Source organism: Diadema antillarum, unplaced genomic scaffold (assembly GCF_040938485.1).
Source record: "Diadema antillarum isolate AM-2024a unplaced genomic scaffold, OU_Dant_1.0 seq00001590_RagTag, whole genome shotgun sequence".
Classification (NCBI taxonomy): Eukaryota; Metazoa; Echinodermata; class Echinoidea; order Diadematoida; family Diadematidae; genus Diadema; species Diadema antillarum.
Window position 1 is genome coordinate 452,563 of NW_027272307.1, and position 130,799 is coordinate 583,361.

The 130,799-nt window shown below is 38.3% G+C and overlaps 4 protein-coding genes across 4 annotated transcripts; 3 read left to right on the forward strand and 1 right to left on the reverse strand.

Annotated features, from left to right (window-relative positions):
- Nucleotides 1–19,987: 19,987 nt before the first annotated feature.
- On the reverse strand, nt 19,988–27,564 carry LOC139710934 (sulfotransferase 1A1-like). Its single transcript, XM_071622859.1, has 7 exons — nt 27,413–27,564; nt 26,841–27,026; nt 25,947–26,074; nt 25,225–25,474; nt 23,372–23,466; nt 21,846–22,047; nt 19,988–20,593 (listed from the first exon to the last, which is right to left on the reverse strand). Exons 1-7 carry the CDS (start codon nt 27,432–27,434, stop codon nt 20,484–20,486), a joined length of 993 nt encoding a protein of 330 aa, XP_071478960.1. The 5' UTR covers nt 27,435–27,564; the 3' UTR covers nt 19,988–20,483.
- A 2,469-nt stretch (nt 27,565–30,033) lies between these two features.
- On the forward strand, nt 30,034–65,398 carry LOC139710941 (uncharacterized). Its single transcript, XM_071622866.1, has 10 exons — nt 30,034–30,118; nt 30,431–30,769; nt 31,400–31,447; nt 32,313–32,539; nt 48,846–48,935; nt 50,053–50,185; nt 50,765–50,941; nt 51,576–51,869; nt 64,422–64,624; nt 65,246–65,398. The coding sequence occupies exons 2-10, from the start codon at nt 30,433–30,435 to the stop codon at nt 65,396–65,398; spliced, it is 1,662 nt and encodes a 553-aa protein (XP_071478967.1). The 5' UTR covers nt 30,034–30,118; nt 30,431–30,432.
- Nucleotides 65,399–68,655: 3,257 nt separating this feature from the next.
- Nucleotides 68,656–98,075, forward strand: LOC139710942 (uncharacterized). The gene is made up of 11 exons (XM_071622867.1): nt 68,656–68,803; nt 77,286–77,424; nt 84,043–84,208; nt 84,574–84,822; nt 85,921–86,038; nt 91,828–91,937; nt 93,735–93,883; nt 94,551–94,658; nt 95,450–95,580; nt 96,563–96,669; nt 97,890–98,075. Exons 1-11 carry the CDS (start codon nt 68,656–68,658, stop codon nt 98,073–98,075), a joined length of 1,611 nt encoding a protein of 536 aa, XP_071478968.1.
- Nucleotides 98,076–111,328: 13,253 nt separating this feature from the next.
- Nucleotides 111,329–126,361, forward strand: LOC139710943 (ADP-ribosyl cyclase/cyclic ADP-ribose hydrolase-like). Its single transcript, XM_071622868.1, has 8 exons — nt 111,329–111,511; nt 112,742–112,965; nt 114,228–114,360; nt 119,035–119,274; nt 120,844–120,920; nt 122,264–122,365; nt 122,763–122,855; nt 126,211–126,361. The coding sequence occupies exons 2-8, from the start codon at nt 112,784–112,786 to the stop codon at nt 126,359–126,361; spliced, it is 978 nt and encodes a 325-aa protein (XP_071478969.1). The 5' UTR covers nt 111,329–111,511; nt 112,742–112,783.
- Nucleotides 126,362–130,799: the final 4,438 nt, after the last annotated feature.

Here is a 130,799-nt window from a genome sequence, read left to right on the forward strand (position 1 = left end):
CTGTTAGAAAACAGTGTTGATGAGGCTGATAGAATCACGTGTCAGCCGACGATGGAAGCATATCTTTGATATGTTTGCAAAATCAAGAGACACTGTGTCTTATACCTTTGCTTTTAATATAAATTTGATAATCCAAAGGGAAAAAATGATACTACCTGTATATAGGCCTACTGAAGGACTACTGAACAAGACAACTGTTTCTGAAACAATGCTATTATAGACCTACTTGTAAGCAACCAGGACGCAATATATATATATAGTGTGTATCATCTCAAAACATGCATGATGTAATTAGAAATAAAAGGGTAAACACTGAGCGATTGAAACAAATTGTGTGATACATTAACAATTGTTTTCGGCGATTTGGACGTGCTGTGAAGGATTGATACCTTCACGCATCGGCTGTGTTCTGCCGCCGAATTCCCGAAGCCCCTGGACGGAATATGACGCGGACTTCCAAATTGTTACGTATTGTATCCTATGTAGGGTTGAAAGCAGCAATGAAGCCAAGCTTTTATGCAAATTGCGACTTTGCAGTTTATGCTGTCAGAGCGAAATGATATTCCTCCAGTCGGCCACACCTTAGACATCAACTGTCCGCACTTTACAATACGGCTTTACAACTGTCATGAGTGTACCATTCATCACATCTCATCACTACCAATGCTATATGTGTAATAACGTTTTGGGATGTTTAATAATCTGTAGCATTCACTTCAAGATAATCTCAATTGCGTCAGAACCCAGACCGAGAATTCAGGAATCATAGGTAAGAAGCTTGTTTTTGTTTGTTTGTGTGTTGTTGTTTTTCTTTTTGCAACTTTAGTCCATCTGGTGTTAGTGGAGTTAGTGGAGATTTCGTGACAGCATCGCTAGAAATGCTGTCACCAAAACCACACTGTGTTCCCTAACTGTTTGCTTTTGAAGAAATAAAAAAGGACAAAATGACTAACGTGCAACAAAACAAAAATGTAGATTTGTGTGTTACAACTTTCTTCCATGGAGAAGGAGGTAAAGAAAAATTATTTGAACTCCTCATTTCTCAACTTTCAAGATTCTTCTTCCAAGAGTGCCAAGTCTGCCAACGGTCCATGCAGGGCCCTGTTTTGTAAAGAGTTAAGATTGATTATATAGTTGATTTCGATTGAAAGTCTATGGCAGCCTGTGTGGAAAGGACATTATAATCGATTACATCTTTTGATAAAACGGGGCCCTGGAAGGTCTACTGTGTATATGCATGGTGTCTCTTAAAAGAAAAACTTCTCTTAAGCCTCTTTATGAAGTCATAAGATGGTGATGATTACAAACGTATGTTTGATAAATTTTGATTGGATTGGGTACTGTTAGATTAAACTATGGATATTTCTCTACTTTGACGACTATTATCGAATTGATTTTGATTGCACTGTGTTGATTTCCTGAGTGGCCCTCATTCCTAGAGGCTTGTCTTTGCCAAGTGTCTCTCTTTTCCAATAACACAATTATTTTTGAAGATTAGTTTCACATGTATATGCATATATCTATTGTTGTATACATTGTATTTTCCTTGCAATTGTATGAACAAAAATGTGCTAGTAGAAATAAAATTTCATTTGAATTGAATTGAATTGAATTGAACCTAACTTAATAGGAATTGTACTTGAATGTACATTATGTTTTATTTCCCACAACTTGGACATTGCTTTTTCAGTAGTTAGAATGTAGGGCCTATATGCAATCATTGAAGTAACAATACAAAATGAACTTTAGAATCCAAATGTCTCACAGGCTCTTAAAATAAAGTCTGTCAGAATTATAATCATTGATTGACAGAATTGCGTCATTTTCTTTTTAACTACATGTACTCTCCTGACGGTACTGATCGAGGAATGAGGGAAAAGATTACTGACTTACAAACCGACGTCAGGGGTTCGAATCTTGTCAAAAGCTTACTTTCATTGGCGAGATGTTTTACGATTATTGTTGACCCTCGTGTTAACATGAGTACCTGGCAATGCTGGGGTAACCATGGTAACATGGCTCTGAGGAAGAGCAGGGATAACTTTTAACGATTTACCTTTAGGTAAAAACGACATCATTATCATTAAATTTTGTCTTTTGCATAGCAGGTACATGTGATCCTAATGTTTGCAAAAGTAAAATAAAACCTGCTTGTCTTCACTTTGCATTATCATGGAACAATGCATATTTTGATTAATCACTCCCCTGTTTCAATTGTCAAATTCAAATGATATTGTACCCACTTAATTTGTTCAGTTGACTTTGTATTACATTAACGTATAAAAAAAGAAGTGGTGAAATGCAACCAGTCAATCAATTACTGGTGTTATAACTGGCATGTTATTGATATTATAACCTCCTTCCGTTTGTTTGCTTTCGTGTGCGGTCATGTACTTACGTATCTATGTTTATGAAAATTACAAACTAGTAGCATTATTTTGTGTAAATGCAATGTAGAATTATGGAGTGTATAGTGTAACATAAAAGAATATTTAATAGGTACAAGTAGCCTTTGATCGTCGACATGTGGAGTCAAATCTTTGATTTTTGTAGGAAGAGTAGAATTTTTAACAAGCACATTGTAAATACTCATTACTCCGTGTTTAGACGATTCATTCATTATTTAACTTGAATTTACCTGAATTTACGAAGCCATTTGTCAAAGTTACTTCAAAGGAATATGACTATGGTTCAGGACTCACTAACCCCCTAATTGATAGCGTATAACATCTTTTGAAAATAAGCCTAATGTTTGTATAATTAACTCTTATGTTCTTGCGGGAATAGAAAGACAATGATGCACCTTCTCTCCTTCACTCAGGGTCCAAGAGTACATCAATACCGCGATGCAGGTTGCGCGACTTCATATTGCTATGATGGTAGCTGTTCTGGTATTACAGAAAGGTATGTATGTAGTTCCTGCACTAAGAATAGATAGACAGTATAAGATAGATAAAGCGATAGATAGATAAAACGATAGATAGATAGATAGATAGATAGATAGATAGATAGATAGATAAATAGATAGACAGATGAATAGATAGATAAGATTGTTATGCATTTGAACATAATTGATTTATAAACGATATATGACTTGTCTAAAGCATTCGGCATTAATAGATCATACAAGTTGGTTGCGTAAGGTATCTTCAAGTATGGTTTGAGAAATAGTGAGCAATATATCTGATTCAATGGCTAAGTATCTGTCAGAATAATTATTAATGTTTGGACTATTTCTATTCCTTTTATAACATATCGTGATCAGGACTTCACCACCGTTAACATGGGGCAGTGCTCACACATTATGCATCCCCGATGTCGGAGAAACACACGTATCCGCGCACTGCGGTACAGGTGCTGATTGAGCGGGGGGGGGGGGGGGGGGATAGTCCTGCATGTTTCCGTTATCACTACGGCAAGGTCTCTGTATATAACGTATATTTTTCTATTTGTAGTTACTATTGGTATACATAAATGTAAGCATTATCATGTTTCAAAGCAAAAATAAAAATGTGCCTTCACAGTTTAAAACACATTTGATTTTCCTTGATATTAATAAGCACAATACAAGTTAGTTTATATTCTTATGCAAATTTACAGACATAAAGGATCTATCTTTGAGCAAACCATTCGGTAGACCGACGCTTAACTATGAAATGAATAACTAGATATTCATAAGAAATTGCTAACAATGGAACAATTCTCTGTTAGTCACTTGAGATCTACAATTAAGTAATTCATTTTAAACTAGTGTGCCTATAATTTTCGCCATGGCAGTGTACACTTTTATCTTAATTATTTTCTCTCCTTTTTGTTGTTGGTGTCTATCTGTAAATGTCTTGTACTGTTAGACGTAGTTGATACAATCTGTGCTTTTTGATGCTACGCCCCTTTCTGTAATGATATAAACTATTATTGTCATTGCAACCAAACTTTCAACGTTATAATTTGGTAATGAACAAAATGAGTTTCACTTTGAATTAAATTGAATTGCATAAAAAAAATCCCATAAATCCCATTCTAAAGACTCCTTTAGTCATGGTGACTTTTGCAGTTAATTTAGGAATCACTGAACGATCGTGTGTAGGCCTATATATCAGAGGTATGCCGGTGTGATGAACTGTATACGCATGAATGAAGATAGGATGGATTGCATGCGTCATTTCATTACCACGTATTGTCGTTTGTCAGGGAATTGGTTGTTACTGGTATGTTATTTGATAGCTCTGGGTCTCCTACGTCACATCAAACTAAGAAAAAAAGTGGTGCAGTCCTGGAGGATAGTGCAATTACTGAATGCGTCCCTGTATTATTCATGGCAGGGGTGCCTGGGAGACTCCCCACCTCCTAGGCCACATTTGGCCACAACACACATTGATGGTTCTGGCATACTCTCGGTACACACGCACGCACACACACACACATACATACACACGCACGCACACACATGTACATCATACATAGGGGATGTCTAGTAACTGATCAGTGGGAATCAGTGGGAATGCTGAAGGATGATTGTTCCAGTCCTTGTGGGATTCATTTAAGAGTACATTATAATGATTATAATATCTATTGTTGTGTGAAAATTATTTGCTTCAGAATGGTCTCATATTGTCTCACCGCAATCCCACTACCCTTGTAAGCATAATGGATAATGAATTGAAATCTGTTCAGTCCTGGATTTACGCGAACAAGTTATCTTTAAATGTTGATAAAACACATTATATGTTATTTAGCAATTCCCTGCAAGTTATTCCTGATGATGTTAAGATTAATGATGTTAATCTAACCCGAGTAGATAGTACCAATTTTTTAGGACTTTACATCGATAGCGACCTCTCCTGGAAAACTCATTTTAATTTTTTAAGCAAAATTGTGTCAACAAACACAGGAATCCTAAACAAACTGAAATATTTTTTTTTGCCCAACCATATTTTGCAGATTGTATATTCAACCATGATTTCCCCATATCTTAACTATGGAATTCTTGCGTGGGGTAACGCATCCAAATACTTGCTGGATTCGCTTTTTCTTCTTCAAAAGCGAGCGATCAGAACTATTAACCATGCTGGGTATTTATCTCACACAAACGCCTTATTTCTGAAAAATAAGATCTTAAAATTGATAGACTTGTTTGATTATAACTTAGGTATTTTTATGTATAAATTTTCCTCAAAAGATCTTCCTCATTTTTTTTTTTGTACAGATGTTCATAAGAAACAATTCTGTCCACCACTATCCAACTCGCCAGAGTGACGCTTATCACCTTCCACGCACTCGAACAATTTTCGCTAAAAACACAATTATGTATAAAGGTCCAAAATATTGGAATGATCTCCCAACAGAAGTTAAAAGCTGTTTGTCATTATCATCCTTTAAGCGTAAACTCAGACAGCATGTACTGAGTAGCTACAACACACAAGTGCACTAACACTCCTTTTTATTATGCTCATGGCTGTTCTCTTATGCTACTCGGTTGTTGCCATGTGAACAGACTCATGCATATATACATTTAGTTACATGCTCTCTCAAATTCATGCCCATCGGTGTTTCTCCTTCCACTTCTAGTAAGACCTTCGGTCGTGTCGCATAGCGTCATAGTTTCCCCTTCTTTCCTTCAATTTTTCATGCGGCATTACAGCTGGCTGGTATATCACATATAGGAATTGCAATTGATTCATGCTTTTTATTTTTCGAATCTTTCCCCGTGTCTATGGAAGCCGGAATGTTTAAACGCTAAAATTATGTCGTATTCACACTATCACTCCCATGTCAAAATTGCTATTAGAGCAACTGCTATAGTGTGCAGCATGTGGTTACTTGTTCTCATTTTATCACACACATAAATATATGTGAGAAGAATCTTCTGTACCCCCGATTATTAATAGTCATTCTCTTTTGTTTATCCTTACTTTTGGTCTTTAATTGTACCCGTGCTCCTCATCCTGTTCCCCACACTAGGCTTTTGTTGGGACCTACACTCAACAAGCTTTGCTTTTTAGTAGGTTCCATCGTATCTCTCTTTGCATCCTTTGCTTTGATTGAAAATGACACATCGACCTCTATGTATTATGTTTGTATTCCTATTTCTTTATGTATGTATCCAAGCTGGACATTCTGTATTATCATATTTTGTTATCTAATAATCATGTATTTTCCATCGAGAAATACGAAATAAAATTAAAAAATTGAAATTGAATTGAAAATTGAAATATTCAAGTAATGTGCAGTTTAGTGTTTCGGGGTTAGCATGCCTGTACAGTGACGGGGCCTTAAACTGCACATTACTTGAATATGAGACCATTCTCAAGCAAATAATTTTCACACAATAATAAATATATAATGTACTCTTAAATGAATCCCACAAGAAATGGAACAATCATCCCTCAGCATTCCCACTGATTTCCACTGTTCAGTCACTAGCCATCCCCTTTAATATACATGCATATGAAAACTTCACCCTGTCATAGAAACACAAATAATAGGTAAAGTTTGCTATGCACGATCGTGAGTTTAGATAGTTTTTATTGTCGCTGAGTTTTCACGCGCCAATACAGTCTTGTTTATGGAGTGAGGTTCCGTTGAAATCAATAAAAAAAAAATCAGTTGAGGTATTAATGCCGTATGTCGTGATGCCGATCATACTTATATCAATATCTCGCCACTTTTCTTGTCTTTTTTAAGATTAAGAAGTCATTCGTTTTACAAATTGAATGAACTTTGCTGTCAGATTATAATTTGTATTCTTTTTTTTTTCATTCATGCATCAAAGAATGTAAACTTCTATGGTTGCTTAGAAAATATAGAAATATAATAAAAGCAAAACCAAAATATACTTCTTAACTGATTTGTTCTGGTGGAATGATTTCAACTCGGTTGAGAATGATATGTTTTGGGGACGATAAATATTATTTATGACACGCTTTGTCTGATACATGGGGTATCTGGATGAAGTTGAAATAAGGTGAATACGCAAACTTTCTAATTTTTGAAGGTATGGCGATGTCAAATGTGGGAATTTTCAGGTTTGATGACGGTAATTTGAATGAGATAAAAAGAATTAAAAAAAACGGGTTAATGAGCTCTTGAATAAACAAGGTTCAGCAAAAACTGGTGGGAAAATTCGTTGGGTGCTGCTTATAAAACAACTCTGAATCCTATTCGAATGCTACAGAAACGAATGGCGGGAGTAATTACTTGCAAATGTGCGAGAAATCACTCTGCTCCTTTGTTTATGACCTTAAAATGTTAGATATTTTCAAAGAATACCGCTATGTAATTGGTATATTTATGCTTGACATAATAACTATATAACCACCTGCCTCATTCCTTGTCTGATTATTTCTCAGTACTAGAACATCCTTATCAAACAAGAAACAAGGTGAAATCTTATTTGTTTCAGTGAGTAACACCAATCTATGGAAACAATCAATTTCATATTCGGGACCTCCTATATGAATTAAGAAGTATCACCAGTCGCAGAGGTTTGAAATCTAATTTCAGGAAAATTCATGAAGGTCATTATTTTCTTTTTCACTTGATATTTGTTACTATTCTACTTTTTTGTTATTACTGTTATTCTTATTGTATTGTATAAGTGTTTTATCTTAAAAGATATGAAAGATGTATATTTTCATTCAATTTGCTGATATTGATACTTGTAATCAACATTATAGGGCTAACCTTGATTATTATGCTCTCTGTCAGCACCCTTTACCAAGATGTATGAAAATGTGTATCATTGTGATTTATCAAAATATATGTATCATTGAAATTTGGTAATAAATTTAATGAATAAGTTGATTGATTAATCAATCAATTCATTCATTCATTCATTCATTCATTCATTCATTCATAATCATAAAGATTCATATACCGCTGACATGAACATGTTTATTCTTTGGTGATGTAGCTTACTACGTGGAGACCGCCGCCGCTGGGAATGCCACTTGTTCCAGTGTCCCGAAAACTCTCTGTCCCAAGATTTTCTCCCAGAAGACAGGCAGTTATGTCCAATTGACACCCAAATACGTCCCACGTGACCATGCTCTCTATGACGTCAATGTTCCGGGAGCAGCGAGAGGAGAGACAAACCTGTACTGTGCCCATCCCGGTAACTTTACATTTCATTTTTTTTTTTTTTTTTTGGCATTCATATTGATTATTGATTGCTATGATACTCCTGGACACTTCGGTACAAAGTAGGGAATGACTGAATGATACCGACCCTTAGTGACTCGTTCCATGTGGCAAGCAGATTTTCATGGTAATACGTTGTTTGATACAACGGAAGTGGAAGGATTAACTGGAAAAGTCGATATGATGCTGGAATTCTTTAACTAATCCAATTTCGAATCAATGTTACAGTTTATCTCGCATGAGTCCAAGTTCTCGAGAGTTAAGCAAGTACTATTCGACTCACGTTCACGCCTTTTTTACGTGGAGGCGTTCTATGTGGTCAGCATGTGTCTGCAGTATGTTGCTGTTCACTTAAAAGGGGGCATGATAGCAGATATACACAGTGAAACTGTTGAGAATGCGCTGTAATTTTGACTTTAACTTCAAATCAAATCATCATACATTCCAAGTGAAAAGACAAAAAGTTTCCTGTGTCTCATCCGATATTCGACTCAGCCGATTCCTCATACCGTCATTTCATACAGATTTCTTCTCATTGGTTACTCGTCGGAAGCAAAGTTTGTTGCTTCCGACCACTCACCGAAGTATATCGGAGAGCGATCGATAAATCAAACTTGTGTGTTGACCATCAGGTCAGTGTCAGACGCGCCGGCCTTGATCCGATGAGGCAAGATCGTCCGGTGAGGCCTCGATAGTCGACCATAACACAAGTCGGATTTATCAGACTGCTATCCGATACACTTTGGCGGACGGCCGGCTTTCTATTGCTTCCGACGAGTGACCGACGAGAAGAGATCTCTGTGGAATGAGAGTATCACGTTAATGGGTTAAATTTATAAGAGTAACTTTGTTTTGACGTCCGCCCAATATCTTTTTTATTCCCACTTTTCTTTCCTTTGACGGCTTTACCCGATTCGATGGTGCTGAATCAGAATCTGGGTGATGCATCTTTTGTCATCTTAAGGGATTTGAGATGTTCTATATGATCATAAATGTGAACCTTCTAAAATATTTCCTGCTATTTTGTGAAATTAAAAAAAAAAGAGATATATTGGTTTAAAGCTATTTCGAGTGTGCTAAATAATCATCTGCAATCCCTCACGGATGCAAGATTTCCAATAATCAGATTTGAATTCAGCACCCTAGAAATAGGGAAAACCATCATCTTTGTTTTTTCTTTAATCACTGTTAATCTTGACTATTTCAAAATCATCAAGGATAAAGAAGCTGCATTATACTCATTCAGATTCAGCGACCTCGAATAAAGCATTCATATCTATTTCCAGCCTTTCACCCTTCATAACGGTATACATATCATACAAAATAGGAATTTCAGATTTTCTGATTCTGATTCTGATTCGACTTTGGTTGTCATCAGTAATGTTTCAAAACCATCAATGATGCAAGAGTTGAATTATCCGGAACCAGATTCAGCATCATTGAAGTAGGAAAATATAGCAAAAACATTGGCTGTATGGTCAAACAAGGTTCAGTATCGGGCACCCAGGCGTATCGGGACACTGTTTTGTTTTTTGTTTTTTGTTAATTTGTTTTTGGTTGTTTGTTGTTGTTGTTGTTGTTTTTTGCTTCCAGCTCAGTCTACTTTCAGTTCATGACCGACCCCAGCATTCTTAGAAAATGAATGAAATAGAATTATTGTTAGAATGAAGCTATGAAAATAAAAATGAATTAAACCGATAGAATGATTTAACTGATGTTCCTTCAAAGAATCGTAATTATGTGAGTTACCAGACTTACCATTAACTATACTTTTTGCACAGGAAGTGAAGTACTAGAATAAATTATTATGAAAGCGGTTTAGCAGCATAGCGATATTTGGGTATCATCAGAGTTAGCATAATTCAAAGCGGTATATTTCACAGCGGTCATGATGACAATATAGTCTTAGTCGCAGTCAGAATACTTTCTTTTTGTCTATCTTTTTTTTCTATTTTGCACTACACAAATAGACTGTGTGCCCAATCCCTGTCTGAATGGAGGGAACTGCTCGGAAACTCCGGATGGATTCACCTGCACGTGCCCGAGGTCGTTTGTCGGAAAACGATGTGTAGAGGGTATGTATGTTTTGCGTACACAATGTTGGTTATTATGCTTGTAACGGATGAACACTTCTTTTCATAACACATAAAAAAGGATAAAAGCATGAATTATATACATGTAATATGAATATGTGTATACAATATACCACTCTACCTTGACCTGCGTACCTACTGTGACCTGTTCAGCCAATCAAAGACTTTCCCACCAGGAACCCAAATCCCCTTTGATCCTTCCTGAGGGTATTTAAGCCAGGTTTTTCCCTCCAATCACTCATTCTCTTGAAAACGGCAAGAACATGCTTGCTGAAACGTCGGGAGTGGGTATGCCCTTTTCTGCGCCACATACATGACCAAGAGAGAATACGTGGTGTACTCTACCATGTCTACCACCCAATCATGACATTTTTGCCTACGGGTAAGCAATTTTTCGCTCATGTTTGGTCTTAACTTTCCTGAAATGAAATGTTGTTAAAATGAAGCTAAGAAAAACAAAATGAAAATGAAGCGTAACCAGGCAAGTCTGTGAGTGACCATACTTACAATAACCAGAGAGGTGAAACCTGTCATAACTATATCTTTCCCACATGAAGTATATTCCCTAAAATAAACTAACCTGAAGAACAATTTACCAGCAGAGCTACATCTGGGAATCTTTCGAGTGAACACTCAACATAATGACGGAACGAAGTCTTAGCCAAAGTCAGAATAATTTTGTTTTGCTATTTTGCACCACAGAACCACCATGTGTGTCCAACCCCTGTCTGAATGGAGGGAACTGCTCGGAAACTCCGGATAGCTTCAATTGCACGTGCCCGAGGACATTTGTCGGAAAAAGATGTGAAGAGGGTATGTATGCATTGCGTACACAACGTTTGTTTATAGTAGCCGTAAAATATGAACGCTTTTCTTCATAAACACATGATGAAAAGTGATCAACAGCAATATGAGCATATATATATATATATAGGGTGTATATTAATAAACAGTTTTAGTATCTGTAGTATCAAGGTAATTACCGTTGGCTACGGAAGAACTTGGCAAAAGTTTCCGCGACAACGTCCGAGCAACAGTTTGTGTGGACCATTTAAATGGCAGGGTAGATGGCCCCGACGTTGTCACGGTAACTCGGGTTTGAAGGCCCGGCTAAAACAGGGCATTTGTGTCTGCTTCTACGACTTCATGTGTTTGTTTGCACATGTACAGAGGCTTGGTACACATGGGTAGACACAGACCCACATGGTTTTATGATTTGCGAATAGGATAGCCAGCTATAGGCCTGTAATTTTGAGGTGGGTATCTCATTTCCTTGGAGCTGGTGGGGATCCGTGTCTCGCTGGTGGCAGAATGGTCGTGAAGAAGCCTCTTCTGTTAGAGAGCAGCTTGGTCTCCGGGGAGTCGCGATAGAGTCGAACATGTTCGATTGTTTGTAGACTTTTTCCACTCTCCAGATGACCTCGGACATGTCTCCGCGACGTCTCCTTAGTTGCGGCGTTGTCTCCAAGACGTCCCTGCAACCTGGCCGTGATTAATGTTCATCTACCGGTGACGATGTAAATGACGCCCCCAGGAAAATTAATTATCATCTTGTTTGGAAACGTCTTGGACGTTGCCCCGGAGTGGCCCTTTTGCGCCCCCCCCCCCCCTGTTCATTTTGTCTTTTTTTTTTGGGGGGGGGGAGGGGGGTCGTGCGAGATTAGATGCGACACCCGAGGCGACGTGATAGGTCCTTAAGAATGTTTTTTTTTAATTCGTGCAGAAGTGATTCCTTTGTTGTTTCGCATCTTATTGCTCCTTTCAGTTATACTGAGAAAAGGCATTTTAACGGTTAATCTAAGCTTATTCTTCGACGCTATTATCATACAATCATTTCATCCAATGTTGGGACGCAATCTATTTTTTTTGTTAATATATTCTTCTTTAAGTTGTAATTGAAATATCACAGCAGCAATGACTAAAATAATGACTGCAACTTTGTGAAATAAAGTGTATTTGTGGTTGTCCTCACCTGCTTCATTTCTAGATATTCCTTTTTAAGTGTATCCTGTTTATTTTTCTTGTTTAGAACTCGTCTGTCCTGGCAATGATTCGTCGTCTTCAGTCTCCTGCTATCTCTACCGTCGAGACAGCCAGAAATGGGAGGTGGCCAGGGATAAATGTCATGAATTAGGTGGATATCTGGTTGCTGTAGAAACGACAGGTGAACTGTCTAGTCTCGTGGAGGTAGTTCTCATCAGCATGCCCGGATTTTATACCACCTATTTTTGGATGGGGCTAAATGACCGATCGTCCGAAGGGGTCTACACATGGGAGACAGTTGGGGGCAACTTTTCAAGCTCCAATAGTTTGTGGAAGAGTGGAAACCCAAATCCAGAAACTGCAGATGGCTTAGATTGCACAGACCTACATCTTTTTCGAATAGTGAATAAAACGTATATACATAATATGGGTTGCGGGGGGAGACGGGAATACATCTGTGAATTCCGGCCATAATCATGATAAGCTCACATATCATGGTGTCCATAATTTGGAATTCTTCTTCAACGGTTTTCAACGATTACTCTTCTTCATCTGCTGCCCCTCCCTCACTTTCTTTTTCTCCTTCATTTTCTACATCTTTTACCTTTCCTGTTCCCAGTAAGACCTTATCCTTTGTTGTCGAAATAGAGTGCCTTTCTCATTGGGATATTGTTCCGATGAAACGATTCTAAATAAAACCAAAATAAACTATAAGCACCCATAAACCAGAGAGGGCAGATCTCCGCCAAGCTATAGCAGCTCATTTCCATCCATGTACACATAATTATGCTGAGAATCGCCCAATTTCCTAATAGCCGCATTCACACCTACAAAATAGCTGGATGACAATCGCGATCCAAATCTCGAAATTTGTATCCCGCCAATTCGCGTAAGTGTGAATCAAGACTTAATGATGTTGATAACAATAATAATAAAAATGATAATAATAATAATCAGGGTAGCCTCATCAGTGTTGCCACTGTACCTGCACAGCACAGCACAGCTTGAACTCCCAAGTTCATACACCCTATTTGCCAAAAGATTAAAAAAAAAAAAAGATCCTTCGAAAATTCTAATGGTTCCCTGTGTCATCGACTTTCCCTGTAAGTTTCATCCAGGTTTGTTCACAACTTTTGGAGTTATTTTGCAAACAGACAAACAAACCAACACCGACAAAATTATAACCTCCTTGGCGGAGGTAATACAGGGGGATATGTAACAAAAATAGTGTAGAACTAATGTCTCCAAGAACCAATGTTCTTCTATGACTATGCTTTGTCTTATAAAAATTCAAACTGCCTTCCGAAAGCCTCGCTTTAAAAGCTTACTTATTTAAAGTGATGAATTAGGCTGACAAACTTGTTATAATGTCTGCAAAGTAGGGTTTATACCTTGTATACAAGTAAATTTTTTCCTTAACTATAATATACATCCATGTCGCTTTACGCAAGTGTAGCACGGCGTCTGGTCGGGCTAATTGTCCCTCAAACATACGTGATGAAAAAATAACAATAATAAACCGACTTGATTATTTCAATCCTAAGATTTGCGGGGGGGGGGGATCTGCTCGAACTTCACTCAGAGGTCCCTGGAGAAGGACGAGGGTTTTACCTCCGTTCAAAAATTGCAATATATTGTTTTCTAACTTCCGAAACATATCATTCCCTTTGAAATTAAGAGGAAGCACATCCAGTCTCCAAATGAGGTTCATTTTCTAAAAGACCTCAGTTTTCAGATCAGTTCATTTTAGTTTCATCTGAACCACCACAGCTAACTGATACTTACCAGACTGGCATGTCCTACTTATTACCCCCCCCCCCCCCCCGATTTCTTTTAAAAGTTGTTGCTGTTGTTGTTGCTGCTGCTGCTGCTGTTGTTGCTGTTGTTGTTGTTGTTGTTGTTGTTGTTGTTGTTGTTGTTGTTGTTGTTTGTTGCTGCTGCTGCTGCTGCGATGGGATTCGGGCTGATCCATTATTTCTGTCAAGTGTGAAGCGTACGTTACGTCTTAAAGGGGCGTTCCAAACGATCAGATATAATTTTCACATCATGATGAACATACATGTAATAGATAAGCGTCACAGGCTCGACACCCACGAGTCATTCATCCCACATGAGACCAAGGCCCACGAGCTACACGGTTCACGAGATAAACATCAGGCAAATACTGAACACGAGCTCGGCACTGGGCAACAAAATAATACCAACGAGCTCGAGCGTACATTATGGACTTTCCATACTTTATGGACTTTATGCATACGTGCTATCAAGTTCGAGTTTTTGACTTGGTGTTTCTTTTTTTGTTTGTTTGTTTCTTGTTGTTCGTTGTCTAAAGCGTCGATCCCGTGGACCTGTTTTAAATATAGTATCTAACTCGTCGGCCTGCTTTGCTTGGTGTCTTACTCGTGGGGTGCATAACTAATTGGTTTATGACTCATGACCCTATTTTCAATTTATAGCTCGTAGCCCGTATGACTCGTGGGTGTCCAGCTCTTGGACATCCACGAGCCATACGGTCATTTTGACCCATGGGCTGTTTAACCAATCGGTGTATGACTCATGATCTTATATTAAATTTGTAGCACGTGGGCCGAATGACTCGTGGGTGTCTAGCTCGTGGGATGAACCTATAGTTACAAGGCTGCAGAAAACAAAATACATTTGGAGATTTAGGGACGCAACTTAGATAATCATAATAAAAAATACCACAGTGTACAGGAATGTGACCTTGACAAAGTTAAGACAAACGCGTATATTGCGGCCACTCAAAGGAGATGAAAAGAGTGGCAATTATAGACAGGTTATCCAACATTTCGTGTGCATTACCTACATGTACAATGCATAATCGTTGTTATACGTCCTAGTACTTGTACATATATGTATGTGAACGTGTGCACAATGTGTGTTTCATGAATTGAACAATGTCTGTATTAATAAAGTTATCGCGTTGTTGCCAGGAGCATGCGTACATCAAGCAGACTTTTTACTATACGGAATGAATGCAGCGGTTGCAGTCACTGATCGTTAGCCGTGAAAGGCCGGCATGGCTCCAGAGTAAAATAGCACTCTGACATACTAGTACAGTTTTTACTCTGTTGCGGTTCCCTAAGGGTCGGCGGTGGGAGACAAAATTAGTGTACGCTATGTACATGGTCATAAACATTTCATTTATTTCATTTCATGTTATTTCATTCCCGACGAAAGTATACAATATATGGCATTTGCATATAAACAAAGTAAAGTACAATGTGACTTTAGCATATTCAAATGAGATTTGAAGGCACGTTATTTTGTTTACAATGAGACAATAAACATACTTTAGATGAAGAAATGCATGGGCAAACTGTAACTGAATCATAACAAACAAAAAAAGTCGGGAACGGAGGGGACTGCCAAAATGGCTAGCTTGTAGAATGCAGTCTCCTCATGGCTTAACGTGGCTTTTCGGGGGGGGGGGGGGGGGGGGGGATTCAACAGCCACATACGGCAGATGGCCGCTAAAGCAGGTTTGCCTGTAAGTGAAATTTATTGAGTTTTGTGTGCTTTGTCTTGTGTGTATAAGTGATGATTGCAAAATATGCCCAGATTTTACCATATCTGATTAACATAATTATTGTACATTATGAATACAATCATGCATTATAGGCTTACTGTACAATATACTGTAAGTACAATTTGCTGTAGCAATAGGCGTTTGGTGTGGAGTGAATTTTACCATTAGAAGTGAATAATAACTTATTAAATGTTGTGTAATTGCCTGCTGCTTTAAAATCATTATTGAAAAATATGCAAAATGTTCACCTTTCCTGACTAATTGTGGCAAATATCATTTTCACCATTACTGACTAATTAAACTTGTAAATATCCAACATTATACAAATATTACTTGATACATGCATAGTGGTAGATATTTGGTCTTGGTGTGAACTGCATTGTTTGACGTGAATTCCATTTTATCAAATATTGTGTTACTACGCCCTGTGGAACATTAGCTTTAAATTGAAAAAAAAAAGAGTGCAGAAAAACAAGGGAAAATAGAAGATTAAGAAACGTAACTTTAATAAGATACAGAAACGTAACTTTAAATCATCATGGCCACATAAGGCATATCTTTGACTTCTTCTTTATACGAATATAATAAGACGAAATCTGGTGGTCCTTAGACTTGCTTAAGAAGAAAGATTACAGTATATCTGCCTTTTTTTTTTTACATTTCCGACTAATTTCCAAATATACTACATCATGAATGTAAAAGGAAAATTATAATACGCAACTGTTGATTTTATACAGTATGCTTTAGAGTGAATTGTGTCATTTGACTTGATTTGCATTCTTATTGATTATTTTATTGTTTGCTGTTTAAAGACAATGACTGCAGTGCCTTTCATCTATCATTTCTGACTAAGCAAAATCCTGAATTATGGACATTATGATTACCACTGAGATTAGCTTTGTGTATTGCTTGACACAAATTGTATTTACCTCAGTATTGCGTGTTGACTACCATTGAGATATAATGATGCAAAATAAGCTTGTATTCAACATGTTTGACTTATTTATACATGTACTGTACTACTACTGTATCTAATTTGCTATAACCGTAGACGTTTGGTATAGCGTTTGTTGTACCTGTATTCTCTTATTTGTCTTGAATTGCATTTTATTGAACATTGTGTGTGGCATATACATTGTATACTCTCTAAGAATAATGATGCAAAATATGCCTACAATTTAAAGTTTTTGATTATATGTTATGGCAATATCCTATTATTATGAATAAGATTATCATTGCATACTGTCTGTTCTTCAGGAACTTATTCTAGCGTTAGAATTGCATTTTTGACAACAATGCATTTTATAGAATATTGTAACATTTTCTGCCGTTGTACATTAGCTTGTCGTTGACTACATCATCAAGGTATAGCTACGGGTGCACGAGTCACGAGTTCGACACCCACGAGTCATTCATCCTGCATGTGACCAAGGCCCACGACGAGCTACACGGTTCACGAGCTAAACACTAGGCAAATACTGAACACGAGCTCGGAACTCGGACAACAAAATACATGCCTACGAGTTCGAGCGTACATTCTGGACTTTCCATACTTTATGGACTTTATATACGTACTATCAAACTCGAGTTCTTGACTTGATGTTTCTTTTTGTTTTGTTTGTTTGCTTGTTTCTTGTTGTTCTTTGTCTAAAGCGTCGTGCCTGTGGGCCTGTTTTACATGGAGTATCCACTCGGCCTGCTTTGCTTTGTTTCTTACTCGTGGGCTGCATAACTAATAGGTGTTGATTGATTAAAAGGTCTTTATTCAAAAAATCTGAGTGGGCGACTAAAAGTCGAATTACACAGATATACAAATGACTCATGACCCTATATTAAATTTGTAGCTCGTGGGCCGTATGACTCGTGGGTCTCCAGCTCGTGAACACCCACAAGTCATGCGGCCATTTTGACCCATGGGTTGTTTAACTAATTGGTGTATGACTCATAACCTTATATTAAATTTGTAGCACGTGGGCCGTATGACTCGTGGGTGTCTAGCTCGTGGGATGAACCTATAGTTACGCAGCTGCAGAAAACAAAACAACTTTGAAGATTTAGGGACGTAACTTTGATAATCATACAGTGTATTTGTAAATAAAAACAGAGTGCAAGAATGTGACTGTGGCAAAGTACAGTCAAACCTGTCTATAGCGAACGTTCAAGGGAAATGAAAAGAGCGACCGTTGAAGACAGGTTATCCCACATTTTGTGTGCATTGCCTTCATATACATTTATCATTGTTGGATACGTCTTAAATACTTGCATCTTTACATGTATCTGAACGTAATCTATGCAGAAGTGTGTTTCATGCACTGAACAATGACGATATTTCAATTTAATCGCGTTGTACTGAACTTTACCCATAAATGACCGGCACGGCTGCAAAGTAGAAAAGCATGCTTAGTTGCTGACTCGGCTGTGGTTCCCTGTGAGTCTGTGGCCGCTATAAACAGCTTAAAGTCTGCAGCCGCAAACAGAATTGGTGGACGCTATACAAAAAGTCTTTTACGTGGCTTTTCTAAGAGGGGTTTTCAATGATCGCATCGTATGGCAGGTGACCGCTATAGACAGGTGGACACTAAGGCAGGTTTGACTGTAATTTTATTGAGTATTGGGTGTTTGACTCGTGTTTAAAAGTAGTGATTGCAAATACATGCCTCTATTTTACCAGATCTATTTAGCACATATCATCATGGACACTACCGTTATACTATATACTATATACGTACAATTTATTATAACGGAAGACGTTTGGTTTAGTGTGAATGATACCATTAGAAGGGAATTACAATTTCTTTAATATTGTAATTGCATGCTGTTTTAAGATAATGATTGCAAAATATGCACAATTTCACCATTTCTAATTGGCAAATATCACTTTTCACCCTTTCTGACTACCGCTAATTGGCAAATATTCTACATTATAACTATTGTTTATACTACTTGATATAGTGGTACACATTCGGTTTTGGTAGGAACTGCATTATTTGACGTGACGAATATTGTGTAATTGTTTGCTGTGGAACATTAGCTTTTCAATAGTTGCAGTAGGTACAAGTAAAAGTGTGCACAAAACAAAATCAATTCGAAGATTAAGAAACGTAACTTTAAAGAGGATGTCCAGTCCAAAAATAAGTTAGCCTGATAAAAAAGAGTAAAATCTTACAATAAAAATTTGACTGAAATCGGATGAAAATTAAGGAAGTTATGAAATTTTGAAGTTTTGCTAATTTCTGCAAAACAGTTCTTGTGCAGTGGATATTAATATGCAAATGAGTGGGCTGACATGTCATAACCTCACAATTTTCCATTAAACGTGTACAAAAAAAAATGACAAAAATTCAGTGTTTCTGTCACTGAGGTCTGAAAGTGATCAGTTATGTATCAGGATTTGAGCCTCGGGCATAATTACATTTGAATGAAAAACTGGAAATTTCAAAACTTTATTAAACTATATGGCAAGTTTAGAGGGGATGACATGCTCGCTTTGCCATTTGCATATTCGTACTGACTTTTCTGTTTCCTCAAAAATTAGCGAAATTTCAAAATGTCATAACTTTCTTATTTTGCATCCAGTTTAGATTAAAATTGTACCACTGGACTCGTAATATTTTACTTTTTCTTATCAGACCCACTTATATTTGGACTGGATTTCCCCTTTAATAGTTTTCGTGGTAAATTACGCAATATATTCCAGGGCGTAACCTTGATAAAGTTGCCTAAAACTAAAAATTAACAGTCGCCTTCATCGTGTCAGTTGGATTGTTCGCTCCTCTGCGAAATATTTGTTAAATCGTTCTTTTTCAGACCATTTTGGTTCTCTTCCAAGTTTTGTTGGCTTGTTTCTCTTTGGTTAAGTCAAGTGTGAGTGTATGTCTTTGTGTGTGTGTGTGTGTGTGTGTGTGTGTGTGTGTGTGTGTGTGTGTATGTGTGTGGGAGGGAGGATGAAAGTCAGTTATTGATTCTAAATTGTCGTTTAACTCTAACCATTTAACGCATTTTAGCCCGATGCAACATGTGTGTTTGGTTTGACCTGGAGAAAATTATCAAAGATTATCACAAGCATAATGACAATAAATTTCGACAAGGGCGCTTCGAAATGATTTCGAATTTACAGGGTTTGTCATGAAGACAAACCGCCGTGGCACATACGTATACCATTGCGAAGTTTGGTGTCACATGTATTAATAAATAGGACATGGGATTCAGTCCTGTGTTCAGTTAAAATTCTATTTATTTGAGTAATAGTTTATTGTCCATTCCTCCCCATTACTCATTGCAATGTGAACTTCCATAGGCTTTCCTCAGTATTCGGGATAGGGATGGGGTTAATGATAACAATCATTGTGAGTTGTGTATCTCGGAAGAGGCCATTTTCATGCTGTTCCGATGAATTTGCATAACGTCTTTTACATTTTCATAGATATTAATATGTTCCATATGAGCATACCATGTCATATCAACGTACCATTCAAAATAGCCCATTTAAGATCTACACGGTGGTGTTCAATGGTTGCATCGACAGACTATGGATGCCGTTTAAAAATACATATGTTCTAAAGTTCGAAACAATTGTCGAATTATTATTATATTATATTACATTCACATTAATGTCACCCAATTCTGAGAACTTAATTAAAACGTATGTAAATATGACAATGGTATCATAAAAGAAGCTTTGACAGCCTTGATGAAAAGAGAAATATCAACGATAAAGTTTATTCAAATTGAAATTTGAGCCCTGAGTCAGCCATTTCCTTGTCGTAGAGTTCGTCATATCGGCGGTTCTGTTCATCTGTAAAATAATTCTTCCAGTCTCCGATGACGCCTGTAAAAAAAAAAGATAAACATGTATATCACAAGTAATTTACAATTATCATTTAACTTTGAATATGTCATTTACAACAGAGGACAAATTTACAAACATCGTGCAACTCGCTATCACTATAGCAGTCGCATAAGATTATCGATAAATATCAACTTTTTGTAGGGACACTGCTGCCGTTTCCCCTTCACAACACTGACGTTCCCAGTAGCAGCAACAAAAAACAAAATAAAACAAAACGAAAGACAAACACACAAACAAACAGATACTAAAACAGCAGTGCAACACGCTACTTGTTTCATCACCGTATGGTCACAAGATAGAAACGATAACACTACTACTGATATTTTTTCAAATGTTTTATTTTCCAATGTAATGATTCTCACCAAAGCAGGGTATCATTTCTACATATCTTTCAGTCTTCATGGCATGTATTTGTTAGTTATGGAATCCCACTCAGCATAACGAATAACAAAAACTGCATGTAATTTTCTTCTGGCACTAGCACTGTGCCCCAAATTGTTCCTATCTTGTTATTTATCTTTTATTCCTTTTGACTTTCAGTGATATCCTTCATTCCTTATAATCATTTCTTTAAAAGCAGGATGATTTGTAACTACAATTGTATTTCTATTTTATGAAAACATGATATTAACTAGATCACAACATTTTTAACAACTTGAACAATAACTTTAAACCAGAAAAGTGGGTTTTTTTAACAAAAAAAAATGTGAAGCTAAATACATCTGAAAAGATCTTACTCCCACAAGCTGGGATATGCGTCGACATGTGTTGTCTGATAAGGCACATCAATTAAAATGCACACTGGTATCTATATTCACGTTTTAGATGAAATGTCACACAACAGGTGCGATCGTTCACGGAGTATAAATCTGTTGCGTTACTTTATTCTACCTTTTATGCGAGGATACCAGCTTTAGTGAACTAGTTTAAATTGATTGCTAGTAGTCGGAAAGGTAAAGGTGTAATCTTATCTTCATGATGTAGGCGCACATGAAATTTCATTTTTCATTTCATTTCATTTCATTTCATTTATTTCCACATTAAAAACAACAATCAATACATTTTCAAATCATAGTATAAACATATTCATTGTGGGGGACCAATTAAAGCCTTTCAGGCTTGTTGGGAATAGGCCCCAAAGTAAATACAAGCCTTGGCGAACTGAGAAAAAGATATTTTGTCTAAAAGTTTCGGAATCGTTACGTGTGTAGCCATACTACAGACGGTGTACCTTTCCTCATGAATGACGATCCAATGTTGGTGCTACTTTCTCTCGTGGTCAGGCCAGCTGGAACGTAATACGAGTCAGGATTGGTACTCTTGCTCTTCTTCATCGCACTGAAGGTGGAGGCCTCAACGATACGGTCTATGACGTCATCAGAGAGGGACTTCCCCATGAAGCTTGCCACCTGTTCTACCGCCCCACGATGATCCTGAAATTACAATTTGTAATGTAAATCGTAGCAATACTCCTGACATATACCAGAATATAAGCCCTCTGCGTCTAATTTCCTTCAATAAGGAATTTGCTATATCAGAATGAATTATTTTTCTCACCTCATTCGATAAGGCCGTTTCTCAAGAAAGAGTGGAAAATGTTACGAACCACCTGCCTCATTGCCAGCACTTAGAAATGTTACGATGAGACATATCAACGAAATGATCAGTTGTCAATTTGGAGACCTCGCAGCACTCTTCTTCATCTTACTTTTTTTTTCTTGCTTGTTTAATATGTGATGTTAACTTACTTATTACATTATACTATAAAAGGATCCAATCAAAATGTACGTTGACCTCTGTTGATGCCTTTTGGTCTGTATTTAACCAAATTACTAAATACTTCATGAAATATTATGCATCATATATATTTTTAACATTTTTCTTATTTTTTTCTGCACCTTGTTGTGCGCTACTTCTACAAAAAATCTTCCAGATCATCTGTATTCTTATTCCACCTTTAATATCATCCTCCTGTAACACTTGAGCTGAACAATACATGCAAATTTGTCTTTTCATTCATTGCTACACACAAAAAAATGCCAGAAATATTTGCATAGAAAAAAAAACATGTGATGCTGTTGTGAGAAGTGCTGGTAGTAATAGAAATGAAAGGTAAAAAGGTAACTAAATAAAGCCATGCAAATACATGGGAACCATCAACGGTTATCCATGCTTGATTCACATATCATTGTATACTAAATGATTATAGTTGAAAGAATAAACGTCTTTTGCAATAAAATGATTAATTGTTTATATAAAGATATAGAATACATAAAATTGGAATTAAAGTATGTTAAAGGGCTGGTATGGTATTGGTGGAGATGAGAAATGGGCTTTTAACTTTTTGCGAGATATCAAGAAACCACTTATAAAATAGTACAGACGATACCATTCCAAGAGGAGTTCAAAGTTTATTTAATGAAAATCGGTTTTGGAATGGCTGAGACATCTAAAAACAAAGTGGAACAAAGCGCTCGTAATAAAAGATGGGTCCCGCCTTTTATCAGGATTACTCTGTTTTGGATATCTCAGCCATTTCAAAACCAATTTTCATCAAATAAACATTAAATTCCTCTTGGAAATTACATGTTATTTTACATTTCATAAAAGGTTTCTCATCATCTCACCAAAAAATGTTAGAAACCTGAAGTTAGGTCTCAACCAAAACTGTACGATCCCTTTAATTGAAGTGTAAAACTAACAAATTATGCTACTGGTCTGTGTTGTTTTCTTGCATTCAGAGTAATCACATCATACCTTCTTCATGTCTTCGTACTTGAGGAAGAGAACGTTGGGATGATTTCTTCTTCTCCACCAAGGCAGGACGTTTTCAAACCATGATCCGACTGGCCCTGAATAACAACATTTACCATCAAATTGTTTGCAAAGATACTAATAGAAAAGATAGATAAATTACCTTCATTATTTCTCATTTTGCTCCAAACTATTTAGATATTGCGAACTGCATACAGAATGTTCAGCCAAAGATTGAGAATTGCACTACTCAGTTATGTACAATGTTGCACAAAATATTCATACTATAAATCAACACTGTAGATTCAATTCTATTCATATCAATCTTTCAATTTCCAATTTATAATACATTTAAATATAAAGCAATTATATATACTAAAGCATAGATATAAGACAGGGAAAGCAGAGAAGGAACCAAGTGAGATTATGAAAGAAAGGTATAAAAAGAACATAAGCTCAGTATCATAGTCATGTGTCTGTACTTGGTAGGAAAATAATTGAATGTGCGTAAAAAGCATAACAGACTCTACTCATGATCTTACAGATATACTGAGATTACTCATGTTTGTATAATTATAAGGAAGGTGTACTGTTGGTGTAGTTAACTATTTTTGTTGGAAAAGACACAGGAATAATTCATATTTAGATGACACACAACAACTCTATATCGGTCTTTTAAAGCTATCATGTCTTCACTGTATCCCCCGAATATGTGGCTTGTATCCTGTGACCATAACCTAAATGATGCTGATCTGAGATTTTGTGATTGGGTTGAAAGCACGTGTTAAGTAAGGTCGATTATCAATCATGTCATGTCGACATTGGTTTCAAATAATATACTTTATTAAAAACAGCTCGTAATGTAGGTGTATATCAAAATTGACCAGGAAACGTCTTTTTCAAGTCATATAACTCAAGTTCAACGGAATGTTAGATATTAGTTGCAAATTTTTTTTTTCCAAATCCGCAGCTGAGATGCTAATCCATGCTTTGATTTTTTTCTCATTTTGATTTTTGAAATTCGCTGTCCAAAGAAAGATGTCCAAAACTTCAACAACTGCCAAATTATGCTGCCCGTTTTTGAACTTTTACTACAAATGTCTAATTCTATATCACTTACTCTCCATTTCTTAAGATTGGCTGCAAGTTAAAAAAATATTATTTCTATAAAGATTATGTTATGAGTAAGTCATCCAGTTCATTATCTCTCCCTCACATGCCCTTTTCTTGCCAATGACACATACCCGAACACAGTATTGAATATAAGAAATACTCCTTTTCATATGCTGCAAGTATAATAACTATCCCATACGTCATTCATATTTTTTATTCAAACAGCCTCCGCATTGAAGACATTTAAGAGACGTATGCGACAACACCAACTTCTAATTTGATATCAAATTACACCCATGGCACTAGCTATAGGTAGGTAGATACCATAGTATCATTTTTTTATGCTTTTTTTGTAGTGCTTTAGCTCTAGAAATCCATCGTTAATCATTTATTAACTTTATCATGTCTATGTTCCCTTTCCTTTTGTGCACGTTGTTAAGTAAAAGACTTGCTTGTAGCAAGGAATTAGACAACCCTGATTTTAAAAAAGACAGAATAAATGGCTAAATGAATGAATTAATGAATTATGAACAAATATATAGATAGATTGATAAATGATTTAATTCAGAAATTAATTGATTAATTCATAAGATAATTAATTAATTGATTAATGGATCTCATGGCTATAATTCTACACTTCCAGTTGGAATCATGTTTTGCAGTTCCGTTAGCATGCTACTGATTTCATGAGTGTATAATATTTATGTTTCTGTTGTACTAACCCCTAGACCTATACGTCTAACCTCTTCCAGCGATGAACAGCTCAAAGAATTCATCCCAAGACTCGTAGGACGGCATATACCGCAACGATTGACAGAAGTGGTAGAGAGATACCGCGGCGTCCTTTGGATTCCTTGCAACGTAGATGACTTTTACTTCGGGGTCGTCCGATCTGATATCCACGGGCAGCCAGTCGGGAAGACAGTGGGTCTTTAGAATCCGTGGGGATGGCATGTCTTTCGCATAGGCAGCCAGTGGCGGAGCTTTGCTGAGCTGAGGAAAAGTATAGTAAAAAGCTAATTGAATGAAAGTTTTTCAGTAATGAAAAACATTGGTTCACAGAGAAACAGTGGCATAAGAAATGTGAACGGGTAAATCAAATCTCAGAAAATAGTTGAGGAATTATTGGTTGATAATCATATCAGATCTACAAGCCAAGGCTCATACCTGTCAAAAAGGTTTCAGCAAATCTAAAGTGCGCAGATATATATCAATCAAAAGTGGTTCATATTCTTCGATGTTTTTCTTTTCGTTTTTTTCAATGAAAACATTTGAGATCTGCGTACTATTTTCTCAAAGTCTTCTAATAACTGTATGCATTTAATTCTCCTGTTTCTGTGATTTGTCACTTTCTGCTCAACGCGTTTGACTTTTAAGAAAATTCATGTGTATCTAGGGTCTGTTATCCAACAGATAAAAAAAAATCTAATAAAACTAATATGAAGACATTAAGAACGATACTTACATCAGTAAAATTCGATACGTCGACTATATCCAGAAAGGGAACCATGAGCATTACATGTCTCCCTTCTAATTTTGCAACGTTTCCCTCGTTAAGAACGAGCAGCATTATCAGCTGCATCCACGTGGTACCTGGTGGAAAAAGATATATAAAGTGTTATATTAGAAAAGATTTGTTACACACACACATACCACAAAAATAAGAAAACAAAGAGATAGAGATATAGTACAAATCAAACAGTTATAGTGCTTTAATATACACAATTATAGTCTAAATAAGTTAAGCAGTGGTTTATCCATGTTTGAAAGTTTGTTCGAAAATCAGGAAAACTAGAAATAGATGCGTCTCCTCGTTAGATTAATAACCAAGTATACACGTGTATTTCCACAAAATGACACAATAACGCGCTCCTCCTGAACTGAGTTGACTGGGAATCTTCTCATAATCATGTTGAATTAGATTATGATTGCTACGCTGTGTTGTTTTAATAAAGGTGCTTGTTTATTGTGACGGTCGATTACGAAAGACATTATATCTGGAATACGACTTAAATTCCAAGCAAAACAATCACAGATGGGCTTTTTAATACACGTGTAGGTGCGTGCCTACTGTCAACTCCGGATCCAGAGGCAGAGGGGGAGCACCGGGTGCGCATCCCCTCTTTATTTGTTGTTAAAACAAAAGAAATAAAAAGGAAAAATGAGATGAAACCCGGAAGTATAGCACCAGAAATATTGTTTGCACCACCTCTTTACGAAACTCCTGATCCTCCCCTGTTACTGTGTATGCATTAATAGAAGTAACAACAGAAATACAGGTCCACTGTATTTTGGTATCTGGTGAATATCAGCAGAGACGTACGTGTAGGCCTATACATCCCCTCCCCCTATGACTCACCTGACTTCGGATAAGTTATGACAAATGTGTCGTCAGGTCGAACTTCGAAATTTTCCAAAGCCGCTAAGGCGCGAGGGGTCATGTGGTTAGGTACAACCACACCTCGATATTCATAACATGTCTCCTTAACACCAGGAGGAACATCAGATGAAAAGATGGGCACACCATTCTCAGGAATTCTGTTTGCTGTGAATGATAATAGCACAGAGCAAGATGCTTTAACAGAGTGCGTACTATTCACGTATAGGACTAACAACATTCAAATGCATCCTGTACCTGTGGTGCGACACGACCTAAAAAAATTATGTGATGTATGCTGTTTGGAAAATAGTTCCTGCTTAAACCACCACCACCACAACAACAACAACAACTTCTTGCAGCAATTTATGTATTAAGATAAAGACAATTTTTTCCGTATTCTAGCACTGTCATGCGCTTGGCTGCTATAGAGAACTAGACATCTGCACAAACGATCATGTTAACTGATAGGACAACCATCAGCAGACACCTTACCTTCACCACCTGGCCGTCGTTGTTATTTCATAATCAATATCAAATGCTATTGCATCTACCTGTGTTATGAGAGCACGCCATGTTGAGGTAGTCTTGTTAGTCCACTCCAGGCCTGCCTTGCTGTAGTGCGGACTAGCAATATCCCACACGGAAATATAGTCGGTGAGGGCATGTACGGTATACCAGGGAGGTGGAAAGAGGGAGAGAGATCCCCCGAAGCTGTGGCAATACCGTACACAAACAGATTAGGCCTTACGTATATAATACACGGTATACACGCGCGACATAATGCAGGCCTACAGGAAGTGGGTCGATCAGCTGTCAGTTGACATCGAAACGACCTCGAGCATTATGCACCATGAGTTTGCGCGGTGCGCCAACCATTGATTGTAAACGGTTCCACTCATGTTTGCCAATTTCGTCGGGACTCTTGTTTTATTCCTTTTTCTTCGGGGGCACCAGCGGTTTGTCGACTCGCGATGAGTGGACTGTTGCGATCATACTTCAACGAATTTAGGCAAACATGAGGGGGGGGGGGGGGAGGGATAGAAGGGGACCTTACAGACGGTTTGGTTGTGGAAAGCGTTGTAAATTTATTTAGCACATGATCATGAGCTTACCAAAAAAGCCCTCCGAGCTAAAAAGAAGACGTTCTGCCATGTACTTGTACCTTTGAAAAATTAGAAGCGCAAGTTCAGTGATTAAAAGGTGATGTACCATTTTTTTCTTCTTCTTTTGTTACTGTTATGCTGGTTTTGCTAATGCTATTGTATTTTTTAGTCTTTTTGTTTGAATAGCACCAGTGCGCTTAGAAACAACCAGTATGAAGCGCCATATAAATGCAGTTATTATTATTATTATCATTATTATTATTATTATTATAATTATCATTATTATTATTATTATTATTATTATTATTATAATTATTATTATTATTATTATCATCATCATCATCATCATTACCAACCCCCTTTCTGCTTCGCCTGCCCCTTCAAAAACTTCAGAATCGTATCAAGGATAATCAAGGACCAATGAACCACGCTTGCCTGTGAAATGGAGTTAGACATGAAGACACTGAGAGAAGTTCGAAATACAAAATCATAGAAATTTGTTCCATTATTGTTACGTTGATTTCTCTTAGCTTTTTGGACTCAATACAGCCTGAAAATACTCACAATATAAGTCTTCAGTTATTGGTTAAGTCTCAGGTTATTTCAAGTAAATCACAACAAAAAGGGCTTTCCGTCCCCATACAGCATTCTCTTTTAATACCCCCCCCCCTTTAATCGGGAAAGATCGACTTTTCGGATATCCGGAGAATCTGTAGAAATGAAACATGTTTCATGCAACTTTTTCTATAGCACGAGTTATTCATTGACGCATAAGTTATCATATGAAAGAAGAACACATGGATGTTTGGGTTATGAACTTTTTCAAGAGCAGGTGGGTAAGAGTCTGACAAATCCACTCAAAGTCACCATTTGCGCGTGCAAATGAGAATTTGGTATACACCATACTGAACATTGTTCTAACTTAGTCATGGACGAATCATAAACATTGAGTTGTGCATCAAATTAAAGCAGAAAAGCATAAATTTTCCATTCATGTACATCTCACAAGGCAAATTTATGATTTGATCGTAAAAGTTGCAAGAAATTCGGTTTCATCTGGGACACGCTGTAGATATAATCTCCGGCAAACACGACGTGTGTGACGTTCCTATAGGTGTTACAATGAATATTTCCCACTTTTGATCCTTAATATTTAAAAAAATATATGTACATCAGATGACATTGTCATTAATATGGGAAATAGCCGATTAGTGTACAATTTAGTTGGAGGTGATTTCAACATTAGAGCACTATAAATCAGTTTCATTAAGGCTTCTGGTCTCGTGCTCCAAGGCTCCTAACTAACTTAAAACGTAACTTAAAATAAATCTTGAATTTAATGAAACTGATTTATGCTTTCATTTATCTTGAATTTAATGAAACTGATTTATACTTTCATTTTTTAATTACCTCCAACAAAACTGTACACTATTCAGCTATTGCTCTGTCAGTGTTATCTGATATAATAGTTGTGTTTTGTTTTAGTTTTTTGCTATTAAGGATCAAAAGTGGGATTTTTTTTGTAACACCTAGTATATTTTTACGATCAGCAGGAGCTGTTTTAAACATACACGCATTTGGTTGTAATTTGAGAGTGTAAATTAACATAATTTCCCCCTTCTTTCCGGTTACAGGAAATCAGACTAAATCCTAGAGTGAAGTAAGCCTAAAATACGATAATTCATTACTCCGATGTAGTATGCTTGTTTTTTTTTTTTTTCATTCTACATCTTCATTGCAGATCAGTTTACCCTTTTTTCAAATCTTTGTGAATCTGTTATCAGTTATTCATTCAGCTATAGTGACCTATGTCGATCTCAATCTATTATCACATTAATTTGTTTATACTTGTCACTGGTTCATGCAGTGCCCCAATACAGTTGAAGTAACACTTTCCTTCAAGGTAGCTAGTAATTCAAAACGATGCTCGACGCATTGAAATCACTTCAAAATTTATGATGGTAAACCTAACCACTGCTGGTGGGCGGTGGCTCAAGCTGACTGCATAAGTGTTTATCTAACCGTTACTTTCCACTAATGTGGCCAGGCATTTCATTCAGATTCTATGTGCGTCGATAGTCGGCAGAAAGATTCGTGCTGCTTCAAACCAGTGCCCAGAGTTCGTGTATTGTTATAAGTGTCCACTCTTTGAAAGTAAGAGAAATTGATAATGTCATCTATTGCATAAAATCATTGCATTGCCCATGAAAACTTGGCAACTGTCATTTCAATATCAATACTTCCATCGCAGTTAGATTCCATGTCCATACGGCGACAGTACCTGTGACGGGCTGGCTGTCGGTCGTACACTGCATCAGTAGGATCATTTTCTTCATATCATATCTGAACTGTATTCATGATATAAAAATCATAAACTTATTCAAATGATATTCTTATTCTAATACCACCATCTCGTATTTCTGTCTTTGAATGTTTTTTTCTATGACTTCTTCCTTTTGAGATCAGCGATGGAGAGAATGCGATTTCTCATCCTCACATGCGTCCTGGCGCTGCTTCGGAACCGCGGAGAGGTTTGCGCCCAGACTCGGCCGAATACCGGGTTGGGTTTCATCGGTCGTGGTTACGATCTGCTCAGCGGCAACCCGGAGGGTGGTGATGAGGGTGGTACTGACCCAGGCATCAAGGGGAACCCCATCTTTCAGCTGACTTACCCAGGAGGCGTCCGTTATCCTCGCGAGCTCAGCTTCCACACCACGGACCGACCCTACGTCACGTCAAGTCGAGGGACATTCCACGGCTATCCGAGCTACGCTGCAAAGCTTGCGTCAAACATAGAGATCATCGGTATATTATTATTGCTCCTATCTACACGCTGATTTCATTTTTTTTAATGAACCGAGTGTAGTAATGATAAAAGAACCGACAGCAAGGGAAGATGTCATTGAATTTCCTGGTATCCCATCATGAATAGATATCTCACAGTTATTATTACATGAGCTCAACTTAAATCAAAATCACTTCTCCGCAAAAAAAAAGAGGTTTAAAAAAGCATCACTACAATGAAGAATTTAATGTTTTTAGTATGAACTGGAAATACATCCGTTTGCTTTCTTCGATCGAAAAACAAATACATGTTTAAAACTACAATCTCTGAGTATGTGCCTGTGTTGGATGCAGGATTGTGTGTTTGTTTATTTTTCTTACTAATTGTTTTTTGAAACCGGAGGAACAATTTCGAATGCAATTCAAATGAAATATTTAATCTTAAGAGAGAGCTTGAACCAGTGGTCACACACTGTAAGTGTTGTCGACGTAACACACGATACAGTGATGGATAGTTGAATACAAGTCTCGGTTGAAGTTGTCTTTTGTGTGTTGAATTTAAAGGATTCATCTGTTTCATTTCCTCTTCGGACGTTGGTTACTTCATTCAAAATATGTTTGCTAATAATCATGTCTTTTTTACTTGTCTAGGTTCAAACAGCGGAGTCTTCCAAGATCTGATGTTCGTTGATAGCTATCGTAAGTGTACTGCGTTATGTGTGTAATCGCGTACATGTGCGTGCGTCAGTTTTGTTCAGGTTTTCGTTTATTTTCGTCACGCAAGAATTCAATCAAATTTAAAAACTGATCCAAGACAGAGTAGATATTATAAGAGCGCAACAGAGGAGAATGGTACAAATTTCCTTAAAATCGGACGTATCAAGTACTGTGGGATGTTAACGTTTCACCAGCTATAGTGCCCAGCTGATTACACCAGGTGGATGATTGCAACAACAAAAAAAAAACAAAAAAAAAAACCATTAACTTTGAGCCCAGCCGTGTCATTTTGAACTCAGTTTGAACAGATTGATTAGTTACCTGTTTTCAACCCTCCCTCCTAACAGGCAGTATCATCTGGTAACACAACAAATATTGATACGTATTAAACTTTCCTTATCGATATCATATCAAACGACAATAACAACAACAAAAAGGAAGAGAAATCATGAAGGTCGAAAGGGTAGCCATTGACGTAGTATTATTTCAACAGATGCTTGATACTGTCACAAATTGATTGATCAGCAACTGTTGAATAGCTTTCATGAGATGAAAAGCCTTGGGAACGCTTTTGGTTTGCGATTAGAAAAAAAATATATATATGTATGAAAAAAAGGACATTGAAAGTACACATGTACCAAACTAACATATCGCTTCAACAAGTCGTATACGTAAAATAATAAGACATATACAATAAAGCGCACTTGTGTTGAATTTAAATCAGTGATTATCTAAACCTCATCTCTTCAAAATGTATCAGTGAAGCATTCACAGAATTTTTAATTCCTTAATCCCCATCCCCCTTCTGTCTGTCTATGTCCCTCTCTCTCCACGGCTCCTTTTACAGTCTACGAAAGCTTTGCATCGCGTTTTCGAACCCGTGGATCTGTGTACTACTACACGGAGACGTCGTCCCGCGTAGGATATGCCCGCTACAAGACAGAGGTAGCTTCGGGCAATGACTACGAGTTAGAGCGGGACTTTGTACTCGCTGCTCTTCGTCTCCCGACCTCCTACGACCCGAACAACTACAGTCACAACAGATTCATGAGCTTCTTCGATACATGGGGCACGGTGAGTCGTCAATGTCGATTACTTCCAGAGTAGAAGATTGATGGAAAGAGCTTTTTCAAGCAGGTTCAGTGACGATGTGGCGTTTGTTCGTAAAAGTATTATTTACCATTTGAAGATAACACTAAAACCCCGTTTTGGTGCTTCAAAATAGATCTAAAATGTGAGACAGGGATAGAAAACCGAAGTAAAAATATCAATCAGCATAATCAATGTTAAAAAACTATATAGTTCGCAAGAAAAAAGTTTCAAAAAAAAATAACATTATTTCTAGAATAAACCGTGTACAGATATGGTTTACTGAAAAAATTATAGCTTTCTTGAGCAATTTTTATACGGTAGGATGTTTTCTGATACAACTGGCCTACACGTGCATCAAATGTGATGACTCGAAAGTTTTGTAAATCACTGCTCCCGATGGTAAATGTTACCTTTAAAAGCATGTTCGGAACTTTAACAATGGTTCTCGCCGATTTAACATAAATGATTCAGTCTGAGACGCATACCTAAATTCTTCTTTTATTACTATTATTATCATTATCATTACTTATTCGGCTTGCAGTCACAAATATCAATTACATTCTAGGGCATGCTTTCAGAGAGTTGGAGGTGATCATTATTTTCTACCTTTAACTTTCATTACTTTGTAATCATTTTTAAAGAAAAACTTACGTTTTTGATACTTAATACAAGATGTTAAGTTCAAGGGTTGACATTCAGAAAAGTTCTAGTTGACAAGAAATGATAATTGTTTATATGACGCTGCATTATAAGGAACACAAACGGAATCAATATTTGGCTGAAATTATTTTTTTTTCTCACATCTCGCTGATGTGTCCTCTTAATATTGCTGCATTCACTCAATCCTTGATATCCTATTATCCTTTTATTCTTTTTCACGGTACTACACAAATCAAATTATTGCCAAGAAAGCGGAAACGGTATATGAAGTAATCTGTAAACAACAAAGTATAAATATAATTTTCCCATAATGTTTCAAGACTTGCTTAATAGCAAAAACAAAAAACAAAAACAAAAACAGCATAAATGGGACACTCAAAAAAGCTCACTGTACAGTATGTAGCTTAATCCTATCTACTTCTGCTGCACCTGTTTCAATTCCCCGTCTCCGGAAGCCTTATTGGCGCTGAGTGATATTGGCGGGAAAATTAGAGAACAGATAATTGAAGAGATGGTAAATAAGGCATTCTTTTGCTATAAAATTGATTCCGAGTGATGAAAAAAAGACAGATGAGTGGAAAAATGAGTGATAATTAGGGGTATTTTTTTGCTGTAAAATCAATTCCGAGCAGAATCAATGAGTGATAAAAGATGATCCAGTGGAAAGGTGAGAAATAAGGGTATTTCTTAGCAGTAAAATTAATTCCGAGCGGAACTTAATTCCGAGCGAAAGTGATAAAAGACGACGAGTAGAAGGGAGAAATAGGGGTATTCTTTTGTCGTAAACTTGATTCCGAGCGGAATCAATAAAGTGATAAAAGAGGAAAAATGTGTGGAAATTTGAGAAGAAAGGGTATTCTTTTGCTGTAAATTTGATTCCGAGCGGAACTAATAAATACAGTGATAAAAGATAAGTGGAAAGGTGAGAAATGGGGGTATTCTTTTGTCGTAAATTTGATTCCGAGCGGAATCAATAAAGTGATAAAAGAAGAGAGATGAGTAGAAAGGTGAGAAATAGAGGTATTCTTTTGTTGTAAACTTGATTCCGAGCGGAATCAATAAAGTGATAAAAGAGGAAAAATGTGTGGAAATTTGAGAAGAAAGGGTATTCTTTTGCTGTAAATTTGATTCCGAGCGGAACTAATAAATACAGTGATAAAAGATAAGTGGAAAGGTGAGAAATGGGGGTATTCTTTTGTCGTAAATTTGATTCCGAGCGGAATCAATAAAGTGATAAAAGAAGAGAGATGAGTAGAAAGGTGAGAAATAGAGGTATTCTTTTGTTGTAAACTTGATTCCGAGCGGAATCAATTAAGTGATAAAAGAGGAAAAATGAGTGGAAATTTGAGAAGAAAGGGTATTTTTTTGCTGTAAAATTGATTCCGAGCGGAATTGATAAAGACAGTGATAAAAGAAGAGAGATGAGTGGAAAAGTGAGAAATAGGGGTATTCTTTTGCTGTGAAATTGATTCCCAGCGGAATCAATAAAGTGATAAAAGAGGATACTGGATGAGTGGAAAGGTAAGAGATTTAGGGGCATTCTTTTGTTGTGAACTTGATTCTGAGAGGAATCAATAAAGTGATAAAAGAAGAGAGATAAGTGGAAAGGTGAGAAATAGGGGCATTCTTTTGTAAACTTGATTCCGAGTGGAATCAATAAAGTAATAAAAGAAGAGAGATAAGTGGAAAGGTGAGAAATAGGGGTATTCTTTTGTCGTAAACTTGATTCCGAGCGGAATCAATAAAGTGATAAAAGAGGAAAAATGTGTGGAAATTTGAGAAGAAAGGGTATTCTTTTGCTGTAAATTTGATTCCGAGCGGAACTAATAAATACAGTGATAAAAGATCAGTGGAAAGGTGAGAAATGGGGGTATTCTTTTGTTGTAAATTTGATTCCGAGCGGAGTCAATAAAGTGATAAAAGAAGAGAGATGAGTGGAAAGGTGAGAAATAGGGGCATTCTTTTGTTGTAAAATTGATTCCGAGTGGAATCAATACAGTAATAAAAGAAGAGAGATGAGTGGAAAGGTGAGAAATAGGGGCATTCTTTTGTTGTAAACTTGATTGCGAAAGGAATCAATAAAGTGATAAAAGAAGAGAGATGTGTGGAAAGGTGAGAAATAGGGGTATTCTTTTGCTGTAAAATTAATTCCGAGTGGAATCAATAAAGTGATAAAAGAGGAAAAATGAGTGGATATGTGAGAAATAGGGGTGCTGTAAAATTGACTCCCAGCGGAACTGATAAAGACAGTGACAAAAGAAGAGAGATGAGTGGAAAGGTGAGAAATAGGGGCATTCTTTTGTAGTAAAATTAATTCCGAGCGGAACTAATAAAGTGATAAAAAAGTATATGGTATGAGTGGAATGGTGAGAAATGGGGTATTCTTTGGCTGTAAACTTGATTCCGAGTGGAATCAATAAAGTGATAAAAGAAGAGAGATGTGTGGAAAGGTGAGAAATAGGGGCATTCTTTTGTAGTAAAATTAATTCCGAGCGGAATTAATAAAGTGATAAAAAAGTATATGGTATGAGTGGAATGGTGAGAAATGGGGTATTCTTTGGCTGTAAACTTGATTCCGAGTGGAATCAATAAAGTAATAAATGAGGAAAAATGAGTGGATATGTGAGAAAAAGGGTATTCTTTTGCTGTAAACTTGAAACTTGAGTAAAATGAATTCCCAGCGGAATGAGTAAAGTGATAAAAGAGGAAAAAAGTTATGAGTGGAAAGGTGATAAATAGGGGCATTCTTTTAGTGCTGTAAAATTGGTTCTGAGGGGAATCAATAAAGTAATAAAAGAGGAAAAATGAGTGGATATGTGGAAAAAGGGTATTCTTTTGCTGTAAACTTGAAACTTGAGTAAAATGAATTCCCAGGGGAATGAGTAAAGTGATAAAAGAGGAAAAAAGTAATAAGTGGAAAGGTGATAAATAGGGGCATTCTTTTGCTGTAAAATTGATTCCGAGAGGAATCAATAAAGTAATAAAAGAGGAAAAATGAGTGGATATGTGGAAAAAGGGTATTCTTTTGCTGTAAACTTGAAACTTGAGTACGCAGAGCCGATGAATCCAGTGAGAGACGACGTACTGATTTCGGAACAAAATGTGATGTGTTTATATAACGTGATTGCGTACCTGGAGGAGACCCACATAGCAGTGGCGACTGCTTGTTGTTGCTTTGTTAGGTCCCAAGATATCCACGAATGTCGAAAATAAAATTCAGCACTGAAGACAATCACTTTGGTGGACTAAAGAAAACCAAAAGTGGAATAGATTGGGGCAATAACTGTCTGTAGCAAAATGGAAAAAAAAAACAGTGTGAGGAAAATGCTCATATAGAATGAATGGAAAAAAAAAATGGTAAACACTAAAGGATACATTAAAACGCAATATCAAAAATCATGAGAATTCTCAGGAAAGAAATACCAACAACCAAAATACACAAGTAAAAAAAAAATAACATCAACTGTGATTAAAATGAACAACTACAGAACAACATAATTATCATGAAACTATTAAACAATTAGTCAATAGAAACAAGAAATCATATGGTACTCATGTTATCCCAAAACAAAAAGTACTGGATTTGCCTTACGACTAATAAAAAAAAATCAGTGTAAACTAACAGACATATTGTGATCAATTGGCTAAAGTAAAACATGAGGAGGTAACAATGAAAGGTTAGTTGTACTGGGCAAGGTCAGCTTCTTAAAGTATCATGGAAATGAGACAAATGGTGAGGCTCAAATATAATATGATTATTAAATAAAACTTGTAAGTATGAGGTAAACATGTAGTATATACAATGTATATGTTATATATCAACTTGTGTGATGGCAAATGATAGACACTACATTTGGTGAGATACATTTCAAATATAAATTATGTTGATATCACTTGTTCAACAATCAACTTTCAAACTATGTTGGCCATGGTGTATCACACCGAATGAACGACACAGGCAAATCCAACAAAAGAAAGCATGCCTGTAATAACATCAAAAAAAAAATGCAATGCAATGGTGAAAAAAAATAAAATCTAGTAATCATATTGTTATCATATGCTAAAATGCACAATGCTATAAGCCTACATCACAACAATATTACCGTGACAAATATGAGAAGAAGTCATGTAATATACATTACACATAACAAAAGTACTAATCACTAGTCAATTGAAAAACAGGAGGAAATGAGCGCTTCAGCGAATAACATGGGTATGATCAATTAAGAATCATATGACCAAAATACACAATTACTGCATCAACTCAAAAGAGATGCAAAACATCGGGAGTAAAGCTAATCACAAACAATAACCAAAAATCATAAAGCACCAAAAACTGATAGATGTGAATTGCAAGGTGTGATAGGAAACAGGAATGTAAGGGTAAATAGGAAAACAGGGAAAAGAAGGGTAATAAGAGGGTGACATATTACAGAAAAGAAGTTAGTAAGAGAGACTCCAAGGGAAAAGAATACCTGGGGATACAAGGAAGTAGACGAAAAATAACATTATAAATTGGAGGGAACTGGGTTGCCAAAATAATCAGGCGGTCGTACAACTCGGCCTGATCGGGTTTGATATCTGGGGTCATGGTTTCGAGCGTGAGCATCCTGGGAGGGGGAAGGTGGGGTAGGGGTTGTAGGCAACTCCTGAGATGGTAAAGTGGTGTCTGTGAAAACCGGGACAAAGACAGATGTTGATTGATCATTTGGAGTTGGTGGCACTTGGTTTTCAGGTTGAGGTGGGGATGGTGGCGGCTCAAGGTAAGGCTTGAGACGATTGTAGTGAATGCCCTTTGGACGGGAGTTTGGGTCAGACATGCACGAAAGGTGGTATATGATGCCTTGCTCATCTCTACGCACAATGCAATATGGGCCTTTCCATTTTTCACCTAGTTTGTCTCGTGATGCAGTTGGATTTGACATTAGTACCTTATCACCTATGTTGTATGGCACAAATCGCACTGACTTGTCATAGTGGGACTTTTGTGAGTTCCGCGCTTTTGCTGTTTTGGCGTCAGCATGCTCAAATGCAGAGTGCAGGCGGGTGAGGAGAGTTTTGGCATAATCATCTGGTGTATGAGAAGGGACAACGGGGTCTGATGATGTGAAGAGGGAGAGAGGCAGCCTTGCCTCACGACCATGGACTAGAAAGAAGGGGGTGAAACCAGTAGTGGAGTGATGTGTCGTATTGTATGTGAGTTGATGTTGACTGAGGACAAGGTCCCAGTCAGTGAGGGCGGAGGAGAGTCGCTTACCAATTTCCAGTTTCAGGGTCCGGTTGTGTCGCTCCACCATGCCATCAGACTGAGGATGGTATGGGGTGGTGCGAGTCTTAGAGATGTCAAGCTTTTGACACAATGTACTCACAACCCGGGACTCAAATTGACGACCCTGATCGGAGTGGATGGATTCAGGGATGCCATGCTGGCAAATGTATTTGTCGAAGAGGCAGCTTGCCACAGCATCAGCTGTCTGATGGGGTAGGGGATAAAGGTTGACATATTTGGTGAAGTAGTCTTCGACTACAAGTATATATCGGTTTCCTCGAGGCGTGAGGGGCATTTCGGTAATATCTACACCAATTCGTTGGAAAGGTCGCGAGGAGGTGATCGGTTGCAGGGGAGCGCGAAGCGCTGGGACAGGGGCACGACGCGTTTGGCATGGGAGACAGCGTTTGCAAAAATCTGTAATATCTGCACGCATTCCCGGCCAAAAGCACGCTTGAGTGGCTCTCTTTATTACCTTGTCAGCGCCAAAATGACCAGAGAGATGGGAGCCATGGAGGATGGAGAGAACTTCGGGGATGAGAGAATGGGGGATGATAACTTGGTCCACAGTAGCACCAGAGGGAAGACGGTTTTGCCGATATAACAGACCATCACGAATGTGCAACCTGTCGCGCTCAACATAGAACTTGCGTAAAGAGAGCTCAGCATTCGAGATAGTTGACCTGAGGGGAAACGAACCAGAACGAACCCACGACACCACCTCACGCAAGATTGGGTCAGAATGTTGAGCCTGGTGTAAGCGATGACCACCAGCCAACAATGATGCACAGAGTGCAATTTCACTGTCCGGGGATGGAGATGCTTGGTTAGGATAGGAAGAAGAGGAAGATGTGTGGACGGAGTGAGGGTGAGGACAAGTGGGGGTAGATGGAGATTGGAGAGCCGAAGAAGGAGTGGGTGGGGAAATGGGAGGATGTGCAGAAGGCGAAGCAGAAGGTGGAGTAGGAATAGGAGGGTGAGAAGGGGAAGAAGGAGGAGGAGGAGGGTGAGAAGGAGGAGGAGGAGGGTGAGAAGGGGGAGAAGGAGGAGGAGGAGGAGGAGGGTGAGAAGGGGAGAAGGAGGAGGAGGAGGAGGAGGGTGAGAAGGGGGAGAAGGAGGAGGAGGAGGGGGAGGAGGGGGAGGAGGAGGAGGAGGGGGAGGAGGAGGGGGAGGAGGAGGGGGAGAAGGGGGAGGAGGAGGAGGAGGGGGAGGGTGAGAAGGGGGAGAAGGAGGAGGAGGAGGGGGAGGAGGAGGAGGAGGAGGATGAGAAGGGGGAGAAGGAGGAGGAGGAGGAGGAGGAGAAAAAGGAGTCACAGTTGCAATCGATGCAGGATCAGTTGATTGTGGTATACGCGATAGCGCATCAGCATTTGCATGCTTAGCGCCATCCCGATGTTCAACAACCCAGTCGAAAGTATCAAGCTCGAGTGCCCAGCGACCGCGGCGTGAAGAGGCAATGCCAGCATCGTGACCAACTGGTAGCCGACGAAGCCCTACTAGAGGCTTGTGATCCGTGACAATGGTGAATTGTGACGTCAGCAGGTAATGACGAAAGTGCCGCACAGACCATACAATGGCCCATAGCTCACGGTCATACGTAGACCATCGTCGCTCAGCGTGTGACAGCGTGTGACTAGCGTATGCAATGACACGTTCCTTATCATCCAGACACTGTGTGAGGACTGCACCCACCGCAAAGTTTGACGCATCAGTGTGTAGAGTGAATGGCCTGGAAAAGATGGGAAATGACATCAAAGGAGGTGAGGTGAGGGTGTCACGTAAAGAGTGGAAAGCCTGATCACATTCATCCGACCACACATATGAAATGCCTTTCTTCGTCAAGGTGTACAGAGGCTGTGCAACATGTGCGAATTTGTTCACAAACCGACGATAGTATGAACAAAGGCCAAGGAAAGCACGTAATTCCGTGACATTCCGGGGAACGGGCCACGAACGAACCTTGTCAATGTTGGCAGGGTCAGGAAGGACGCCAGCTGGAGAAATTACATGACCAAGGAATGTAACTTCCTGCTTGAAGAAGGCACATTTGTCAGGTCGCAGCTTGAGCCCGGCCGATCTGAGTCGGTCGAAGACAGCTTGCAGGCGGTTGAGTTTCTCATCAAAAGTGCGACCAAAGACGATAACGTCATCAAGATACACAAGGACTGAATCCCAGTGTAACCCTCGTAACACCAGTTGCATGAGACGCTGGAATGTGGATGGAGCATTACGCAGACCCATGGGCATGACTGTGAATTGGAATAGATCTGTACCTGTTGTGAATGCTGTCTTAGCTTTGTCTGCGGGATCCATGGCAACCTGCCAGTACCCACTGGACAAGTCCATTGTGCTGAAATAGGTGTTTCCAGCAAGGGAGTCAAGCGTGTCATCGATGCGAGGGAGTGGGTGAGAATCAGGGCAAGTGATCTTATTCAGTTTACGGTAATCAATACAGAAACGATATGACCCTGATTTCTTCTTGACCATGACCACCGGTGAGCTCCAGGGGCTGGAACTGGGCTCGATAACCCCGGCCTCAAGCAGGCGATCACATTGTTGTTTGATCTCCTGTCGAATTGTGGGTGATGCACGGTATGCCCTCTGTCGAATAGGGGAAGCATTGTTAGTTGGTATTTCATGCTGAACCAGATCAGTGTGCCCATAATCGTCGGCAGATTGACTGAAAATGTCTGCATAGTCATGAAGGAGAGCACTAACACGAGCCTGCTGAGACGAAGTCAATGATGTCGATGATAGATCAAAGGATGAATGGCTAGGAAGAGAGGAAGGGGGAGAGTCAAGAGAGACAGGAGGAGCGACCAAAGCACAGTACTGCTCTCCTGTGCGGCCCAGCATGGGATGGAAATCACCGAGAGGCATGCCTGGATAAAGTGTGACCGATGACGATGTCGGGTTTGCAACACGAACTGGAACTGTACCATCAACCACGGAGCCAAGTGTACATGCAACAATAACAGGTAATTCATTACCAGGTACGAGCACACCATCGACCTCTTGGGGAAAACAAGTCAGAGAATCCTTACATAGAGGTATCGGGAGAACTGTCTCACTCCAAGGAGGGATGACGATCTCCTCATCGACGACTGTTGAAATTACCAGAGGAACGGCACGGTGAGTTCCTAAAAGGGGGAGAGTGACTGAAGAAAGTGACAGGGAGCCATGACTTACATCTAATATCGCCTGATGAGCCGACAAGAAATCCCATCCCAAAATGATGGGGGGATGAATACCACGAGCTACCTGAAAATGAAATGAAAACTGTGATGAATGAGCAGAAAAATCTACCAAAATGGAACCAAATGTGTCAAAAACTTCTCCAGAAACAGCTTTCACTGGAACAGGGAGTGAGAGGTATGGCCGAGAGGACAGAGACGGGAGAGATGATCGGAGTTTCTCATCAATGAGTGACATTGAAGCGCCAGTATCGATCAAAGCTGGGATTTCTGTAGAGCCAATAGAAATCAGAATGCGAGATGAAGGAGTCGGAGAAGGCACAGAGGGCAAATGAAGAGGAGATTGAGATTGGGTCTCAAATGATGAGGCTGACGGACGACCCGCACCATCAGCTGACACTAGTTTTCCTGAAAAGAAACACGGCCAGGGGATGATCGGCGTGCTGAGCGAGGCATTGAATGGGCGGCCGGGCTCTGTGATCGATAACGGTAACGATCACCATCACTGCGATCAAACGACGGGCTATACTGACGACTTGGGGATCTTGAATTTAGTGATTGATGGTATGAGCGATGATATGTGTCACGATTTTGCTCCCGGTATTGAGGATAAGGACTGGAATCGCGCTCAGAGGAATACCTTCGTCTGACAGGAGTAGGAGATCGGGCATAATTTTGACGATACGAGGTGTATGTGGAGTCATACCGATCACGTGAGCGAGACTGAGCATGTGGAGAATTGGAACGCATGCGTGGTCGAGAGCGCGACACTTCGCGACGCGAGTCCTGTAAAGAGTCGCACTGAGACTGGAGCGTGTTAACTGTCACTTGCAGAGCATTAATTCTATTCAAAATGAGATCAAGGGGATCCGCATTAGCGCTAGCTGCGACAGCAACCTGAGGTGAAGCAGCAGAGAAGGGGGAATTAAGCTGGTTAGAGACTGACACCATTTCCATTCGCCGCACGATTTCCATGGCACTATCAATGTCCTTAGCCCCGTGTTCGTGACACTTCGCTTGCATATCAGGGCTCAGACCTGCTACGAATCGGCGGAAAATTTCATCTTTACGGGCATTGGCATCAAGCAGGGGAAAAGCAAGCGTCGTCAATCTATCGAGTTCTGACTTATACACCTCAAGTGGTTCGTTAGGTTGACGCGGGCGGGCGTTAATCATGCGCTGAAACGAGGTTATCTCATCGCGTTTCGAAAAGATTTTGCTCAGCTCTTTCTTTGCCTGAACATAATCATTCTTAATGTCTGCAGGAAAGGCATACCAAACAATGAAAGCAGAGTCCGTCAACCGAGAACCAAGTGTTTTGGCCAAGTCAACTGATCGGGCATTGGGGCAAGCATCGACTGCTACCTCAAAACGACGACACCACTGCATAAAATCAGATGTCCCATCCCCAGAAAAGGGCGGAGGGAATTGGACAGGGATAAAAGCTCCCACAGTGGGAGAAGAAGAGGAACCAACATCAGTATCAGGCATGATATTATGTTATGGAATCAATGAAGGAAGAAATAAGGGAAGGAGCAAAAGAAAAGAAACTGTGATGATGTCCACAGCACAACAAAGTGCAAAAAAAAAAATGAAAATGATGAGAGGTAGTGACGAAGCAATGAATAAAAGACTAAATGTGAAAGTGGCACGGCAAACTTAAAGTGCAAGCATCCTGTAGTGCTGTGAAATAAGCGGTTATTGAATGTAGACCGAAATACAAGGCATGTGAAGTGGAAAACTAATGAAGAGCCACAAACCTAGATTTAGTGAAATGCACACAGATTATATAAAATGAGGATTTGAGAAAAGTTTACTCCCAATCATATGAAGAACAAAAATGCAGAGATAGCATATCACAGTGCAAGTAAACTGAAAGATCGCTAAGAAAAAGGAAAAAAAGAAAGAAAAGAGCTAGACGAAAACAACAAATGAACTTAGAAATGGCCTAAATAATTGTAATGTATTCAACACAGCCACATAACATACATGTATATCTTCCAACACCGAAACCAGTAGTGCTAATAACGAGCCTCAATACCAAATTATCATACAAGTAGAATACAAAAGAAGGAAAGTACATAAATGTATATAAATGCGTGTCGAATCTAACTATACACACCACAAGCACAAATTATAATACACTTGAACTGATTATGTGTATGAGCGATGAGACAAGAAATATGAACTATAGAGGATCAACTTAGCAGTTCCGTCCTGGTCATCGGAGAAGGCGACACCAACGAGAAGGAACAGCAAATAGATATCGATAGATCCAAGGGTGATGATGATGTGTAGCATTCCAGTCATCGACCACAAGGAAGAGAAGCAGAAAGCAGACCACTACCGAAGGATTCCTAGCGTCGAATTTGGATTCTAAGGCGATGATCCTTCCACCGTACGTAAGCAGGCACCTTAAGTGATCAGCGGCTGGAGTTCCACTATCAGCAACAGTCAAGATACGGGGTGGCCGGTGACAGAATCATCCGATCATGTGGCACAAAAATTGATGAAGGCAACACGATGGCTGTTATAACATGAACAGCATTGCAGGTATCACAAGTTCAGAGCTCATAGGCTGATACTGTAAATATTCAACGATGAACCAGCATCAACAATAATTGAAGGTAAAACTGAAGAGGGCTCTTATGTCCATGCAGTGTTGTTTACAGGGACAAAAGTATTATACCTTTGTATGTAAATGAATAGTAAAGCCCCAAACAGCAAAGCGTCCACAAAGTGCAGTTTTTAGGAGCTGACCATTTCTAACGCGAAATGCAGTGGAATGCAGCTCAAGGTAAAGATGTAATAACAGGATTCTCCATAAACACCACAGCAGCAATGTCTATATAATGTAGAAAGATGAACTCACAAGTTCGACCTCCGAGCGGGAAGCGATGGCCCCAGTTTACCGCTGCTACCAATTGTAAGAGCGTGATTTGTGAATCCCTGGTCGGGTGATGTAGCGTGGTACAATCACAACTCTTACTGTACATCCAGACGCGAAGAAATACGAAGTACACAGTTCGATATTCAGTTCATAACGTGTGTATATTTATTGGTAGTAGATATACACAATCTGTATATCCAGCGTAGAATGACAGCGAATATATATAAGAGCACTCCCGATAAGGTTACAACATAGCCATCTATCTGATGGCCAGGGAGAATCAGAGTTGAGGACTTCTGCCCAAGACAGGGGCGTCCAGAATGATCCCTCTCAACATGTGAGGGTCAGATATATCAGGGTTAGTAAGTAAGGGGTCTTTAATGTAAGAATTACTTTGGTTACCTGTAATAAAACTAGACAAAGGACTGACGGTGTGAATTGTAAATACAGGAGTCTGGATTGACTTGGGCTTGACCTGGGAGAACAAAGGAAAGGATTAAGTATCAGTTTAATGGGGGTTTACTAGAGGAAATGGTATATTGTGCTGGTGGGCTATTACATGACCAGTTTGCTGGGAAGTTCACTGGCATTGCTAATGAAAGAATATAGTTACTTTTAAACTGTGGGAATTGTAAACAGGAGTTTACTGAGAAGTTCTATGACATTGCTAATGAAAGGATGTAGGAACTTTGCAACTGTGGGAATTGTAAACAGGATTTCGGGTGGACTGGATTTCTCAATGAACCAATGTTTAGGGTACCATCTTTCCGTCTTACATTAGGTATAGCCTTCTTTAAGGCATTTAAAAAAATACATTTCATTCCGCCATAGTGCAACACGCACTTCAACACCTGAAGCAAAAATAAAACTAAAGTACAGTCTGAAATCTAGACTAACTAGTGAAAAAGGGCATTGTGGGCCAAGAACAGCCATAGCAGTGGTGACATCCTGGTGATGATTATTACACCATGGACAATTTTACTACACTTTCTCTGTTTTCTGGTATTGCAATTGGAAATTTTAAGCCTCATTTGGACTGTGAGAACCGTTTGAAGATTTAAGCGTTCACTCTCAGCTTGCATTTTTAAATGTAAGGGAACATTTACATCATCTTGCTCTGCATGCACCGTATAAATCTAAATGATAGCTATTATCTACTTACTAAGACTACAGATTCGAATGTCCCGCCAATTAATTCAGCGCCATTATGGCTTCCGTGTACTAAAATGACAGAATCTGGTTAACAGAAAATGAATCATGAACAAGACTAAACAAAAACGATAAGAAAATGCGGGGGGTGCGTAGCTATGTCTAGTTATGTCCTATAATCTATCTGCTCACGAAGCGAACAGCGAACAGCATAGTTCTCGGGTGCTATTTGCATAAGCTAAGCGTAGTGAAATACCAGTGTTCAATAATTATGTACAAGCGTACTCCAAAGTTTATCAGAATTTAGCGACTACATGTATAATAGCAGTGACATGCCGTGTCTGTCCCACACATTGTAAACAAAGGTCAAGCATCATGCGTGAGGCTCATAGACCGTTTTGTAATTTATTCAAATTCTGTGCATACTTTGTTCGCGAAAGTTGTCTTAAATAGTGCTCAGCCACAAAGCGTGCCAGATGCTTGCCCTACCTAGCAATATCTGGGTGAATTCCCGCCATCGGATGGAGCATGAAGGTGAATGCAACGCTTTATGTTACTCGCATGTAGGATTAAAAGGATAGCAAGATTGCTATGTTACATTACAGAAATGGTGTATTTACATCAGGGCTTGTATTACACCTATTTGGTTTGGGGCTGTGTGTTAATGTGTATTTCAGACATCACTAGGGGGCTTCAGCATGCTATAACAATAGTTGATATGCACTAGCAATGCACCTGACTCATTCCATTGCTTTAAAACCGAATAGGTCTATGTATCACTTGTATATTATACAAGGTGTGCATCTCAGTGAGACTTATAACAATCATGGCGGACGGTGTACCTTAAGGTCTGAATTCTCAAAGGTGGAATAACTTTATTACACCGCTTATTCCGCCAATTTATTACACCTCTTATGCAAATTAGGCCCTCATGACGTAAAATGACGCGATTTATTCCCCGGAATAAGTTTTGGTATTCTCAAAGCTTGAATAACTATTCCGAAGAATAGTTATTCCAGCTTTGAGAATTCGGGCCTAAATGTCTGTGTGCCGCGTACTTTCAGAGCGTGGTTGCAACCATATATGCCTCGATGTAAAAGGAAAGAGCTCACTTAGATGTAACTTCTTTTCTTTCACATCACATGCATGCACCATTATTCTGGTCAATCCGATATGTACACACGCACACAATTAAGAAACGATATCCGATAAATGTACATTCATTACATTGGTTACAGCTCGTTATTCCGAAGGTTCATTATTCCGAAGGCTCTTCAGTCCGAAGATTCGTTATTCCGAAGGTTCGTTATTGCGAATTTCATTTTCGGATTAACAAATCTTCGGAATAACGAACCTTCGGAATAACGCCACAAATGTTCGGATTAACGAACCCTTTTTCATTTTCGGATTAACGAACCTCTATGTATAGAGAATTTGTATGTTTCGGATTAACGAACCTTCGGAAAAACGAACCTTCGGAATAGCGAGCCTTCGGAATAACGAACAGCACCCATTACATTCATCCCTTTACATAAACAAAACGTTTTATTATAAAACACGATCCTACATAGTGCCTATTTGTATTGTGTAGTATTGTATATAGGCCCTATTATGTATTATGTCTCGTTTTTGTGGTCAATATTCTTATAGAATGAGGCAATAAACTGCATTAACAGCAATAGAATAAAAATATTCGGAACATCGACCTATAATATTGTAATCTTGAAAGAAAAGTTGAAAATGCAGGAGATCATCACGTGGAGCTGCTCTTGGTAATGATGGTGACCAACAAATTGATTAGACAATATGATTGCCAACAACAGTAGTCTAGTGACTGTATAAAAAATATCATTTGTATGCTTGGTCGCCTTCATTAAAAAAGGACTATAATACTGTACAGGGAATATATACAGAGCAGAAGAGAATGATAGTGGTTTTAATACGAGTGGTGTTGTGAGTGCCATGTTGACCTCTCTTGACAAGGCGTGAGTGAGATTAGCCTTAGTTTGAGGAGACTAAAATGTATCGTATATCACTCGCATGCTTCTGAACCTAGCTTTCACACCTTCAGAGATCTTATTTGGAAGCACATTGTAGTGAAGCATCACTATATAGAATCGTGTTTCAAATTAAGCATTTTTGCCGTGTGAATGCAAACTGGAATCGTGGAAGTTGATTTGAAACGTGATTTCAATCGTGTCTGAAATGACTGTTATGAGGTGTTTTCCAATCACGTTTCGCCATAGTGAAGCAAAGAAACGACCATGTGAACGTTGCTGAACTCCAATCGTGTTTTGGGGCGGAGATTACGGTGATCTTACAATCACTCCCGCAGAAAGATAGCTGAAGAATGATTGATGGAAACGTGGAAAGAAGAAAAACCTCTCTTCTTCGCCCTGAAATTCAAATCCGCAGAATCCTTGAAGCTTCCTTCGGTAGTGTGAAAGGCCTCGTCACACTACAGCGAATGCCCAACGAATGCCCAACGAATGTCCAATAAATTTGAAAATTTGAAGATACTTGTTCACATCCGTTGGTAATACTGGAATAGTTCGTAACATGCTTGGCGTTCTTTGTATTCATTAGCTATTCCTTGGGATTCGCAGAGATACATTGGAGCCGATTTTTTTTTAAACATGTCCAAAATCTCCAGCGTATCTCTGCGAATCCATACGAATAGCTAATGAATTAAAAAAACGTCAAAAAATGCAAACTGTCTTCACATTTTCGAATTCGTTGGGTTTTCGCTTGGCATTGGTTGGACATTCGCTGTAGTTTGACGGGGCCCGAACGAACGATGATTCGATTCGTAATTGCAATCGTGTTTGTAATTCAGCATTTACTCTCGGTACGTGTAAAAGCACGGTGGTTGTTGTGAAGTGGCCATTCTAAACGTTGCTCAAGAGATGTGGTCAACTATCATACCAATTACTTCCTAAATTGTAGAACTCGTATATTTTTTTTTTTTGTTAAATCTTTTCTTGATACATAATAGGTTATAATGATGATGTCATGAATGGCAATGTTATGTCCAGTTGTCCGGGTCGCAAAAGTAATTCGAAAGATGTATTAACAAGGTCTTCCTAAATACAATAATGTTTCCCAATGTTCTAAATTCCTAATCAGCACGTGATAATTGGGGCTGAGTTTGGAACAAGGACTGGAACCATCAGGGAAGCGACTCCTTCGGAGTTTGTACAGTACGCCGCGTCTGAGGTAAGTTCTGGGAGTGACAGGTTAGGGAAAGGGTTACGACGACGTCTCGGACTTGACTTAAGTTTGAATTGTGGACAGGAGTAAGAATTACGAATTGTCCATTTAGACTGGTACACGCTCAGTTCAGAAGCGGTCTAAGGAGTAAAAGAACGGTGTCATCCAAGTATTCAAATAACACATTATTTTGAAATCTTAATATCGTGCATTATAGCAGGTAACACGTAATTCCATATTGATAGAAACAGAAAAGTTTTCGTGGTTGAATGACAATATTAGGTGCAATTTTTCAGTTGGAATGTTTAAATTAATGATTTCTAAATTTTGCTTCGTTATAAAATGAGGGACTCTGTGTTTATCCGTCGCGATGGTAACTGGGACTCCTGACGTCACACGGCATACCGACTCACCGACTTCCCCATTGAGCTGACCAGAGTTTTGACTCTCCTAATCAAAGTAGTGATACCAATTTCTAACCCAGAATTATACCATTCTGGTCTTACTGATGGTTTGGTAGGGTCCGATTTAGGCCGTGGAAGAAGCGAAGGATGACATCTAATACAATGTTTACCACTTTGGGTGTTTCACCTCTTCGTCTTTTGACATTCGTATAATTCTGTCCTTTTGATATATTATTTCGTTGGCGTCAATTTACATGCGATAAACTTTGATAGGCGTCATTATGGTCATTGTCTGTTCTACCACAATTATTATTACCAATAATGTTTTTTTTAATCTGTTATACTTGTGTTATTTGTCTCACATCTGACCACTCGATATCTGACTTGTTTTGTTTTTCATGTGTATGTGAATCTTGCTGCTGAAATTGTAGAAAAATTAGTTACTTTTAATCGTGTATAAATGCGTGCACTGTATAGGGGATAATACTCGAAAAAAATCATACCGCGAATATATCATGTTTTACAGTACTCTTGTCTTTTAATCGGATACCCCGTCAAGTGCCTGCGTCCTTGGGCAAGATGTTTTTACCCACCACGTTCCTCTCGACAAGGTGAACAAATGAACACACAGAGGCTGCCCTCATCATAAAGAAGACCAATTCATTATCATTACTGTCATCTCTGATTTAAGATGAAATTATTTGTTCCATACGATGTAGATGCCAACCAGTCTGTCTGCTGTGAATGACACTTTGACTGTCGATATTGAAGAGTTCAACCACAATCTCGAGCATGAGATGTCATTTGGAAGCGAGTATTCCACCTACGTAGTGGGTGCCGAGGACATAAGCGGTAAATAACCATTTCTCATTATTTCGGAAGCCATTCTGTTTTGTTTTGTTTTGTTTGTTTTTTGCTTTTTTATGGGGGTGCTCTCATTATTTGGCATTTTGTAGCTAAGTGAAATATCTATATTCTGTTGATGCTTGTGTTCCTCTCTAACGAGTCCTTATTCCGTTTCGAATATTTTCTCGTGTGAATTATCACATTTTGAAATCAGACTTATTATTAGTGGTCATTATGCTAATTGTCGTCAACATTTGGTACTATATACAGTATTATACGACTTCAACTGGTGAACAGTATCTTGATCGTTATTCTCGTTATTTTCGTTTTCTTCATCAAAATTCTAACTAATCGTGTCTTGATTCCAATAAGCCGTCGTTGCTGCTAATATTGATCAGAGATAACGTGATGACAATAGTAAAATAATGATGAAACAAAAAGGAAGAAGATGGGAGAAAAAGTCAAATAAACTTAAAATATCTTTATCCCAAGGAGAGTTAGGAGCGCAAAATATTCTAAACAATCAATCTTATACAGATGAGGTATTGCAACGTCTAACTTCTCATCCCTTGATTCTACATGCAGCCGAACCAATCAAACTGACCTTAATGCTGATGAGTGAGGTATTCAAGTATGACTACTGGTACGGTCTCAACACGTACAGCGAACGCCATTTCAACTGGTTGATACCTAGTGTCCGCACAGCAATGTTGGCTGCGCTGCAGAACTACCCCGCCTACCGACAGATCCAGCTCATTAGAGGTATAGTAATACAGCGCCCTACAGTTTTTGTATTAAGTAATGTTGTTGTTGTTGTTGTTGTTGTTGTTGTTGTTGTTGTTGTCGTCGTCGTCGTCGTCGTTGTTGTTGTTTTGTTTTAATTATGACCCGGCATAGCATGGGGTTACCATGGAGTGGGAGAACTGGCCCGGCTCGGATATATTCGAGAATCCTCTAATAAACCGTACAGAGATTTGTGACTGACTAGTTATACCTGGCAGAGCTGGTAATAATAATGGCAGGGCAGACTGGGAAAACGTACCACATATTATACTTATTTGGGGTAAATACGCCCATGATCATCGTCGTATCAATTATTTTCACTGTAATGGCCATCATTTTCAACATAGTACTAACTTAATTACTGGCAATAGTGTAATTATTTGTGTATTGTTATCATAATCACTAGTATAATATATTCTGCTACACTGTCAATAATACTATCGTTATTGAGATTGTCAGTTACTAGTACCGTTATATCATTATCATTACTTTTTTTCCTATCAATATTGGTCACCAATTCAAATCTTAAACCCCAATTCTCTGTAGAATTGCTCGTTAACAACCCATAGACGATAATTATCTTATGACTTCCTATTTTACTTTATTATTATAGAGGCGCCCATTAGCATTGACCTCAGCTGGCCCGAAGGCACCTACGGTCTTCCCAAGGCACGCGACGGGTGCCCGAACTCCGCGATTCGGTTCAGCGAGGGTCGGCGGAGACACGACACGGAAAATAGCAACAACGCGAACGAATGGAGCGACCCCCTCCATCTCGCGGGTAGCGTGTCCCATGAAAACATCGAGCAACAATTCTGCATTAAAACTGTTGCAGAGATGAGTGACGATCCATGGATATTTCAACCTGGAACTTATTGTATCTACAAACGAGGAGACTGTCCTTCAGGTAAAGTTTGCGATGAACCATGGAGATAGATCGCTATTTCCGTTTTTATTGCTTATCTCACTCTTTGTTACAAGCACAATATAATTCTTCTGCATGGATTCTATGAAGGATAGTTATCATAATTATGGTACAGAGTATCAGTATTTCAGGGGCCATGTGTGTATGTGGGGAGGGGGGGGGGACTTCGGACGACAGAGGAGGTCATAGATCAGCAAAGTCAATAGCTCCCCCCCCCCCCTTTGAAATCTCAGGATCGAACATACGTGAAGACATGGTGTTGTGCTTTTGCCCGATTGTTGTTGATTTTTCTTTGTTTTTCGATCTTTCTCCAGACCAAAAAACGTGGGGGGGGGGGGGGGTGGAAGCCCGCGGTTCCGCGGCCCCATACCCGGAAAGAAAACATCCAGACATCAGACATTTGTTTCTGTTTAATGTAGGCAATTATCCATGTGCTCATATTAGTAATAACCCCTTTAAGAAATAATTCATACAAATTTGATATCTAATCCTTCTTTCTATGTTCCGTGAGATCAAAATCAATTTATCAGGCAATCTATAGGAGGTAGAGTAGCTTTCCCACTAATAGTCATATAATGAGAAATAGAATGAAAGTTGTTTTGTCGATTATGTTGTAATAATACGAAGCAACTACCTGCACTGTTAGAACGCTGTGTAAAATTTCGTTGTTTAAAATATTGTTGTTTAAAATTCTAAACAATGTTGTTTAAATATAGAAAACTGGAGCTTGATTGCCTTAAACAGCGGTTGTTTAAAAACAATTCGGAATGATTGTCCAAACAATTAAACAACGTTGTTTAGAAATTGATGGGCAAAAGTCATGTGATAGTCATGAACCAATCAGCGGGCCTGCATGTATCCTTTTCGTCGCAATCGATCGCCGCCGGGCGGCCACCGCTCCTCACACACACACATACATCACACGTTTATGTACGTATAGCTACAGTATACAGTATATAGCGCATAGCGCGGCTATTCATCATGATGGACGGCGGTGACGATGACTGCAATGCAGCTATATCATGGAGTCACGAACATTCTCAGCAAATGGGGTCTAGCTATAGAAGAACTTTGCCAGTCATTCCAAGGTATTTATTTATTTAACTGATAGTTACATATCGCTTCATGCCCATCTGTAATTTGCATGATGTATGAAGCTAGTCACGGCTCACGCTTTGGGTTCTTGGCCGGGCTGCGCTACGCCTCGCCTTCATGCATGTAATGTAGATCTAACAAATTGTTAATGTTTAAGTTAGGTCGTCTGTACCGGTACGTACATTATGTTTTTCAACCAACTCGTGCTTGTATAAACACTTGCATAATTCAATCCTTACATACCTTTTCAAAACTTCAGATAAAATACGAATTTCTTTTACAGAAACTAATCATCTAAATCAGCGTACGGAATATTCCCATTGTTGACACAGTACAGTAGCCTATTCGTTGTACAGTATTCTAAGTTGTAACAGGCACCGTATCTCATCATGCACAATTATAGGCGCAGTGTCCGAGTTCGATGATGTAGAAATCTAACGTTCAAGTTTATAGTTTAATAGGCATAGGGTCTAACGTGACGGTTAGGGCCTAGCTAGGTAATGCTAGGGCCTAGTCAAGGGCTAGGGCCTATATTTTAGACTGCTAATAGTATACCGTGCTAACTAAGTTCAATTACACAATGACCTGTCTCGATCATTTCCTACCTCATAATTTAGAACTTATGTTATGCCATGGTCGGCTGTATGATAGCCCTACGACCACCCTCTTGTAATAAACCGACCGTGTATTAATTGGCGCACTGAACGCATAGTACGCACTTCACTGCACGCAAAGCACATAAAAATGGATTGGCTTTGACTGTTGATGAGGATGGTGTGGGAAAACGCGAAAATTCACCGTTCATTAACAAAGTTAATGGTTTTAATCAAGGGCAAAATTTTGAATGAATATTTTCACTGAATCATAATGTAATGTCTATGGAAGTTTCTAAAAAGCTTCGTACAACACGGTGTTCAATACAACTCGGTTTGCGTGCATTGTCAATGCAAAAACAGCGGTCGATCTCAATAAGGAGCGTTACCGCGGGGAGCCTCGCAAGTTCGACGGCGATATTTTTGCACTGAAACTTCGAATTGAAAAGGGAACAAAGGCATTTGATAGCCTATATAGCTCTGGATTTTCTCAATCACGTAGGTCAAGTTTTTTGCATGAATTTCAGTGTTAAATATTCTTATCAAGCAAATAAACATTAGGCGGTCGATGAGTAGTAGGTCCAACCGTACAATTACTGTAAACATAACGAACCCCCTAAAATCCAATACTAAAATGCAAGTTAAGTTCTGCTACTTTTGCTGGAGCAATTCATTCTTTACTGAGCATCATTGCCATCAATGATGCTCGATGAATTAAGGTCTACGTAAGCTTCCAGTAGAAAAAAGAAAGGCCTAGAACCCCTATAGAAAATGAAGATAAAGACAGAAAACAGATTGTGGTGTTTTTAACGCACAATATAGTCTATGCACCACACATAAACTTAATGCCTGTAGTAATAATATACCACCTTAGTAGAGTTCTATTTGTTTCGTGTAGGTAGGTGGTTTGGAACCAATTTTTGGCACTTTTGTCACTTTCGAATAAGTTTCTATGCAAAGATTAGGAGCTTTCTTCTCAGTCTGTCAAGATTTCCATGCCAAACGAAGCACATTGTGCAAATTCACTCAAACTTGTGAGAAAAATGTTTATAATGAACATTTTTGCAGAAGCTAATGATCATGCATAATTCACTCCATCATTTATGTTTTTGTTATTAACTTGAGTATTATAATTTTTTTCCCCATTTGGTTTATAGCATTCTTTCTGGGCCACCCTTAATATGATTACAAATGCAATCTTGTTCCCTAATTTGTACAGATCAAGCAAGACTTCAGCCAGGAGATCATGGCTGAAGACAGGATGTTTGCAGCATGGCCATGTATGCTGACAAAATACTCTAGTATGGGGAATCAAGATGTCCATCGTAGCAAACGCTGCTTCTTCGTCACACGGGTGACACCGCTGGCCTTTCCCAAGGTACATTTTAAATAATATTGCTCTGTGTAGAGATTCTAATCTACAGCCCCAGTACTACCCTTTCCTTTTTTGCATTTGAGTTGAGGTGAATTTATTAACAACATTAACAAAATACTTACAGTATGTACATGACTATAAAAACAAAAATTGTTAGACCGAGAAATTCATTCAATGCTTGTTAATTAATTTCTAAGACTTTTGCAAAAACCTGCAAAAACTGAAGTGGATCTGTAATTTCAAAGCCAATATCAAAGAGATCACCTGGGCTCTTGATGACTCTTCTTTGTCCATCATTCAACTTGCATGTCATGTTCCCGTATTTGGTTTTGTTGCCGATTCGACATCATGAGCTTCCTTGGCATTTATCATGCACTGATCGAGTGACACATTGCATGCCTTTAGATCTTCATTGATGTACACACTTTTCATGTTCTCTTTTCCTTTCAGACTAGAATGCCCAGAATACAGTTTGTTCCTTTTGTTTGCAATAAAGTGGACTTTGATCTGCCTGCTCTTTCCTTCTTGCCTTTCCCCCAAGATGATGACAAGATCATGAAGATGAGATGTCCTCTTTCCAAATGTCTAAGCCAACTTCCTTGGCAACATTTGACTCGCCCTCAGTAAGCTCTTCCTCTGTCTCCTCAGCCCCCTCTGGCAGGCCAGTCAGGCAGAGATTGTCCCTCCTTAGCTCATGTTGGACCTCGTCCTGCTGGAACTGAATCCTCAAGAGATGACATGTGGATTCAGAACATCTTTAATTGTGCTCATACAAGCTTCTTTCGCTCCTTGTATTACATGCGGTAGTGCAGCTTTAATGACTGTAAATACAGCTTGGACAATTATTTGGGAGAGGCTGTCTCCTGCCCCTCTCTCACATTATAGCACCCCACGGCCACACAGTTCATGTACCCTGAAACTTCTGGACGGTTTGTCCTTGCCTCCTTCATCTACCATTCCCCTTTTCTTCTCCACTGCCTGATCAACTCACATGATAATCAAGCTTTTGTCATTATAGGATAACATTAACCAAGAAGTCTTTTATGAACTATTAAAATTTTTGCATTCTTTCTCCTACTACTTGGAATAAAAATCACTGGACCTTGAACATCCCTTGCTCTTGCTAATCTAATTAAGATATATGCATATTAACTGATCTTGCTTTATGCAATGCCAGAATATGACATGAACCTCCTGCAAAAGCCCAAATGTCATTCATATTGCAATAGTCTTTGTTAAGCACTTAACAGTAGTGCAAGATTATTCTTATTAAGGCACTGGCTGTCAACACCATTCAACATTCTTTCATCCAAGTTCATGGTAACTCTGATTGCTGCTTTGTAGAATAGCATGATGATTATTACAGCCTTATAATTCTAATGCTTGGCCTTACAAGTTTGGCTCTACTAATCCACAATTACTTGCCCGTCTTGGTAGTAAATTCCGTTGCCAGAATCAGTCCCTCATTCAAAATGTGTAGTATTTTCTACAATACCCTCCAAACAACTTTAAAACTGCCCCTCCCCCCCCCCCCCCCACACACACACACATACACACAGTTAGTAATCCTGGTTGCAATCAAGTACAATATAAGTACATAAGCTAGCATCTGAATATGAGCTGATACTTGTCAGCATTTCTCTTTATCAGCCTTGATTGTGTTAATATTTTTAAAGGGTATATTTGTACTTATCATTCAAAATACTCCCCCTGTGTCATACATTTTGCTCCACAGAGGAAAAAGAGACGCTTGCATTCAGCATGCTGCCGCTAGTTTGCCGAGGCTGGACTGCGAGGGTGTGGGGCAAGTGCTCCTTTCAGGAGTCGTTGGAGTTATTCTGCGACTTTCAACCTGTAAGTACCTAACTGTTCGGAGGCTAATCTTCTAAAACAAGTGATGTGTTGCCCTCTTACTAAAATGATGAGATGGACTTTGACATTGCAATACAAAATATAGAAATCATCAAGCTGTGGTCCATAGTTACAGAAATTCCCAGTTTATGCTGTTTCATTTGTTAGTTTAGTCCATGGATTCTACATATTTATGCAAATTTACTATTTTGCTAATGTATGCTGTGAATCACAATTTCTTTTATGAAAAAAAAAATCTTATATTACATAGTCAACATACACATTTACTTTATTTTGTGCCTGACTGCTCAATCACACACTTGTCCAATATCAATATGTCCTTTTCATTTTGATAGAAAGGGGAAAAAATTCGCATGAAATGCAAAATTGGTCACAAATGTCGCCAATAAGGAATATTCCATTCATTAATAAATATTGCACTTGACCTATGGTATCATTATATTCAGGAAGATGCTGGAAATATATCACCTACCACTCATATACATCCAATGTGATACAGGGTGTCTCCCCCCCCCCCCCCCCCCCCATACCAAAAAGAACCCTAACAAAAAAGTCCTGTGGTACTCTCTGTGGTACTTGTCAGTACCACACAATGTACCACACTCTTGTAATGTTACCACAGGAACTGTGTGGTACTGTACCACAGGCTTGTAGGGTACTCCCTGTAGTACTTGTCAGTACCACACAATGTACCACATAAATAAATGTTACCACAGGAACTGTGTGGTACTGTTTTACAGGCTCATGTGGTACTCCCTGTGGTACTGGTTGGTACCACACAATGTACCACACAAATATATGTTAACACAGGAACTGTGTGGTACTGTGTCACAGGCTCGTGTGGTACTCTGGGATGTACCACAGGGCAGTACCACAGGACATTACCACAGGAAAGTTCCACAGGACAGTACCACAAGACAGTATACACACAAATTGTCCTGTGGTATTTTGGGACGTATACCACACAACAGTACCACAGGACAGTACCACATGAATTGTCCTGTTGTATTTTGGGACGTACCACAGGAGAGTACAACAGGAAAGTACCACAGGATAGTACCACAGGACAGTACCACACGACTTGTTCTGTGGTATTTTAGGACGTACCACAGGACAGTACCACAGGGCAGTTCCACAGGACAGTACCATAGGAAAGTACCACAGGATAGTACCACAGGACAGTACCACAGGAATTGTCCTGTGGTATTTTGGGACGTACCACAGGACAGTACCACAGGGCAGTACCACAGGAAAGTACCACAGGATAGTACCACAGGACAGTACCACACGACTTGTCCTGTGGTATTTTGGGACGTACCACAGGGCAGTACCACAGGACAGTACCACAGGAAAGTGCCACAGGATAGTACCACAGGACGAGTCGTGTGGTACTGTCCTGTGGTATTTTGGGACGTACCACAGGACAGTACCACAGGGCAGTACCACATGACAGTACCACAGGACAGTACCACAGGAAAGTACCACAGGATAGTACAAGACAGTACCACACGACTTGTCCTGTGGTATTTTGGGACGTACCACAGGACAGTACCACAGGGCAGTACCACAGGAAAGTACCACAGGACAGTACCACACGACTTGTCCTGTGGTATTTTGGGACATACCACAGGACAGTACCACAGGAAAGTACCACAGGATATTACCACAGGACAGTACCTCACGACTTGTCCTGTGGTATTTTGGGACATACCACAGGACAGTACCACAGGGCAGTACCACAGGACAATACCACAGGGCAGTACCACAGGACAGTACCACAGGGAAGTACCGCAGGATAGTACCACAGGACAGTACCACACGACTTGTCCTGTGGTATTTTGGGACGTACCACAGGGCAGTACCACAGGACAGTACCACAGGAGAGTACCACAGGACAGTACCACACGACAGTACCACACGACTTGTCCTGTGGTATTTTGGGACGTACCACAGGACAGTACCACAGGATAGTACCACAGGACAGTACCACACGACTTGTCCTGTGGTATTTTGGGACGTACCACAGGACAGTACCACAGGGCAGTACCACAGGGCAGTACCACAGGACAATACCACAGGAAAGTACCACAGGACAGTACCACATGACTTGTCCTGTGCAGTATTTTGGGACGCCACAGGACAGTACCACACGAATTGTCCTGTGGAATTTTGGGACGTACCACAGGACAGTACGTAGACAGGAATTCCTGTGGTAATTTTCGATGTATACCACAGGAGAGTACCACAGGAACTGTCCAAAATCCCACAGGAAAATCATAATATGGTGCTATTCCACACAGAAGTACCACACAGCAAATTAAATTCGTAAGTACCACAGAAAAATGCTACAGGATATTCTTTTTTTTTTCTTAACATTTCATACCAGAGGACTATCACATCAGGAGAATATCACACAGCAGTACCACACAGGAGTACCACACAGGAAAATCGTAAGGCAGAATCAAGTGAAATTTATAACAAAAATACAAACAAAAAAGCACATATTAATATTCCTCAATTAATTGATTGATGAGTTATGCTGTGAATTATGACAATTGATTTGCCATTACTTATCCCGTCCTATACTCCTACAGTATTACCTATTTAGTGAAAGTGCTGATGTAAAGCATGAGAAATTTCATAAGGACTTCTGTGGTACTCCTGCGGTACTCCTGTGGTACTCCTGTGGTACAAATATTTACATAGCTCATGAATATTCATAAAAAGCACTCTAGATTTTAGAAAATACATATATGACTTAAAAAGTCAAAGTATTAATGATGGAACTTACTTTGAACTTTATGAAAGATTGTCTAATTATGTTATGTTATTCCCAATATCATAGATATTGTTATGAAAGTGTAATTTCATATCTTGATAGTAAAGTATAATCGAGTTAGTAACCATGCCTTAATGCTTAACGGATAGACGGCCATATATATATGTACTGATAGGGTCAATGGCTACATAGGAATAGAATATGACTATATAGATCTATTATAGGACTAGATTGGCACTTGGCCATTAGACTCTCATTTGAGGTTATATGTTAGGAGTAGGACAGGTTATTAAGTAGGGCCATGTTTGTCCTGAAATCCATCACTCACCTACCAGGAATATTCCTTGAAATGTGGCTAAAAGTCTCCCAGATTTTTTTTTCGATCTATCCTGTGTGGTACTCTCCTGTGGTACCATGGAAATGCTGTGTGGTACTGCCCTGTGGTACTGTCCTGTGGTACTGTCCCAAAATACCACAGGACAGTTCCTGTGGTACTGTTCTGTGGTACTAGTCCTGTGGTACTGCCCTGTGGTACGTCCCAAAATACCACAGGAATTCCTGTGGTACTGCCCTGTGGTACGTCCCAAAATACCACAGGAATTCCTGTGGTACTGTCCTGTGGTACTGTTCTGTGGTACCGGTCCTGTGGTACTGCCCTGTGGTACTGCCCTGTGGTACGTCCCAAAATACCACAGGAATTCCTGTGGTACTGTCCTGTGGTATGTCCCAAAATACCACAGGACAATTCCTGTGGTACTGTCCTGTGGTACTGTCCTGTGGTACTTTCCTGTGGTACTGTCCTGTGGTACTGTCCTGTGGTAATTACCACAGGAGTACCACAGGACTTTTTCGTAAGGGAAAAAAGACCTCGCATACTCCTTAAAGGGGAAGGCTAGTAACTGATCAGTGGGAATCAGTGGAAATGCTGGGAGATGATTGTTCCAATCCTTATGGGATTCATTCAAGAGTTCATTGTATATCTATTGTTGTGTGAAAATTATTTGCTTCAGAATGGTCTCATATTCAAGTAATGTGCAGTTTAATGCTTCCAGGTTAGCGTCCCTGGTCAGGGACGGAGCATTAATCTGCACATTACTTGAATATGAGACCATTCTGAAGCAAATCATTTTCACACAACAATAGATATACAATGAACTCTTGAATGAATCCCATAAGAATTGGAACAACCATCTCCCAGCATTTCCACTGATTCCCACTGATCAGTTACTAGCCTTCCCCTTTAATGTTCCTACAATAAAAGTGGACACAATTGTTATACTACTAGTATTGGAAAGAGTAACTTACCCAAAAAAATGAAATGCAATTCAGAAGTAGTTTTTGCTTGATAATACTTTTTGCCTGGGCTTGCCAGCAATAAAATTAATTACCTTTCAGAAGTTCCCATAGGCCACACAGTTGAAAATTCATTCAGCCAGGTCATGGTTAGCCCTTGCAAGACTAGAAAATGTAATACATGGATCTTATATACTACATAAAATACCCAATTTAGGGTATATGTTTGCAAATGAAATGTTACAGAATTTGGCCAGGCACTTTATTATGAACTCAACATTGAACATTGGAAAAGTGTGGGAAATATATCTATTCTGATGGACTTCATTATACCAATGCCTCAACCCAACACTTCTGCGTAGATTATTTCAAGATTTTATTGAGATGTATATGCATGTTTCTTTTCCACTTCCATTTCATTTTACAGGAGGGCACAGACCTGGCTTTCTACATTGGACAAATTGACAGGAAGCAGAGACCACAGCCCTTCATCTTGCTGATGGGAGGATCCTGGAAGAAGCCACTGCAAACCTTTGTGATTACGAAGTTTTCGCTACACGACGCGAAGACCGAGAATACGAGGAAGCGATCACTTGTGACAGTCCCCGTACTCTGACTCCCGTCCCCATATCTATGCAGTTTCGCTTTCCTGTACAAGACGGAGGCGTGGGGACAAGATCGCTGATTGGATGGCTGACTGGCTGGCTCACTCCTGCCCAGCATCGGGACCGAACGCTATTTTGGCCAAGTACCGTACTCGTTTTCCCCCGGACGGGACGTTCCTCACATTTGATCATGTGCAGAAGCAAATTTCGCACACGACACGCTTAACTCCCGGCCGCGTTGTGCTTGCGAAAACTCCCTATTGTAGAGAGACAGGGATTCTTGTTTCCAACTTTGACAAAGGCTGTGGACTGTGCATTCAAAGTGCATTATGTCCTAGATGTAGATTACCAGGCTCAATGTTTTGCTGCCTTGCAGTTCTTGGAGACAGTTGTGTACAAAATGCCTGGTAAAGTGACGTCCAATTCTGTGAGAGAGATCAGGACATACCTGAACTCTTCAAATCAGGAAGATTAGATGCGTAGAATGAGATTTTCATGGTCATCAGAAGTTTAATTGACAAAGTTGACTTTTAGGTCATTCGTCAAAGCAAAGGTTTGGTATCTATGTTTTATTTGTTTATAACTCAATAAGTAATGGATACATGTCACATGGAAAGATCAAAGGTCATGAGAAGATTGTTCTATTAGTGGGTAATGTTGGCCCTTGAAAACTTGCGATAAAGATGGGCTAGAAATGAATTAAAAAGGGTATTTTGCATAGTAATGACTTAATGAAATATTGGGCAAGATCTTCACAGGTTTATACTGAAGCATGACAGTCAATTTTCAGAAATATAGCAATTGTGAAATTAAAACCTCATATCTGTTGAGCATAATGGAGGTGACACTCTGTACTGAATGTGGCCTTCATAAAATTCAAAATGAACTGTTTCGTAGAATGTATATTTCCATTATGAATTTATTTCATTGTATATAATCTTCATTACTGCCATCTCTATCACAGGAGTGACAGAGATGATCTTTGCTGGACAGATGTGCTGTACTTGGCACATCCCAGTTATGAAGAAAAAAAACTATGTATTGGTAGCAGGTATGACTTCTCAAATTACACCAGTAAACAGGAGTAAGTTTCATTATAATTACAATGTACTGTATATGTTATTTGGTCTGTTCAGATATGCTGAATATAGGTATGGAGTAGAATTTTCACAAGAGATAAAACTTATTTCTTAATGTGAATGATTTCTCCATCTGCAGTATATTTACAGTCATCATTGTACTGTCAAGGAAATATAATCTAATAACCCCTGACTTACTATTGCAGATGTTCCCCAAAAGCATTGCAACTGAAATGATTCAAAATGTTGTTACATCAAATTGAACATTGTTAAAAATGATCTAGTTAATAGAGAAGCTGTGTAGTGCAATACCTTCAGTAATATTTTCTTAGTGGGGCAACAAAGTACAGTATTGGGACAGAAAAGCAAATCCTTAGAGGGCCATTCCCTTAAGCTTTGCTTATGAGATTTCCAAGCGCATGTAATAGTGACAAACACTTCAAGAACAAAGTAAGTGGTTCTAAGAAAATCAGATACATGTAATTATTACAGGAATAAGACTTATTCAAGATTTATCTTGTCTTGTCAGGGTATGATCACTATAAAACTGGATAATGTGTCTGTAAGGTGTGCATAGGACTGTAAAAGCATTTTGAAAAATTACATTCTCTGTTTACTGTTCATTCAGTTAGCCCTTTTGGACCCATCTGAGGGCAACTGATGGTCCCCATGCACCCACACAATATGAGAAATGAAGCAACAAAATATTCAATGTGGCACAGGTATAGATAATCTCAAGCTGAACACATCCATGTTATGCATAATAATTAATTCTTTAATTATTGCATATTTCCAATTCAATTTGCCATTGCAGTTTAGTTGAAATATTGGGAAATGTGATTTTTACGGCGTTAAGCGCCCCATTTGTATGTAAGTGGAATCAAAATGTACATTTGACAATACACTAAGCTTTAGATGAGTCGAGGTCAATTCAGCTGGGAAATCACTTAACTGAAGCATAGCAAAAGCTCGTGATTTTTCCTCTGCAGTCAAACTGCATATTTTTACTAAATCCGCGCAAGTCGACACATTTTTCTCGGTTCTCGAGAACTTCGACTTATCAAAGGTTAACTGTATAAGAAGAATTGTTACTCTGTATATATTCTGAAAATGGATGAGACAATTCTTGATTGGCTCAATTTGTTATTTGTAATAAGTTTGCACATCGACGGACAGATTGACTGATTGAAGGTTTTCTAATACGCTGTCAGTGATATAGACAGTGAAAATGTGCAGAAATATATAATTGGCCAAAAAAATAAACATTTGTGTTATTGTGCTTATATACAAGTGAGTTGTACAGTAATATGGGATTAAGAACTGTTTAAATTCTAACATGAATATGTAATATTTGCTTTAAACAACCCAGTTGTATAAAATTACTTTTAAACAACCCGGTTGTATAAAATGACTTTTAAACAGCAGTTGTTTAGAGTTTTAAACAACTTTTTTTAAACAACTCAGTTGTATAAAATTACATTTAAACAACAGTTGTTTAGACTTTTAAACAACTTTTTTTAAACAACCCAGTTGTTTAAAATGACTTTTAAACAACAGTTGTTTAAATTTTTAAACAACTTTTTTAAACAACCCAGTTGTTTAAATTTCTTTTAAACAACAGTTGTTTAGAATTTTTAAACAACAAAGGGTTAAAAGTTTAAACAACTACGTGTTGTTTAATTTTTAAACAACAGTTGAGCGATTCACCGGTTAACTTGTAGTTGTTTAAAATTTTAAACAACCTTGTTGATTTTTTTCTAACAGTGTGTAACAGAAAAAAAAAAAATGATTTACAAATTATATAAATGGATGATCCTCTCTCTTGAACAAACTCTGTGGCCAGGATTTACCGAAGGTTCGATTTTCTGGGATGATGAGGACGATCAAAATTCGAACTCCCGTCGAGGAGTCCTTCCGGATGGGAACTACGACACCAACACCAGGCTTGAGTATTGCTGTCGTAATGACGGAAGACCGACTAGCGCCATCTATCTCCCGACTCGGGACAACTTCTTCCTCTTCCCACGCTTCGATCACTGTCAAGAGGTATAGAACCATATCTCCCTCTCCCTCTCTCCATGTCCCCTTCCTCTTCTTCTTCTTCTTCTTCTTCTCCTCCTCCTCCTCCTCCTCCTTCACTTCCTTCTTCTCCTGGTTCTTCTTCTTCTTCTTGTTGTTCTACTCTTTCGTAACTTTCTCAAGCCACTTATCAGATTAAAGCCTTTTCAAAAGAACCATTCGACCTCTATCAAAATACTACGTTCAAATCATTTCTTTTTGTAGAGTCCGGCTTTTATCTGGCAGACGCAACTCTCTGTAAAATCATACTCAAACAATTATGGCCATATTAATGATAATTGCGTCTTGGCTCCTCAAGTTAGAAACTTTATGAGTATTGCAGCCTAATATATTTGATGTAACTATAGAAGCATGCAGGAAGCTGGCAAATTGGCAAATTCTGGCCATTGTTATCATTTCTAAGACAATTAACTACGATTTTTGAAATCTGTATGTAGGTATGCAAATATGCAAAGATATTGATAAAAACAAACATAAAAATAGATAATTTTATAATCAGGTACCTTCGGATATTTCGATTCTATGTCATGGTGTGCAATATCTGTAAAACAAAAAAAAAATGGTTCCTTTAATAACTATCATGCACAGGTCCATGGCATGACAGTGACGAGTGAATATCTATTCTTCGACACGGAAGACAATAACAACGCCGACTCCGTGTCTGGCGAGTATCCGTTTGAGGGCGCTATCTCTTCCACTGGAGAAATCCTGATCAACTTGTGCTACTATCAGAGAATCTAGCATTGAGCAAAGGAAAGGACCAAAGGATAAACAGCCCAGCCCCCGATGCGAAGGAAAAAAAAAAAACCGCCCATCGATCTAAATGTGCATTCGTTTATTTATCATTGATATTGACGTATGGTTTAATAAATGGCTGCATGAGGTGTGTGGACAGTCTTGTCAGGTACATGTTATGTATATGACATGTGTACACAATAATTATGATAATGTTGACTGTCCCTTCAAGACACATTATCCTCCACCCAGCTCATAATGAAAGAAGTACACAAGTCTCTTCTCTCCTATGTTTCACCCATTCCCATTTCCTTTCATTTCTTTGACTCCACCAATTCCCTCAAATAATCCTTTCTCTATCTTAACTTCTCCTACCATACTGAGTTTTTGAAATAAGTTTTATTGACCATCGAAATACAGTCTTCTTCATGTCGTCTCATGCAGTCATATTATTGAATAGACTTACGTAAAATGTCTTTGTTGCATTTGGAGTAGAAAAAAAATGTCGGTTATTGTATATTGTAATTGTAACGTTGGAATGTATAACGTCCACCCATTCTTTTTTTTTTAATGAGTACTTTTTCTTGATAAAAGGAATAAAACAGTAACATGGAAGTTACAGTCACTTGAGTATAATAGTTAACTGATATTGCTATATACAGTGAATGCACCAAAGTTTGGTGTCTGTACGCCCTTTATCGTTCTATTGATTAGGTCATACTGTAGAAACTAATCATAAGCTATAATATACACAAATAAGTGAATCATAGGGCACTTTGTCAATCACTTGCGATAAATAAATTATGTATTAATGAAAGTCATATGTTTCCTTTTCTTTGCTGTAATTTTACTGTTGAGAGTGAGTTGACTCTTGCAAATAGAGCACACGCTACAAGAAATCATAAGAGACACTGAACACTTTTAGTGACTTGAGACTTTTAGACAGAGAAATGTAGTGGAAATAGTTGCACCTTATTTTGATGTTGTTGCGATTGAATTATCAATGTTTTGCGAAAAAAAAAAAACCCTCAATAGTTGCCAGTGGTTGCACACGCTTCGATGTTTAAAGAAGGAACTAAGTGTATTACGACTGAATATAAATGATGTGTCGAGATTACTTGAAATGACAAGTTACTTTACATTCAAATTGTCTTTCATTAATGAAACTAAACAAACTGTAGAAATAACCCGTAGACTTAACCAGGAGTATAGAGTCAAACATATTCTAGAAAGTTTTACCAATATAACATATAGTAAGGAAGTTGTCATTAGTCAATGTGTCTTCCCGCCAGTGACATTACATTTTCACATGATGCCAAAAAAAAGTTCATGATGTCATCTTCCTAAGCTCCACCTGATAGATTCCTTCAATAAAACAAACAAACAAACAAACAAACAAACAAACAAACAAACCGCAATGTATTTAGGATCACAGGCGAGTCAAGCTTGTAAATATTATATCAACTAAACGCCCAATCCCGTTAAAATACAGTCATTACCTCTCTGCAAAAAGAATACGTCGATATCAACGCCTGCATAAGAGATCGACTGTGTAAAACGCTCAACATGTCATCACAAAGGCAAATGAAACCCCAAACATGTATGTCGATTAAGTGCATGCATAAATGCTAGGATAACACATCAACAAAAATTGGACAATCAGTTGAACAGTTATGATTTTTTAAAGTTTCGGTGAGCGGCCATCGATACATTATCGATCGATGAAAAGGCTACAACATTGTGTGACGTCACGTTCGATGTAATGAGTCGTGGAATATGGTGCAATGTTTCGTATATGACCAGTCTGGGGCGAATGAATCAGGTTCAGAGTGATAGAGAAAAAGCGGAAAAAGAAAGCCAAATGACTCTCTGGTTCATTTAACGGACTTTCATTTAAAAAAAGAAAGAAGAGATAGTAGGACGTTTAATTTATATCCCTTTATGATATTCCTTTGTGTAAAACACGTAGCAGTTTATACCCTTGTCGTATAGCTAAGGGCTGACGTTGTCTTACTGTCTTAGTCAGTGTTAGTTGTCACTGGTGTCTGTGATACAGAGGATTTACATCCGTCCTTTATACTCACCTTTAAAATCGCTTCGTTGTTTGATAATCGTCTCGTATTTCTGTCTTTGATAATGCAGTTGTTATTTTTGGATGTAAGTGATTATAATTCTTCCTCGCATCACTTTATAAGCATTAACGCTCATTAAAACCCGAGCATGTAGAGAAGTTATCACCAGGGGCTCCCCTATGTAAGAGGCTTACAGTAATCAAACGAAACGCACCAGGGCTTCATAGTATACTTTCCTATGTAGGTTTCTTTTTATCTTGCGATAAGAAAGAAAAAGAAAAAGAAAAGAAAAGAAAAGAAAAGAAATGCTGGCAAGGATAACCAAAGTTCTCCAACCCCAATCTCTCTTTCTCCCCATTCGTATTTTATTCCTTCTTATTTTTTCCCTCTTTGAGGAAGGGAATGACGACTTCCAGTCATCCAAAAGAGTTTTTCTCGAACAAAGGGAAGGGGCCCCAGCAAATATTTGCTCCCGAACAAAAGATGAGGGGTAAAAACGTTGCTTTTTCTCCCTCTGGCTTCTTACGCGCACCCGAGCATGGCTATCCCCTCTCTTAGTCGTTTGTGCGAAACATTGCACTGCTATTCTTGGATTGTAATGCTCTAAAAAGAGGAACAAGTGGGTGAACGATCGACCATTTTACACTTGCTCTCCTCGATCGGTGATCTTGTTTTTTTCCGTCGGAGAAATTCCAAGGTGTGCAACCCGCTCAATTTCTTCTGATCAAATAAATGTCAAATTTCACAGAGTGAACTTTTAACAAACCAAATTGACTCCTCTGAATAGGAAAATTTAAAGGACTTGTATGAACGACGTTCGTCTAATCGTAGCTGTCCTGACACGCATGCCAGAAGTATCCTCAGAGCGGGAGAGAAGGAGAGGGAGAGGGTGTTGGGAAGAAACAGAAATACGGGCAATGCTGTGAAAGTAGTTTGAGGATCGATTACAAGGAGTAACCGGTAGTCTGCTAGAATCAGTGGATCGAACAGTTGAGCACCGTATATGTGTATGTGCATAGTCTGTGTGTGTACTTAGCTAGCAGAAATCCAAGTTGTCACGTCAAAAGCTGGTTGTGAAGGATGATGACAGCAGACAGTCTTCGTCGCCAAAGGGAGTGGAAGAAGTCAAGTTGAACAGTTGGATCGTGTGTACAGGGCTTTGGTGATGGCAAAGTTAGGAACTTGGCGATGATGGTGGACGGTAACAATCTTAGTGACGACAGGGAAGAAATGGATCTATCTGGCTCGGAACAAAGCTCAGGTTCTGTAGGTAGCCCAGATGGATCGTTCCCCAAGATTTGGGGGACAGAGGCATCATTGTTACTGGGCCTCAAAGACGGTAAGTCGCACAGCGTCTATATTACGTTACATACGAAATGTACTTTCAGTTGAAACAGGTGCAACGGAAATGCAGTTCCCTTCTACACACTCGGGTCCCACCACACCACTGCCCCAACTTGTGCTGAAATGAGTCTGTAAGCTGTACATTACTCATTCAGACCAGACCTGATTCATGGTTTACAGTGCACATTGAAGGTTAGAATATGGCCGTGTGTTGGTAAACCTCTTCCCACCTCCCTGGTTTAGTAAACCGCACTACATACAAAGCAAACCTGCATTTTATGCAAAGATGTGCAATGCATAGGAATCTATTTAGACAGTATAAATCCCACTATAGTAATGGATAAGTCAGCTATAAAAGAGTGTGAAGTTTGTTGAATGTGTCAAAAGGTCAGTGAACTTCGATGATTTTGAACTCTGCAGAAATAGGTATGTACTATAGTAGTATTATACCCCTTGCCTTTTGAATGCATCATCATCATCATCATTTTGCATAATGACAGAGCTCTGATGTAATCCGTAGGATATATAAATGATATAAATATATGTGTATGTACTATATTATTTATTCATTTATTAATTGTTTACACTTGTACAAACATGGATGTAGGTCAGCTCATATCCTTTATCTTATCTCATTGTCCTATAGTACACTTAGTAAAATAACAGTAGTGTATAAAACACTCATTCTGGTGTCCAAAATCATCATCAGCTTGTCACTCGACACTCCACAAGCTGAGCAGTATTAGTCTACCTCCAACAAACATTCAGGGCAAACAGGGAGAGACAGAATAAGGAGGTCCTCTCTCAGGGAGTTCCAGTGGTAGACTGAGGGTCTTCACATTTGCATATCTAAATCATAAACTATACAAACCAATCGAAATGCTATTAGCAAAAAGGTGTGACCTGATCGAGGTCAAAGAAAGAACCAATGGAAAGTAAATATGAGGTGATCATTTCAAATTTATGATATATAGAGATATCTTTTATAACAAAATGTGACCATCCTTACCTCCTAAATTCTCAATTCCAGTAAGATTAATTTCATGATGCTAAGTACATAAAAAATTATATTTTAACCAATAGTTCAAAGACAAAGTGAGTACAGGAGATATGTAGAGATATGATTGTCAGACTTGAGTCTTATAATGATATCATATCTTTTAGATGCTCATTAGAATTTAATAGGAATTTGGATGCCTTACCTACCTAGATGGATACCTTTAGAACTAATTCTGAAAGAGGCTTAGGCCTTAGCCTCTGTATTCACATCCAGATTTAGGTGATGCTTTAAGTTGGCCTAGTCATGGCCAGATGGAATGGTGTCAAACTTACACTTGATAGATTCATTCTTCCAAAACTTGTCCAGACCAGTTTCAAAGAGCCATGTAGACACTGGGTGCATAAGGTCTTTTTGTTAAGCTATTCCAAGGTTTCCTAATGTGCACATGCTTATTATGTCTTGTTATATAATTTGCTGTAATACATCACAATCATATATGTTCCAGTCGTTTTCCAATTAGCCATGGCTCATCACTATTGTTCCAGATTAATTCAGTTTACCTGCACCACTGAATGAGTGTAAAGGGGTTACTTACTTTCTATTTCCTGCTATGGAAGACTGAAATGAGTAAATTACATCATAATCACGACAACTAGTGTGCCTTGCATGGGAAAGAGGGCAAAGTTCATACGTGTGAGATGATCACCTGTTGTGGGTGGTTGGTTGTAGTCATTGTAGATCTTAGTTCAGTTCAGATTCAGGTAGCTGTTTTTCTGTCAATCCACCTCCTTTAATTAGCTTTCTGTATTTTGTAAAATCTATTCATCAATAACATGTACATAGAAATGTACATATGAACAGATTGATTCATAGTTCTATCGATATTTAGCTATATGATAATGGATGTTAGAGCTATGTGGAAGAAGTTGCTATATTACAACAGATCATGGAGAGGAAAAACAAACATATTAGAGATGACAACATCAATTGGTGAAAACCATCAATTGGTGAAAACCAGGAAACTGTAATATGTGTAGAAACTTGTCATTGACACAATATGATAAACCCTGAAGACTTAAAACTTCAAATAGAAAGCAAAACATGTACCACTGATTGGTATTGGTTAAAAGGAAAAGACTGTTTGCGATCTTGTCTTTTGAAAGGGAGAGTATGAACATTTTACTAACCCTGTGTAGTTCACTTTGAAAATACATTGATAGTATTAAGATGGTCTACTTTATGTGAAAAGAGCACAACTTTTGTAAGTTTATGCAACATTTTAGATACTAGCTCTATGGTGGTATGCACAGTACGTTTGGAGATTGGCAAGATAATTGTGTTTCAGAAGAAAATCTGGAAAATATTGAATAGAAAACAAAGTCACAATTTGCGAGTCTGCTTTGGAATTGCTGCATAGTGTGTAATGAATGCTTGGGCATACCATCCTATAATGGTCTTCATAGTCCTTGTGGGTTAGAATAAGTATTATTACAACATGATTGTACACTAAGAGAATGCATATTATCTAGAAGCAGCCTGCTCTTATTGGCAGTAGTTAAATGAGACTTTTGGATAATTTTCAGACTTTTGCATTTGGGCAACTATAAAGCAGGTATACTGGGTACAGAGTTTCAGAATTTATAGTAATTGCAACAAGGAATGTTTTCAGAATTCATAAAAAGTCAGAATGAATGATGATGATGACATAGTGCAGCATTTTCACATAAGGATGCATGATTTAATACTCAAGGAAGCAGAACAAAAGAAGAAAGCGTGCATATCTTCTACACAGGGGAAATTTTGCTACAACACGCATTTCCCATACACACTTGCCTTAGTATAATACATGGGACTTGTCCTTAACAGGTTGATAAACATGTGACGTATGATAATGAATTACATTTCTACACACTGGAATATGTGAGCCTCCTATGTCATCGTCCTTGTTCAGTGTAATTGTTTTGGGTTTTGAAAGTATCGGTTCATCTTCTCAAGGATCATGATAAATTCCATAAATCTACACATGGTAATATTGATCTGTACTGAATAATGTGAAATTATGAAAATTATTGCCCTTTAAAGGACAAGTTCACCTTCATAGACATGTGGGTTGAGTGAATGCAGCAATATTAGTAGATCACATCAGTGAGAGTTTGAGGAAAATCGGACAATCCATTCAAAAGTTATGAATTTTTGAAGTTTCTGCTCAGTCACAGCTGGATGAAAAGACTAAGTAAACTTTTGATGTCACATGAGTACAACGATATAAAGAAAGAATAAAGAAAATTCAACATATTTCCATTTTTCTCGCATAACAAAAGAATACTCGACTCCTCTCTTTCAGAAGGCAGGGGGAATAATATTACCCTTAACATACGTCAGTAGCAAGTCGAAGAAATGTGCACTTTATTAAAAAAGTACAGTTTTGTGAAATTCTCTTTTTATTTTCCTTTTTATAGTTGTACGCATGTGACATCATACACTGTAGTAGTCTTCTCTTCCAGCAGTGACTGCGCAGATACTTAAAATATTCATAACTTTTGAACGGATTGTCCGATTTTCCTCAAACTTTCACTGATGTGTTCTACTAAGTAACTGCATTCTCTCAATCCTAATTGTATATATGAAGGTGGACTTGTCCTTTAAGAATGATGTCTAGGGACTTTAAGCAAAACAGTCTTATTAAAACATTTAACTCAATTTTCTGATATAAATGAGATAATGATAATAAAATTGATTAATGATAATATGAACACTTCCAATGCACCGATATCCATCATGAATAGACGCTCTTGGTGCAGGGAAAGGCAGAAAAAATATCCATGAAGAGACATTGTAAAAATGGTCAATGTAAAGTAAATAGAAGATTATGACTTATTAATTTTGAAGGAAAGGGGCCTCTAACTGCAGTGTTAAACAGTAGTTTTGAAAGTATTGGAATAAAGTACTTGTAAGATGAATTAGGTAAAACCTCAGCTTTACATCATTTATTCCTTTCCCTCAAGTGTGTATATTATAAAACCATTCTCTAATATCACTCTACCTGAAGTCAACTGGTGTTTGGGATGGAATGTCAGATCAGTTATCCACTCAAAATGGGGTACAATTTTCAGTTTATAAATTAAGTTTTAAGCCATTATGCAGTGTGGGATGAGTTAAATCTCTTAGGACATCAAATGTGCACATTTTTTTTCCATGTTCTGTCTGCGGACTTCTCCGTGGACAGATTCCCTACCAAACACATTTGTAGAGCTCGGGAGAAAAAGGATTACACAGCACGGAGACGACTGCATTCTTGCCTCTGTAGTTGTAAGGATTTACCATACTGAGCAAGAGGTGGCTATTGGAAAGCAGCTGAAAGAGAACGAGAAAAGAAAAACGCTATTTAAATCTCAGCCAGCATTATCTCTACCTTGCTCCAACTGTGCCTCTAGCTTTGTTCGCTTCTTTTCACTAAGCCTTGGTTAGCTCTCCAAACCATCTTGTATCATACGCTCTGCTGAGCTTGTATGGCATGGAGTCACAAAGAAAAAAAAATATCAAAGCTCTTCTTTTTCTTTCTCCGACCTAAAAACTTCTTTTTTATAGCCTTGTTAGAGGATTTTAAGCAAGCCCTAAGCTTATTCGCCCTCACTTGGCCAGAGCGTAAATCCCTATAGTCAAAATTTACTTAACCTATCTAGTGCAGAGAATGATCAGTTTGTGGTGTAGCACTAGGAATGTGATAAACAGAATGTTGCATTGAATGAAACAACCAGGATTCAGTGAGTTAAAAGTTATCTCTGTGAATGGCATGCCTGCCAAAACAGCTCAGGTAACGGATATCAAACACATTTACAAGTGACTTAACAAAATCCAGTCCTTTATGTGGCTTGCCTCTGTATCCCTCGACATGTAAGTCTATGTTCTTAAAAACAAGAGAAATATAGAATGCTCTTAAAAACAAGAGAAATATATGCAATGATACAAAAACTGAACTACCTAACAAGTCAGAAATATTTTTCTAAATATTATTCTAAAGTGTTCATACTCTATGACTATACTTAAATGTAAAGTGGGTGCCATTGAATGAAATAAAAAACAAAAAAAAATAACAATTTGTAAAATAATCTGTCACTTTTTTTAACACTCTTATTGTAGGCTGACTTCTGTAACCTGTTGAGATATACTCGGGCAGGTGTCTATGGGAAATGTGTGTTGTCCTATATAGCAAAATAAGTCCATCTTCAATTGGTAAAGATTGTTGACATCTAGGTGTGTAGGGTATCATTACATGGTACAAGTCACTCACATATGTAACAGAGCTCTGTTAGTATTATGTGAAGTAATCGGCAATGATTCATATCAACGCGATTATTCATCCATCCATAGCATTTTTTTTCTACCCTATGCGTTCATAACTTGTTGAGTTTAGACTTAAGTACACCTTGTTTACAGGGCATGAAAGCAGAGTCACCACACAAACTTGCCTGAAGAAATAGGATGAGGCCACAAAAGTTCCCCCACAGACACAGGTATTGCACAAGACCTTCAAGGAAAGTCAAAGCCACAATACCAATCCCTTCAGGATTGATGAAAAACAACTTTTGTGCCAAAACCTGTGATGGCAGCATAGACGTGGAAACCTCCCACTGGGCTAGGTGGAAAGGCCCAACCTCTGTAGCCGACATACTTTCTGCACCGTGTACGGTCATTCAGTAATCCTGACCACAAGAGAAGATGGGGCTCTTCCAGCCTCACCTCACAATAACAACAAGAACGAGGTGTGAATGATATAATTTGCAAAGTATGCGAAGTCACTTTCTATCTAATTCTTACGCTACTATTTTGAATAGCTTGCACTACTGTCATTGCTCAAGATTGTTTTGAGAGAAACTCTGCACTTTGCCATAGTTGAACTCATTAGATAGAACTGAAATGAAATTTGAAATCTAAATAAACTATAATCCCATAAGAAAAAAAAAATTGTGGTCAATATGTTACCTATCTAGTCAAATTGGACTAATTGATGCATCCTTTCAGTGCCTACTATCCCAAAATGTATTATGCATAGTACAGAGGGAGTTTGTATTATGGTAAACCCAAGGTGTAGAAGGCATTCAACTCAATGGTGAGAGCAATTTTTTGCGATAAATGACAGAAAATTATTGTCAGTTAACAATTACTCGATATTAGATGTTACCTTAGTCTATCTTCTTCTCTTTTTTTTTTTTTGGTCTGTTGTACCCATAAATTCCAATATCTACAATGAGCTGATGTCAACCAAATGAGCTTATGTTAAAGAGATTGGGCAGTTAAAATGTCTTTCTACTTCTAACTAATCTAAGTAATAACATTCAGCCCAAGCCATGTGAGTGGGCATGCATGTGAATTTGTGTACTATTATTTGTATTTACCACACATGGCAGGAAAACTTTGTGTTATCCTGTGGCACCTGTCGATGATAGTGTTGTCATGGCGATGATAGCTTGTTGACCCGACCTGACATCATCCATCATTCTCCTGATTAAGGAGGAAGAAGGATGTCATGGGTATCTTACTCATACCATCTTAACTGCATCTGAATAATTCTTTAGAACCAAGATACCCATAACTGGTTCAACAACCTCCCATCATAATTGTATTGTGAAAAGTGTGTTACTATTAATACAAACTTTCCACTTTTATAGCAGTGCTCACAAGTAATGATGGTCAGCAAAATTATGTATGACTATAATGGTTACTTAATAAACATATTCTACAATATTCAGAAAGATAGCTGTATAGGCTTACATAGTAATGATTCAAAGATACTGATAAGAACTGATAATGGTTATTGTTATCATCATCACCAGTAGTAGAATTATCATAAGTATTGATTTTGAATTAAGTCTGTCATTTTCATTACTCTCGATGTTGGTATTTGTAGGATTATTAATTGTTGTGACTGAGATTTTGGACTGTTATAACTTCATCATAATCATGGAATATATTATACAATAATCCATACTGTAGCTCTTCCAAATGAAATTACAAGCAAATATTACCCATTGAGGAAAAGCTGATTTTGCTGTAGACACTTGCCCAAGTGTACTCGGGACTATAGTCTTTTAAACAGGTCTTTATGATGGTTGCTATCGAGTGTTACTATTGTGACGTTAATTTGCAGTGTGACACTGAATGCTGTGCACATGAAAACTTAGCTTGATTGTAAACACAATACAAGTATTGCAACTGAGCTAGTTCTTTCACTCCAATGCATCATATTTTGGCAGTATAACACGGCAAAATGAAGTAATAAATAAATTTATTTCTGCATGATTTGATGCAGCTATCTGGTACATAATAATGTATTGGAAAGAACTGTCTTTATGGCACGCTAGTTTGCATACATGTACATACCTCTTACAGAAAATACCCAAAGTTACACCTTACAAAATGGAGAATAGGAAAATCTTGGGTGTGGTTGCCAAGATTGATGCACATCAGGGGGCAGATCCAGGAATTCTGCAAAGAGGAACGCCTGTACAAAATTAAAGGGGGCGTACGTGTCCCCCCCCCCCCCCACATTTTTTTAAATTTCTTTTGTTTTAACAAAAAATAAAGAGGGATGTGCGCCCGTTCTGCTACCGTACATCATAATGTAAACCCTCTCTTAGGAAGTAAATAAAATGCTAGTATTTTGTGTGTACACATGTGTGTTTATAGAAATTGAAAAGACAGTGATTTTCATTATGCATCTCTATTGTAATACATTGTACTTTGTACAACTTTGCCAAGAACAACATGGTCGGTACAATGTGGCAGCCAGACACACTCTTATTGGCACCAAAGTAACACATTCCAAATTAGCATGCTATTTCAGCTCAGTGTATCACATACTCCAAATCCTCATGATCATAGCTACACAAGGTTATAAGAATTTTCACAATTGATTTTTGAGCAGGTATCATTTGAGTATATGAATATAAGAACGACCCAAGTCCATGGAAGACCATTTCGAGTAGACTAAAAAAAACTTCATATCTTTTGTATTTGTCCAATAATATTCTATTTAACTGTGATGGGAAGGCAACATTAAATACAAATTAGAACATATATTATTATGACAATTAACATTTACATTAATTGTGGAGAGGCCATTTTGTGTGGTGGACTTGGGTCGTTCTTTGATTCATATGGACTTGGGTCGTTCTTTGATTCATATACATGATATTCTGCTATAGAGATGAGAGAAGGATGAGAGAGGGCCTATTATATGAATGTAAGAATGACCCAAGTCCTTCATTCTTACATGAAGATTTAACTTATTCATTTCAGGCACTTCCGGGGGTAATTAGGATTTATCATTTATACACAAGATGAGTCCGTGCATAAGCTACAATTTCCCATGTCAAACTGAATTTGGCCAAAAATTGGACTTGGCTCATTCTTATATTCAGGTCTTCAATTCCTAAGAATGATTTTTTTTTTTGTTGATTGTTGTTTTCTTTGACAGGATCCCTTGCAGGACTAACGGACCTTGTGCAGGACAAGGATGCAGCAGCGAAGGCGGTTGCCTTTGTTGTCAACGGCAGTCGACGAGGCATTGTTCACCTCTGTGCAGACGTAGCTTCCCTACTGAGAAACAAGCTCAGGTTCGTTTTGTCTGAAAGTCAAAGCTATACTGTATGAGCTGAAATTTTTGCATACAGATATTTTCGCGGATTGCTACTTGGAGGACATTTTTGCGTATTGTTAATTTCGCGGTTGCGAGGGTCTACTGAACTTAGTTATTCGCGCGTTGTTCTTTTCGCGGTTCAAAGGCGATTCGCGAAATTTGCAAAAATAAAACCATCGCGAAAATTTCAGCTTGTACAGTATATAGTGACAAGTTCTCTGCTAAGACGTATTATTACCCAAGTATGCCTTAAATGTGAAAGTTAACCCTTTTTGTGCTAGTGACTGTAGTGCTATGAGGTTATCTAATCAACTCTCAAAACATGGAAAGGGTTAACCTGTTGCAGACACTAAGAAGCCATGCCTGTATAGACTCTATGAAAAATTTTGATGTCATGAAATCAACAACTTACTATGAAGCTCATGTAGCCAGGAATCTTTTATATTCTTTTAAACTAATCCTTAGATCAATAGCATTTTGCACTGTAGTGTAACTTTACAGAAATAACTTTGAACATCAAAGTTTATTGTCTTCAGATCAAAAGATCATTAAGGCAAGCTTTCCTTTTAGTTCAACTCATTTGTCTCATCTCACAGACAGAAGCCCACCATGTAAAAACTCTCTTGTTTAAAGTCCAGAGGAGAAATTCATGATAGATATATTCTCAAATTAGTTTGATTATCAATTTGAATTTAAAGCCCATTACAAGATCAAGAACTCAGTCCTGATAAACCTTCATGTTATGGTGGGTTGTAAACATTTTCCATATCAAGCTGTTTCTTTAATCCCATATAAGCCTTTGATGAAAATTGCCATAAATACCTCTTTTTGTTCTATCATTAAGATAAAGACATCAGGAATGCATTCATGCGAATATCATACACACCAATACATACAAATATAAATGCATTCATATGCATTTATACTATTGGTACATGTGCTGACATACATATGAACATACATACATTCACAAATTGTGTACATACATGCAAATTAAATACTTTTTAGCAGTGTGCACCCAAAATTGAATCATTCCTCGCTTTTTGCTTCAAACAATGTGATCTGCTTGTTCTCTATCGTGATGTGCTCGTAAGTTTTACATTTTGTAGTACTGGTAGATATCTTCCAAATAAATTGATAGTGATGATGATAATAAAAACGATTAATTCATGCGCATCTATAGAAGAATTAAAAGAGCAAGAAAGACTGCAAATGCAAGAAAAGATTGTCCATCACTGCGTTAATGTTGATTTTGTTGTTGTTATTATCTTTATCATATCAACTGCACGGTATCTTTGATGATTCTGCAGCCGTTCAGTAAAAAAGCAGCCTATCTTTATTTTAGATCTCTGTCAGTATAAAAGGGGTCCACCACCATCAATGTTTTCTAGTCGATCACAATGACTGATCAACATTGTCAAATAAACCATTAAAAGAGTTCAGTAAAAAGCTGTGATTTGATTGCACAAGTCAGGTCAGGTGGTGATGCATAAATCTGTGTTCTCTAAAAGCTCTCAAATGCCAGAGAAAAGAATTCAAATTGTCGCTATGGCAGTCAGATAGTAGATCTGAATGGTACGTAATTGGTTTGGCATCCATTTGAACAGGAAAATCACCCTAGAAATTACAAGTAGATGCATTTTCTTTCAGCTCAGAGCACTCTTTCAGGCCCATAAATGCAGTTTAAAATGCATCCATTAGTGTTGCTTGCAATGAGCTGTATAGTGTGCAAACCAAAGTAACATTTCACCAGCTCTTGCTAGGAGGCAGAAAATTCACACCCATGTGGGATGAAGAATTTGCTGCTTTTTCAAGAGAATGGAAGAAGGCAGATTTAAAGGGGAAAAAGATCAGATGGAGAGAGTTTAGCCACTGTGGCTTATTCTGCTGCGGTGGAAAAGGGTTGTGTTAGTCTTGTTTGTTGAGTTTTGTTGCACCAGGCATTCCTGCATACAACAGTCAAAGGAAATGAAGTGACCAAAGGGTCCTACTGCCCAGTCTCCCACCCCCCTCTGTCTTTGACACACGATGTAAAACTTGGTACAGCCAATTGTTATCCCATTTTTGTACCACCCACTCGTTACTCAATGGGTCTTGATTCACAAGAGGGAACCCTCTGCAAACACCATACCAGTCTGAAGAGTACTGTGACTATACTGCAGTTTAACAAGTTGACCTTTGACCCGGTCAGTACATGGTTAGCCATGTACCGGTCTAGCTCATCATTTGTGAACACTCAACCTGTTGAGGACGGACTGACTTTGCTACAACACACATCCCATAGACACCTGCCCAAGTATACTCGGGACTCGTCCTCATTGGGTTAAGAGGCATAGCACAAGAGGGGTGATCACATGGTATAAAGTCAATGAATTTAAAATTGGACATTTTTCCTTGCTGTAGTTGACATTCAAAAATAGTCAAGTGATTCAAGCAGGAAGCTTGTAGGGGTCTATATTGTTTGAACAAAAAGCACCGGAAAGTTCTAGAATTTGATGTTCCACACACTAAAGTAATATTAGACCTGAAATCACTTAACCCGTTTAGGACAAGTGAAGTCCCAAGTATACTCGGGCAAGCGTCCATGGGAAATGCATGTTCCAGCGAATTCAAACCGTCCTCAACGGGTTAAATGCAAATTAGATGAGACAAACTGCAATCTCTTTACAAGTTTTTCATGGTTTGCGCATGAACGGTATAAAAGAAATAAATTCATAGCAGCAGTTTCCTATTTTGACACCACAAATTTCAGTTTCGAGTTCGAAGAAAAGGGCCTGTAGATCTCAGTGGAGAAGATGTTGCCATGACTGCCGCAAGTCATTTGACTTGAAAAACAAAAGAATGGCTTGCACTCTCACCAAGAAGGTGACTCCAGGGCAAAGTCTGAGGTCTCCAAACAGGTCACCATGAAGTCAATGAAACATCAGTGCAACATCTCCAGCAGTCGCAGGGACTTCTCCGAGAGATCCTCTCGGTCGCGGACAAAATTAGTCTGCTGCAACATGGCTGCAACTAAGAAGATGTTGCGGAGATATCCCTGAGACCAGCTGAAGACTTGTAAATGTAGATCTCTGAAAACATAATTTCATTTTTAAGACTGCAGAGACGTCTTTGCAACCAGTGAGACCAGGGACTCACCTCCCTGGTGAGACTGAGTCCCCAAGTTGCCACCTAGTCTTCAAGCAAATATGAGTTACTCTCTCAGGGGAGACATAAACATGTGTGTTATATATAGGAGAACCCATGCTAAACATTGATTTTCTAATTTGGGATATGTCCAAATGCTTTCAAGTAATTTTTAACATGCCATAACATTTGTTGTTGTTGTATAAAGTACCCTTTCAGCATCTGAAACTAAATAGAATTAATGAGAAATCTAATACTTGTTCATAGAGTTGGCATGAGTAGGAAAAAAGAAATCTGTGACTGTCAAGATATCATGAATGGTGTTTTAACTCAAAGCAATTTGACTTTATCAGCCTTTGCTTTTTCTTAATATTGTGCACTAAAATAAATTCCAGGTGTCATACAAAGTTATGTGCATGCAACTCAAGTCATGCTAAGTAAAGTGAGGAAAAAGAGCGGAGAAAAGAGAAAACAAAAATGTGAGAAAGTTCTTGGGTTTCACTGCTTTAAACAACAGTTATGGTCAGATTGAAATATCTTCATGTCACATTTTGCCATTCTTTACCTACATTCTGAGCATGTATATACGCAATAATTTTTTTTTCTCATATTGGAGCCAATAGCCTTTTCCGCAGCATCAGCATAAAATTTTCATGAAATGCTATTGGCATTCAATGCATATAATGAATACATGTATTGTAGACAAGAATTTTCGTGTGCATTTTGATTTTGCGAGTCTTGGCTCTCGTGAAATTCGCTAAATTAAAATGCACACAAACTTTCCTTGTTTTACGGTATACGTAGGCCTACATACTAGTATACATTTTATGTATGTGATAGTGTGCACTCCAATGGCTTTCAATACCAAGAGGGGCTACAACCTTTAAGCCTACTTTGGTTGGTATTATTCGACCCTGTAAGAAAAAAAAAAGAACGCTTGAGCTGCAGTTGTCGGGCCTCCAAAACAAGATGCTACCGTCCTCTAGCAATCTCATCAACTGTTATTTACTGAGAGGCTTAGTGGAGGCTACTTCTTGCTGCTCCGGCTCTCGGGGTGGAAAAGACAAATACGAGCTTTCAAAACACATGGACTCCATAAGTTTGAAAAAAAAAAGAAGAGAGGGAGAAAGGATACTTGTTTTAGGATGCTGAAGTGATGTAGGGAGTGTAACAACTCATATAGCCTCCATTATGTATTCTTGCTCAGTGCTTTGTATTCTACCCTAAGTAAGGATGAGGCCCCCATGTGTACTGAACATTATGTCAGAGCACAATGTAAAGTAGGACTGTTGAGAGTGTAGAATATGATGCGTTTTTGAAGCTAGGTGCTGGAGGGTCCATATGCCCTCCTACCACAGGCAACCAAACTTTTGCTGAAGGGCAAGTAAATTGTAATCACTATCACTCAGCTGGCCTACCATTGTCTGTTTTAGAAACACTGTGCACTCACAACTAAAAAAAAAATGAGGACTGGGTAACCTGTGAAATAGAATATATTCCGTTATCCAATAAACCAACAAAATAACACCTTTTCCCTCTATTCGATGTCTTTATAGTATATACAGCATAGTAGTATGGCATTGGTATAGTTCTCCTGTATTGGTGATCTTGTTTGCAATTGTGCATTTAAGATGACCCACTTAATGGAGAAACAGTTAGAGAAAATGGTCTCTGTTATGTGAAAAGTCAAGGTTTCTTTTGAAGTATTTGTAATCATGTTGATACACTTTCAACCATCAAATGTGTAAATACTGTAATTTCCTCAAACAGGTTCACAGTGATTTTTTTTATGTTGTCAGATTTTATAGTTTTGTTTCATATACAGAGAGGGACCTGTAGATGAGTTAATAGTAGATTTTAAGCAACATTGCTCCTACAAAATGGAAAGAACAGGGGAGATTAATCACAACTTTGATTTCCAAATAATGTCTCGGAATCTCAGCAAGTAAAATTTGACCTCTGCTCTTCTTTTAACCACCAGAACACATTTCTGCTAGTAAACTTCCCAAAGATCAGAGTGTGATAGCTTAATTTGCTGACAAGGAATCTCTTGTGTAATATTTGAAAAATTATGCTCACCATAGAATACTTACATAGAATTCTTGTTCTCTAGAGTGTTGGTGTTCTAATATATTTTCGGCATCTTTGCTTATAGAATCCAATAATAAAGAACAAACTGGCTTGCTAATTTGCAAAATCAACAAGTCAGAGAGTGATACACCCAGAGTAAATTGCAATGAATTTGTGGCAACAAAATTTAATATGTACTTTTATATAAGTCATGTTCTAAAAGCAGTTGGTATACATCATGGTATTCAACAAGAAGTATGTCATAGTAATGAATGTTATTGTCACTGACTTTTTATACCCCCTGCATTAAATACAGAAGGGTAAACCAAAGCGTGAAATCAGTCATTTTTTAATACCATAGAAAGAAGTTTCCTGACAGCTGGGCACAATATTTCACATCTTATTTGTATTTTTCCTGTTTTAAAAACCATGTAAAATAAGCTCATTGTTGGAAAAACCCATAACAATTTGTGTTGCCACTTAAAACAATCAAATAAGATTCAGTTTACCCCACTAATATAGACCCAATCCCTATAAAATAATGAATTCCCAACAGATATTTTACAAGTAGACTACCAGATTAGGCCTACTTTATGCAATTATTAGTAACCAGTTGTACTTGAATTTATCATCTTATTGTGATTATGAATAAATCATCATCTTTCATTACTTGACCCCTGAGCAGACCAGCTCTTTACAAGACTGGATCAGATTTGTTTGCTAATTTGATAGATTATTTGTTTGTAATGCCTTTGAATAAGTCAAATCAAACTAAATCAAAGTCTTGTGAATATATAAATTTGCCAAAGCTGCAATGATGGCCTACCACAAATAGTAAAAAGGATTTCAACTGCTTTCCATTTAGCGTAGGTCGAGTGCTCTTTACTTTGTTTGATATGTGTAAATGTTGCCAGAAAAAGAGATAGTTATAATGCCAAATTTGGGTAGAATTCAGTGATTATTAGTGGCTTTTATCCCAGTGGGAAGATGGCATTGTTTTCATAAAAATATGTAAGGTTGGTCTCAAACTTTGATGGGTTAGCATTTGGAAAAGGTTTTGAGAATATTTCAGTCATCTGCAAGTTGATATGACATAACGATACATCTGAATAGCACACATGGCCTTCCAGATTTTTTGTCTGATCTATAGTGTATCATGTGCTTGTTTCTAAATTGTTGAGTGCAGTATGTCACATTTTTCCATTAACCATGGGAAGCTAGTAACTTTTGTACAAAGTCTGGTTGAAGGTGAGAATGTTGCAGGGGTTGGGTTAAGTGATTCATAACTTTATCTTGGCATAATGTTCTAATTTGATGGTCATACATGTCCACTTTATCATGGAATTGCCCACTATTAATGTTTTCTGTCATCTCCTTTTATTCTCTTTTTCCCATACAGACTTGAACGGACAATCAGCAAACAACGTGCTGAAATTCAAAGACTAAGAAATGGAGAGGTGACACATGTCTCTAGCTTGAGTGGTCGGACAAGTCGTTCCACAAGCCCCACCATCCCTTTCAAAGATGGACAGTTGATATCGAGACCAGGAAATCGGAGGCTAAAGGTCAGTGAGAATTTTCTTAGATGATTCTCAGAATGAAGAGTCTGCATCTACCACATGTGGTTACCCAGCAATATCTCTGTTTTTTTAAGTGTATCTGTGTATTGGAAAACGTAACCAGGCAACAAATTGATAACATTCCCCTGAATGTTTGTTTAAAGATGATTTTGCAGTAGTTCATATAGTGATGGAAAAGTATTAAAGTAGATTTGGGTCCATCTTAGCATGTGTGCAGAGATGAGGCTCATTACAGCCATTTTTTTTTGTCTGACATAAAACCATGTACAGGTGTATGTACCAGCTTACAAAGTAAATAATTCCAATGTATTTTTTTTTTTTTTTTTTTTTTGGTTTGACATTATTCACAGAAGCAGCCAGCATCACCCCAGCTGAGCTCTCCATGTAGTCCCTGTTCCTCACCCCGATCTCCCTCTCCACCGCTCCCCAACTCTCTGGAGATATCCAGTGCCTCCTGTGGCTCCATGGACCCCGCCTTGCCTGTGGAGCCACACCCACCTTCCTCCCCCAAACCAGGGGAAACATCAGCCGTGTCAGTGTCATCCCTCTTGCCCAACCAGCAGCTTGTGACGGCAGAGGTGCATCGGGTGTCCAGTGCTGTCAGCTTACAGGTAGGCTACTTGTAGCATGAGAAACTTTTAATGAAGAGGAAGTTTACGGTTCACCATGTGGAAAGTCCTGAAAAGGACTGTTGGAAGAGGAGATAGTAGATAAGTGAAGAGGGAGAAGTGAGAAACAGAAAGGCCAGAGAGAGAGAGAAGGCGAGAGTACATATTCTTTCTTGAAAATGTGTGAGTCCTGAAAAGGACTGCGAACCAGAAGAGATGGTGAAGAGAGAAGGCTCAATGTTCCAGACAGCTTGACTGTCCGTCCTCATGGCAGAGTCTACCTGTGGAGAATTATACCTTTAAGGTACAAGAAACTTACGTACCTTAACATTGAGGACAAACTGGTTTTGCTACAACAAGCATTTTTCATAAACACCTGTCTAAGTATACTCAGGGCTAGTCTCCAATGGGTTAACTTCATAACACTGAAAGTATTCTTGCACTTTTGAGTTCTAATGTCATTCGGTTTTTCAAGAAAAGTCAGTTGTGTATTCATTGAAGATAGATTGCAAAAACATGGTTAAACAAGGATGATTTAAATTAGGTAATGATCAAACACACTCATTTTCACATACAGCACGCTATATTCACACTTACACACATACAGATAAAGAGCTGCTGTGGACGCATCAGTTTTTGTTCTGAGAGGGGTGGGGTGGTGGGTAGCTGCAGGGCTACTAAGTCAACTCAACAACTCATCTACAAAGCTCTGTGTATAGACTGTGAAAACAAAGTGCCAGGGCTGGTTGCTGCCTTCTCTAGCCACCTGCCCGATCTAACCTGCATCTGATCCCCATGATAGCTGAATCTCAACTCCCTATACTCTTGTCTGGTGATGAGCGAGAGAGTCACATGTACAGGTCACCGTGTATTCAGCTCATCCTCTCCCCACTAGAGCCTACCAGGTACATGTTGTATTGTAAATGTACAATTTATTATGAGAATCATTTCATTTACTACAGTATTGTGCAACAAACTTCTGAATTTAATTTCTGTTTCTGACATGACAAGCTAAAGGAAGAAATGGAACAGCAAGCTATTCAAAAATTCAAACTTGACTCATTCTCCTTTCATATTTTGGTATTACAGGCCAGCATAGCATCAAACCCTGCAAACCACTCAGGGCATGAGACTCGGTCCGTTGAGACACAGTGTTCCCTGGACCAGGAAGGCTGCCAAACAAGACTTCATAACCAGTACCAAGAAGGTAAGATGTCATTTTATTGAATGGGAGACTGGACTGGCATATCTGCAATGAAATTAATGCATCACTTTTTAAATTTCTTGACAACTTGATCTAATTTTGTGCCAAAAGAATAAGGCATCACTTTACAATATTCCCCAAGAGATTTGGTCTTGATTATTCACAGAAAGTAAGGAGTACTTGTATCAATCCTTGAAGAGACTTGACCAGTAATTTTTCTTTTACATAGAAAAAAAAGGCATCACTTTTATAGATTCTCCAAAAGACTAGACCCATTCCCTCACCTCCCGAAGGTGAACATTTCTGCATATATATCTCCTTAGAAACTGGACCTTAATCCATCTAACAAGAAAGTATATCGTTACTTCAGAGATTCCTCTTAGGGTGAATTTAAACACTCTCCTAAAGCAATAATCTAACGGTACCCTACTTGTGCCAGAGGAGCGAATTCTCCTAAAGTGTACCATACCAACTGAACCCAGCCAAAAGTGGACTCACTCCCTGATGTGCTTCAAAAACGTACCAAAAGCATACCAAAAGTTTGCATTTGGAAAATATGCGTGTAACATGCACAAACGTTATAATGCAAAGATTCCATTCTCTTTGTTTGGGTGTGCCAGGTGAATGATCCTGTTGCTATGAAATACATGACCTCTTCTAAAAATAACTCATGAGATACACTTTCTCCACAATGCTCCAAATCTGGTTGTACAGTATGGTTCAGTACACTTTGGTTTGCTTTTGAGCTCTCGAACACACCCATGGAGGCCAGAACTGAATGTTACCATGAAGGGGAAGCATGAAATTGATTTCTTATTTTACCGGAAAAGATACAGTAAAGCATAACTTCATTGGTTACTCTTTCAAAGTTCATCTGCAAAGTTGGTTGTTGCGCATGTCACATGTTCTATGTAATGACAGAGGCAAACATTGGATAAGGATTGCTTCTGTTTTAAAATTATTTGGGAGAACATTCAATATCATCTGCCCCAACGGGATTGAGCAGAAACAATACATTTTTGGTTGCTTCCTGAAAGAAGCCCTTGTGTAATGAATAATTGTTTGAAAAATTGATCAGATGGGCTGCAGAAGTACAATTGCAATGTGTATGTGTAAAACATTCAAAAGATCTATATTTGGCTATAGGATGCATAAAATACTATGAACTCTCGCACTGAATGCTTGTAAATGTTGATAAATGATTATACTACTTCATATAAACTATCAAAGGATGAGGACAAGTGTATGGCAACATCAAGTATTACTGTATACTGCAAGCTGTTATTTTTGCGAGGGTTTAATTTTTTGCGAATTTCGTGAATCACAGTTGTTAGCGAATTTAACAACACACGAAAATGACTACATGTGCTGTGTTAATAGAGCATTAACGTAAGCATCAGCGTCGATTCACGAAAACAACAAAACAATAAAATGCTAGTCATTACCAAGTATAAAAGGGCTTTGGATGCGGTTACTTTCATTAACAAATTATTGATTTGAAGGCTTTCGTGGTTTGATTCTATGGAGAGTGATCATATTTCAGAACAGGGAGAGTAACTTGTAGAAGTGTCATGCAAAATGTTGGCCTGGTTGGAAATTGTGCCATTGGTCAAAACAGTAAAGCGCTGTTTGAAAGATTCACACAATCCAGCCAGGATATGTGGTCAAATACCCATGAGAAGTGAAGGACAAACTGGCTTATCTCAGTGTGGCTAGAGCCCAATAGGATAAGGCTCGGCATTATGGCTTCTAAGAAGAAATCTTTTCATCCAGCGGCCATTGTTTGAGGCCAGACATGAGGGTCGTGGATAGAGGAATTAGGTCTCCTATATGCCGAATCGTGACAGAAGTGGTTGCTAAACAGCTAATGCAAGATGGAAGTAGTTGTATTCCCCTTTCACATAATGAATAGTGGTCTCATTTCAGACTGAAAATAAAGAAAACTAAATGGAAAGCTTGAGATATTAATTATTGAATTATATTTGTTGAACCTTGATGGATATAACTGCAACTGTGAAATGCTTTACAGCAGTTTTTTAATGGGAGAATACATTTCTTGTAGGATAAGCTAATACAAAAATTCTTTGCGTTAAGAGTATAAAATGAAGTGATGGAATGCTGAGACAGTTAATCCTAAACCTTGGGCAAGGCTGCACACACTAACCCATTTCTTCTACTGCTCCGACCTGTCTGTCGGACCAGTAGGTACCCAGTTTTTCCATTTTTGCTGGTAAATTCCTGAAAAAGTTACTGGTCCAACAGAGATTTTTTACTGGTCAGGGACCATCAGACCAGTGCCAGTATGCAGCATTGCCTATAAGGGCATTGCATGGGAATTAGATAAGTTTGTGAGGACAAGTCAAATTTTAGGTTGATGTTGGTCTGCAAGCACAAAAGTCGTCTGCTAGACCAGCTGTAAGACTTTGGCTTCAGCCACCCAGCAAGCTTCTGCATGTTTTATTGATAATTCATTCCACAGAACAGCTGTTTCCTCCTAGTATGGCTGCATGAAATCTTCTTCTTCTTCTTCCGATGAGTACATCCCTCTGATAAGAGTATTGTCGTACTTGGCAGGCAAAAGCGCAGTCACGGAGACACACAAAATAAGAGTGCATTTTGGGTGCAATTTGGGACAAACAAAAATAAATAACTAAGCTACCGTGCGAGTAAAAATAACTCCCTTGGCTGTCTTAACAGAGGGTGAGTGGTGTCAGGCGGCTCCGGAATAACTCGAGAGACGGAGCAGCAACCACTGTTGGAGGTAGGGCGTTCCACATGCGGACAACACTTGGGAAGAAGCTGTGTTGGAAAATGATGATTCTACAGTGTTGCTGTCTAAACTGTTGATCATGGCCTCTAGTTGCATGTAGGTCTGGAGTGGGGTACAGGAATGGAGGCCCAGAGGGGATGGCAACAAGACCATTAACGATCCTGTACAGCATGGTGACTTTGCTGTGTGCACGTCGCTCCTGCAGGGTCTGCCATTGAAGGTTTTGTAGCATCTGGGCGACACTACTTTTGTATCTGTAGTCTGCCTTTACGAATCTAGCCGCACGTCGTTGGACCATTTCGATCTGGGAGATGAGGTCCTTAGTGTGAGGATCCCACACCGTGGAGGAATATTCCAGAATGGGACGTACGTAGGTCTTATATGCCAGTTCCTTAATGTTGGCAGGGCATCTCCTCAAATTGCGTCGAAGAAAGCCGAGTGTGCTATTGCTTTTCTTACATGTGGATTGGATATGTGGCTTCCAGCTAAGACTTCGATGAAGGGTAACACCAAGGTACTTAGCCTCATCGACAGTCCGGAGTGCTGTCCCATGGATGGAGTACGGGAATGTTCCAATGATGTTCTTCCTCTTGTTAGATATCCTCAATACTTCGCATTTGTCGGCATTGAAGGACATGAGCCAAGTCTTCTCCCATTCCTGGACACTGGTGAGATCCCTGTGTAATGCATCTACATCCTCATGGGTTTTGATGGATCGATAAAGGAGGGCATCATCTGCATAGAGGCGTATAGATGAGGAAACGCACTCAGGAAGATCGTTAATGAAGACCAGGAACAGGAGGGGTCCAAGAACTGTTCCCTGAGGTACTCCCGATGTCACACTTGTGGTATTACTCTCTTTCCCCTCAAGTATGACCTTCTGGGTCCGTCCTTGGAGGAAGTCACGAATCCATGACAGCAGGTGACCTCTGACTCCATAGTAACTCAGTTTGAGGAGAAGACGCTCGTGTGGTACTTTGTCGAAAGCTTTGGCGAAATCGAGGAGGATGGCATCAATCTGTTGTTTATCATTAAGGCCTGTGGCAAGGTCGTGTACAGTCAAAAGTAGTTGCGACTCGCATGATCGTACCCTTCTGAAACCATATTGGGCTTCCGTCAAGAGATTATGGGTGTCCAGATGGTGCATAATTTGGCTGTGGATTATGTGTTCTGCTGTTTTACAGATGATCGAAGTTAGGGAGATAGGTCGGTAATTCGTGGCTCTGTGCTTGTCCCCCTTCTTGAAAATGGGTACGATGTTAGCCATCTTCCATTCATGGGGAATCCTCCCCTGATTTAGAGTAGCATTGAAAAGAAGACAAAGGACAGGAGCTAGTTGATCTGCAAGTTCCTTGAGAAGATAGGCAGGCAGGTTGTCTGGACCACAAGCGGTATGTGGTTTAAGGTTTGCCAGAAGCTTCCTGACCCCTTCGCTGTGAACAGTGAAAGTAGGTACCGTGGGGTGTGGGCTGGTGCCCAGTTCAGGTAGTGTAGATGTTTCCTCATTTGTAAAAACTGAGGTGAACTGGTTGTTGAGGAGCCTGGCCTTGGCTGATGCATCACTCTGCAGGACGCCATTTTGCATCAGAGGTGCAACACCGGAATTCTCGCATCGAGTACTCTTTATGTATGACCAGAACTTTTTAGGGTTACCATCTTCACAGAGCATGTCACCTATATAGGTATGATAGGCAGACCTGCATTTTTGCTGCATGAGTTTCTTGAGGCTTTTGTATTTGTCCCAATCTTCTGTCTTCTTAGAATTCTTTGCCTTTTTGAAGGCTACTTTCTTTTTCTTTGACAAGCGCTTCAGATCTTGGTTTATCCACGCTTGGCTGAAGCGGGGGGAGGAGATTTTTGATGGAACCATGGTTTCCAGAACTTTGTGAAGGAAGGATGTAATATCTCTCCACAGCTGGTCCACATTGGTGTTGGTAGAGTTTGACTCCATATATGACTTACTAAAGGCAAGAGTTTCCGCCCTGATGTTGTCGAAGTCTGCCTTTCTCCAAAGAAAGACTCTGCGAGGGGCTGGTTTCTGCCTCTTAGCACGGACGTCAGAGAGTGCGAGAACCATGTCATGGTCGCTGACTCCTGGCATTGGTACGCACTTGCTCAGTAGGGATGGCCTATTTGTAAGAAACAAGTCTAATGTCTTGTCTCCTCTTGTTGGAAAATCAACAGACTGCGACAGACCTACATCATTGAACATTGATATGAAGTAGTTGTTCAGTGCAACAGAATATTGGTGACCGGTTATAGTACAGGTGTCCCAGCAGATGTCAGGAAGATTGAAATCTCCGCTGATCCAGACTACAGCAGATGGGTTATTGCACATGATCCTCTGTATGGACTGGCACAAGGACTGAGCATAGTCAAGATCATTTTTGGGTATATTTGGGTATTTTTGGGTATATATTTGCTAGTTGCTGTATGCCAGTCACTGTCACATATGTGCCACCAGATCACCTGTCCTTAGTCTGCAGAGCTCTCTGGAAAGTGTCAGAGCGCTCGAAATAATGTTGGAAGTTCAATAAAAGTTCACATCCCTCATACTTGTTAGTTGCAAAAAAAGAAAATGCAGCAACAACAAATTTTAACTTTGACACTCTTTTCAAAGTAGAGAGCATTGTAATAAATATTAATACTTGTCAAAGATGTGATCTATGTTATCAATTATTCTGATATTTTGTGTTCTTTCTGGTGTTAGTCATTTCCTAGATTTTTTTTCAAAGTTTATATTTGCTCAGATGTCATGTCATCCTTACTATCTAGATAAAGTTACCACTTAATGACAGATTTTCTCGTTTTCGTGAAAGCTTAACTATGGAAGAATTGTTCATCAAGTAAAGCATATTACAGGGTAAGAGATGCCTTCTAAACTGCCGAAAGTTCACTGAATGTGGCAGTGGTGCGCATTGGGAGTATTAGGTTTCACTGACATCTGTTTGACTCCTCATGTACTCTGTTTTATCATCTCATTCATCTCTCTTTCCCTCCATAATTCCTCTCCTCAAAACAGCCTGTGAAGCAAGAGCCGCTTTGGAATCAGAACTCCAGAGATTGAGGTCAGAGCTGGAGCAGGTCAGGCTAGGGTCAAGGGTCAACCCATGTTCAGCTGGTGAGAACAAGGTGAGAACTGCATGTACTTCATCAGAGATACATACCAGAGGTAACATGATCATACAATGTATCATACAGACAGAGGTATGACACAGATTAAATGGAGTAAAATGTCAAGACATGTGACTGTATATTTATACGTAATGTTCTGAATATTTGTCTCTCACATCCTCTAATCTGTAAATCTCAGCAGTTTTCTCCTGGACCCATCTGGCTCATGTTTGATTCATTTTGTATATTTAAAAAAAGTGTTTGCAATGTTTTTCAATTATGCACAAGTATCTCATTCTGTCAAGTTATCATCTAGATGATGAATAGTATGGAAGGGAACATTGACTGTTTCATCTGAAGGCTCTTAAATGATATTGATAGATGTTTTAAGTCCCTAAACTTTATCTAGAGACTAATCACCTCCCCAATGGAGAATTTAAACCTTTAAGGCCGTGTCACACCAGCCTTGCGTGCGACTTGCAAAGAACAATTTTGACTACCCGGAGGTCCCCGTAGATGATCCGCACATGACAGTACCTAGCATGTATCTCAAAAGTAGTCACCCGGAGGTGCGCATGCATATTTTTTTACCGGCAGCCGTGTTTAGGCCCTGTCACACCTTTCCGGGCAAGCTACTCGGGCTTGTTACGTGTAGGGATTTTCTAGCATACCGGACATTCCTGAGGGCGGAAAAGGATTTGTGCGAGTCAGCGCATGTGTCTTACTGTATATACTGTGTCTATACTGTGTGACCTTGCGTGGGGGCTGACAACTCAGTGAAGGAATTCCTCTAATGGAATGGCTGAAATCTCACAGAATTTCATTATCTTGGCTGCATACGGGACTGCGAAGTACCTGCGAGGGAACTGCCTGGGAAGTACTGCCGCTAAGGGTCTCCTACTGGCATTCTGCGTGGACCTCTACGGGCATTCCCGCGACTTACCCGGAAAAAGTTTTGGTCATGCTCAAAACTTGGCTGCGGTTAGATCGGACTTGCGTGAGCACCTCCGGGCAACTACGCGCTAGATACTGTCAGGTGCGGTCCAACTGCGGAGAGCTCCGGGGAGTAAATTTGTTTCCCCGCAAGTCAAGCTGCAGAAGTTCCCCCGTACGGTATGACAAGGCATGAATGAAATTGCAAACATTCTTGTTCGCCCGCTGAAAATCTTCTACGTGCTGGAAACTACCTCCTCGCCACAAGCCCGCGAAGCTTGCCCGGAATGGTGTGATACTGCCTTTAGGTTAGAACGTTCTATTTGACCCTAACAGCAAAAGTCATTAGTCTGTCATACAATGTCGGTAAGGCAATGTACTTTTAGGTTGATGCAAATTTTCATCTTGAATTTTCCGTGATGACCATCCTCACGGCATCACCAACTTGCAAACAAATCAGCTATGTGTACAACTATAAGTTTGTATAGATACACTTTATGACGGAAGTGTCTTTGTGCATCTTTACATGCAGTGCATTCCAAACGGTTCTGTCCTGATTTTGGTTAGCACTGCTTTCCTCATTTGCATATATGTATTGGCTTACACATGAATGGTCTCCCATGAGAAAAGTGTACAAGAGTTTCCATTTCATCTGATCATAGATAGGCAATTGCTAACTGTTGCAATGTTAATCCATGTTCAAGTTAACTCTAAATTAAAAACATGACATTGCACATACAAAATGGTGTAATAAAATTGCTTATTGGACATAGATTCAACTTGATTTTATCATTGTATGTATGAAATAATTTCTTTCTTCTACTTCTTCATCTTCCTCTTATATTATCTCCTGACCAAGAAATGCTTTCTCATTTCTTTCAGACACCTGCAATGTGTGAAGTTCTGGTAGAAAATGAAACAGCCTCCTCCCACACCTTAAAAAGGGGGCGAAGTCACAGTGTCCAAGAGGTTACGGAACTCCCCCATTCCCCTCTCTCACCAACACAGCATGATGCTAACTTTACCCAGGGGTAAGGAGACAAACATTCCATCTACCTACTCTGCTCTTGAGAAAGTTTGTCTTGATGTATGTCTGCTTTTGCAAGTATTCAAAATACATTTGTGCCAATTGTCACTGATCAAGAATGATAATTAGAAGTAGAAAAGTCACGGCAAGTGTTTCATAATATACAAGTTGATAGCATTTTGAAGTGACTATGGGTATCACAGTATCATGTCAAATGCATCTGGTTTGGGGTCAGTCAAAATTCTTCATCACCCTCATTCAACATCATGGGAGGCGAATAAAAAAAATTACCTTATTCAGGGCTCAACATTAGTGGGGGCCTGGTGTCCAGGGGCCACTAAAAATTGATGCAGGCCACCAAATTTCTTAAAAGGTTTTTTGGTTTCCTGATCGCGAGCTTAAGTTCAAAATCAAATTTTATATTTCCTTTCATTACATACATTTCTTTTTCAGGACACCAGAGAAAAATGTTAGTATTGAGCCCTTCCTTACATATCGTGGAAATTGATAGATTCACTGTTTTCACACAATTTTTGTGAATCAAGTGATCCCATCCTATATTTAATCCTTTTCCTACAAGATTCTGAAGTCTCCATAGATGTAACACACGACTGCTAGGTTCCTGCATGCAAGGGGTTAAAGTCTTCACAATCTTTTTTGTCTCTCCTCAGCCTGCCTGCCATCCCCAATCCTCGAATCAGCCCAAGGAATTCTGACCTCAGTTCAAGCAGCAGTAGGGGTGAAGGGTCATCGGAGTCCAGTGCCATGAAAGACGAAAAGTATGAACTCTTCTTGAAATCTGCCATCGCCATGCTATGATGCTTCAAGATATGTTCCTCAGAAGCATTTACACAGTCATGCTCCAAATTCTACTCCAATTACAAACTCTGTCTGTAGGTCATCTGCATAACTGTAAAACACAATATTTTGGCAGCATGAAATTTTCGCGAGTTGCCTCGAACATTGAATGCACAATATAGTGTAGACAGGATCTTTAGATTAAGATTTAAAATTTTTGCCTGGAAGGAAGTATGTTGTCTTGACATTGATGCTCTATGATTTGTATCAGAGAGTCACCCTTTGTTTTATTATGAAATCACAACTAGTTTGTAATTTTCTTTCATGCCATTTCAAATACGTGTGAGTGTTTAAAGAAAATTTACTCCAAATATGTCAGTGGATTCAGTGAAGGGAGACACATTAATAGGACCATACATGTTAGTTAGGTCTGAGGAAAATTTTACAATCTGTTCAAAAGTGATCTGATTATGTACCTTTCATGAGGCAGTCAACACTGCCCTTGCACATGCTATGTCTCCCTCTATTTACCAGTGAGATGGATAATTTGGTATATTGGCATTAACAATGCCAACAATTTAACATCATTAACAAACATGCCTGGTTTCGTAGTTTGGATCCATTGCACTCATGCAGGCTTCATCCTATCCCCACATGCTATTGAACTGTTTTTCTTTTCATTGTCAGGATGAGCCTGATATGAACATACGGAATATTGTGATGGGAATGATGAGGTAAATTCCCTGTTTCTTGTTCTCTTGTTTGTTTACAGTCTCACCATTCGACTGGACGATCATGTCCTAATAAAGGGAGAGAGAACTGGACATGTGAGGTATATTGGTCATCTTGACCGCAGCTCCTCGCCCAGTACTGTATACGTTGGAATACACCTTGACGCTCCTGGTGAGAATCAACCCATTCACAGCTTTTCTCTATGCCCCTTCATGGTGAAGAATAGTGGCGGATCCAAAGAGGGGTGCACAGGGTGCGCGCCCCCTCTTTATTTTTGGTTAAAACAAAAGAAATAAAAAGGAAAAATGGGGGGGGGTGTGCCCCCCTTTGATTTCGCAAAGGCGCCTCCCCTTTTACGGAATTCTTGGATCCGCCCCTGAAGATAATAGATTATTCATATGCATTCCCGTTTGTACAGTCTATATGATCACTACTGCAGACACAGCCATAGTGTTGGTTGTCAATATTGGAAGTGGTAATGCCACTTCTCTTATCTAAGGAAGGACAATGTGAGTTATTCAACATGATGTTGTATTAAGTGTTGTCATGGATAGAAATTAGTTTTTATTCTTTTGTGTTCAAACTTTCAAACTCAAAATTCAAACATCCAAACTTGACCTAGTAGTTGTAAAATCAATCAGCCCACTTGGGTATACATGTAGCAGTGTGCCTCGGTTAGCCCAACAGGAAGGCCAGGAAGACAATATAGGGATTAAGGGGATTAGGATAATCTGTATTTCATAGATAATTTTCCAGGTATCTGCATCAGTGGATGAAAAAAGCACTCCCATTGAGGGTAAGTTCTGAGTATATTCAGGCAGGTGTCTATGGAAAATGTGTGTTGTAGCAAAATCAGTCCGTTATCAGTGGGTTAAAAAGTTAACTGAATATACAGTATGAGCTTATCAATATTTAAGTGTCTACAATTTGGTGTGTTATGTTTAGGCTCATTTACAGAACTTGGTGTAGAATATGAATGCCTCAACTTCTGACCTCTTTTGATCGAAGCTATCACTTACTGGGGACAAAGATCTAACTTCCTAAATTCTTCTGATTATGCATTGGCGACAGTGTTATTTACGTTCTTGTATTGTTATTGAGATTTATAACCATTGATGGCACTTCAACAAGCTTGACTCTGCTCCTATTTCAGTTGGTAAACATGATGGCACTGTGCACGGAAGACGATACTTTTGGTGCCCAAGGAACCATGGCATCTTTGTTCCTGTGAATGAAGTGATGACAGTTATCAATAGAAAGGTAGGAAACATGGCTAATTGCATTCAGACGAATATTGACAGTCTTGAACCAGTATCCATGGACTAAACTCGAGATTGTGATGAGTGTAAACACAGTCTGCACTCAATCAGTGCATTCTCAGTACAAACAATGCAGGGATGTTCCACATTGAGTTAATTTAACCTTGGAAGTATGTTTCAAATCAGGTACATAAAATGGTCTAGTGATCAAGAGAAGAGGATTTAAAAAGACCTACATTAATAGGTGATTAATTGACTTAAATGTAAGGTTGACTCAAGCAAGGTTGACTGGATGTCAGCTATGCATCTTGTAAATTCTGTGCCCTCCCCACCCCCCCGCCCTCGTCCACTTGTTGTTTATCAATTCAATTTTACATATGTTAGACTTGATTGGGTTGTATGTTTTCCTTGGTGATAGCATGATGATAACAGTTACCATCAGTGTTTCTTATATTATGCACTTGCAATATATTCTGGTGCTCAAAGTGCATTACTACCCTAGTCAGTGGAATCAAACCACCGACTGTAATATTCTCACACTCTACTCCCTAGGGAGCTAGCATTTCATTCAGACTACCATATGCTACGGTGTACACACAAAAGCTAGATCAAACCACATTAGCACCCAGCTTTCCACCAAGTTTACATTTATACCCCTTTAAACACTCCTTGAAATATGTATCATGCTCAGGAACACAGGCAAGATGGGTGCAAACAATCAATGTTATCGGTTGGATTTCTAGATGTGAGGTGATATCAAAGGAGATGCCCATAAGAGTATACATTGTGAAAACAGAACTCTTCTTTGATGAATATTATATGTCAGATATACCTAGGTAGCTTGAAGAAAGAATAAAACAATACTGTATCAGCTGTTATTTTCGCGAGGGTTTAATTTTCACAAATTTCGCGAATCACATTTGGACCGCGAATTTAACAACACATGAAAATATCACCATTCACTAAGGTAATAGTTGCACTTATGAAGACCTCTGTGTCAGTTCAAGAAAACAAAATTTCATGAAAAATGTCTGTTATCTCCTCATTCGCGAAAATATCTGTACGCAAAAATAACAGCATATACAATATATTGTTCTGTGGTGGTAAGTTGATAGTATGAGAATGGAAACTGCCTGCAGTGTGTGTACTCATTTCTGCTGCTTTTACCACATTATGACCATTTTAAGATGTATGTGTTACCGATGGTGATTGATCTTCCAGCCTTCCAAGAGACCCAAGACGTGTGACACCAGACAGCTTGTGTCCACTCATGGGGTCAAACCTACTGGACATCACGCCCCAGAGACCGGTCAGCATGTTGGAGAGATGAGAAGAACAAGACCGGGCCGGGCCAGAAGGTTGATTTCAGTGGACAGTTCCACTCTTCAGAAACTTCCAAACAGGTAAAATCACCTGGACTTCATGGTGAAGATTTACTGAAGTTGAGATGCTGTACAATGCATTTGTGTTTGAAGAGGTGATATTCTTTGCGATGTTGTTACATTGTAGTTTTTCAAATATTGATCAACTTGCAAAAATTTGCTAAATAAGTAAAGCACTCTGAAATACATCAGCATGAATCTCCTAGTTCCAAAGAAAATTTCAGCTGGAGCTGTATCAATGACAAGGTGAATCTGGGATCTGCCCTCCTCCAGCGAAATGATATGATGGTGGTGTATATTAAAAATGAGTTACAGCATTTGTGTGTGGTCACTTGTGCTCTCAGCATGCTGCATGACGTCAGCAACGTTTCAATACCTGGTAGTCTGAGGAGAGAGGGTAAACCTTAATGAATTGATCTCCATTCAATGTCCACCAATGTACATAAAAAAAAAACCCACACACCTAGCATAGGCCTGCTGGATAGAATTGCTACAGTGAAACCCCGTTATAACGAGGTACGTGGGACCGCTGATATTGCCTCATTATAACCGGTTCCTCGGTATAACCGTACGCACTAGACACAAAGAAAAACATAAGCATGGAATCACATACCAATCAATCAAACTTATGAGCAGTCTTTGCGTTGTTATTACACAAGTAAATGGATCATTATTATTGAGAAAGAATAAAAAGGAATCATGTGTGAGTTGACACCAAAAGAATTTTAAAAAAAGAAGGCGTTGAAAACGCGTTCTTTGTTTTTCTTCCGAAAAATCTCTTCGCGAGTGTTGTGCATGCGTTCTTGAAAAGTGCATGGCAGGGTTGAATTTGAAATCCTTTCTAGACCTATCTCTTCCTCGAGTATTGAACCATTCTGAAAGAATGAAAATATCGTTTGTGAAACACAGTATAAAATTAATAAACAAAGTCACATTGTATTAAAAACGTTTGTTAGTTTTTTTTTTCTGAACATGGGTGCAAGCAGAGTAACATGCATTATTCAACTTATCTTACACTGTTTGGGCCTAGCAGGATCGCGATGATTACATTAATTATTTAATTCCATGATGTTTGCACCAGCAGGGGTTGAAAATGCGTTTTGTATTTTTCTCCCCAAAATCTCTTCTCATTTTGTACATGCGTTCTTGAAAGGTACACAACATGGTTGAATTCATGATCCTATTTATGCCTATCTCTTCCTCATTATAACGGACCATTCTGAAAGAATTGAATTATTCATTTGTAAAATACAGTTTGAAATAATAATGAACATCACAATGATTTCATTAATTATTTCGGCTGCAATCTTGTATGCAGTGTACACATCAATATTTCCCAACCAGCAAAACAGCTGAAAGTCGGAACTAGGAAAGGATTATGATAAGCTGCACATGCATTCCAAAAACATATTTCTCCATGTTCTTTCACCAGTATGTTTCACTGGATGAAACATTTTTGAATGAGTATTTTTTTTTCACATTACAGACTGGTTTGAGCTAATATCAAGTAGGCCGCCTACACCTATCTTGAAAAAAAAAATCAAATGAACATCTTCAAAGACTGAAGAACATCAGACAGTATTCGTGTGTCTTATCGGATGGTTTATAAGAAAACGTGCAAAGAACGGTACTCGCCATTTGTCACTGATAATTGAGGATAAAAGAGGGATAACAGCGGGACAACTGAGCCTAGCACAGTAGTTTCCTCTTCCCGCCTCAGATCATTCATTAATAGAGAGACGGCATGAGGATCACTACAATAAAGCTCATGTGTTTATGCACATGTAAAATCATGATACACGCGCGCGCTATGTGGTCAGAATGTCTCTGCAGAAGAGACAGAAGGATAGCGTGAATTCGGTTTACAATGTTTTGTCTGTCGCTTGTTTGAAAGCGGCAGGTCTAGAAATGGAACCTCCTTGTATCCGATCATATTGCTTATGTGTTTTTTTATCATGACGCACCGAAGATGTCCTCGTTATAACCAGAATCTCATTATAACCGAACTCGTTGTAACTGATCCAATTTACCATAGGTTTACGCTCAAAAAAATATGGGACCTACGTGATTACCTCATTAAAAGCGGTTCCTCGTTATAAGCGAACTCGTCATAACGGGGTTTCACTGTATCAGCGAATATGTGCATCAGAGCATATTTTCATCGGTAACATTAAACTCTAGTCGAGATTTGTCAACTGTGTGACTGTGTACTTACATACATGTATACATACAGATCAGTGATAGAGCTGTACACAATCTTTTGCGGGGATTCCCAAATATAGGCCTATTCGAGTCTGGCCAACCTTCCCATTGCATTGTACCTCCATGCTACTGGGCCTATACACACTTTAACATGTCCACTCAAACGTGCAATATCTGCATCATTGTTTTTTGGTAGGTGGTAGTAATTGTGTTAAATCTATGGAAAGATTGAGTAATAATGTAGTCATTGCACTGAGGATGTAAAGCAAATTGATGAATATGCATTGTTTTGTTTCTTTTAACATTTTATCCAGAAACCTACCTGGTTCAACATTGTCATGACAACAGTCCTCATAAGGCCCTGAAGAGAGTCCGGATATCTGTGAATGATGGGAGAGGCAATGCCATGTTAGCAGTCAGGGGTACTACCAGAAGAAAAGTGCCTTGAGAGGAGCAAAGTGGTGCAAGTTTGACTATACTCCACCTGTAAAGTTATACATGCATGGGAACTGATGGCCTATATTAACCTCTTCATACACTCAACTGTATATTGTCCTAAAGTTCTACCAAAATGGACTGCATACATTGTGCTGAGTGTACTTGCATTGACATGTGTTGATGAAATCAAAAACCATTTGCGCACTGCTCCTTCCTAGTCTCATATTTTTTCTTGACCCAAGACATTTTTTAGCACTTTCCTACACTTGGTCCTGTGTTATCTCTAAAACATGAGAATTGTCATCACCCTGTCCATACTCTCAAAGTTCTCTTTACCCAGCAGCATATTCATGAGATATATTTTCTGTACAGAAGGGACAATGTTGGGCTATCAAGCAAACCAAACACTTGACAATGTCCAACTAGACATGGGAGCGAGAAAAGGAAATACCTGAGAACTGCTAAATCATGCACCAGGTAGCTCCAGACTTCTGATTTTGGCTCACACTGGTACACCAAGACTTACCTTTGGTGGCCAGGCACTGCAATCATGACAAACTTTTCCCAATAAAAGTGCTAGATAGTCCTGGACTTTGACATTTACAGGGTCAACCTTCTCTCATTCAAGCAAATGAAAATAAACAAAGGGTAAATCTTTAACCCTGGGAAAATGAATTGGACCAGAAAGCTTAACTTCAGCAAATGAATGATATGGGGCTGAGGCAAAATGTTGGCTATGAGAGAAAAAAAAGCCTAATTAAGCATGATCCTTGTGGTTGATGTGCTTAGGTATGTGCCTGCTAACAATTGAAGTTGTAGTTTGGTAAGAAATACTTACCAAAATAATCATATTAGGTGGTTTCATCATGGGGGATTGGAAAGAGTCTCAGTAGTAGCTAGCATCTGTTTAACAGAGTCATTTTCTGATTTTAATTAAGAATGAATGTTGCATTCAGCATTACAATTGCAGTAAGGCCTATGTCTGTTTAGGCCTAGTAATCAGTAGTAAATACTTGGGTGATAAATTCATTTTGTTCTTTCAGCACCCTTCACTAATGTTATTATCTGACAAAAACAAACAAGTTCTGTAACATGTTGGTTGTAAGCACTAGCCCTCCCTCTTCTCATGTTGCACCTTTCTTGTTTGGCTGGAATTAAAATAGTCTTATGTCAAAATGTTTTGTTCATAAAGTGACATACACAAACCATGAACGTAATTTCTTGTATAAGAAGGTAAGAAACATAAAGTGACATACACAAACCATGAACGTAATTTCTTGTACCAGAGGGTAAGGAACATAAAGAAAGAAAGAAAGAAAGAAAGAGAAAAAAATGAAACTTGCCAATGCCATGAAAATTTAAAAGAACAAATCACATGGATGTATCAGATATGGATTGTTTTTTTGCTTGTGTTGTTTCTTTTCTGTTTGTTCATTTATTAAATGTTTGTAAGAATCTACCCCTGAAAAAAAAATCAGTGCTTCTCTTCCCAAATTTTTGATATTTCAGTGGGAACTAAATATTAGTTTGTATATTAATCCCAAGATTTGTGCTCATGTTTTTATTATGGTGGTATATTATATCCTGTTTAGTGTATTTTCTTGTACATTAGCCTGATGCTTAGTGTGTGCTAAACTGCATTCTAAATGCAGTTTGAATTATTTAATACAGCTGCCAAAGAATTTATAATGCTGTTATCAAAGTCTTTCCCTTGTATGCTTTGACAATACAAGAGTATATGAACAGGGGAATCCCCATTACTGTTGGGGATGTCTGTGCGTGAAACCATGGGAAAAATTGATACAAAATAGTTACAAGTTTGTTTGTTTGTTTGTTTATAGCTGTTACGGTATCATTTTTGCTCACTGTTTTGTAATGTTCATAGAAAAATATGTTAATAAAATTTGTAGGTGATTATGTGTATTATCTCTATATTATCTTGGCAAGACACATGATATTCCATATTTATGTGCACGACAATTTTCCTTGTGAACTTTGTTTCAATCGTGAAAGGGACCAAGGACTAATAATATTGCAATTTAACTCTCACTGTTGCTTAAAAAGACATTTCATCAGACTTTCCTGCTTTTTTTTTTGTTCCAAAGGAAGCATTGAAAATGGTGAGAGCTAGAAGTCTGCAGGGGCTGCACAGGCACATTGACGGTGATATGGTACTTGAAATAGAAAGTGTAAGACAATCTTACATATCAGTACCCGAGTGGTTAAATTCACCTGCCAAGCAGCATATCTTACAGTGTATGGTACTTGGTATCGGGGCATTCACCTATGCTGCTACATTAAATCTCCTGGAAAATATGAAGTAAGGGTAAGAATTCTCTTAAAATCCAAAAAGGGCAATCGCTGTGGGACTCAAACACTACATTGCTAAAATCTGATACCCTCATTCATAGTACAGACTGTCTAATGTGTTTAGAGGATGTTGAATGTGTTTAGAGGATGTTGAATGTGGGGGTCATTTCCTGGTTATGATTGGTCTATCACTTTCATGAGTGAGAGTATGGGTGTGAGTGTTTTGATAACGCACTGTGGTTAATATCTTGTCTCATTATGGATGCAATACTCAGATTTCTATTTCTTGAAATCCGTGGACTTTGCCCTTTCGTATGAAATTAGTGCTGGACAGGTAATCAATTCTGTACTACAGCCTGGTGAAATAGGATGGTGCACATGGATTGTCATTTGTGAGGGAAAAAAAGAAAAGTATTGGTTTTGCCGAGGTCTGTAGAAGTGTGCCTTTCCGTCCTTTGTGTTAAACATGGTGAATTTGTTAACCCGTTTAGGACGAGTCCTGAGTATTTCGGGCAAGAGTCTATGGTAAATGCATGTTGTACCAAAATCAAACCGTCCTCAACGGGTTAAGCTAGTGTCATTCCTGACAAGATTTAATGACCGTAATTTCCTGTCTTTTTTTATGAACAGAATCTTATTGCCATAGACTCTTGTTATGAAGGATGTGAAGATCACAATGAAGTATTCAAAGTTTGTACTTCATTATCTCCTCTGCTTGTTAGTAATAACTATCCATGATGAGTCAAAAGGGTAGAACAAACTAATCTAGTGAGATTAGTTTAGGATCAGGAAAAAAAACAGTACCAGTTGAAGCCAGAAATCTCCAGATATTTTATTTCAGAGTTAAGGCTCATTCTCAGTGGAAAACATCAGTACATGTATTAGATATTGTGATCTCTATACTCTTCATTCACATTTCAACAAAATAATGAAAGCAAACAAAGGGAAACCGACCAGAAATGAATATTGCAGATATAAACACAGACAAGTTCATTGAACTGTAAAATGCTCCTAAGGGACACAGCTAGTAGTCTTTTCTGTGTTAATAGACAGATGGCCGTAATCTAGCACAGTTCAACAATCACTCTGTAATTAATTTAGAAGCATTCCTATATCTCAATAAGCTTAGGGAGAGTTTTTAAATTTGTTCAGTTATTTTCATCCTTCTTTGCAAGGATTATTTTGAAGCATAGTATGAACAGCTGTCTAAAGACCAGCAGTAAAGTTCAGTTGATTGTGAAGCTACCATAGTATGGAAAAAGAAAGAGGCATTCGACCAAGAATCCACTCCATGCAATCCATGCACTAAAACAACGTTTGGCACCTAGACAATTATTGCAATGTCAACATCTGCTGACAGCAGGGAGTAATAAAGTGTGTGTCATTATTGAGGCTTAATTGGCTAAGAGTGGGATGGTACATGGATGATATGAACTGTGCAAACATACATCAGCACACACCCACACAAATGCACACCACCCCCACCCCCCCCCCCCCCCCCCACGTTTAACACCAGCCCACCACACACACACACATACACACACAAATGGAAAGGGCATTGATTACCCCTGGCTAAATACTGGTTAATGATAAGGTTAGAGTAAAGATTAGGGTTAGGGTTAGGTTTAGGGTGAGAGTTTGGGTTAGGGGTAGGTTTATGTTCAGGATTTAGGATTGCAGTTAAATAGGGTCAAGGGAAGGGTCTGGGGTAACTGCCCAGGGGGTAATTGCCCTAGACCCATTTGAGGCGGGTAGCTGCAGATGGCTAAGACATCAAATGCTTTATACCAAGAGGCATTGAAGAAATTGGTGACACTTCAATAACAGCCTTTTTACAAGGCTATAGGGCTGAGCATTCAAAGAAATGACTGAATTAACAAGACTATAAGCTGAGGGCTTTCATGCCCAGGTAAACCGACCTTAGACTCTTATCATATGGATATCTCTATGCACATGGTATGTTGTTGGTTAAACAGGAAGACTTCAGGAATGGCTATCTCAAAAAGGAGACAGGAAACACTAACCAGATTGAAGTTGTCCATATTGCTTTTGTCCTGTTCACCAACCCTGAACTTGGTGTATGCAGGAATAGCAGATATTCTCATCAGTGTTGTTTGCTTTTATGTACAGGACATGATACTTCTTTTTGAAGGCCTGTTCTGCTAAGATAATTTTCTCTTTACCCATTATTTGAAGAGGAAAACTAAAAGCAATGAGTTTCACTCCCTTAAATACCCAGCAGTGATGGTAGTGTTCCAGAAGATTTTGGGGCTGTGCAGCACAGTGACTCAGCACAAGGGACTTGGTATCCTGATTTTTTCTTTCCAGATTTATGTAAAAAATCACCCAAAGCCATGCTGTATAAAATTTTATGCACCTGTAGAGTTAAATATAGGTGCACATCTTTGGGATGATGTGTTACTTCAAACATGTTTTAATAGCGGATTATCAACATCATTCTTTTGTTGTAAATTCTGTGGATACTGTCATGATGTTTAATGAAAAGATCAGATCATATCAACTGAACATTGACAGATAACATGAATGGCCATTTCAAAATTAATTGATGTAAATTTCTTGTATTGTGAATACTTTGGGTTTTCCTTTTTCAAATCCAACATTTTCATTACTGAATACTTGAAATGAGCAATTGCATGTTTGCTTAGAAAGAGCATACTATGAGTGTGTGAAAATGCAATTACGCAATTCAAAATTATGCAATTTTCTTTCCCTAAGTTTAGTCCTGGTAGATGCTTCAGATAACTATACAAAGATAGAAGACAGAACAATAGAAGTGACAATAATTTGTATCTCATAGAGATTTAGTATTACAGAGGAAGAAATGGAATAATTTTTTTCTTATGAATACTGCATGTATTCAAAGCATCTATGAACAATGTAAAGTCTCTGTATACCAGTTCCTTGTGAACCATTGTTTGTGTTATTATTTTTTTTCACAATGCACCCATACATCTATGAGAATTAATGATGATTAGTGTGAGGTACCAACTCTTTTAGAATGTTTTGATGCAGTAAACTAAATTGTGGAGCGATATTGCACAGAATTGAGCGGTACAGTGTACAGGTGTATTGTGATATCATACCCAGGGTTTAGTGTCAGACAGAGAGATAATGTGTTGCCATTTTGTCATGGATGGGTCGTAAGAAAATTTGAATGTTAGAATATGTGGGCTCAATTATCTCTAAAAAATTGTGGTTAATTTGAAATGAGATCTGTACTTTACTCCGTATCTATCTGTCTATTTTCTATTATATTTCTTCTTATGGTTAATGTCAAACATTGTAGGATTACACTTCATACCTATGTGATGTTTGCTTGTTGGTAGAGAAATAAGGCATAATATGTATCTTGGTTAGTTCTCTTTTGATCTGTGACTTATTTATTCTCACCTTTGACTTAGACTCAAGGCATGTTAAAACTTGATGTTTAGCTGTCTTTCGCTAACCCGCACCTCCTGATTTCTTGTTTGTCTGTTTTTGTTTTGCATGCTTTCTCTGGTATTGTTCTATGTTTCAAAATGCCCTCAACTTCGCCCTTGTGTCCAATTGTAGGAGATGGATGCAAAGAGAAGAATACTTCCAGAAGAAGAAGAAGAAAAAAAAAAAGCTCAATGCCATCTTCCATCTTATTTTCATGTTGGTGTTTTTTACACACCACACATAATCACCGTTCTCTGTCTGTACTGATATCATGTCAGATTTATTCTTAATAAGCTCCCTTCAAAGCTGTGAGACATAAATGGGGTATTTTTGGTATCTGAGGCCATACATGTCTTCTGTATAGTTTTTCTCTTTACTGTAAGCTCTTGTACTTGTCTCCAATTATCTTCTTGTTTTATTTGGTCTTCGTTGACTTTCTAGCAACCTGCTATCTGCTCCAGAACATGGGACACACAACAAAAATTAATTGGGATCAAGTCATACATGATATAGAAGGGGAAAAATAATTGAGGAAAATGAGTGGTTAGACCAATATTTCTAACCTTGAATAAACTTTGCACCCCACCCAGTTAGGATTGCAGTGAATGTTCAAACAGGGCTTTATAATTACAGCTTCTACAGCTGGTAGTAAGTGTTTGTACGTCATCATTGCCATTTATTATTCTCAATTTCCACAGGTTTCATTGCTTTGTTTTCCCCGTGTACTGTATTAGTCTGTGTATTTGTGCCAGAAAATTTGTGATTGTATTTGTTTGTCATCCTATCCTGCTCTCTGACTGGTAGCCAAATGCTATACATGATTATCTTTTTTTTTTTTCAAGGCTACAACTTCATAAAGTGCACGTGGTTTGTTGGTCACCATAGGTGTAATGTAGATCAAGTATTTTAGTAGCAAGAGTATTGTATATTCCAGCTCAAAATAAAATGATAGCACATTGTGACGTCAGAATACTTGTTACAATGTCATGCTGAGCGCATTGCTTTGAACAGAAGAATCCACTCATATCCTATACTTGCAGTGCAGCACTGCAATGAATAATTATATATAGGGTAATAAATATTGAATGGAGTGTGCTTGAATGTAATTAAGTGTTGTGTCATGCAATAGAGAAAGAGTTTGATACTGTTCCGATTGCTGGCATTCCCCTACAAAGTTCTCAACCAGACCGTCTGCTCACGCTGTTGCCAAGTCCGAGTTATGATTTGCTCGCCCACGAAATCACATTACTCTACTTAGAACTACATTATTTTGTTATGAGAAATGATTTTTTTATGCCTCCGCCACGAAGTGGTGCCGGAGGCATTATTTTTTTTTTTCATGATAATGACTGTGATTTTGTCATTATCTTTCTCTCCCTACCAGAACTGAACTTTGTGTTGTCACAGGTAGTTCATACTTTTTTTTTCCTTGGAGGGAGTCTGGACTGGACTGTAACAATACATTCACAACCTGCACCAACTTGTATCTTAGATTTTTCATCATAACTGATGATCGACGACAAATATGGCAAGATGTTTTTCATACATTTTCATGCTTTATTGCATACATGTTTGGCATGTAATAACTTCCTTTTTAGGATGGGGATTTTTTTTGGAAGAGAACGGAGTGCCTGTAACAAAGCGAGCCTAGTCACGTTCTGTCTCCAAATTGTGCGTTTGTCTGCCACCCGAATGGTTTCTTTGAACACGGCAGAATGGTATCCTCGTTGACAACATTCTTATGACTTTGCGGGATATGTGGGGTTTTTTCTTCAGTTTATGTTATCGTTTCTCTTGGTAGAATGTCTGTATAATGTGATCGATATTTCATTTCCGCTTCCCATCGTTCCGTCTGTGTATTAGAGACGTGTGTGGGTGTTCACGCTGCGGCGATCACGGTTATATGTAGGAGCTATAAAGCAAACGTTATATCATATAAATTAACAGTTGGCATTTATGTCAAGAGAGTGTCTTGTCCCGTCAGTATTATTGTTATAAGTCTATTACTTGAACAAACCATGTTTTAGGAACTGTACATAAGTTAGACACGTGTGTACATAAATACTGTATAGAGATATGATCAATTTGTCTTCTATTTTTCGAGGCTGATGTCTTAGTCGACATTCTGATGTGGCTCGATCTTTTGAGGAAAACTAACATCTTAACCCGTTCCTTTCGGGAACCTGGTAGCCTGTGTATTATGTCTGTGGGGATTTCAGAAATCTGTTGGGAACATCTTAATGCTTGTTGGAATAAATTGTGTATCACAGATAGGTGCTAGACACTGGTCTGCAGTCAAGTCAAATCCCCCTGCACGCCACCAAAAGGAAATGTACCTCAGAATTAAAAAGAATAGTGGTTGGTTTTACCACCTCCCTGGTTTTGCTATAGTACAGCGTAACTCCAGTTTGTGGTACAAGATGTATGTCATGAAGATTTTGGTGGTTTGTGGTTAATTGTTTTACATGATCATGAGTACGTCTGGTCAAATCGCTAAGGAGATAATGTCAAGCTGTTACATGTCAGAGCTGTTCATACCACAATCGAGTGTCACCATCTCCTGCAGCCATGTACTTGGAGATGATGAATTTTGAAATTAAACCAGAAAAAAAAAAAGTATTCAGTTGTGTAGGTCTAATGCTTACTAATCTACAGTCGCAGCAGTAAACACTCCAAATATGCTGTTCAATCTTTTCCCCGAGGACCGAACGCAAAAGTAAAATCTCATGACTCGAAAATGATTCGTTTTACAGATTGTTGTTACATTGTATTCACGATTTGACAAATGACAAAAGTGACCGATCAGACAAGAAGTCAACACATCACACAATTATTTTCATGGAAAAAAAATACAAACGCGTCGCATTTTGTAGCATAACGATAGATATGATACAGATAGACCTATATACTTTTGTACGCCATTCAATTCATCTTTTTTATGTTAAAGAATAAAAATGACTCCTCAAATGTATTGCTCTCAAAGCCAAGAGAGTATTATAATGTTGTTCTCATTTGTAACATTGATTGTATATTTATGTTGGATCTACAGAATTATCATGAAAATAAATATGATTTACATAAATACAAGCACGCAGTGAACCTGGATATGACTCGTCTTTGTATCTGTAGTATATTTTTGTGTGCGTTAATTTTTGTTTTCTTTCCAATATGGATGTCAAACTCACGTCACGACACGACATCATTGTAAAGATGTAATGATTGTAACAATATCTACCTACACACGCAGACATTTCAAAGATTAGATGTTAAAGATACACATCGGTATTTAATGGAGATTCCTTTTGCAAATCACGGTTGTTGCAGACGTGTGTCGTGTGAGGTATATTGCCTCATCACTTCATTTGATTTGCGTACGTGGTTAGAGTCAACTTCACTATTTCTACAAAAAAAGAAGAAGTGTGAAACTTGAAATCTATAGGCCACAACGCATCTTGTTTCCGACTTGATCGAACTTTAAACATGTTTGATATCACTACGCCTTACGTAATTGGATTGATAGTCAGCTTTGCTATCTGGAATGACACTTCACTTTAAAAGCCATGACTGTTTAGCTGTCACAACACAAAAGTTAGATGGGAATTGTATGTACAAAGTTTTCTTTTGCCATTCCAGTCAAGCAAAGAAGTGTAATAGCTTTATGTAGGTCAGTTGGAATCAAGTAAGTTTACGACATCATTAGATTATCTTATTTGCATTCATTGTTGATGCTAACATAACATTAGTGAAAACATGCAATATTTTGAAAATCCATAATTTTCCTAATGTACGTCAAAGCTGGATGAAACCACTGATTTTTGTTCCGTAATATAAAGAGATTGCCCTTTTAGTTATGTCAATCAATAATCAAACCATGAAGCTATTTCAGCCGAAATATCGAATGCTCCTCCTTAGTTGCCACAGGTACTGAATGGAATCTAATGTTTCAGATAAACTACACCCCACCCCACCTCCATACACATATGAGGTTGAATAAGAATTAAAGAAGCCAATTTTATCATAGCTAGCCTCAATTTAATATCAGTTAAATTGCATTGTGGCCACCAACCAAGGACGGCACTTTCTTTTCGCCCGAATTTATTGCCGGTAGATTGGCATGTCTCAAATCAGCCGTAGAGCGCTAAGTAGAATCTTAAGGCGAACGGATCGATATGATTTATGTCGTTACGTAAAGAAATAGCCAAACAAACAATGCAATAGGATTTGACGGATGGAGTGAAAATTTGAAAATTGTATTCTCTCGGCACTTTGATTTCGAATTCAGAGAGAAAGGATAGCAATTAACAAGACAGACATAGAAGGACGGGGAGAAGAGTGGTATGGGGGTGTGATTGACCCTCTCTTACGTCTGCAAACTAACAACAGGACAACCTGTTGAAGCGGTACTGACTCGGAATATAATCTCAATCAATAACCATATAATATTTTATGATGACAAATTATAACTGCAAGATATCTTGTATTTACGCAACTTATTTGTTGTTTTTTTCTTCTGCAATTACATGTTGACCCACGAAACAATTTATCATGACCACGCCCTCTTTTTCGGCGGCCACGCCCACAGCGATTTTATCAACATGCTCTTCAGGAGATGCGGCTATATGAATGCATTAAGTGATACACCTTAAATTAGAATCAAATGTGCCATAAAAGAAGGTAAGAAACAAAGAACAGACACACACGTACACAAGATTGAATACATAGGCCTATAAAGTTTGCACATTGATATGAATGCACCAACGCATCGATGTGTTTGGCTGAAACTAGTCCCATCGTCCGAACGATAGAAATGACATCAGGATCGAAGCCAGTTATGTTGTGCCACTCGCCGTAATAATTACTCAGTACTTATCACCGCGCGACCTTCATAACGAGATCCAAGCCGCCAGGTACTTAGCTCAGTAGCAGATATCTCGACGCACAGTGTGAACTTCCCTCTGTTGCTCACTTGGCTCCAAAAAGTGGTGTCTCTACCTCCACGCGAAACACCTGTACAGGCGTGACAGAACTTTGCACCCCGTACGACTCCGTAGATTCGGCGCTCACGAAGAGGTATGTTAATAATTGCCCTATTCCATACACTTCATTTCATTGTCACTAGGGACACACATTGTTGTTCTTTGCTACGTGTCACTTTCATATAATTTGTCGAAATACAGGCGTAGTGTGTTTGCCTTTGTGTTGGAAAACAGGCGGTTTGTCAATATAGTTCTGCGGTAGCGTGACTAATGCCAGTCTTCATGCCCGAGTCTCCCTTTCTGAGTGCGCTTAGCCTACTTTTGATCTGTATGCTTAAACATAGGCCTTAGTGGTCAAAAAGGTTCACTGAAGGATCGTCTAGGCAAAGTTTTTTCTTTTCTACCTCTCCCTCTTCCCTATCCTAAACTCTGTCAAACCATCCCTCAATCGATCCCTCTCTTCCCCACCCCTACATCGATCTGACCCCTACTCATCTAGCTGTACATCTATCATCATTTTACGACTCGTGTTTAACATGAATTGCTGCCACCTTTTTAGTTTCTGACACACTCTGGTAAGTTTGGAGAAAATTCTCACCGAAACGAAGATTTAGACTGATATGCCAAATACTGTTTTATTAATGCTCGTAAAAGTACCATGATGCATATACACAGCGTGTTCAGCGTGGTGTGGTATAGAGCATTTCTCAATGCTAGCAAACAGCGTCGTGCTGTGTGCAATATACCCTGCAATAAAGCGGGGAACCCCAGAGATACGGTTAAGTATCGCATGATAAACAAAATTGGCTGCCAAGTATCCAGAGACGAACTTTAGGCAAATGCACTTTGACCCCTTAAATCCGGACCTGGTAGCGTATTATTCACGCGGGTTCCTCCCCTGTGATTTTGTTTAGGAACTTAGATATTTTCGTTCACAATGATTGAATCTATTGTATCTTTATTGTCTGCATTTTTGTTTTCTCTGCGTGTACCACACGCATACGTGTAAGCATATATACGTACAAATACACACACACATATGTGTACGTATATATATATATATATATATATATATATATATATATGTATATATATATATATATATATATATATATATATATATAAGGCATTGATTAAGAAAATAGTCCATGCTGAACTCGTATTTTGTAGATAAAGACAGCTTAGCGCCACTCGCTTCATCGGCAGCCAGGATGAAGGAAAATATCCCAAGAGAGATAATTATGTTTGTGTTTTCAGTACAGACAATATACCAGTCCGCTGAGTAAAACAGCAATCGTAGTAATGAGCTATGCCTTTTATATAGGTAAATCTAACACCTGCAGTGTCATCACTTGGACATCTGAGAATGATGGTGTCCCTTCGCACCCTTTTTGCTCTTTTCTTGGTCGTCGTTCTGGTGGGACCGATCGAGAGCCTTACCAACGCCAATGTCGGACCAGGGACCACGCCCAACATTACTGACATCCTCCTTGGAAGATGTCAGGAGTACAGAGAGTGTCTACGGGGAGAACCATGTCTACCAAATTAGTAAGTCACTAGGCACTAAGACAGTCCCTCATCACACCATTACAAACAAAAGTAGTAGAGGTACATATTTTATTCTATCGGGATTATACGTAACATGACTAGAACTGAACAGGGAATCATTGAATAAAGAATCCGACACAGCAGTGTTTGAGTTGTACACGAACACTATTAGCACAAAAAAAAAAGTATTGAGAAAAAAAAAAACCCACAAAAGTCATTGACTTTGTAGGGATGCCTAAAATTTCTGACCCTTGACCTCTGACCCAAACAACCATAAGCACTAACCCCCTCCCCCTCCCCATGCTCATACACACACACACACACACACACGCACACACACACACACACACACACACATACACACACACACACGTTTCGCCTTCACTGCGTGCCGTTGTATTGTCATTCACCAAGCGCTGAACAAAATGACAAGAAAGTCTCACATATCATGTCAAGAGACGTACACACAAGTTGAAACCCGCAGTACTAATATCATTATTTCCTTCTTTACAATGCCACAACTTAACATGTGGCAACTGTATCCACTGTACAGATGTTATTACCTATTTGTAAAAATTGAATAGAGCAAAATTAGATCGACGTATAAAATATATGAAGAGTTTGTTTGCAAAAACCGATAAGTCCATATTTGCCAAATGGAGATATTTGCGATTAAAGATCAAGAAAAATAAAGAGAATAATAAGAAAATTGTTGTTTCTTTTGACCATAACTTCAAAAATATATATTTATATGTAACGACCAATATATCATTTAAAAGGTATTTTTTTTGTACTTTATGACAGAGATCGTACTTCAAAATCTTCAAAAATGGACTTATCGGTTTTTGCAAACAAACCCTTCATATTCTCAACGATCATAATAAGCAAGCAAAGAAAAACAAAATGGAAATCTGAGCAAGCGTTTGGCGTTTGAAGTTTTTCCGCCATCATCAATAGTACAAGGAGAAGTAATAGTATACAAGTAGTGTGAGTACTTTTATCATTGTTCATATTATTGTCTCAACATTACCATTTTTGGAGCTATTCTAATTAGGCCCTGTATCAATTTAGGGAACAAGAAAAAAATTGAGGTAAGGGTGTGATGAATTCACTTCTGTTGTTTTTATTTCTTTTTCTTTTTCTTACACGAAGACAGAAACAGCAGAATTGTGTAATAAAACCCAATCATGTGGATCTTTCTTCTTCTTCCCCTTCCTCTTCTTCTTCGTCATCTTCTTCTTCTTCTTCTGGTCACTCCCCAGCCGTAACCTGAAATGTGAGTCCATCGTGAATTCGTTCATGAGCGGCATCCAAAATGTGGACCCATGTGCAACACCACCTGATGTTTACGAGACGTTTCTGGACATGGCTCCTCCTCAAACAATGAGAGGCAAAGTGAGTGAATTGAGTCTAGATAAGATTGTTAGAACTGAGAAGTCATGCAGCGCTACACTGTAAAAAACATCGGTGTTAGATTTAACACCACGGGTGTTAAATCTAACACCGATCAAACTTCAATAAAGGACCACACCCATAGGTGTTAAAAATGCACTGTGATGGTGTTAAAAAGTGTTCACCTGACACTTCGTGGTGTTAATTTGACGCTGTACCTGGTGTTATTTTGACACTGTACTGGTGTTTATTCAAAAATGACACCACATGGTGTTGATTTGATATTTGTTGGTGTTAATATCAATGGTTTAACACCCGTCCAGCTTCAATAAGAGACCACACCAGCTGGCGTTACTTTGGTTTAGATTTATTTTCACATTTTTTCCAAAAATCTAGTATTTTAATGTAAAATTCTTGATCGTCTTGTTTAAATTAAAAATCAACAAGAAGTGCAGTTACAAAGAAACTCTTCAAAAATCAGTTTAAAATTTGGAAATGACACCCGGAGGTGTTAATTTAACACCATAAATGAGCACCGAAAATTTAACACCAGCTCGGTGTTCACTATTTAACACCGGGCTTTTTGCAGTGTAGTAGCTAGTAGCTGGTAGCTTAAGATCTCTCCTCCCCGGTTTAGTCTATAAAGGGAGCATACGACGGTTTGTTATAACTCGTCCAATGGGACTAACAGGCGACTTCTTAAAACGCTTCCGGGTGACTTCTGATGTATGACCATGCGGAGGGCGAAAAGACGACTTCTTATAACTTCCAAATACAAGGCGTCTGATACAGACAGCCCTATGCAGTCTGGGTGAGAATGAAACATTTCGACGTGTTGCCTTTAAAGTAAAGATTTTATTCTACCTTCACGTTGACAACATGAAGACGAAAATAGTTTAAACAGAGTAAAGAAAATGGAATAAATTGGGGAGATATAAACAAATAATGATATATCTATTAGATTCTGCTAAATTAAGTTATTTAGGTTACTTCCATATTTTCACGATGTTTTCTCCAAACGGAAACGGAAGTTTGCACAGTGTGCGGTTGGTAGAGTTTGTGTCCGGTCGGCAATGTTTACCACGTGGTGTACCCGTGTTTTGGACTTCCTTGACGCCCTGTATGGGCAGGATACTGTTGGAAGCTGGGTTGGCTGATGCATTTTCAGTGCAATGCTACGTATTATGTAGGTGACTTTTGAGAGGTAGGTTTTGTAAAATCAAAGAAGTTTTAAGGTTTGATAAATGCGGAAACGAAAAGAGAAAAGACCTTGGATTTCAAAGTACCGCACGTTTTTCAGACATATTTGATGTTGAATCTGATCACGTGTATATGCGAATCAGACAACACGATGTTTTCGCAGTACTTCAAATGTCTCCAAATGACTCTCCCAGAAATCTTCATCAAATTAGGTTTTAAAAGTTATCTTTATCACGAAATCTTACTAACATTCGAATAATGAGGAACAATGACTTTGGTGTATAAGGGTGTGTGGTAGATGTTGAGTTATTCAACAAAAGTTTGACTTTGAGAGACTCACAAATTGATGGAAGAAATGGGATGTGATGACATTGTATAATTTGCATCATGTTCGCGAGAAATGCCAATGTTTGTTAAAATCTGTTGAAAGTTTAAAGTTCTAAACCTTTCTCGGTTTAATATCGCACTCGGATAAAACTTGTAGGACAAAAGAATCAAAAAGCCTCCTGCTGAAGTGCATATCCGGAAAAAGAAAATAACAACCGAAGCTTTGTCTTTTGAACTATAAGTCCAATGACCAGAGCTATTCATTTGAAGTATACATAAAATTCTAGGGTTGTTGTTGTATCTTCTAATGGCAGGGACCAAATTTGTTCATTACATGCTATATGAAGGTAACAAAAATAATAGAATGGGTACACTTCCTGCTAATTTCCTTTGTTTAGCTTGGGTCATCCTTAATCTCTAGGCTACTTTAACAGGACGTGACCTCAAAACACTTCCCTTTAATGTACACCCACTCCGCCATTTTTAAAGCCATGGCATGACGACTGCATGATCCCAGGTCTCGAGGACATGAGACAAAGAGCACAAGACTAGATCGACTGAAACACAAAACACAAACACAGACTGTGATAGGCTGAAATTATAGCCTGCTTCCAGCAAGACTTTGTGATTTCATTTCCTTAATATGCATGGATGTGCACTACATGGTCATTGGTTAAAAGGAAATCAAACAACCGTGCCATGATTACAGTTTGCTATGAACAACACATTATAGTGTGAGGTACCAAACTTTTAGAGAATCACAAGCTCTAAAAGGTGTCATTCCACGCATCCGACACTCTCGAGTCATACAGCCCATGAGTTCGACACTAGGCAAATAAGGCCAATGAGTTCGACACTAGGTCAAAAACAGCCCACGAGTTCGACATTACAATACGGGTCTCACTAGTCGTATAGTGGGCTTTGTTTGCTTAGTGTTGAGCTCATGGGCTGTATGACTCTTGGGCTGCATGAGTCCTGGGTGTCGAACTCGTGACGTGCACCCCCTTAAAACACTGTTAGTAGAAGCTATTCGCTCTTTTAAAATTAATTTCATAAAGATGAAACCATTTTACTCAAAACAAACAAGGCTTGGTGATTTATTGGCATTGTCTATGATAAGAAATTCTGAAAGAAGAATGTCGAATCACAGCAGAGTGCACAGAGAAGCGTGAATCTTTTATTTTGGAAAGTCATTATAATTACCGCCTATAATGATCGATGTGTTTTTGAGTTTGATACCATAAGAAAACAGCAACGCCCACCTTCAGTTTACACCACCGGTAGTATCAACAGTGTTGAAATGGCACGTACACCGGACGTGAACTACTGCCTTCTTTAGTGAGGATACACTTTTAATTGAACGATACTTTTGGACAGCAGGGGGTCGGCAACTTGCCTAGTAACTGACACTCAGTGGCTTTCAGATTGTACAAGAATCAAACAGTAATTAGAGCGCCTTGATTGAAGGCTGAATATAAGCGTTCTTCATGGGTTTTTAATGATTTGGTTTCTTTTTTCATTACATTCTAATAGCGGATATTTAGTGGTGCAATTACTACAGTATGACTACATTACTTTTTTGTTTTATCTATGTTGTAATGATCTTTATGCTCTTACATACATGGACCAGCCAATATAGGGATTTGTAAGGTAACGGAATATACTGGAACCACTGAGTGAAAGTTTAACTGCACGCAGATAGCAATGGCTCATCCATTTCAGACCACTTTTTTTCATTTTTTTTAGTCGTGCTTGGGCGCTTGTAATATCGCTTGTTTGTTTATTTCCTTTTAATAACGGGAACCTGTTCCATTGAATCATTGCCTCTAAACTAGGACCTTTCACACAAAAATGCGTACCAATTACGCTTACTCCTAATAAAACAAACTTGAACAATCATCACACACTAGAAATAAAACCAACGAATAAAGTTAATGTATGTGGCATACCTTTTAATACCTTGTGGCAAAGTCTATATTGACGCATGCTTCACAAGCACTTAACGGTTACAGTATTTTATTCCGAAGGTTTGTTATTCCGGGAGGTTGTTAGTCCGGAGATTCGTTATTCCGAAGATTCGTTATTCCGAAGATTCGTTATTTCGAAAGGTTGTCATTCCGAAGGTTCGTTATTCCGCAGGTATACTGTATATTTCATTTTCGGTCTGCTGAACCTTCGAAATAACGAACATCTCATACATGTCTGTAATAATAAGCAGGTATGGAATCCGCTCTCAATTTGCGTTCTGCTCGGTTGTATTGTAGCCAAACGGGAGATGACTCGTTGAAGTATTGGATACTAACGAGAACAAACAAACAAACAAAAAACGTGAAGAGAAGCGTATGATATTCGTCTTTACGTGACCAAGGTCAAAACTGGAAATCCGCTTTTGATTGCAGATAAATTGAACGTGGTTGGAAAGATAAAAAATGAATGTAATTAGAGCTGTATACTTGAAAACCTACCAAGCTACCAATCAAGAGGGAAAGGGAAAGTGCCCGCACAGTATTCGGTTACCGCGAGTAGCTCTCTTCGGACGAAAACTCAATAACAACAGCAGTGATTTTAAGCATCTGCATTCCTGGCCCTGATGATTGACAAAGAAATTGAGATGTTAGTATAAGGTCTTGCTTATCCCATCAGCTATACAAACAATATTTAGATACGAGTTCAGTGTATATGTGCACTGATCTACAAACAGAGTACGCGCATAATAAGTATAGTGACTCGGGTTTAAAACCAAACTGTCATCACTGATCAAATGAGATTGTGGGTCTCGACATTTGTATTCAAGGGTTAGGATTGTGATAGGGTTTAGGTTTAGTTTGATGTGGGGATTAGGATTAAGGTTATGTTTGTAGGTAGAATTTATCTTTGGCTTTTGTTCACCGTCGTGCTTTGTCATGATAAATTATGTCCTATAATTCTTGTTTGTTGCTATCAATCAATGTTTTTATGTAAATTCTTCATAATCCCTATATGTATTTATTCTCTTAATTGTTGTATTAGACAATTTTCTCAGTCAACTCCTCGATAATTCATAGTTATGATTCACTTGTAAAATATGGAATTTGGAACAATTAAACAAAACAAAGGAAGTGTTTGTTACGTTTTTATTTCGTCAGTTTGTTTTGTTTTTTTATCCGACAGACGACTTTCTGGTCTGGTGTGGCAGGCGCCAACATTCCTCAAGACGTCGCTCAGGTGACGTCACAGCACACGGTACTGGAGGAGACTCTACCAGGCTACATGACGGGGAACCTCACGTGGTGCGGCTCAACAGACGACTCGAGTTCGATGGGACTCAACTTTACTGCCTGCCCTAAGTGGAGGAGTTCTACCTGCCCAAATAACACCAAAGCTGCTTTCTGGGACAGCGCTTCGAAACGAGTGAGTTCCGCATATGCATCATAATCATGTATTTAGATAGATTGATGTTACTATAGATAAATATAGTTATAGATAGATAGACAGACAGACAGATAGATAGATAGATCGATAGATAGATAGATAGATAGATAGATGAATAGACATATGTAAATACATAGATAGATAGATAGATAGATAGATAGATAAGTAGGTAGGTAGGTAGATGATTGAAAGAAATAGGTAGATACATACACTCATATATATAGTACATACATAAAAACATACATACAATGACAGAATAAAAAAAGGAAAAAGAATGTCAGCGTTTTAACCAACCCGAACTGAATTCGAAAGGTATGATTTTAATATCTGAACACGGTGTTCAGCAAGGCAGCGTACGTCCTTAATTCCTAGCATGAGTTTCTCGTTTTATCTATAGAATTCATCCACCATTAACCTGTCATGATATAATTATCTGGTAGTTTTGTGCCCTCTCCTCATATTCTGCAACACAGATTATGTGACATTATTTGAAACAAAGTGCCGCAATTATCTATAAATGTATTTATCAAACTCTGGAAATAATATCTGATTCGCATGTCGAAGGAAGCAGCTTTGTGGTATCCCTGAAGAGTCCAATAGAGTAGACAAACATATGAAGAGTTTGTTCGCAAAAACCGATAAGTCCATTTTTGAAGATTTTGAAGTATCACGGTCTCTGTCATAAAGTACAAAATAATACCTTTTAATGATAAATTGGTCACTACACATAAAGGTACATTTTTGAAATTATGGTCAAAAGAAGCATTTTTTTATTATTCTCTTTATTTTTCTTGACCTTTAATCGCAAATATTTCCATTTGACAAATATGGACTTATCGGTTTTTGCAAACAAACGCTTCATATATACAATGATAACATATGAGTAGATAAATCAAAGTGAATGCTCATAACTTTGATTTAATGTGTTCATAATGTTGGCCTGATATCATTTATTCCGAACATTTCTACTCTAATGCTTTTCAAAGGAGACGTTTATACGATACTAAAATTATACGTGTTCCTACTTGAATACTTGCAATACACAACTTTTAGTTTTTGCTGTGTGTGAGAAGTATTACTATTTATCTCAAAATGTGTTCATTAATGAGGACGACTGCACTGCTTTGCTTGACAGAAAACAAACGTGCGATAATTGATCATTTCACCGCGCAAAGACTTTATGATGTCTTGCACATATTTTTTTTTTCCGGCGAAGCAGGGCAATTACCCCTCGAAGGCAATTACCCCCAGCTAAATACTGGTTAGTGAAGGTTAGAGTAAAGATTAGGGTTAGGGTTAGGGTTAGGGTTAGGTTTAGGGTTAGAGTTTGGGTTAGGATTAGGTTCAAAATTAGGATTAGGGTTAGTGTCAGGGCCAAGGGTCCGGGGTAATGCCCAGGGGGTCATTGCCCTTAACCCTTTTCCGGACACCGTTTCTGGCAAGGAAATGATTTCGTGCTGCTTGTCTGTCCTATTTGTTTATTTCGTTGATGCTTTGTTGCAGTTCTCTAATTATCACGGCCGGTGTATTCATTTTTTTTTTTTTCAGCTGGCAACTCAGGCAGAAGGACAAGTATTTGTCGTGTTGAACGCTCAACGCGATGAGGGAGCCTTCAACAACAACAGGTAAATATAAAGTTCACACAGTGCGCCCCCGTGAACATGTCGGTGACTCGTGTTAACGAGGTTCTTATACTGAGATAGATGATGTATAGTATGCATGTCTTCTACATATTAAAGCACCACGTGTCACATTAATGCAACACACTTATAATCGAACTCTATTAAACCAACTTGTTCGTCTGTTTGCTTTGATATTTTGAACATGCACAGCTGAGCCACACATTACATATGACTGCACAGGCATTGATTTAGCACATCGACCTGCGGATTTACTGTTCTTTATCGTACGTTTCCCTTTGTGCCACTGTGTTTGGTTCTACTACACAAATGTAGCACGTTGGAGAGATGGTGATGATCAGAGAGTAGAGAAAATCTAGACTGAAGGATTTAATAAGTTATTTAAAGATAATATTGTCATGAACTGCATTTGAATTCGTCTCGGGACTGTACTTCCTTTGAGGATACAATGGCCTATTAGGTTTCCGACATAAAATGTTGGCTAATTAAAGTATTTTGGGATACATAATTACTTTCAGCTTCAGTTTCCCCATGGTTTATTCGCAGTATCAACACCTGGTCGTATACAGCGAAGGTTTGCGACCTTTACCCCAGTACTCGATTTCATTATTGCTTTACCCTCAATCACAGTTCTGCAGTTTATCATTGAGCAGAATTTTTGACACGTTATACTATTGAAAGCGCAAGTCGTTCCACCGTTTCATAGAGCCTATAATTCGATATTTTTTGAAGATATGAAGCTCACGTGGATGAACGTAACATTTTCCTACCATTAGCTGATTATGTGAGCTACTTACGCAGTCACTAACTGGTATGTATGAACTTCGAGCAAAGTAAGAGAGAAATTAAATAGGTGAGGTGAATTTTAAAGGAAGAAAGTACTGGAAGAAGGTATGTTTGTCGGTTGATTTGTTTGTTTGTGTATTCAAATGCTCACTATTGGTATGTCTTGTACAGTACCATACGTTTTTGTGGATGTCATCTACATGTAAGTGTGGTGATACATTTGTATTATGTTACGATATCAATGATGGAGTGGTTATCCGGAGTTGGTACACTCAATGTTCATGACCCGATTTACAACATATTTTGTATCTTGCTTGGTTTGTATCCATTTTTAATGTATCTTGATGTCAAGTGAAATATGAAAATAAACATGCTGGAAATGTTCACTGTGTCTCGAGTGTAAGACCAGTTATTCAATTCAATTCAATTCAATTCAATTCAATTCAATTCAATTCAATTCAATTCAATTCAATGTGTTATCTTCCCAACACTGTAATGAAGTGACTTGTTTTGTTCATTGTCATCTCATTTGTGTGATACAGCGTGTTCGCAAGGATTGAGGCTCCAAACCTTAATGTTGCTAAAGTGACGAACATCATGATCTACCTTATCCCGAACTTCACGCTGCCAATTCCAAACAACAAGTAAGTCATTGGTTATCTGCTAACTTGAAATATCTAATACCAGGAGGAGAACAATCACATTGATGTGGTGCAATTAAAGCATCCCATTTTAAATATGAATTATTGTCAGTCGTATTATTCATCGATATTTGAAGATTTAATACCATTACTATTGTTATTATCATTATTGTTATGATTCTCACTATTCGTTTTATTTTTTTTTTGGAAAATCAATGACTTTTGATCACCGACACCTATTTGAGAAATAACAGAAGACACAAACATATTCCAGTGCCATGATGGTTGAGGGGTAAAATTGATATGAAACTTATATGAAGTAATAATGAAATTATATTGTTTTATGTCTTAATGTTTGTGTATCACTCACGGATCGTTTCACACTTTATGTCACCATCAGATATCGAGAAACGTGTTTAAATGGTACTGTGCTCGCCTTACGTAAACAGCTGACATCGATGAACTTTAACCACACCTGTGAAGAAGACCCGACGTAAGTATTCATGTAATCCTAGCTTCGTAATAGAGGATCCTCTTTTTACTTAATCATTTCAGCGTGCGTTACAGAATGGTTCCGTCGAGGGCCAATTTCTTTGAGTCGAGTATACTTCTCAGTGACATCAGCAAAACAGTTCCCTTGTTCGTTTGTCTTTTATGAAACGTTATGCAGCCATCACAGTTTCAGTACTATTTGGGCATAAGTTAATTGTACCTCGAGTTTTGTGTATACCATTTGTGAATAGCAAAATAATGGCAGGTATAAAGGGTCAAGAAAGAATATTGAGTCAACATTAATTATTTCAACTCTCTCTAAAGTTCATATAATTCCCTGCATTGTTTTGACAATTTAGAAATGGACAATCATTTTATGCTCGTAAATTCACCACTGAAAATGTAGCTAGGTTAAATGAAAATTTGCAGAATGAAGACTGGGAAGATGTTTTAACCTGTGACGATACCGAAAGAGCATATCAGTTATTCTGGGCTAAATTTGAGATATATTTCAACATTAGTATACCCAAGACCAAGGCAGGGAGAAAACGTAATAAACCTATAAAACCTTGGATAACAAGAGGAATTTTGAATTCTATAAATAAAAGAAATATTTTGTACAAAATAAGTCGTCATCAAGCTAGCCCTGAAAATGTTTCCAATTACAAGACATATCGAAATAGATTAACAAGCATTATTAAACAGTCCAAAGAAATGTATTTTTCTAAAAAGATAGATAATGCTCAAGGTAAAAGTTCAACTATATGGAAAATAATCAATGAAATTCTCAATAAGAGTAAATCATCATCTGATTCTCAAGTATTTTATAAAGATGGCAATACTGTAAGTAATCCGGTAGATATAAGTAATATGTTTAATGAATATTTTGTGCATATTGGTCCACAACAGGGCTCTAAGATCGATAAGAGTAATTGTACTTTCGCAGATTTTCTGCCACAACCAATAGATTCATCCTTATTTTTGAACCCAACTGATTTTATTGAAATATTAAGAATTGTTTGTGCTTTTAAAAATAGTTATTCTGTCAGTCATGATGAAATCAGCACCAATTTACTTAAGCAGATTATAGGTAGTATTTTGTCTCCCTCAGTCCATATCTTTAATCTATCTCTTTCTTCTGGTATTTTTCCAAGTTCCTTAAAAATTGCTGAAGTAATACCGATTTATAAAAAAGATGATCCCACGTGTGTAACTAATTACCGTCCCATTTCTATTCTCTCTAGTTTCTCCAAAATACTCGAGAGAATTGTGTATAATAGGTTGTATGGATTTTTGTGTCAGAATGATTTCTTCAATCCTGATCAATTCGGTTTCCGAACCAATCATTCTACTGATCACGCGCTAATGCAGTTATTTGATAGAGTATCGAGTGCCTTGGCAGATCGCAAACATGTAATTGGTATATTTATGGATCTGAGCAAGGCATTCGATACTCTTGACCACAAAATATTATTATATAAGCTACGACATTACGGGGTTCGGGGTACTGCACTTACATGGTTTGAAAACTATTTGTTATGTAGAAAACAATTTGTTTCCTTTGATTCAGTATCCTCCAATACACTACCTGTAACATGTGGAGTTCCCCAGGGTTCGATCTTAGGGCCGTTATTGTTTTTAATTTACATTAATGATATTTCAAACGCATCATCTATGTTACAGTATATATTATTTGCCGATGATACAAATGTGTTTTACTCACATGCTGATCTAAACCACCTATAGTTGCTACTTTGAACATGAATTACTGAAATTATCTACATGGTTTAAAAGTAATATACTGACACTTAATTTAAGCAAAACTAATTTCATTCATTTTAAATGTAAAAAAGCTGATTTACCAGAATATGAATTGTATATTGATGGTATATCTCTTGAAAGGAAAATATTTAATAAATTTCTTGGTGTGTATATAAATGAAAACCTAAAATGGGATGATCACGTAAAACACATCATTTTGCCTATATCCCGAAACGTTGGCCTGTTAACTAAGCTTCAGTATTTTTTACCAACTCGTGTATTGTTTACCCTGTATAATGCCTTAATCTTACCATATATATCGTATTGCAACATTATCTGGGCAACCCACAAATGTAACACAGACCGTATACTTCTCCTACAGAAAAAAGCAATACGAGTGTGCAGTCGAGCATGCTCTCGAGATCACACCGACCCATTGTTTTTCCAGCTTAAATTCCTTAAGATAAATGATATAAATTTTCTCCAAAAAGCTGTATTTATGTTTTGTCTCAAGTCAAACCTCTTGCCTCCAATATTTAACATAATATTTCGGTCAAATTCAGAGATTCACTCTTATCCAACCAGACAATCCACAAATTTACATTTATTTAACCCCAAAACCGCACTCGCGCATCATTCTATCAGACACTCCGGCCCTGACACTTGGAATTCCCTTCCCATCGAAATTAAAAACATGACCATTATGTATTCATTTAAGAAGGCTGTAAAACTTCACCTCCTTAAGCAGTATTCCCCAGGATAACATTCTGATTCCTTTATTGTATTATAATCAAATGTATATGAATATGTACGTGATACATAATGCATGGATGTGTGCATACACATATCGATTTATTTATCTATCCATATTATGAATATGAGTATGTATATGTATGTATAGGATAGGTACATCATGTATATTATATGAGCATGTATGTGTACGATGTGCCTTACCATTACTGCGTACATAAAACAAACTTGATATATTTTGTTTAATGTCAGATAACAATATGTATAAGATATTTTGTATTCACACATTATTATTTTCATAGTGCATAATATTATTCGGTCATTACTCCGGCAAAGGCAACTGAACGTGTCAACTTTAATATCATTATCATATTGTATTTATCATCATTACTATCATTGTAAAGTAGTTGGAGTGGTACCCATACACTCTGTAACTTTCCCTTTTCCCCCTATACCCTTCCCTATTTCTCTCTTTCTCTATTCCCTATTCTATTCAGAGTAGGTAAGCATAGTCTCCATACCGTCAAGCCTCGGCTTATTTTGGAGACCCTTCTGTTTAAGTTCCATAAGCTAGTATGTTTGTATTTGTCTTGTATAATTGTACTAAAAACTATGTGTCGATATACTGTTTGTCATAAATGACATGTACATGATCCTATCTGATGTAACGGAATTAAGCAGAAATAAATCAAATCAAATTTAAAGGATAGACTGATTGAACAGAACACACGCTACTTGATCTAACACCTTTGATCATTCCTTCATTTTATATATCTAAAAAAAAGATTGAATACGTATGGGTATTGAATAGAATATTTCACCGTCTATCGATTTCTTTTTCACAGTACCTTTATGTGGTTACAGTGTGCCCGTTACCCATCCAGCCCGTATTGTGGTCCATACAGCGGAGGATCATTACTTAAACCCCTACACATGGCGTTTCTCGTTCTACAGGTGACGCTAGTGGCGTTGTTGAGTGGTTGGAAAACATTTTAGGGTGTAAGACCTGTTAAATATTAGGTGTTATGAATAGACTGAAATTTTATATTCCTGAAAAGACCCTACTGGTGTTATACTCCTCTTTGATACTCCCTTACCTTAATTATGGAATTTTAGCTTGGGGCAATACTCATCAGACACTGCTGAATAGAGTGTTATTATTGCAAAAGAAAGCCCTCCGTATCATTTCTAATTCTCCTACACGTTCACATACAAATGCATTGTTTGACTGTTATAAGCTATCGAAAATAAACGAATTATTCTTATTTAACCTAGGTCAATTTATGTATATGTATGATAACAATTTACTCCCACCTATCTTTGATTTTATGTTTCAAAAAAATCAATCCTTCCATAATTACCCCACCCGACGTTCTAACGAGTTTCATTTACCACTTCTTCGAACGATTTTAGCAAAGAATACACTTATTTACACTGGACCAAATTATTGGAATTCCCTGAACCATGATTTAAAATCTGCTCCATCTATATACTCATTTAAAAGGAGATTAAAGTCTTTTCTTTTACAATCTTATAATGACGACTCGCAGAGTCAGATTAGTTTATAGGCTTACTTTGCTACTCATCCGCAATATCGGCATTGCCGTTCTCTTTATTATTGTAACTATTGCTCAAGCCTTGATTATAAGATTTTCGTTAACCTATACTTCGCAGTTGCAGGTTTTTTTTTTTCTATATTCTTTTTTCTTCTTCTCTTTCTTCCTCAAACCCCCGAGGATCGTCATCTGTGTTGCATATTCCTGTCTATTTTGTTACCTCTTTATCACGCTATAGTTTTGTTTCCTCTTGTGTCGTCATGTCAGTTTTTTTTTTCTTGTTTTTCCTCCTACAAGTAGTCTTGTTGCTGTCCCAGTCCTGTTGCATGTTCATTACTCTGTTTGTAGTTGTTCTATGTATAACTGTTTGTTCGTCTGTCTCTTAGTGGGCTGCCAAACTTTTTTGTGACGAACTTTTTGTGCGGATTTTTTGCTGTTTTCAATTCAATTTTTACATCGGACTTCTAATAACGAGGGGCCCACACTCTACAAGCTCTGTCTTTTTAGTGGGTCCCTCCGTTTTTTTCACACAGTGCATAATTATATTGAAAACTATTTCACTTTCGTTGTCTTAGCAACTATTGCAATGTATCGATACTGTTAGTTTTTTTTGTGCTATTACTGTTGTTTTCTCTGTACAATTGTATGCATTGATTTTGTCACTTAAGAAAGTGAGATTTATGTTTGTGTTATGTATTGTGGAAAAAACGAATAAATATGAACTTGAACTTGAACTTGAAATAGGTCCCTTCGTTTGAAATTGCCGTGTGTTGCCTTAATTCGCTTATTATGTCTATAAGCAGTTATCAAAAGACATAGAGTAGCAAAGGACTACAATTTTAACCTTTTTTATCCGTTCGATGACATGACATGATCTCAAGTTGGTTTTAATAAAAAGGAAAATGTATCGTTTGTACATTGTCCAGACGAAGAAACCAATCTCCTGTTTCTTTGGAAACGTTCCATGGTAAATCGGGGTGCTTCTGTCATGTATTATTTCTTAAAAGCCTAAGTCGCGATGCAGTATGCATGGTGTGTGTGTGTGTGGTATAACGCATCTGCGTGTGCATGCATGTGAGCATGTGTTCGGAAGTCAGGCGCCACACTGTCCCGAAATTGGACACATGATATAAGAAAATCAATGTTCATATTTGGCTCCGATCGTACAAACATCGGGCCATTCATGAGGGTATTTTAAGCTACTGTGATATGGTCGTTGGCGGAGTTTTCAGGCTCCAGCTGCAACTTACTGATCATTGGTTCATTCTAAGCAAAATATTTGCCCGAAAACCTTGCGAAGGTTCATTATTCGTATTGCCATCTTGTGTCAATTTGGGGACAGTGTGTCGCCACCCTGTTAAGATTCAAGACAACTTTTCAATTGAACCTATCGTTATGAATTATTCATGTCTCGTTCTTGTTCAGGCAAGTCGTGCTCGCCAGCATAGCACTCTTTCCTATCATTCCATTTTATTACATTCCTCTCTTGAAACAGTATATTTACGTTGTTTTCTGAGGCATGCATTGTGTGATACGTGACAAATACTTGACACTGTTTAAGGTTCAAAGTCGGGTTAAGACTTACTTATACTGAAATAAGGAGCAAATTGTGTTTCTGTATCCCGTCACGTCACATTATGTCTGAGAGATTGAAGCTGTATAGACTCTATTTTGAAGTTCACTGTTTTAAAATCAAATGACGGAAACAGTAAAAAAAAGCTGCAAATCGGGCTTCAGAAAGTTATCGAGTTGTTAGGTCTTGTAGGTTACATATATTCATTTCACGAGATATCACTGGTCACAGCAACTATGCAAATTCACATAATGTAATTATTTCATTCATTCATTCATTCATTCATTCATTTATCATCCACCCATTCATTTATCATTCATTCATTCATTCATTCATCATTCATTCATTCATTCATTCATTCATTCATTCATTCATTCATTCATTCATTCATATAGTTTACATATTCTTTCATGCATGCATGCATTCATTCATTTATTCACTTTATTTCCACACGGGCACTTGCTTCACAAGTCCAGTTAAACTCACTGCGCTATATAAGAGACTCTGACTATGTTTACTAGTCCAAAGTCAATTAGAAAATCACCTGGGATCGCCTAATACATGTACCATCTTTTTTCAACAAATAGATATATAATGTGTGTATACCTATGTCAGTTCCCACCACTGACAAGGGTCTAGCGTCAAAAGATATAAAAGAAATAGACTGTGAATTTAAATTTGCTATGTCTTTGTGTTTGTCGATTATTTCGTCTCACTCTATAACTTCTTCGAGATAGTACATGTTTCTCTAAATTTGAATGGCAACAGAAAGAAACCACAAAAACAGAAGTACAGTATTAATAAAAATAATGATGATAATGACCGAATAGGCTCTTCGTTCCATCACGCTTTGAAAGATGTCTCGATGGTCATGCATATATTCTCTCGGCGTACCTATGTTCAAAGTTACAGTGAAACGTCAGACCATGATAAAGCTTACTAAAGTCATCTCAATTTAAAAAATAAGATTATCAAATAAAAGAGAGTGAATATTTCATCAGAATCAAACAGAAAAGAACTATGTTGCAAACGAGATACCACACTCGATTGTATATCAATTAAAAAAAGAAAAGAAAAGAAATCCCAACCTCGGCATGAATCTACTTCACATCTGTATTCACTACACATGTGAAGTGTGATGTAAGAATCATAATTTCTTAACTGCAAGAAGCCAAGTTCATCACCTCAGACAATTGTCAAGTGTGATTACCGTCTCGTGGATACTTCAGAAAAATCAAAATTCAAATAATTTCGTTAATTTCATCTATACCAAGGTTATTCTCTGTCATCAGTTACTTATCTGCCTATACTTTATCTTAGAAAAAAAAAGGAGTAGTCATAGATTGATCGGGTCATATAGATGACGTGTTATACATTTCATTTAGCAATGTTGAATTAGGTGGTTGTACACGTTTAAATGGTACTATATGTAGATAGCTTCTTAGGTAATGTTTCTGCATAAAATGCAAATGTTGTCATAGAGAGAATATAAATAAAATATGTTCTTTGCTCCAAAGCATACTTTGAGGTCTTCGTGTTTGTTTGTTTTCACAAAATTCTTCTCCCCTCCATTCATTTAATTCTCTCTTTAAAGGTGTTACATACATGTATTCATTATATTTCTATGCACAAGTCTATAAGACTCATAAACATAATGAGTAACTCTCACTCCTTTTTCTCTCTCTGTATGTTACTATGCATATACGTATACATGTATATACATATGTATGTATATATATATATATATATATATATATATATATATATATATATATACATATATATATATATACATGCCCAGTATATATAATACTTCTCTATTTTTACACACTCTATTTCTCTAATGTAATAAGAAAAATAATTGATTGTATTTACAGATGTAAGAATGAATATTCAGAAGAAAGAAAATAAGGAATCTTCAAGGACGCACAACATAAACAATCGAAGCTTGCGTTTATTTGTTACAATGAATCATTTTATTGCATGACAACGAGAAACATAGCTTCATCACTGAAAAAGGACGAGTATGAGGTGTAAGCCCCGCTTACAACATTGCAAACAGAACTGCCTAATTAAGAAATAAAAGAGAGAATAAAAATCATGCCATTATGATCGGAAGTATAATAACAACAAAACATATTTTCTTTGAATACAATGATATTGCATGCATCACACGTGTCTTAAAGATTATTTCTTGTCACTTCGCTGACTTAACACGCTCAAGTTTTCTTACGGTAAGATAATGAGGTCTATATCGTAGTAGTAGTCGAAGAATGACACTGTGCTGTTCTCGCACCTTTGTCGG

Bases quoted from the DNA above. Each gene is read 5' to 3' on its own strand.
- LOC139710934 (XM_071622859.1), bottom strand. From the start codon at position 27,434: ATGGCGTGCTCTCATAACACAG. The intron at 26,075-26,840 runs GTGAGTCATAGG...TTTTTCCACCAG, and splicing joins CATAACTTATCCGAAGTCAG to GTACCACGTGGATGCAGCTG. The intron at 20,594-21,845 runs GTACACCGTCTG...TTTTTTTTACAG, and splicing joins ATCGTCATTCATGAGGAAAG to GCGTCATCGGAGACTGGAAG.
- LOC139710941 (XM_071622866.1), top strand. From the start codon at position 30,433: ATGGAGAGAATGCGATTTCTCATCCTCACATGCGTCCTGGCGCTGCTT. The intron at 50,942-51,575 runs GTATAGTAATAC...TTATTATTATAG, and splicing joins ACAGATCCAGCTCATTAGAG to AGGCGCCCATTAGCATTGAC. The intron at 64,625-65,245 runs GTATAGAACCAT...TATCATGCACAG, and splicing joins GCTTCGATCACTGTCAAGAG to GTCCATGGCATGACAGTGAC.
- LOC139710942 (XM_071622867.1), top strand. From the start codon at position 68,656: ATGGTGGACGGTAACAATCTTAGTGACGACAGGGAAGAAATGGATCTA. The intron at 84,823-85,920 runs GTCAGCTTACAG...TTGGTATTACAG, and splicing joins TGCATCGGGTGTCCAGTGCT to GCCAGCATAGCATCAAACCC. The intron at 93,884-94,550 runs GTAAGGAGACAA...GTCTCTCCTCAG, and splicing joins GATGCTAACTTTACCCAGGG to CCTGCCTGCCATCCCCAATC.
- LOC139710943 (XM_071622868.1), top strand. From the start codon at position 112,784: ATGATGGTGTCCCTTCGCACCCTTTTTGCTCTTTTCTTGGTCGTCGTT. The intron at 112,966-114,227 runs GTAAGTCACTAG...GTCACTCCCCAG, and splicing joins GAACCATGTCTACCAAATTA to CCGTAACCTGAAATGTGAGT. The intron at 122,366-122,762 runs GTAAGTCATTGG...TGTCACCATCAG, and splicing joins CTGCCAATTCCAAACAACAA to ATATCGAGAAACGTGTTTAA.